The following is a 107734-nucleotide window of genomic DNA, read 5'->3' on the forward strand; positions in this document are numbered from 1 at the left end:
TTTGTGATATTTCATATCTTGTCAATGTTTAATGCTGATATTTTGGTGGTTATTCTACTTGTTACAAATTGGATTGTTAACATATGGTAATTATTACTAAACTTTTATTTAAAACATTTTACTCGTGAATGTGAAAAGGGTCCATTCTCACTTTTGAAACCCCCTGTTCCAAATGGACAGAAACTGGACTTCATAGTCCAGACCTCATGTGTATTTAGAAGACATATGCTGAGAAATATGACTTTCCACAACATGTCCTTGGCCTAATCTGGGAACATTTTCCAGCTGGGTAGATTTCCTCAAAAAAACAACAAAGCCAACAAATGTCATTTCAGATCATCAAGCTTTGGGGTCACTAAAACCTTTCACAGCAATGCTAGACATTCACATTCATATTGAGTTGACAGAATTTGGCTTGAGTTGAGTCCTATATGAAGAAATTGGGGCATATTAGATGAGTCATTTGGAGTGTGGCAACTCTGGAACAAGGGCAACTGAGAGCCATAATTACATGATGTCCTCACTGATGTACTTTAAAGAAGTGTTAAAGGCTAACAACACCTTAGATATCTGAAAAGGAGTACTTGGAACAATGTGACGGATAGTCTGATAGCATTTGGATGGGCTACTGGTTACAAGTTAAACGCTGCACTAAGAAATAAATCAATATAGGCAGCTTATCTCTGGATCTAAGGGTGATATGGGCATGAGAAACAAAGAAGAAAGTCCTGGCAGTAGGAACATTATCAATATCCCACTAATAGCAATATCCCAGTGATTTAGAATAATCGTCAAACATCTGTTCACAACATGCCAGCTTGAATCTGGTCAGTATGGAGCCACACTGTGTCAGCTAATGGGAAGAATTATATTTCAATGCTCTCGCAAAATTGCGTTCCCCTTACCTGGGAAACTTTGCTTTTGCTCGCAAAACTTTTGCGTTCTCTCACAAAACTATTGTGTTCCCCCAAGAAACTTAGTTTTCACTCGCAAAAGCACTAAAACGTTTTTTTTTTCCCCCACCTCATATTATTTCCATTAAATAAGTGTTGCATGCAAACAGAGTTTCTCGGGGGAAAGCAATACTTTTGTGAGAGAACGCAAAATTATTGAAATATAATTTTTTTTACATCCATCCATCCATCTCATTATTATCACTCCTTTTAGTGCAGGGATGGGCAACTCTGGCCCTTGAGGTCCACTTTCCTGCAGAGTTTATCTCTAACCCTAACACACCTGAACACAAGTGTTGCTCACTGAAGAGCCAAATGATGTCCAGCTTGGATAATAATAATAATAATAATTATAATTTGTTACATTTATATAGTGCTTTTTCTGGGACCTCAAAGCGCTTCACATAAGGGGGAATCTCCTCAACCACCACCAATGTGCAGCATCCACCTGGATGATGCGACGGCAGCCATATTGCGCCAGAACGCCCTCCACACACCAGCTTACTGGTGGAGAGGAGACAGAGTGATGAAGCCAATCAGTATATGTGGATGATTAGGAGGCCATGATGGACAGAGGCCAAGGGGCAAATTTGGCCAGGATGCTGGGATTTTTAATGACCACGGAGAGTCAAGACCTCGGTTTAACGTCTCATCCGAAGGACAGTGCTCTTTGACAGTATAGTGTCCCCGTCACTACACTGGGGCATTAGGACCCACACAGACCACAGGGTGAGCGCCCCCTGCTGGCCTCACTAACACCTCTTCTAGCAGCAACCTGGTTTTCTCAGGAGGTCTCCCAGCCAGGTACTAACCAGGCTCAACCCTGCTTAGCTTCAGTGGGAAACCAGTCTTGGGCTACAGGGTGATATGGCTGCTGGCACCTGGCTGCAGGTGGATGTAATGTGTGGACACATTATGTCCAGAGAGGAGGAGCTAGACATCAAGCTTCACCCATTGGCTCTGCAGTGAGCAGCATCTCTCTGAACAAGCTAATCAAGCCTTGCGTCTCAATGTCCATATATTACGCCCCGACTCTAGGGGAATATAAACCACTAAAGAGGCGTAATAAATAATTATTGGGTTGTGGTATGGAATCCCAGCAACGAATCACTACGGTCGATAATCAAAAAAACTCATGCACAAAATTAAAGCAAAAGTAAGAAATTTATTAAAGAATAACAAGTGAAATAAAGAGCAAATCTTCAGGGTGTCCAAAAGGCCAAAATAACAAACAAAACGAATATACATACATACATTTATCTTACCTAACTCCCTGCCCAAAAACAGAGATCAAACAATTACAAAATAAACAAGGCAGGACACCCCTACGCTCCACACTGTTAAGATGGTTTAGACATTAGGAGAACGGTTCAGAGATTATCACAAGATGCACGTTCACTTGAACTAATTAAAGTTTCTAATACACAATTTGATCACCGGCCGGAGGAGGGATTCCGGAGCTCTCAACTCACGTGCGACCGAACCAAGAATGAGCTCACAGACGAGTGCCAGCAGCGTCCTTATAAAGACCACGCCCTGACTGGACAACCAATGGCGTTCGTTCACCCCAATCATTGGGCAACCTATTAGAAATCAGAAAAAAACAGAGAGAAAAGGAACAGAGCAATAAAGAAAATAATTAGCTACACAGACACAGGTCGTAACACCATACTATCCATCCTAAACAGTATGTGAGATTAAAATAAGTGTGTCCCAAAGCATAGTATGTTAAAAAGAGTATGCCAGAAGAAGTCCCCGGATGGTCTACTATTTCCGGTGGATTTTGGAAGTGTGGATCCGTAGCATAGACAGTAAAAGAAATGGGCACAGCGACCCCATAAACTCCAACAGAGAAAAGAAGTCAATTAGAAGCACTCACTTCCTGATGGCTGAACGTACTGAGCAGGCTCAAACTGAGCTTGAAGACGTAGATGTGACGTGAACAACCTGTCTGACAGTTGTTAGTCTTCTCCTTCTGTCTGTACGGTAACTTCTGTACTGTGCGACAGAGAGTCCTGTGGTTATGACGCAATCGTTAGCCTATTTTTACAAAAACGGCTTCTACGGGGCCATAATGTAAGATACAAAGTAATGGAGCCTTTTATACATTGTCGTGTTTCTTTAGAAATAAACAATGGACAAATGGAGTCTTTGGACGCCTCAGATGTAAAGTTATTCGCTGTCAAAATGACGCCAAAATGAATGGGAGTCAATGGAATGCTAACAGCAGGTGATGGTCTGCTACAATGGCGGCCCCCAAGGGAAGCTTCAGTTTCCGGCTGATGGATTACCCCCTTGATCCGTACTCACTATAACAGCTAATATTGCCCACAACCCATTGCCTTTTGGAAGAGGAACTACAAACCGAGTAAACATGGCAGATATGCGGGACCGACGGTGAGAGGTTTAGAAAAAGGTTTAAGTGACTAATCAAAGTTTAAGCTGATAAAAAATATATTTAATTAATGTTATCCGTGTTATATTTAATCTGCAATAACAATGTGGACTTTTATAAAGATCCGTTTGGCCATTAACTTTTAAATGCTTCATTATGCATTAATATCATTCTCGGCAAAGACCCTGGACTGCAGATCAACATGCTTCTGGATTTCTCTCCCAATACGGTAGGAAATTAGATTAAATGTGGAGGATTTTAACTGTGACAAGATGATTGACAGGCCAGTTTACAGCGACAGAGAGAAACCGTTTATAGACGCAATTGTATGACGTGTTAGTAGGCTATGTCCCAAAGCTTGTCTACTTTTTGCTACACACTCAAAAGTATCTACTTTTTCTTCACAAAAAGAGTACATACTTTTAGGGCGTAGTATAAGTAGGCGAATTGAGACGCAGCTTAGGTCTTCAGGATTACTAGAAAGCTACAGGCAGATGAATCTGATCAGGATCAACTCTGCAGGAAAGTGGATTTTAAGTTGCCCAGCCCTGCTTTAGGGGCTCCGGTAGGCCTGTGAAAGGCAAGATAAAAACAAATTTCCCTTGATTAATAAAGAGATGTGATTTAAGATGTGCCCATCAGCCATCAGACACCAAGAGCACCACTGAAATCTATCAGATAGGTTGTTTAGGCTGTAATCAAACATGTCCTCTTGTTTAACCTTAGTCTGACCCTCGAGCGCCGCCACCTCTTTACTCAGGCACCCGGAGAATCTGTGCAAAGTACGTCACAATCAGCTAAACCTGTCACTCTGTGTCAGATCTCTCCATGACCACCTCATTTCTGTCGGTTCATTCACACACAGGTTAAGACTGCTTCCAGCAGTGCAACATTTATCTCCTATTAAAAATGTATATAACTTAAGTGACCTTAGTGTGGAAGGTGAGAGGGACAGGATATTACTGAACATATTTGATATTAATATACATGGATCAATTTTAATGCGAGACGAGACGTAGCTGTCATTATGATCCGACAGATTTTGAACTTTGTTTTTCTCAGAGTCTGTCCTCTCCGATTTGTTTGTATATGGTTAGGAAGCAATCAGGTCTGGGATACTGGAAGTATGTGGGACAGATAAAACACTTCAGTAGCTGTGTTCTCATTTGGCGAGACACCGATGTTGGATTTTCCGTTCTGGGATCTTACTGAAACCACTAGAGAGGTGTGTGTGTGTGTGTGTGTGTGTGTGTGTGTGTGTGTGTGTGTGTGTGTGTGTGTGTGTGTGTGTGTGTGAGAGTGTGTGTGTGAGTGTGTGTGTGTGGAGAGAGAGAGAGAGAGAGAGAGAGAGAGAGAGAGAGAGAGAGAGAGAGAGAGAGAGAGAGAGAGAGAGAGAGAGAGAGAGAGAGAGAGAGAGAGAGAGAGAGAGAGAGAGAGAGAGAGAGAGAGAGAGAGAGAGAGAGAGAGATCACACAATTTGACTTAGGGTCAGTTTACACAACATCGTTTTCAACTTAAAAACTGAAACGTTTTTATGCCTGCCCGCTCATTTACACTACAACAGCGTTGTGGGGCCTGAAAACGTCAACTTTGGAAAGCGGGTTTCAACGTGCAAGTTTTTCAAAACGGTACTGTTATCGTCTCCATGTACAAAAAAGCAAATTTGCGCAAATGGCGACGCCATGCACATGCGCATTACATGTTCAGTCTGTATCCCCGCCCACGGATAGTCAGATCGACAGAAGGTTATTAACAGAACAATAATAGGCCAATTTCACACTTCTGAGTTTTTCGCTTCCGGATTGGCCTATATGTTGGATAAACTATTTTGCCGATAACAGTGATGGCTGAGCCTAACAATAACCAGTTCGGGAATCAAAGTCTTTGTAAGTATTAAATATCATGAAAATGTTTAGACTGTCTTGGTGATTTATTGGTGAGACTATACAAAACTCTATGGAGTTGATTAGGAGTTGAATAAGGCATAATATCATTCTCCGCTGATTCATAATGAGAAGCAGGACCGTTCGCAGCCTGGATGATTATGTTTCTGAATTTAACTATCATAAACGCCAACACTTATAGGCTATAAGTTGCCCTGGACAGACAAAGCTCACACTTTGGTTTTGTTTGAAACTATTTTGGTGGTCAGAAAATAGAAACTAGCCATATCTTGTCTGAAAAGCAAATCTCTATCTATATGTCTATCTATCTATCTATCTATCTATCTATCTATCTATCTATCTATCTATCTATCTATCTATCTATCTATCTATCTATCTATCTATCTATCTATCTATCTATCTATCTATCTATCTATCTATCTATCTCTCTGTCTCTCCTTCTGTCTCTGTCTTCAAATTTATGCATGAGTGAAGATAAATTGTAAAGGTTGATTTTTTTAAACGAGTGTTGCGTTTTTAAGATGCTTTTTCACACCTTGAGGCTCTGTTTTTAAATCCATTGTGCGCCTTCTAGCTGCTTTTTTTAGCTTCAACTAAAAATGTTGTATCTTTATTTTTTGTAAATAAAGTGATATTTAAGTCAAAGTCTCTCTCTCTCTCTCTCTCTCAGTGGAGAGGAAAAAAAAGGAAAACGTGTAATTATTAATTTGTTTTTATGTGTATTTATTGTATTGGCAAGTCGATTGTAATAATAAAGGTGAACTTAATCCTTTCTCTCTCTCTCTCTCTCTCTCTCTCTCTCTCTCTCTCTCTCTCTCTATATATATATATATATATATATATATATATATATATATATATATAGGCTATATATGGAAGATATAAATTCACCAAAAAAAAATCAGTTATCAAGAAAAAAACACACAAACTTTATCACAAACATTTATGATCGTCTGCTAAATGCTAATACGACAGTAAGTAGCCTACTGCTATTGTGTTTAGTGGAAATGTTGTGCTCGTTGGTGGACTGCATCCCACTAGGACACACATAGATAAACGCACGCTCTCTGAGAGAGGGAGAAAGAGAGAGAGGAGCAGGAGCGCGCATCTGCCTTCTGTCAAAAGTGACAGCTGTGTCCACTGCCTCCCCTGTAAAGGCAACCTACCATTATTCCACAACGAGCTTCATCAGACTGGCTGCTTCTGAGGTCTCGTGCCTCAGGTCTGCTGTCTCGCGTTGTTCTTATATTTTTGTTTCAGAATATGTTTCAGTGAGCACATCCATGCGTTAGCACAGCACGCAGCGACATTTCATCTGACGGCGCGAGAGTTTCGAGTCCCAAAACTCGAAGCAAGACATTTGCTTTCATACAAACCGTTTTCTTTTATTTTGCATTTAGACTCGGCGATTTTTCACTTTCGCGAGGAACCCTTTAGCATTCACGTGTCCTTTTTGTTTATTGCTGGGGCTAAACACTTGTTTCTTGTACAATGTGTACAAGTTCTAGATTATCGTATTTTGTCTTGCTCGGTCGTCCTTGAAAGAGAGAGAGAACCAGAATAAGAGGGCTCTTGAATCTGTCCACGCGTGAAAATGCCTGTGCGCCGGGGACACGTCGCTCTTCAGAACACTTATCTGGACACCATCATCCGGAAATTTGACGGGCAAAGTAAGTTTAAAAACTTTTTATTTTCTTTCTTTGGGTAAGAAGATATTTTATAGCTCAGACGTGTGTTGTTGTAGTAGTCATCATAGCAATGTTATTTTTTTTGTTTAGCAATTGGGGTCGTACTCGCGAGAAACTGTCAGTCAGAGAGCGAGCGGCCATTGGAAGTGTGTAGGTCAGTCATTGGTATCAGTTTAAGATTTGATTTGCATGGCAGTTGATCATCAGGTGAGAGAGCAATTCAACAAAGCCAGCTTATTTTATCTACATTATGTAAATGCAGTGGAAAAACTAATCTAATGACTAACATGGAAAATTGCTAACAACCATCTGTCTCTTTATTTTTCCATTCTTCTCTGTATGTGCGCGCGTGTGTTTATTAATGTTGTGCACCTGCTTTATTCATTCAATCATGTTTCCTGATTTTGGACAAATGTGTCATTACACATAGCCTACTACGAAATGAAATTTGCATAATATCAGTTTTCATATCCCGTTAACAAATTCCAATGTGTAGGCTATTTCACCACATTTGTCCTATGCATGTTTGATCCTTTCACTCTCTGTTTCAAAGTCTAAAGGAGGAAGCATTTTTAACAGAAGGTTTACAAGTTTTAGTTTTATCTTTATGAAGAAGAGCCCTTTGAAATTTGAGATCCAAATCCTAACCTTAATCTCTATCCATGCCCTAATTACCCTAAATCTAGTCTTACCCATGATAATCCCATGGCCTAGCCGTAGGCCTATGCCTGCTCTTTAAGGCCCTTAATGAGGGTTCTTCCCCAGAAGTCAAAGTTTTTCTATTTTTATATAGGCCTACAGGTGAAAGTAAAGAGTTTCATAAACTCTACAAAAATTTTTTTTTTTACAAATGTATTTTATGTCACAAATACAACTCTGCCTGCTTGGCATTCATTTGTGAATAGTTTCCTGTGCATTTGTAGATCCCCAAATGCATTTTGTGGATTTTGAGACATTTCTAGTCAAGACCTGGGGCATGTTCAAGTTCAAAACGGTGCGCAACGTTTTGGTTTCCGGGTTGAACGTCATGTTTCCTGGAAACGGTGTGCAACAGGGTTTGAGATACGTTTTCTCTTGTTTGGTGGGTGTGTCGGAACTGCAGTCCAATCAGCAGCAACATGTATATAAAGCAAGCGGTATTAAAGTGAACTTGCACAATGTGTTCAAGGAGAGTAATTTACAAATGTGTTCGATGCAGCTGCAGCTCGGTATACGCAACAACTGAGGATATTAGAAGACATGTTTGTCGTAAGTTTTATTGTAAAAATATAGGATATCAACATAATGATGTAGTTGTTTATTTTTAGCTTCATTGCAAGTGTATGACATTTGGTATATAGAAATAAACAATGGTAATTACGTGCTTTTCCTAAAAATTAGAAAGAAAATACAGGGTATTAAAACAGTATGAACTACAAATAAAGTCAGAGGCTAAATAGATGTGTTTTAATCTGAATTAGGTAAAATATGTGCTTCCATTGCAGTTTCCACAAATCCCTTCACTCGAGATTGGGATGTTCTCTTGTGCTCTGGGCGGCAAGTGCAGTTATAACATCGGGCATATTTTGTAGTATTAACCACATATTTATACCGACTTCATCAGGCTCCGAAAATTCTTCACAAAGAACACAAAGAATGGCCTTCTCAGCTGCCATAGATGCAACTCTTGCGTCATCAGATCAGTGTGTTCAACGCATCACCGTTTCTGTTTAAAGGGACACTATGCAGCTTTTTTAGCTTAACTGAACAGCTTCAGAGTTATTGAAATGGTTATATAACTTCTTTCGGGTTGAATGGTGGGCGTCTCGACCCCCCCTGGTGCCTGTGAGCGAAAAAATCTCACTTGCAACTTCGGTGCGGCGGGCCGCGTCAGGAAGTATCGCGTGATATCAGCTCTCGCGATGTAACATATTCCTTTACGGCAACTGCACACATACACACAGGAACAAGGTATAGATGGATGGAGTTTGTCACACTATCGTCATGGCTGAGCCGGCATATAAGATGCAGAAAGCTAGGAAAGCATTGTCGGAGGAACAGAGAAAGAGGAAACGGCAGACTGACCGAGCGAGGAGTCGGACACGAGCATAGGCATAATTTGCGGGTGTGTTATGTCCCCATTGAAACTTCTCGCGGCACGGATGTAACGTTACCATTACAAACAAATAAAACATCTCCAGGTAACTCTAGTAGAGCATTCATTTCGTTCGTTTGTTAAATAAGAGGCGATCTGAAATGTGTTATTTTAGAAATCAAGTGACCAAAGTGCTCGTTGCCTCTGCGATCAGTGGTGCAGATAAGTGTTCTGTTGTGACGCGCGCCTGAATCCGTTGCGGGGACTGAGAGACTCTCTATATTTTGTTATTGTGAAATCACAAAACCTAATGCACAAAAAACATGTCCCTGCTTGAAATACAACCACTAATAAACAATCGGTTTTGATGAGGAAAATAAACTATACTACTAGCTAGTACCGATTAGAACCCAGAACCTCTAACACACTTGGCAAAAGTTCTGCCTCTGGACCATTAAAATTGTCGGATCTATGTATTTAATCACGTGAAAATTCTCACCACTAACAACATATATTATATCTCATTAAACGACAAATTAAACACAATGTACTATTGTATACTATGTAACAGGCATGTCACGCTCTGAGTGAGTGGTATTTACGACAGTAACGTTAAATTCAAGTACTCTACAGTAACTCTAGGGGTCGCTGTTTGACAAAAACGGGATTTCTGCATAATGCCCCTTTAAAAAACGTTGTGCAACGTTTTGTCGGGGCTGAACGTAGCCCTGGATACAAATCCAGGATAGTTAACTCCACCCACCGCCTACATAAGCCAATCAGAATCCATTGAGCTGAGTCACACTCCAACCAATCCTGATTTGTTTACAAATCAGGGCGGTCTTGGCCTGAAATATTTTTGTTCATTCATTCATCATTCATTGGCTCAAATCAGAAGTACAACGCCCATAAAATTGGTACAGTAAAAATGTTTAAAATTTGGATTTCATTAGACCATTAGACTGTGTATCAGGCCAAGGCATAGTATTATATTTTATATGCCTTTGAAAATGCCAGAGGAACAGCGCTTTACATCTCTGTTATGGGAACAACGCATAATGGAAGCGTCACGTTATTTAAGATAGAACAGAAAAGCATCAATAAGTAGCTGACTAATGAATGACTGGATTCAACCTCATGATGGATTTGATGATCTATAGAGCATTAAAAATTGTATTTTAAAAGTTAAAAGCATGTATTATGATTCCCTTTGTCTGTAGAGAAGATATAGGTGGGTTCTTTTTAAACGTGTGACAGGTTGTTGCATTCCAAAGAGATCATATCATGCATTTAAAAGTGACATTCCCAGCAGACAAGCGATATGCATTATATATCGGTTAAAACACTTAACCACACAAATAATATTTCATATGAATCAGACTTAATAGTTTTGATTGTAAAAGTTACTTGCAGCATCCAAAATAAAAGCTAAGATGTATCAGAATTGCAAGATTTTATTTGCATTAATATACACTCACAAAACCCCAGTACAGCTGCAGGGATGCTGAGGCTCGTACTTTTAAATCACTGATGGTCATTTGGGCTCATATTTGGTACATATGTCATATATATGCCACCACGATTGAGCTTTAAAAGGCATAATTAGCCGCCCAGACAGCAACCTAGTGTCAACCCAGATCCGGCCCACATCTGGGCCTTGTGGAATCCACGTGTACCAGATGTGGGCCGGATCTGGGCCGACACTATGTTGCTGCCTTGGCGTTGTGCCATGTCTTACATCATCTACCCCTGTCTACACTGGACACGTCAAAGTATGTAAAATAAGTCTCTGTTGTCCTCAGATTGTGTAAGTGAAGTTTTAGCTCAAAATACCTCACAGGGGCGGGGGTCCTTAAAAAACGATTTCTTTAAAAGCAAATATCTTCTTTTGCTTTGAACTTTGAGCGTTGTAACTTTGCAGATGTTGTTTATGCTCAAACAGCAACATCACACACTCACTAAAGTTAGAAAAGTGAAATCATAATCAACCACCCCTTTAAATAATATAATGGGTACTATTTGCTTTTGACGCGCTGACTCGACATCCGTTGTAGAGAGGATGGATGGTCCTGATGGAAATAAAAAGAAGCCTTAAACTCTAATAAGTTTTTGGAAGCAAGGTGTTTTAACCACACAAACAACACTTCATCTCAGTTTGAACGAAGCGCCCTTAGAATACAGTTCCTTTCAGGGGTGCAAAATGAAACTGTTCCTGCCCCGAGTGTAAAGCCAAACGTGATTGGTTGTAGTGAAAACATGCTACGATTGGTCAGCGCAATTTGGCTGTTATCTGATTGGTTTAAGTAGACGGTGGGTGGAGTCCACTTATTTGTGGATTTGTATTCACATCTTGACTCTAGAAGTGTTCTAGAAGGGATCTACAAATACACAGAAAGCATTTCACAAATACGTGCAGCCATCCACAAACGCACAGGAAATGATTCACAAATGCACAGGAAATGATTCACAGATGCACAGGAAATGATTCACAAATGAATGCCAGGCAGAGTTGTGTTTGTGACATAAAACACATAAAACACATTTGTAAATATTTTCCTCACTTTATTAATTTGTGAATTTTATACATTTTTGTGAAACTCTTTACATTTATTATTTATTTGGAATAATGCAACAATTATATCCCCATTCAGTAAGCAAATGTGTGTATTGCTAATACTTCATCTTTTAAGTATACAAGCATGTATATGTGTGCCTGCGCATGTAGATATTGTGAATGTGAGTAAGCCTGCAGCTCCTCTTTTCACTCACTATCAGTAAAGACTAAGTGTCATTTTGCGGCTGCTAGGCAACCATCTCAGTGCGTTGTGTTCTATTCCTGAAGTAAAAAGGCGATAATGAGTTTGATGCTGAGGGGCATTAAAGTTCCTGTCACCAAACACAATTAACATTCAGAGATGGAGAAACAACATTGAGTTTAAGCAGAGATAGAAGCAGGCAGTGTGTGTCCTTAGAGGCACAGGTAAAATCCCCTTGAATATATATATATAGAGAATTTTAATTTGCTAAAAGGAGCTAGGAATTATTTCCATTCAATCTTAACCGTCTTTAGATGAACTGTGTTGCTCTCCACCTGTTGAAGCTGATATGTGATTCAGCTCTTGCTGCAAAAATAGCACCTGTCAGCATATTTCCTGTTATCAAAGCAGCCATCGGAAATACAGAAAATGTTCTGTAGTATTATACAGGCTGAGGAAGGAGAAAGAGAAAAGAGAGACATAAAACAGACAAGACAATAATCACATCAAAAGCATCCCTACAATCAAAGTGTGGATATGTATTAGATTTTTTTTGATAATCTGAAACATTTTTTTTATGGATTTAAAAATTCAAAGTTAAAAATACATTATTTTTAGGTCACTAATAGTTGTAAAAATTAGAAGCATTTTCACTAATTATCTCAATTATCTCAAATTGAATCCAACTATTTGTATCCTGTATTGAGGAGGAGAAGAGCTAGTTAATACACTGAGAAGAAAACGTAACTCTCAGTAAGAAAGTCCGGTTACATAAAAGTTATCAGTTCTCATTTCTCTTGCAGTTGTTTTGTATGTTGCTTTCAAACATGTAGTTTAAATACATTGTTCACAACCCTCTTGATATAGATAAAATGTTTGTTTCTTAATGATGAGAAAATGTGAATTCATGATTTTTTCATGTCAGGTTGAGACAAGTTGTTTTAAATGTAAATCAATAGTAATAATAGTAATACTTTAGAATAATAAGAACAAGAAGTTGTCCATTGTGACTACTTACCCCATTGGCCTATAATGTGACAACATGTCCCACAAAAGTTCAGTGTGTGTTAAATGCACTTTTAGATGTCTTTTTGTCCCTGATAACAGTGGAAAGTTCATGTCAATTATTTTTTTCTTTCTTAACACTTATCTGACCAGATCGTAAGTTCCTGATTGCTAACGCCCAGGTGAAGAACTGTGGGATTATCTACTGCAATGAGGGCTTCTGTCAGATGTTTGGTTTCTCGCGGGCAGAGATCATGCAACAGTCCTGCACGTGTCAGTTCCTGGTGGGGCCGGGCACTATAAAGAGCGCCCTGGGACAGCTGGCACAGGCCCTGCTCGGGTCAGAAGAGCGCAAGGTGGAGATCCTGTTCTACTCTAAGGAAGGTATGCTGGGCTTAGCAAGGATTTCACTCACAATTTCCTTACATACCAAAATATGGCTTGTGTGAGAAAGTATTTTTGCATTGTGCTGATGTTGATGCACATCATTACTATCGCAACTAATGCAGATACACCAGATACTAGGCCCTCTGTCACTAGGCCCTCTTTTTAAATATTGTAATTAACTCCGTAATCTGTACACAAATTCATGCTCGCCTCAGTCCCCTTTAAAACACAAAGGAAAACAGCGGCAGGCTTCGGCTCCTCCCCGTCTTTTAGTCAGTGTTATTCAGCATGTTCTTCAATCGGCAGCAGGTGCAGCACCAATGTCAGAAGCAGATAGATTGTCATGACATCTGCATCTGTGCGTTCTTTGCCATAAATGCATTTTACATAAAGTGTAATTCACGTGCTGTTATTTTTTTTATAAATAGAAAACAAACAAACAAAAAAAGGATTTTAATAGTTAAACATATTGCCAATCTAGACAATTACTGCAGTTCTGTCGGCGACCACTTTAAATGCTTGAGCTCTTAAAGCAGGATAGATTCTGATTGGCTGTCAGTATTTTTATCATTCATCAGCTGGAAAAGAAATTTTTTCTGAAAGTGATTCCTGCGATAATCAAGCATAGGACCAGTTCTGGCAGGTCAAGTCAGTTAAGCTCGCATCAGCTTACTCTCAGCTGATCCATGTCTACTTATAAGAATATGACTTCTATCACAGCTCCTACTCTCACACAGTCAGGACTTAGCCTTCGGATACAGCATTCCTCTTCGAATCAGACTGTCATTTATCTTGATTACGTTGTTACAATAATTTATTGTTATTAATAGTGTTAATGATATCTTTAATACGGTTATGTTGGTTCTGCTTGTTCTGTTTGCCCTATAAGGGGATTATGGCTGTGCTCCCTGCCCTTATCCATGCTAGGGCGGGGAGTTCTTGCCCAGGACGGAACCATACAGCCAATCCAAACTGTGTGCTAATTGTCAATCATCTTTGACAGTAGTGGTCCTGACAGAATTTTTTCTCTGTGCCATTATCGTTATAGTTGTGGTGTGAATTCCTCTATTCTTCTATATTTAGAGTAATTTTTAGAACTATATATTTACTGTTATTGTTATAGTTATCGTCCTTTGGTGGACTTGCTTAATACAGAGACCAGCTGAGGGCCTGTTTGTCTAACAGAGCCACCAATCCCACAGACTCTGTGTTTATGTCTTTAGTCTCCTCAGACAGGAACAAATGAATGGAGTCATTGGCTCTCTGAATGTCGTTAAGCCAGTGTTTGTGCATGTGTGCATTCATTGTACCTCAGCTAGAAAGTAGACAGGTGTTCCTTCCGCCGGGAAGCAGGGCACTGATAACATTACCATGACAACAGGACTCCAGAGACTCACACCCTATCACAAAACTAATGCACTGAGCTCAGATGCACGCATAGGCTGACATGCACATGCTCACACATGCCGCCGCCCCTCTGTTCTTTTTATCCATCACATATTTTAGTGGATACAGCATCTCGATCTGTGTCACAGTTGAGCTGGAGACTGAACAGCACCTTTGTGTGTGTGTGTGTGTGTGTGTGTGTGTGAGGGCAGGGTCTATATTTAGAGTGGTTGATGGCCTGCTTTAGTCAAGAGCTGAGGGGGGTCTGGCTGACTTTAATCATGCTGTTCTTTCTCTGGTTTTTCTGTCCTCCTTGCCATCACTCCCTTCTCATTCCTGTGACTCTCTCTGTGCTCTGTGTTCTCATACCATTTTTCACTCTCTTTATTACTTTGCTGTGTCTGGGTTAAAAGGACAACTCATGATGCTTTGATTTCTCTGAAAGGCTCTATGAAAGCATCATAGCCAAAATATAAGTGACCTCTAAATGTTCTCAGTGCATCTGTGTGTTTGTCTGAGAGTTCTGGAGACCAGGGAGTTTCACCAATTAGAAATGATCCCCAGGGGTGAAATCACTTATACATGAACCGGATGTGGATGTTAAAGGACAGAATGGTGTCATCTGAATTAGCAGATTGTCTTTCATTTGAGATAAAACATCCACACAAGTTTTTCATCTACATTACTGTTTAAAAGTTAGGGGACAGTAATATATAAGTCTCTGATGCCCACCAAGGCTGTATTTATTTGACTGTAAAATAACTGTTTTCTATTTTAAGTCGTCACCTTTATTTATATAGAACTTTATACAAAACAGATTGTTTCAAAGCAGATTTACAGTGATAAACAGGAAAATAATGATTCAATGATGTAAACAGACTTCAATTCTGCCGTAAAGCAGCTCTAAAAAGGCAATAGTAAATGGTCATTATTATTCAGTTGAAATCAGTTCGGTGTTGATTCAGTTTTGTTCAATAACTGTGTAAAGTTGATCAATTATGAAACAAGTTCAATTCAGCTATAAAGCAACTCTGGAGAAAACATTGATGTCATCATCCAGCTCAGTGTCAGTGCAGTCACATCAATAATATTGCTGAATATTAAGTGTCCCCAACTAAGCAAGCCAGAGACGACAGTGGCAAGGAACCCGAACTCTGAGAAACAGAGAAAAAACCTTGGGAGAAACCAGGCTCAATCGAGAGACCAGTTATCCACTTGCCAAATGAACAAGCATGGTGTGATTATGATTCCAGGCTGCATCACAAGTCATGTTGTGAATTGATATCAGTCAGGATATTTCATCCGGCTCCTCCTATTTGAAGATGCTGGCATTCAGACAGAGGACTTGTCTGGTTCTTGTAGTCTTTGCTGAGGATCTGTGCTGATGGTCTTCATAGGCGGTCTTTCTCTTATTCTTGGTGTTGTGGTTTCTGAAGACATTCAGGTCATCTCTATGTGCAGGTCTACCATCTGAAAACAGACCAGATCCGGCTGACTAATGTAACTTCGGGATAAGGATAAAACAGGAAGAATAACATAAGCGTAGATGCCATTCTGGCAAGTACATCAGATGTTATGAGAAGTGTCCCTGGTCTCCTAATAATACTTTATAGCATTTGAATTATAGAAGTGTGATAGTGCGTTATGTGAATGCTAGGTTTAATCTAGATTTAAACTGACAGAGTGGGTCTGCCTCCCGAACAAGGCTAGGAAGTTATATACGGTTTTGATATTTGTAACAAATTAGCTCAAAGAGGAAAAATGTATAATTAATCATAACATATAATTAATTATGAATATTTGAATGTAAATCTGATTAGCTAGATGTAGCTAAATTCATATTACAATCAATTAATCAGTTCGTCCAGCGAACAATTTTGATTATTCATTAATTCTAAGAAATTAATATTTCACGGCCACATAAAAATAATTCTTTCTTAGAGCATGTAACAAGACCAGAAATCGTTAAATTGACTTTGCGGCAAGCAGTGAATCAGAACCAAATATGTATTGTGCACAAGTTTTATTAACTAAACTGTGGCAAGACAGCAGACCGAAGTGAGAGTGATAATCCAAACGCAATTTAATGACAAATATAATCCAAGGTCATATACCATACCAGGCAGAGGGTCAAGCACATGTAATCAGTCCGAACACAAATACAATCCACAAAGTGCAGACAGGAACAAGGACTCCAAGACTCAGGCAGGGATAAACTTGAAATGCTGACGGAGAATGTTAACCAAAAACAAACAAACAAGACTTCATACTGGATTAAGGCAAAAGGCATTTAAATAGACAGGGTAATGATATGATTAACAAGACACAGCTGAAACCAGTAAACTAATAATGAGCAGTGGGTTCTGGGAAATGGTGTCCGGGATTAACGGAGTCTATGGTTAAAACATACATGGATAAAATGGTAAGTGACCATCATGGTCGAGGAAGTTGCAGATGGCTTGATGTGTTGGGCCTGCTGGGCCGGCGACCGCATGGTTGCACCACACACACACAGCGACCAACAGAAATAGGAAGAGGGGGAGGAACTTCTATAAAGCCTGGGAAAAGTCACACCTCTCAGGGTTGGCTTGACCAATGAGAAAGGTGGATTTTACAGCATTTATGACCCTTATGGAGCATGGTTAGAACGGGTCTGGCAGTTTGTGCCCATTTTTACTCTGATTAATATAACAAACACTGCATTCTATGAGGAGGTGATGTCCACTAAAGTGTGAGTCGTTAAATGAGCATTAATTGGATAGAAGACACGATATAGGTGTTATGAGGGGGAAGGTGAACCCAGGCACAGACAGCAGATGCAATGAACACAGTATTTATTGATACAAAAACAGGAAAAACAAAGCCCACGAGGGGGCAAAACAAGACTGGACTATGTAGACTAACAAGACTGAGACAGATAACTATAGGGACACAAATAACCTTTACAGGCAATAGCGCAACAGGACTAAAACTCTTGACAAGATACTCACAGACTCTGACAAAGGTTTGACAAGGATTAACACTCAGGTAACAATCACAATGAACCGACAAAAGACAGCAGATACAAGAGGATTAAATAGGGAACACTAATGACGAGGACAGGTGAAACTGACTAGACAATAATCACAAGACGAGGATAACAAGGGGGCGGGGTAACGAGACGAGACAACACAAGCACATGGTCCAAATAACAGACCATGCGCTTGTACATAAAACATGGGTCTGCCATGATCCTGCCACAAGACCAGTGAAATCAAAGACAAGATGGCAGAATCATGACAGAACCCCCACCTTAAGGAGCGGCTTCCAGACGCTCCTCAAGGGGAAACTAAACACAAGACAGACTGTGACATAGATAAACACCAACAAAACATGGAAAACACTAACAATGGCAAACAGGAATAAACAATAACGGGGTTCGGGTGAAAGATCAAAAACAACATACAAGGCAAAGGAGGTGGAGGAAACACAGAGTTCATGGGGGGAGGTCCAGGGTGGAAGGGAGGACTGGGGGTCTTGGGTCCACGGGAGGAGGGCTGAGGACGAGAACTCCGGGCAGGCTTGGACGGGGACACATGAGTAGAGGTCTTGGGAGAAACAGTCCGGGGTTTAATGGTGACAGGGGAAACAGTCCGGGGACAAGTGGAGACAGGAACGAACGGTGAAACAGTCCGGGGACTAGTGGAGACAGGGACAAACGGGGAAACAGTCCGGGGGCTGGTGGAGACAGGGACGAACGGGGAAACAGACCGGGAATTAGCAGCAGCAGATTCAGACGAGGACACAGGGGATGCGGAACCGGGACTCCTGACGTGAGACATAGCAGGCAAAGGGGCAGGACAGGGTGCAGCAATAACAGCGGCAGGCTCGGGTGCAGCGCTCACAGGGACAGGATCAGGTGCAGCGCTCACAGAGACAGGCTTGGGAGCTGAGGACAAGGCAGGACAGACAGGGGGTTCAAGAATAGCGACGAGACGGGTAATTGGAAAGGGTCTTGGCCGCAATGACGGGCATCTCCTGATGAGCTGAAACTGCTCGCAGAACCTCCTTAGCGGCTAGATCGGCCGCAACTCTCTCAGCGGGCTCTGGGACGGCGCTTGCTGAGGCGGGCTCTGGGACGGCGCTTGCTGAAGCGGCCTCTAGGGCGGCGCTTGCTGGAGCGGGCTCATGGACGGCGCTTGCTGGAGCGGGCTCATGGACGGCGCTTGCTGGAGCGGGCTCATGGACGGCGCTTGCTGGAGCGGGCTCATGGACGGCGCTTGCTGGAGCGGGCTCATGGACGGCGCTTGCTGGAGCGGGCTCATGGACGGCGCTTGCTGGAGCGGGCTCATGGGAAGACAGAGACGGAGGACAAGAGGGTCCCTTCCTCCTCCTCTTCCTTCTGGGACGCGGAGCTGATGTCACAGCTGGACTGGTGATCGGCAGAAGAAGCGCAGCAGGGTCCATGACTGGAAGTGAGAGGGCTGTCTCAGGCAGGGAAGACTCCGTCGCTGAAGACTCCGAAGCAGACTCCCAGGAAATCCGTCTCCCTCGTTTTCCACGGAGACTTGCGGGTGTGGATGAAACCTCGGGAGAAGAAACGGAGAGAGCCTGATCCCCTTGAGAGATGACGGCCAAAACACGACCCACCGGGATCTCTGGCAAACAGGCAGAGGGTGGAGAACTCGAGGAAGAAGCTTGTGGCTCCTCCCGGGAGAAATGATCCCAAAGTTTGGCATAATCTCTCAGGATCCGCTCACCCTGGGGCAGGACTGGAAGGTTGACCCCCTTTCTGTCGGTGGGAGCCGACAACCAGCATTGTTCACGGAACTCCAACTGTCGCTGGAGTTGAGAGGACATACTGCTTGCTGGGTTCTTCTTTGGTCGATTCATTCTGTTATGAGGGGGAAGGTGAACCCAGGCGCAGACAGCAGATGCAATGAACACAGGATTTATTGATACAAAAACAGGAAAAACAAAGCCCACGAGGGGGCAAAACAAGACTGGACTATGTAGACTAACAAGACTGAGACAGATAACTATAGGGACACAAATAACCTTTACAGGCAATAGCGCAACAGGACTAAAACTCTTGACAAGATACTCACAGACTCTGACCAAGGATTAACACTCAGGTAACAATCACAATGAACCGACAAAAGACAGCAGATACAAGAGGATTAAATAGGGAACACTAATGACGAGGACAGGTGAAACTGACTAGACAATAATCACAAGACGAGGATAACAAGGGGGCGGGGTGACGAGACGAGACAACACAAGCACATGGTCCAAATAACAGACCATGCGCTTGTACATAAAACATGGGTCTGCCATGATCCTGCCACAAGACCAGTGAAATCAAAGACAAGATGGCAGAATCATGACAATAGGTGGGGTTACATTAACTAGTAGTTCTATCATAAAGCATGCATGAAATAAATACAAATGCAAGAGACACTATACAAGACATAATAATAATAATCATACACACAATGTCCTGGGATGCATGTTCATTTATAGAACAGTTTGTCTATAAATTAATGCAGAAGTGTCTGCTTGATGTGTCTGTCCTTTCCTATTAGAGCAAGGGGCTGCATTCTTTCAGGTCATAAAACCATGGCAACCAGAGGCCTGACTCTCTTACTTTGGGGGTTTGACGTATACACCTTGGCTCCTTGTTTTGTGGTTGGTGAGTGGTTTAAAAGATTATTTGTTAAATATAACAAATACTTGTTACTGATTTGTGTAAGTCGTTACATATTCTAGGATCGCAATGAGCGTGAAGGACTATAATGCGTTATATGCTCGCTCAAGTACTGAGGAGCTAAACCATTCAGGGCTTTATAAGTAATCAGCAAGATTTTAAAAAATGTTTAATAGGGAGCCAATGCAGTGTTGACAGAACCGGGCTATTATGGTCATACTTCCTGGTTCTAGTAAGAACTTTAGCTGCTGTGTTTTGGACCAGCTGGAATTCAGGGCGACCTTGAGGTCATGAATGCATGAATTAACTTTTCTGCATTTGACATTGAGAGCATATGTTGTCATTTGGATATATTTTTAAGATGTAAGAATGCGGTTTCACAGATACTAGAAATGTAGCTTTCAAATGAAAGATCGGTATCAAAGAGCACACAGGTTCCTAACTGATGACGACAACTTGACAGAGCAGCCATCAAGTGTTAGACAGTATTCTAGGCTATTACATGCAGAGGTTTTTGGTCCAATAATTAAAGCCTCTGTTTTTTCAGAATTAAGTAGTAGGCAATTACTAGTCATCTGATTTTTTTATATCAGCTATGCATTCCGTTAATTTTGTGTATTTGTATGTTTCATCAGGGCGTGAAGAAATATAGAGCTGAGTATCATCAGCGTAACAGTGAAAACTAATGCCATGCTTCGTAATGAAATCTCCCAAGGGTATCTCCCAAAAATTGCAGTTTTCCCTGCTCGCTTCTCGGCGACTGCATGGCGCTCAACATAAGTTTGGTATCGTTGTAAAGTGCAGCATTCCAACTTTGTGTATATTCATAGCAAATTCTCGATGGCATGAGTCTGTACCAATGAAATCGGATTTTCAATCCCATGCTGATGTAAACAAAACCAGCTTGTTGCTAACCAGTCGCAATAAGCTTTGCAATTAGTTATTTATTGTTATTATTGATATTTTGTTGCATAATTTTGCTACATGGATTGCTACATGGGTAGCCCTTAACCAGTGGCACAAACTGACTGCTAAGCTGAAAAATCAGTTAGGTAACTATGTTAAATATTCGTTATATAAATATTTTCAATAAGGTTGAACATATAGATATAGGTTTTGACTTGTGTGTGCCAAATTTGGTGTTATTACCAGGGATTTTAAGGTATGGTTGCTAGGTGATTTTGTTTTAGAACTTCAGAAATTTGTAACTAGATCTTTCTCAAAATTTACTTTGTTGACTTCAAACAGGTGCAGCTCATTAATTCCTTGTCCGATTCCAACAAATCGTACATCATTATGAAGGTTTTTTTAATGGAGTATGTGAAAATAACAAGAACTCATTTTGAAAATTTGCTCATTCTGACTAATTTTGCCAGCACAGGTCACATTCGTCACAAACTAGTTTTAGAGTTGTTAGCTTATGCTTATTCCCTTTTTAATTTTATTTGCTGTTTTGAATTAAAATACTTCCTGTATGTTTATTACATTGAATTGAAATGTTTAAAAAGAAATGAGGAGGAGATGGGGGATGGCATAAATTGTACATATTTTATTTCATTTCATTTCTATTAATGCTGCCTGTGGTGGGATAATAACAGCACTCTCTAAACTTGAAATAAATGTTCACAGTTTAGGGATGAGTAGATTTATAAACCATTTTAATTCATAGTCAGACATAGTGAAAAAATTACACAGACACTGAAAGAATGTGTTACAGCACTCCACGGTCTCCCCCCTTTTTTTTCTTTTTCTTAGATTTATGTTTACTCAAAGTCAGACCCCCTGAACGGCAGCACCTGTGTGTGGGTGTCTTATTGTGTGTTTGTGTAAGTGTGAGTGTGTTTAGACTACTCACAGCCCTCACACTGGTATTCATAGCAGCTCTTCATGAAAACTAAACAAATTTTCTGCTGTATTTTGTACTCAAACATCTCTGCTAGCTGACATCCCTGTTAACTACATGAATTCTCTTTCTCTCCTGTCTCTCTCTCTCTGCCTTTCAGGGGCGTGTAGGCCATGTTTAGTTGATGTCGTTCCAGTAAAGAATGAGGAAGGAGTCGTAATCATGTTCATCCTAAACTTCCAGGAGTTTTTAGACCCATCTATGAAAAAAGGTGGCATTAAACAGCGGATGGCACACAGCTGGCTACAGGCAGGTGCGTGTCCCCCCTTTCTCTGTGTGTACTGAGATTCTGGCCCTTTCTGTAACAGCCTTATAAGGAAAACACACTGCTGACTGCTGTGCTTGGTGTGAGGTTGGTGTGTAGGTGTAGCCCTAGGCATTGTTGCATTTCACTTTTATATTAGACACTATGATATATTTAGTTGACATAAGTTAAATTGATTTAAGTTAAAATAAGTAACATTTTTATCATTATATTTAATTATATTATATGTTGACAAATAAAATCAAAATAATTGTATATTATTATTTTAAATATTTGTATTATTGTTATCATTAATGAAACAAATATTTAAAGTTATAGTTTATAATGTATAATGTTTTTAAACATTATTATTATTATTATTATATTATATTTAGTTATCTAACAAATTTCCTCAGTTCCATGCCTTAGTAATCTAGTATATAAAAATCACAATAAATCTCTTTAATTTCTTAATATCTAGTTTCTCCTAGACAGCAATGTATTTAAATGAGAGAAAATGGGTTCTTCTCCTGCTTCACAGGTTTTAAAAGAGATCTCATTATTATCACACACTGTGCCCGTCAGACGTTACTAAAAGGACATACCAGACTTCAGAACCAGAAAGACTAGAACTCGTTTCTCACCAGTCATGTCCTCTGAGCTTTGAGCAAAAATATCTTCCTCTTTGATTATTTAAACTTGTGTTTCTGTATCAGGTCAGAGACGCAAGATGAGACTTAGAATGCCCTCTCTCCGTGTCAAACGGCAGCCGTCCCTCCCTCAGGACCACTTTGAAGGAGTGGTGGTGGACTACCTACAGGTACATCCGTGCATATACAATACATAAGTTCATATTCTCACAGACATGTGATCTACAGCTCCCCTCCATGTGTCCTGCAGCCCTCTCATGAGGAGGTGGCCCTGAAAGACCTCCAGATGTCTCCAGACAGCTGCTTAAAATCAGAGACCCAGGCCTTGATTCAGCAGACCTCATGTTCCCTCTCATCCCCACTCTCACGGCCCTCAGACTGGCTAGAGCCTGGCGGACCCCCTCTCAAACACAGCCACTCCAGAGAGAGCGTATGCAGCCTGCGTCGGGCATCCTCACTGCATGACATCGAGGGCATGAGGGACCAGTGGAGCGGTATGAGTGTTTGTGTTCGCAATCATCTAGTTCTTAGTACTGTCAGAAACATTACTGTGTGCGAAATTGTATTATTTCTACCTCATCAGACAGTATGAAGGTAGAAAGACATCAAGACAAGAATCCACATAACATCCCGTCTCTGTGTGGTTTTCCGGTTGATTGAACAAATTAAGATAACATCTCAGATCACAGTTATTAATGTTGTGCTTACCAAGTAATAGTCTTTATTATATATTCTCATGGATGTCTCTAAAACTCACTCACTTGTACTAAAAACAACCAAGGAGAACCCAGTTTCATTTGATAAACATTTAGTGCAAACAAAGCCATAATTCACAAAAAATAGAATTGTGAAAAAAAAAATCCATCAAAAGGAACAAAAACAGAATCCAACAGAATTTCTCTTTGTTTGTCCACTAGCAAAAGGATGATGCTATGATAAAAACAAAAAGCACATTTTCTCTAATAGAAATCTATTATAAAGTAAGGGCTTAACATAAAATATAGTTTGATTCTTTTTTTTTTGGCAGAAGATGTTTATTACAAGTAAAGTCTTGGAATGTTTAGGGCATTAATCAACTTTTTTATACAATATTGTCAAAAAGTTTTGTTTACGACTTTTTTTTTTAAAGATTTTTTATTTTATTTAAGAAATAAAAGTCACTGATAGATATGTCATAGATATGTCAGTCAGTCAGTCAGTCAGTCAGTCAGTCAGTCATATTTATTTATAGAGCACATTTAAAAACAACAGCTGTTGGCCAAAGTGCTGTACAAAGTGTAAACAAGTATCCATAAAACATAAAACCACAAATAAACAATGCACAAAACAATGCAATGTTAGATATAAACTTGCAATTAATTTGAAGATATTAACTTAAGAGTAAAACTAAAGTCGTAATTGTGAGACGTAAAGTGAGAAAGACCTTTTTTGTTTCCTCAGTGATGGAAACCAGCTTCCATAATAAACTTTCCGATAGGGTGCAAAATATTTGGTCTTCCAAAGCCACTGTGTCAGTATGTTTACCAACCTGAAACTGTTTCCTATAACAGGCTTTTACAGTGGAGAAAACGGCAAAGTTGTAAACAGTATTGTCTTTATCCTTGGACGGCAGTTTCACTGGCTTTAAATAGTGTTTATGACAAAAGAAGTGTGAGAGAAGTTTGGTACTTTCTGGTTCTTTTTTTTTGTTCTTTCAGACATTGACTTACTGGGCAGTGCTACTTCCTTTTTAAATCATATGTCATATGTCAGACATGAGCGGGGACCCCCAGCCGGGACTGAGTGGAACAGATGCTTGTCAGTCAGCTTATTGCTGCATGCGCCCTTGTTTGATCAGCTCTTTCGTCTCTTAGCTGTGATTAAACTCTTCCATTAGCATTAAACAGGTGAACCATTGACAGAGTACAGGATATGCTTTTGATGGAAATTGAGCATTATATTTGAATGTATTCGTGACTACATAATAAGTCTGATCACAACCAATTAGCTTAAAATAGAAGTAGCTTTTGATAAAAATGAGCTAGAATGGTTTTCTAATGGACTTTATGGAACAACTCCAAAAAGCAGCACAAAGCATAATGAGCATAACAAAGCGGCCCATTCGAATATGTTAAATTGTATCATTTAAGTCTCTGGAAGTCCAGAATAAGACTTGTTGGTTCCCTGCTGAGATGGGCACATGTGGCGGCCTGACAGACCTATTTCTGTAACTGTAGTCCTAATCAATGCTTTTGTGCGACTGTGATTACTGTGATTGTGTGTGTGCGAGCTCTAAAGAGTTTATTCTGTCTCTGTATAGGTGTCCAAATGACTCATAGGTTTATAATAACACATTTTCATTATTGCATACTCAAACAGTGACATAACCTGCAATGCAATTGGCAGATGCATACAGGATGGTGGGCAAGTCACGTGGCATGACATTGTTTTAATCAAAAACCCTGTGATGTTTTTTTTTGTTTTGTTTTTTTATTACTGTGATGAAAACTGATCAGAGGGTGATATTTCTTTCTCAGATCTGAAGCCCACTAACTTAAACTCCACCTCAGACTCAGATTTGATGCGGCACCGGGCCATTGGCCGCATCCCTCAGGTGACGATATCTTTCGGCTCGGACCTCAGACCACCTTCCCCCACAGAGATCGAGATCATAGCACCCAGCAAGATTAAAGACCGCACACAGAACGTCTCAGAAAAGGTCACTCAAGTCACGCAGGTAATATGAAAAAGTACTTGACAGCACAGCAACGTATTTCATACACATTTTCATGCAAATGTACTGTATTGTCGGATTCAGTCATTTGCTCCTTTTGTTTCTGTTTCCTTAGTGAGGCCTATTGATTTTGCCATTTTATTTATTTATACCCTATGATTTATTTATGGTACTGTTGCTATACACATGTTGTAATAAAAAAAAATATATATATATACCTATAGATTATATACCAATAATCAAATTAATTGCAGTTATCCTATGTTATAATATATGAGACATACACCACTGTTCTAATTTTGGCAGTCAGTAAGATTTTAGACTGTTTTTGAAAGTCTCTTATGCTCTTTTGGCTGAATTAATTTGATCAGCAATAGAGTAAAACATGCAGTAATATTGTGAAATTTTATTACAATTTAGAGTAACATTTGTCTACTTGAATATGTTTTAAATGTAGGGGAGCGCGGGGCACAACCTAACGCGGGGTTAAATGTAACACGGACCTTTTACATAGTTAGTCAGGATCAAGCAGGTTGTGTTTACGCCCTTTTTCTCTCGCTGCCAGAAGACGGTCTCCCGCGAATTTGTGAAAATTACTCCCGCGAAAAGTTTTGATAATATTTCGTGAAGATACTGGACAAAGAGTGTTTTGACGCCATGCAAGTAAATTTTTTCATCATAGGTTTTTTTCGGTTTCTGAGTTGGGTGTGTATGTTTTCAAATCTAACTTTATATTGCCTTAATCACTGTCTTGTTTGCTAAAACATAGCACCGTTTTGAAACATGTCAGCAACTCCTAGCAACTGTTAGCTAGGCTTAAAATATGCTTTACACAGCGGGGTTAGTTGTAGCACAGTGTTACAACTAAGCCGCCAAGTGTACAATGATAATCAAATGAAAACAGGGAGCCACACAACTTTTCAGGTCAAAACTGTGCTGCCCTTTTCTATTTCTCTATCCATGATATTGATCCATAATAGAAGGATGATTGGATGAGGGATGGATGTATGGATATCTATCTATACAGATGCACAAACAATATCAAACTATACAAATAAAATAGTACTGAATTATGTGTGTTACACACAAGTGTTACAACTAACCCCTCTCTCTGTCTGTTACAATTAACCCCGCATATGGGGTAAATTGTAACATTTGCACTTCTGTCACTTTTAGTGCAACAGTACGAAAATGGTAGGTCCTAGAAAAAAACTTTTAAGTGTTCATTTGTAGCAGAGATGTGTATGTTGCTTGTGTAAAAAAAAGTTGAATCTAACTTAATAATTTTTTTAATAATTGAGCCAAAACCAAAATGCGTTAGGTTGTGCCCCGCTCTCCCCTACTCCTGTTTTAGCAAAGCTGAATTTTCAGCATCATTACACCAGTCTTCAGTGTCACATGATCCTTATTCACAAATCATTCTAATATGTTGATTTGCTGCTCTAGAAGCATTACTTGAAATATTGAATACAGTTGTTCTTAATATTTTTGTATAAACCTGATCCTTTTTTTCAGGATTCTTTGATAAATAGAATGTAAAAAAGAACAGAATTTGTTTGAAATAGGAATATTTTGTAACAATGTAAAATTCTTTACAATCTCTTTTGGTAAATGTAATGCATCCCTGAGGAATAAAATAATACATACATGCATAAAAAAATAAATAATAATAATTAACTGAACCCAAACATTTGAATGATAGTTAATGAGTAAAAATGTGTATACATAAATGTATTAAATATAAGCATCTAGATCTCTCAATCTATTTTGCAATCAGAATTATACTAGAGTTCATTGAATTAAACTTCAAATAATTTAATGTAACAGCAATGTAACATGTTAGTGACTAAATTGAATGAAGTCATTTTATACTAGAAAAGGAAAGTCTGTCAAGACAAACCGATGAAAGCTTGACAAAACCTTATCTGAAGGTTAAAACAGTCTTCACATTTGATGGTTTTATGGGCCTTACAGATTTATTAATTTAGTACATTACATTAACTTTGTCATTCCATTTAAAGTTCCATTAAAATTCCATTTAAAAAGATGGAACACCAAAACTGCAAAAGTTGCACTAGTTGACATCGCAAAAGCTTTCACTCATCCTCATCAGCCAATGAAAAGTTTGATGACATCATCTACATGATTTACTATTTTGTAACATCTCCACACAAGCAGTTAGTGACCTATTTACAGGGGACCACTGAGTCCTGTGCTGATGTGGGAAGTGCTTATTGGGCTGTTGTGTAGGGAACGGACACACATTGACACACTTTTCCTACCCCCGTGTATATGTGTGATTATTGCTGTGTACTGGGTTTACTGGAATGCATGCTCGTGTGTTCAAGTTACTGTACATTATGTTTCACATAATGACTGCAAAGATTGTGCGGGCTCCTCGTGCCATGGTTTATATAAAAACTTGAAAGATTGTCTTCAAAGCTTAGAGATAAAGAGTGTGAAGTACTAAAAAGAGGGGTGCAGTACAGCAGAGAATGTAGAAGAATCAAAGAAAGACAGTGAAAATGACAGAGAGAAAGAGATTGTATTGGTGACGTCTCTCTCCATGGACACACGTGGGAGACCAGCGTCCTACCAGTGGAAAAATCAATCATGGTGACAAATCTACTGCCAGCTTGCACATTCCAATCATAAAGCCTGTGCGTGTGTGTGTCTGTATTAGTTTTTAAAGCAGCATATGACACATTCCAACAGGTGAACTGAACGTTGTTCTCCATTCTTCCTAACTATCTATTTTCCTTCTTTAATAATAGTTATTATTATGTTTCATTAAGCCTCCTCATAACTATCTTGATATATTTGAGTAAGTTCACAGACTATTATTTAAAGGGATGGTTCTATAAAAATGGACAATTCTGCCTTCATTTACTCACCCTCATGTCATTCCAAACTACTTTTTTCTTCAGTGGAACATATTTTGAAGAATGTTCTTGACCGAACAGTTTTTGTGACTATTGGCTTCCATTGTATGGGCAAAGAAAAAAAACAACAGATATTTGAAAATATTAAGAGCATTTTAATTTGCGTGAGCATGACCCGTGTGTGGATGGCTGTGTATGTGTGTGTGTGTGTGTGTGTGCGCATGTGGTTGCTTTCTGCGACCTTGGCTTGTAGGGCTAATGGAAGTAGAGGGCAGTGACAGCAGGGGCCAAAGATACACTGACTGTCTGTTTCTCTACTCGCACACACATCTGTCAAAAGTGTGCATGCTAACACACTCTCTTTCTCTGGCCCTCCTACCTACCATTCTCTCTTTCTATCTCTTTCTGTTCACTCTTTTTCTCTTTTCTTCTAATATTCACACTTTCATTGTTTGTATGTTTAGCTCATTTCTATCCCCTACCCCTAAACCTAACCCTGACATGAACCCTTTTTGAATTTTGGCCTTCTTTTAATTCATTATTTAGCATGTTCACTAAGACACTCTGAAGATGCCAATGTAAATAACTAGTGTGAAGCTTTTCTATGACCCATTAAGCATTAGCTTGATATTATGGTATTAAGGCATATGTGCAGTCTGTGTTTGCATTACGTCCTGAGGTAGAACAGGCAATTCCTGGCTTGATAATTGGACTTCGATTTGACACTGAGCAAGAAGGGAAATGATCATCTGCATTGATCTTTGTTGCTATTGATTTGTCTATATAACATGACGTACCTAGTTATGTGACCAGCTGTACTGTTTTTAGTAGACTGGTCCGCATGTGAGGAGCATTAACCTTTGAATGAAATATGATCATGAATTTTTTAGGTACGTGGGGTCCTACAATCACAGAAAAAACCTAGAAATATTAGAGAGGTCATGCAAGTTCTGTAGTCAGTTGGTGCCATTTGGCAGATCTGACATATGGCACAGATGCGCTTTGGGCGACCCAAGTCCTGGCTTAACCCTTAAACAGGCAAGAGTGGAAAATGCTAAGCAAAAAATAATTTCAGTTCATTTTTATATCATCTGGACTTAAATAAAACATATCCAAAAAAAATTGATTTTGGATTTTATGAGTTGTGTCTCCTGAGATACGTTGCCTGATTAGGGTATAAAGAAAGGACCAAGTCATTAATCTGTTAACTGTTACTGCCACTGTATGTTTAAAACAATTATATCCCATGCTTCACCTGATCTAATGTTGACTAATTATGTATCATTCGAAAGCTTACGAACTCAAGATTCAGCCTGTGAAACCCGTTTTGAAATTGGACGTTGTGTTACCATAGAAACGGTACTCTAAATTCTTTTAATGGGCTCCTCCCCTTTTGGGCATCGTCATGTTTAATAATGTATGATCAAAACCTATTCTAATCTTGACAAAACTCATATTGTCAGAAAGGTCTGAGTCTCAAGGTTCCATATTTTGTGACAGAAGTGATATTTCGACAGAATTTTATTAATTTGTTATGGCAGAATGCATACAATTAAATTCAATGGAATGTAAGTCACCTGGTGGCTAATTTGAAGTTTATCAACTTCAAATTTGGAACACAACTTGGTTAGAAATATTTTTTTTGTTTTTATAGTAATTTTATAGTAAAAAATATTTTGTAAAATACATATTTTATAAAAAAGAATAAATATTAAGTACAGTATATTTGATTTAATGTAAGATTTAAACTTCCTTAACTTTTTCATACTTTCATTTTTTAAAGTGCTTTCACTTCAGCAATAATCTGCTGACTGTTTTCTTTAAAAACCTATAGTCCTATAGTAACCTATTATATTCCAAAGCATTCTTGAATTACAATCATTTAAGTTTGAATAGTGCATTTTAAATAGAACTAGTTTAATCCCTTTTGTATACCCTAAACAGGCAACGTGTCTCAGGAGACACATAAATTTCAAAACGTGCTAAATAACAATATGAACAACATATTACTTCATTTTATCCTTCAGCACCTTAAGACAATGTTCACAATTAATGTTAGCAGTATTCTTTTTTCTTTTTCTTTTTCAGAAGAAAAGTTTAATATATATTTACTTATCTCAAAATCTGGCAACACTGGCAGCCATGTTGGATTTAGGTCAGGCTGACTAATTGATCACAAAAAATTTGAAGCAAATCATGTGACCAGCATACTCAAGACAGACCAGGCTGTCATAATTGATAACAGAATTTGATGAAAAAATCTTTCTTATGGCCCAAAAAAGACAATAAAAACTATGTATCTCGTAAGACACGTTGCCTGTTTTAGGGTTAAGGTCCTTTCTCGGACCTTAACCCTCGGACCTTAACCCTAAGATTATTTTTCTATTTTTAAATATTTTTTTAAAATGTAATTTATTTCTGTGATGTCAAAGCTGAATTTCAGCATCATTACTCCAGTCTTTAGTGTCAAATGATCCTTCAAAAATCATTGCAAAATGCTGATTTGGTGTTTAAGAAACATTTCTTATTATTATCAATGTTGAAAACAGTTGTGCTGCTTAATATTGTTGTGGAAACCGTGAAACTTTTTTTTAGGATTCTTTGATGAATAGAAAGTTCAAAAGAAGAGCATTTATTTGAAATAGAAAACTTTTTTACTGTAGCTTTTGATCAATTTAATGCTTCCTTGCTGAAGAAAAGTGTTCATTTCTTAAAAAAAAAAAAAAAAAGTCTTACTGACCCCAAACTTTTAAATGCTAGTGTATACAAAAATCATCTAGGTTACGACTGTAACCTCTGTTCCCTGAGAACAGGGAACAAGACACTGCGTTGATGACGCTTTGGGGAACGCCTCAGGCGGTACAGGTGTCTGAAATCACAATCAAATCACGGCAATCACATTGACAGCCCGTGAATCATTATCATGAATGATTAATGTGCAACCTGGAAGTATATAAGGGCGCCTTGCAAACATGACAAATCACCTTATCGTCTGAAGGGACTGTTCGGCAGGCAGGACCCGATGGCGAAAGACGCAGTGTCTCGTTCCCTGAACAGAGGTTACAGTCATAACCTAGACGTTCCCTTTCGAAAGGGAACTCTCACTGTGTCGATGACGCTTTGGGGTACGATATACCAACGCCACCATGCTAAGGGGAGTGCATGCCCATTGGCAGTGACAACTGTCAGAAACAGCAAATTGAAATGAAATGCCAGAACCACTCACCCTCAGGTCACACTGGGCTGTCATCATTCCCTACAGTCATAGCCCAAGCTATACGTTCCACAGGAAAACCTCCATAAACATTGTTTAATGAAAGGCTTACCTGGGCCTGCTCAAGGGCCTAGGACCACAGCTTCAAATTAGAAGGGGTCCCTTCTAGGGAATGTGGCTAGGGAACCCGAAGGAACCCCAGCCAGTCACCATTCAGGGGAACGTACTCACCCGAAATGCCACCAGGAAGGCCTGACCTGGTGTCACTTACATTGGACACTTCAGTCTGGCCACTTCCTGTCTGTCCTGAGACAGAGCCTCTGGACACTTGCCTTTAGGTAAGGCATCCAACCCGAGGGACTGCAAAGCTGGCAGTGAACCACTCAGCCCGGATCTCAGAGACGGGGTATCCCGGAGAGCATGACTCAGCATAGTGCTTACAACCCTTGCAAACTATATTGCTATACTGAGATGAGTAAAAATCGACTGAAATATGTTGAAATAAAATGTCTTTGTATAAGCAACGTATTAAACTGCAAATCAAAATGTATATGACCTAATATATCATAAAAACAACACGATTTCATGAAAGTGCGTATCTATAGCATGAATTTAATTTCTCGTACCATTTATACGCCAAAAATAGTTTTTGCATGCAAATGATACGCACTGTAAACCCTTTACGATCCTCCGAGGAGGGTCGTAAAGCAGTCAGTTCGGTTGTTCCCTGCCGGTTCACGGCTTCACGGTGCCGAGGTGCCTGCATTTCCCAACGATCCGCCGAGGAGGGTCGTAGAACAGTCAGTTCGGTTTTCCCTGCCGGTTCGCTGTTACAGGGCACCGAAGTGGCTGTTCGACCAATACCAGAGGCCAGTCTTGAGAGACTGGTCCCCTTAGTAGATTTTCTGGCAGCGTGGAAGCTACTGCCAAATATATCTCGTTGGGGCCTGCTAACTATAGAAAAGGGTTACAGAATTCAGTTCGGTTCTCATCAACCCATATTTGTAGGGGTCCTCCCTACGTGGTGTCCAATCTATTGTCACTTCCACCTTCCATGTAGCCATCCGTCCTCATCACAGGAAGTCCCTAAGGTTCGCTTTCAGGGGCGAAGTGTACCAATATCGTGTTCTTCCCTTCGGCCTAGGTAAAACTAGGCCAGTCACTCACTGCGAAACAATTTCAGAGACCGCTGGGTCTCATGGCAGCTGCATCCACCGAAATAACTTTTGGCCTCCTGTACATGAGACCCCTACAGTGGTGGCTCAGGACCAAGGGGTTTTCTCAGAGGGGAAATCCGTTTCGCATGATCAAGGTCACGCGGAGATGCCTATGTGCCTTAGTCATGTGGAACAAACCTTGGTTCCTCGCCCAAGGCCCAGTGCTGGGGGCTTCTTGTTGACGCGTACGCTATCGACGGATGCTTCCCTCACAGGTTGGGGGGCGATCATGAGTGGTCGCTCGGCGAAACGTCTTTGGCAGGACCATCTACTTTCTTGGCACATAAATCGGCTAGAAATGATGGCGGTGTTTCGATCTCTCAAGCACTTTCTGCCAGACCTGAGAGGCCACCATGTGCTTGTCCGCACGGACAACACATCGGTGGTCTCTTACTCAATCCAGGAGCAGACATCCTGTCGAGGCAGGGGCCGAGGCCCGGGGAATAGAGACTCCACCCCGAGGTGGTGGAGCTCCTATGAAAAACTTTGGTCGAGCGTAAGTAGACCCTTTCGCATCTTAAGAGAAGTTCTCATCTCAAGAAAGAGTTCGCCGGGACGGGCTAATAAATCTTCTGTTATTAGCCCTGTGTTGGCAGGCACGAGTACGGTTCTCGGACCTAGAGTCTCTCCTCGATGGCTCTCTTCTGGAGATTCCGCTCGGGGGGGACTTTTTATCTCAGTCGAGCGGGTTGATCCTTCCCCCCGCCCAGAATTATGGAAACTTTGGGCTTGGCCTCTGAGGGGGCCCAGCTCATAAGTTCAGGTCTCTCAACTGAGGTTGTTGAGACAATCATCCACTCAAGAGCTCCCTCCACGAGGAAACTCTACACCTTGAAGTGGATATTGTTCACTTCCTGGTGCGGAGAGGACCAGCTGGACCCAATTATCTGCCCTGTGGTTGCAGTGCTGGAGTTCCTGCAGGAGCGTTTATCCGCAGGTCTATCCCCCTCCACACTAAAGGTGTACATGGCGGCCTTAGCTGCTTACCACGTCCCCTTGTGGTGTCCTTGGGGAGACACCCTCTAGTAACGTTTCCTTCGTGGCACTGTAGGCGTCAGACCAAGATACTAGGAGTATGGCTGCTTCTAAAACATTATTATCAGGAGTTTCCCTCCAATATGTTTGTGTTGTGGCAGGATGTTTCCTCGCTGCACACATTAGTGAGGTTTTTGACCCTGCAGCGTCTCAGAGCAGCGTCTCGACGCAGCTCAAGTTCACTTGAAAGGGAACATCTCAGGTTACGACTGTAACCCTGGTTCTCTGAGAGGGAACGAGACGCTGTGTCGCCCTGCCATACTCCCTGCATGCCTGTGATCGACTTGCTTCGGCCTATCAGAAGCTAGCGCGGTCTGTTTTCAGGTGTGCTTTATAGTTTCCTGATCAATGACGTCACCCGCCTATGACGTCTCATCTCTCCATTGGACTGATTATACACATGCTTCACGACGCAATCACGCAGGGGCGTTCCCACAGCGTCTCGACGCAGCGTCTCGTTCCCTATCAGGGAACCAGGGTTACAGTCGTAACCTGAGACGTTTTGTGGCCTTATTTCAGAAACTTTAATTTTTAGTTTTTTCAATAACCATGCATAAACATTATTCTCTCAAAAATACAAACATGTACATACATGTTGCTCACATATTATGGAAGCCCTGTTTGTGCTAAATAGAGTGTAATTACACCTTTGCCATTAATATGTTTATAAGCAACTGAAAAAAGCACAAATGTCAGGGCATGTCAAAACATCTCAAGGACCCCAAAAACACCTTAGACCCCAGAGGGTTAAGCAAGGGGAGTACAACATATGCCACTCTGCCTCAATGGAGGCCCCAGATCCAGGGAACTACCATCTAGTAGGCTACAACGCATGGGCGTTAGCTTATGCAATGCTCTGGCTTCAAGGGAGAGTATTTCGTAAACCAAGACGAAGTAAAGGTTAGAAATTCACTCTCAACCCGAGCCATAGTGGTATGAGGTGAATTATTATAATTTTTTTACCTTATCTTATGTTGACATTGGCCTCTTTAGCCATCTGCGCACTCATCAAAACCCAACAAAATGACAAACGTACCATGGTCATCATCAACTTTTGATGGACGAACAAGAAGAGAAGATACAGGGAACGAGGTCTGTAGAGAGATACATTTTAGTGTTGGTTACACACAAAAATTACTCTTAAAGAAGACAACTCAGCTCACCTGCGGCGTGCGAAGTGAAGACTCACCAAATAGTTCTTTATGAACCTGGGGTCTACCGCCTTTCACATACCTGAAAGAGGCGCTCTCACTAACCAAGCCAAGGCGGGCCATCAGAACATTGTTCTCATCATGGGCCCAACCTCAGGCCTGATGTAAGAAGCACCAGGGAGTCGGAGAAGAGGGGAGAGGGCTGCTTCTCTCGAGGGAAAACGCTCACAGTTTGCACAAACAGCTCCCTCGAGAACTGCCTGTGCGTGCTCTTCACCCAAACACAAAATGCGCAGCTCGGTCTCAACAACCTCAGTTGAGAGACCTGAACTTATGAGCTGGGCCCCCTCAGAGGCCAAGCCCAAAGTTTCCACAATTCTGGACAGGGGGAAGGATCAACCCACTCGACTGAGAGAAAAAGCCCCCCCCCCCGAGCAGAATCTCCAGAGGAGAGCCGTCGAGGAGAGACTCTAGGTCCGAGAACCGTACTCGGGCCTGCCAACACAGGGCTAATAACAGAAGATGGCACAGATATCTTGAGCACGGGTCCACACACTTCTGGAAGCTTTGCTTCTTGCAAATGCATTTTATTCTCTTACCGTAATTCTCAAGCGCTTTACAGACAGAACAGTCCCTGAAGACGAAAAGATGATTTGTCATGTTTGCAAGGCGCCCTTATATACTTCCAGGTCGCACGTTAATCATTCACGATAATGATTCACGGGCTGTCGCCGGTCAATGTGATTGCCGTGATTTGATTGTGATTTCAGACACTTGTCACACCTGAGGCGTTCCCCAAAGCATCATCGGCGCAGTGCGAGTTCCCTTTCGAAAGGGAACTGGAAGGACAAGAAAAATCAGGTTCCAGGTATCCTGCTTTTAATTTAGATAAATCCAGTTAATCAAGTAGCAATGCGGCATAATTGCTCTAATAATAAGTGTAAGTGTAAATAGGCATGCGACATAAGCACGCCACATTCCTGCTGTAGAGGGCAAATGCATTGACATTATGCCTCCCAGAATATCAGTGCCAAGCATATAAAGTGTAGTTACAGTGACACTATTCAATAGATGAACATATTTTACACCCTCAACCAATTCACTTTCTTTACAAAATTACAAATTCTACATTGAAATTGAGATTTCCATTATATTACTACTACACTAGAACATGTTTTATTAATAAAACTATTAAAAGAAAGGGAAAAACTTAGGGTTTCAGAGCACAAAATAAAGGTTATGTGTGTACATAAGTGCAAACAGTGTGTGTGTGTGAAATACATATTTTGTAATGCATGTATCACATCCATATTCTGTCTACGCAGACTAATCTTTATGCAAATAGGATGGCTGTCGTATATTCCACACCTTTATCAGTATGTGTGTGTGTGTGTGTGTTTGTGAGGAAAAAGAGAGCGAGTGTGGAAGGGCGGTGTTTCCCTGTGTCAGTGCTCTGTGTGTCTGTCTCAGCACTGCTCAGAGAATGCCACCATGAGCTTGAAACAGAAACTTAAGCCTGTAAGTACCAGACTTGCCTTGACCTCTATTTATCTCCTCCTCATCCACTCTCTTTCCTTACCTTCGCTGCTTTGTGTTTCTCTTTCACTCTGCTTGATTTTCACCTCCCACACCTGGTTAAAAAAAAAAGGTCAGGACCTGGATGGATTTGACTGACAGCTGATGCCACGCACATAGATCACAGTTAATGGTGTTGTTTCAGTGTCAGACTCTGTTGGCTTTTTGTGACTTGTGAGACATGCAAACTGAGACATGTTTTTGCCTGAGGACATGTCCCTTTATTTTGCCTCATAATTTGTTTGTCTTTATTTCTTTGTTTTGTCTTTGTGCCGTTCACCGTATGTTCAGTTTATTTGTAGCAGTGGCCCTTTAGTTTGCCTTAGTTTGTTTGTCTTTATTTCTTTGTTTTGTCTTCGTGCCGTTCACCATATGCTCATTTTATTTGTAGTAGTGGCTTGTAGTCACATCTCTATATTTTACTTTAGTTTGTTTTTCCAGGTTTTATGTTAAGGTTTTTTATTGCCGTTGACAGTGTTTGTTTTGTTTGTTGTCATTACTTTGTTTTGTTTTAGTTTGTTTTATCTTTATTTTTTGCTTTCTCTTGTTGCCCTTCTCCATTGTTTTATTTTAGTCTGTTGTGGTAGCATGTGAACTCATCCTTTCAGTTTGCTTTACTTTGTTTTTCCTTCCTTCTCTCCATTCATCATGTTATTGTTTTGCATGTTGAAGCGCAATGTTGCGTGTTAAAACCTTTTCTTCAGGCTGTGAGCAATTTTTGAAATTATTTGTTAATACAAATAGTGCCAAACACATATCATGGAAATGTTACATTGACCTTAGGTACAAGATAAAGCTGGTAGTGATGTTTTGCAGAGTTTATGTTTTACTTTTGAGTATCTTTGTGTGTGTGTGTGTGTGTGTGTGTGTGTGTGTGTGTGTGTGTGTGTGTGTGTGTGTGTGTGTGTGTGTGTGTGTGTGTGTGTGTGTGTGTGTGTGTGTGTGTGTGTGTGTCACACCAAGTTTGTGGCTGTGGACAGCGTGCAGACAGTGGCAATGGATTTGCCTGGTTCCATCATTATGAAACAGTGTTAGATTATATCAATAAGCACAGATATCTCGCTCCAGTGAATTCGTGTATGTGCATGTGAGCACCTTCTGTCATTAGGATCTCACCAGCACATGGATTTGAATGTGCGCTCACAGCATGTTTGTGTTTGTGTGTCCACTGACATGTGCAGACTGATAAGAGAGGACTGTGACTCCACATGATGAGTAACTGTTGATACAGCTAAAAAATAGATATAAAATATGCACAGTGTATTAAATCTCAAACATATTTGCATTATATTGATCCTCAAATTGAGGATGGACATATTTGTGTTTTGATGACTGCATAGTGTACAAATTAGCATTTATTTTATCCCTCACTGAAAACTTATTCTGTAGTGTGTGTGTGTGTGTGTGAGAGAGAGAGAGAGAGAGAGAGAGAGAGAGAGAGAGAGAGAGAGAGAGAGAGAGAGAGAGAGAGAGAGGGGTGTGGGGTGGGGTGGGGTGGGGGGGGATTTTGACTATTGTATGGAGACCAGATGCCCACACATATTTACATGCACACCAATGATAACTCAGTTCAATGATAACAGTATCACTTCTCCTTCGTCTGCATAAGATGGGAACACTTTTTATAAGTTTTTTTGTGTCAAGAAAGTGTACAATATATTTTATTCATCTCCTACAGTGAAACACTCACTCTGGTTTGATCTGCAGTAAAGTCTTCAAAGGCTTCCTGTTACATATCACAAATGCAGACTTCAATAAGCCAAAATAACGTAGCTTAAGCTGTTTACATGCTGGGCGAAATCAGGGTTTACTGGGCAAAAATATAGCTGTGCCGATCAGTTTATTCTTAAGCCATTTATAACCTTATGCTGATAATGGAAAACGGTTTAACGTGTTTACTACAACTACAACTACAACTGTTAACTACAAACAACATTGGCATAATCGGCTTAAAAAGTTGATTTAAACACGCTCTTTAATTGCAAAATCTGTACCTAGCAATGGTCTCCATGAGGAAAAATAATGACTAAATGTATATCTTGAAAGGTTTATGTGATGTGGATGGGTAGAATTAGAAATATTATTAGCTCAGTATAAAAATACGTACAGTATATGGAAAGTCCCCACCATAATGTGTACTGTGTGATGACAGATAAAACTTAGAGACTTCCTGAACGATAAGACAATAAGAGACTTCCTGAACAACAAGGCAACGTCTATTTACAATGTAAAAAAGAAGATGCTGTTTACACTTTGTGAAAATAGTGATAGATACAGTTTTCTACACAAATACACTATTTACACTGTGCAAATACTAATAGATGCTATTTATAAAAGTAAAATAAAATGCATAAAAGTAAAATGCTATTTGAACTAAAAGTAAAATATTTGATCTTTGGTGCGCAGAGTTAGTGAAAATCAACTTTGGCAACAAGGTTGATTATTTGCCTTTAGTGTAAATAGACACTGCTATAACTTAATAGAGAAGAGACTCTCTTGAATATTTGATTCTGATTGGTCAGTCGTGACATTTAGCAGTTAAATATTTCTGAATAATCACTGTTTCCAATGAAAACACTATATTTTCAGTAATGACCATATATAATATTTGATGTGTATCTGCTTTTTGTAAGAGACCTGCATTGCTGTAATCTGTGCATCCTCTTTTAAGAGCTAGAACTTGAACCCCTAGTTTTGTAGCGTCTGGACCAATCAGACACACACAAATTAATCATTATATTTAATGAAGAATCCAACAAACTCACTCTTCCAACAAAGTTCTATGAAACTTCCCCCACAAATGAAGCCTACCCACTGGCAGAACCTGGAGGACACATTAAAACTGATAACAAGCTTTACGACAGAACAGAATTTCCAGAGAGCTGTGACACTCTCTTAATTCTTGCTGAGAAGAAGAAATGTACCCTTTTAATCCTATATATTCTCTATATACAGGTCCTTCTCAAAAAATTAGCACATTGTGATAAAGTTCATTATTTTCCACAATGTAATGATAAAAATTAAACTTTCATATATTTTAGATTCATTGCACACCAACTGAAATATTTCAGGTCTTTTATTGTTTTAATACTAATGATTTTGGCATCCAGCTCATGAAAACCCAAAATTCCTGTCTCAAAAAATTAGCATATCATGAAAAGGGTCTCTAAACGAGCTATTAACCTAATCATCTGAATCAACTAATTAACTCTAAACACCTGCAAAAGATTCCTGAGGCTTTTAAAAACTCCCAGCCTGTTTCATTACTCAAAACCGCAATCATGGGTAAGACTGCCGACCTGACTGCTGTCCAGAAGGCCATCATTGACACCCTCAAGCAAGAGGGTAAGACAGAAAGAAATTTCTGAACAAATAGGCTGTTCCCAGAGTGCTGTATCAAGGCACCTCAGTGGGAAGGAAAAAGTGTGGCAAAAAAACGCTGCACAACGAGAAGAGGTGACCGGACCCTGAGGAAGATTGTGGAGAAGGACCGATTCCAGAGTTTGGGGGACCTGCGGAAGCAGTGGACTGAGTCTGGAGTAGAAACATCCAGAGCCACCGTGCACAGGCGTGTGCAGGAAATGGGCTACAGGTGCCGCATTCCCCAGGTCAAGCCACTTTTGAACCAGAAACAGCGGCAGAAGCGCCTGACCTGGGCTACAGAGAAGCAGCACTGGACTGTTGCTCAGTTTTGCATGTCATTCGGAAATCAAGGTGCCAGAGTCTGGAGGAAGACTGGGGAGAAAGAAAATGCCAAAATGCCTGAAGTCCAGTGTCAAGTACCCACAGTCAGTGATGGTCTGGGGTGCCATGTCATCTGCTGGTGTTGGTGCACTGTGTTTTATCAAGGGCAGGGTCAATGCAGCTAGCTATCAGGAGATTTTGGAGCACTTCATGCTTCCATCTGCTGAAAAGCTTTATGGAGATGAAGATTTCATTTTTCAGCACGACCTGGCACCTGCTCACAGTGCCAAAACCACTGGTAAATGGTTTACTGACCATGGTATTACTGTGCTCAATTGGCCTGCCAACTCTCCTGATCTGAACCCCATAGAGAATCTGTGGGATATTGTGAAGAGAAAGTTGAGAGACGCAAGACCCAACACTCTGGATGAGCTTAACTCTCTGGGGTCGGTGGTCTCGCCGGCGATACCAGCTCACTTTTTTCCTTATCAGTGCAAAAGAGACTCAAATTACTCTGTTAATTTTGATCTTACATATAAGTGTTGTACATCATTCGATCCTGTTAAGTTTGTATTTTTTTTGTGGAACCTCATAATAAAAACAAAGTGTTGTGCTTTTCGCCTAATAAAGAAAAATAAACATGATGCGCGTTCTGCGTTCTCTCTGTCAGTGAAGTCCATTCAGAAACGCGTCCGAAAAATCAACTGTAACTCTGCAAATACTCAGTCAAACAGGTATACAGGCACACAGGCATGAAGCCTGAATTATCTTCTTTTAAATGAAGTAATTTATATAAAAAAAATGTTTTTCTCATTTTATGTAATCTGTACGAAAAGAGAGAGATGAGAGTCGTTCATCTCTCAGCTCATTAAAGTTAATTTGACCACGCCCACGGAGCGCGCGCTCTATTCAAACACAAATGCTCTGAGGCGATCCACGCCCACATCAGCTGGATAACCCACCGAAAGAGACTCAGATTTACGACGCTGTGAGGAATAATAGTACTTTCTTAATAATAATCCTGGAAAAAATTACCTCAGAAGTAGGCTACAGGTAGTTTCATTTGGAGGAGCAACGGATCCAGCCGAGGAATAGGTACATTCTTTATTTTCAAGTGCTTTGTGCTAATCGCGATATGGAATAGTGTCTGTAAACAAAAAGATTGTTTGAATCGCGTTTTTGTGTGTGAATGAATGAACAGCTTTTACCTAACTATATTCCAATACTGAGATGAGTAAAAATCGACTGAAATATGTTGAAATAAAATATTTTTGTATAAGCAACGTATTAAACTGCAAATTAACATTTATATGTCCTAATCATAAAAACGATATGTTACATATGAAAGACAAGATGTCGTTTTTACTGTAAAATACTGCCACATCAAATAAGCTTGTTTGCTAAGATGTTATTATAGTGTTTGTTCGATTGTAAGCTATATTCAAACTAATTAATCCGCAACTGTGAAATATGTATGAAGAAATGTACACTTTAGTATATAATACAAAGAAAGATTACATTTGAAATATAGTTAAAATTTTAATTGTTGTTGTAATTGTAACCTTTTTATTAAAATAGCAAAAATATATGTAGGCTACATATAAATAAATCTTAGGTAAATCTTAAAAGCTCAATATAAGCCTCCTCTTTAAATTATTTGTATTGTGTTTTATTAGTGACACATTTGGGATACATTCCCAAACTTTCTGTAAAAACAGTATGATAATTAACTGCACAATTACTAGAATTTTTTACATTTGATATTATACAATTTGCAAGCACAATTTGAAAAATAAATAAATAATTGGAACTGTGAACCAATTTTGTAATATATAGGCATATATATATATATATATATATATATATATATATATATATATATATATTGTCATTGCATTCTTGTGGCTCAGTGACACACCTGAATGAAAGGGTCATTAGTATGCAGCCCCATTATGCGCTTATTACGCGGGCCCATTGTCTTCTCAGGTGTGAATCACAGCAGGTCACACCCCTGCGCATATTGCCTTTCCAAACAAAAAGTGTCATTTTTTAATTTAAACCAATCTATTGTTTTATGTGAATGATAAGGCAGGATGATTTTCAGATCATTTTGAAGAAAAAACTCTAGGCGACAACATCCATTAGTCAAAAGTCTTGTGGACAGATATTTAGTATGTGTTTTGTGGCCTTATTTCAGAAACTTTAAGTTTTAGTTTTTTCAATAACCACGCATAAACAATATTCTCTCAAAAATACAAACATGTACATACATGTTGATAACACATTATGGTGGCCCTGTGTGTGCTAAATAGAGTGTAATTACACCTTTGCCAGTAATATGTTTATAAGCAACTGAAAAAAGCACAAATGTCAGAGTATGTCAAAACATCTCAAGGACCCCAAAAACACCTTGGACCCCAGAGGGTTAAGGCCGCTATCGAAGCATCCTGGGCCTCCATAACACCTCAGCAGTGCCACAGGCTGATTGCCTCCATGCCACGCGCATTGAAGCAGTCATTTCTGCAAAAGGATTCCCGACCAAGTATTGACTATTGAGTGCATAACTGAACATAATTATTTGAAGGTTGACTTTTTTTTTTGTATTAAAAACACTTCTTTTATTGGTCGGGTGAAATATGCTAATTTTATGAGACAGGAATTTTGGGTTTTCATGAGCTGTATGCCAAAATCATCAGTATTAAAACAATAAAAGACCTGAAATATTTCAGTTGGTGTGCAATGAATCTAAAATATATGAAAGTTTAATTTTTATCATTACATTATCGTCCCCTTGGAATTATAAGGTTCTGTCTGACATTTTTGTAAAAATTTAGTTATTCACATATTCTTATTCTGTGACCACTTCTTTACATTATGTGATGTTGTTTTTTAAGTTGTGTACATTTTGGAACTTTTTATTTAGAAAATAAAAAGGTTCTTTCTACACAGTCAAATGGAATGCAAAAACTTTAAAGTTCAATATCTCAAAACTGCTCAGAACGCAGATAGAACCTTATAATTCCAAGGGGACGTTATGGAAAATAATGAACTTTATCACAATATGCTAATTTTTTGGGAAGGACCTGTATAACCATGTGATAAATGTATTAACATGTATCTAATTTTCCATCTCATAATTTTCCTTTTATGTGGTTTGGCCTATGTCTTCATTCTCTCTTCTAAACTATTTTGGTTTGAGACATGACTTGCATACTATGGTTAACCAAAATCATATGTGTAGCATGTTTAGTCTCTATAAACTCCCATCTTCGTCCCCCATTTGTTAATTTACATTACATTTTGCTAACTTTATGACGCATTAGTATTATAAGAATCTTGTAGATTCTTTTCGTAAACACCCAATGAAATTAAACATTCAAATGCCCTGCTAGAAAACAAAGGGTTGTAAAAGGGTCATAAAAACTCCCTCCAAAGGGGCAGCTTCGCATTGGCTCATGCACCTCCAGAGGGTGTGACATTTTCACGCTTTAAAATCATTGATCATCAAGATCAGCCCTCTCTTGTCTCTTCGCTTGTCCTCTCTGGTCCTCTTAGCCTCTGGCTCTCTGACTCTCTTGGTCCTTCCTGAGAAGTCCTAACGTGAAGATGATGCTGAACTAGAAGTCCCCCAAGGACTCCCAAGCTTGCGCCAGGCTGTGGCCTTGTCTTTCCATTCACCAAAGATCCTCTGACTCCCACTGGTTCTCTCTCATCAAGACCACATCAGCAAAGATCAACCGGAGCCTCAACAAATTGCATCAGGACAATTTAATTCAAATGGGCGAGACATGCACGTATCAAACTTAGTCTCATTATTTGATACCTTACCCCTTTTTAAAGCTGCTGTCCGTAACTTTTTTCAAGTTAAAAATAATCCAAAATAATTATAAAAAAAAAACATATTCAGCCAGTGTTCAAAACTATCTGCTTGCCGTAGCTCGATTCAAAACAGTTAGCTTTTAATAATGATTTTATTTCCAGTGGTACTGGTGGATTTCCGCGGGAAATTCGAGCATGTCTTTGCGTCATTACGTCACATCCGTACACATAAAAAAGGAGTTTCGGCTAGCTATACTGCGCGTGAGGATGTTGACGTTGGGGAGAGTAGAGATGACTTTTCTCGCAGCACTTTACATAATTGAACTTATGGCGGATCCAGAAAGATCCAAACGACAATCATCAGTGTCAAATGGAGATTCACCAGTTATAAAACCCAAAAGACTTCGTACTTCGGATTTAAAGTGGCTAGAGAAAGACAGCAAGCGTCTCATGTGAACACAAGGAACATAGGCAGGGCATTTGGTGCGTGAACTCAAACGCTGGTTCAAAACGGAAGAAGAGACGCTTTTTTCTGCTGGACAAGTAAGACATTTCAATAGTTCAATCGTGTAACAGTACCACAATTGTTTGCTTAATTCACACAGTTATGGAGTTTCCTTTGTTGTGCCTTTCTCGTTTAGCTATTATGGAGAATATGAATTCTGAACTACAGGTAACCATAAAACACATTAAATGTAGTCACGCAAAGCTGATGTTGTTAACATTAACAATTTGAGAACTAAGTATAATTTGCACGGTTCGACATGATAAGCGATCTTTAGATTTAATCAGCGCGATTTACTGCAGTGCAATCAATGCATTTTCCCCGTAGTTGATCTGAACAAAAGTGAATGTTACTTACTTGTTCAGATGACATTTTCCGGTGAAAATTCTTATGTTGGTCATCCTGTACTTCCAAAAAGTAGAATGTGTGATTCTGAATGCCAGTATCCACACTGGCGCTGTGACCGACAGCCGCGACGCGCACTCTCCTCACAACATTGTGTTCATCCGCGCTGGTTCATGCCGATGCACAACTCACGTAAAATTAATAATTCCGCGAATGACTGCAATTGCAGACTTCAAACAGAGATGGCGACAAAGAGGAAAAGCTACGGACTGCGGCTTTAAGAAGGGCGTGTTAGACCTAAACTGATGGTTTGCTCAGGCTGTTGATCTGCTGAACATCAAACAATGCTTAACTTCTTGCTTTCCTTTATTCTGCTTCAGCTCTCTTAATGTTTAGTCTAGTTAATAAAGTCTTTTTCATATCACGCGTAAGGTTGTCCATGTCTCAAGCTCATATCTGGAGTCACTAATAATAGATCTTGACTGTCTTGACTACTTGCTCTTAGTAGTACTTAGTAAGAAAGACATTTCCCATGCCCCGGAAATGTACATTTCTATTAATTAATTAATAACCAATATTGAGTGTTCACGGGATGAACCGAGTAATTGGTTGTAATGTTAATGTAGCTACATCAAGTTAACCCGATTATCTGATCCAAATATTCATAATCAATTATAACAAGTTATGATTGATTATTAATATTTCATAGAGCTAGTTTGCTACAGTTTCAACAGCATAAAGAATTTGGCATTCGCCACAAGACTGTTAACCGTTCCTTTGTCATTTTATTCAGTAGTGATTTAGATGACAAGTTATAGATCTATACTAAATCATCTGTTCAGGGTGTAAGGGAATCTGATTCACTTTTATTACAACTAGTAGTAGCTTTAAAAGCTGTTTAAGCTACAATTTGTCAAACCAAACACTATAGTTGCTTGATATCGTTGTTACCAAACCATCCTAATGAGGAGCTATCCATGTTTTTGTTGTTGTTGTTTTTTGAACCTGTGCTTACTCTGGTCTTACCACAGATATACTGTAAGTTAAACTATAGATACTGTCCAGGAACAGTAGCAGTTTACAGTACATAAGGGATGGTCTATACTGACTGAAAACATAAATTAGCTTGCTATTGCTACATTTTAATTCTCAAAAAAAAAAAAAAAAAATAATCTTTCATATTACTTATGCAAAATGAATGGCAGGTGCTGTCTGCACACTGAATGAAAAAAGATAAAGATAAATATATTTATTTTGACACAACTTTGTGGACTGCTCTCTTTAAAAAAAAGGGTTAGTAGAAATGCAACAGAACCATTTTGGGTTCACTAAAAAAACTTTCACTGAACAATTCTTAAAATAACCATTCTTTTCTTTGTGTGAAGAATATTTTAATTATCTGAATTACCTTTTCCCACTGTAAATAACCTTTTGCGCAACAGATATGTTCCATGAATGTTTTAAGGTTCTTCATGGAACCATCGATGTCAATTAAGAACCTTTATTTTTAAGATTGTGGTTTTCATTCAGTTTCATTCAGGATTTTGAGCATTTCTTTCTCCATTCACCTGCAGATGCACTGATCTTATTTAAGCTCAAAAATTCTTTCTACATTACCAAACTGATTTAGGCAGGCAAAAGCAGAAGCAATAACCCCCATGCTGTACTTTAACAACTAATCAGTTTGTGAGACTCTTTCAGCCTTTTTCATTTTTTTATTTTTTTTATTCATTTTTATTTATTTATTTCATTCATTTAAAAACAAATGCAACGACAGCATTTAACATGAATGAAAAGGAGCAGAAAGAAGTAAAAACGTCTCAGGTTACGTATGTAACCCTGGTTCCCTGAGAGGGAACGAGACGCTGCGTTTGAGACGCGGTGGGAACGCTCTGCGTGATTGCGTCATGAAGCACGTGTAAAATCAGTCCAATGGAAGCCCGATACGTCATAGGTGACGTCATAGACCAGGAAACTATAAAGCACCCTTGAAAACAGACCGCGACAGCTTCTGAAAAGTCTGAAGTAAGTCGATCAGGGTATGCAGGAAGTATGGCAGGCAAACGCAGCGTCTCGTTCCCTCTCAGGGAACCAGGGTTACATACGTAACCTGAGACGTTCCCTTTCAAGGGAACTTCGAGCTGCGTTTGAGACGCGGTGGGAACCCCATACCCACTACGCCATAGTGACAAATGCCCGTTCTGTGTGAAGTCCTTGGCGCACACTAAGAAGCAAGCAACCTCGCCCCAGGAGTGGAGAGGTCAAGGTCATAAAACCTGACAAATGTATGCGGAGAGGACCAGCCTGCCGCATTACAAATGTCAAGGAGGGAAACACCCGAAACTAAGGCCGTAGAGGCCGCCATACTCCTAGTAGAATGGGCCCGTACAGCCATAGGTGAAGGCTGACCGGCCGCTTCATAAGCCAATGAAATAGCCTCGACTATCCATTTGCTCATAACCTGTTTCGATGCAGGCCACCCTCTTCTGGGTGACCCAAAACATACAAATAATTGCTCTGACTTACGCCACAGGGCAGCTCTGTGAACGTAGGCATCTAATGCCTGAACTGGACATAACAGGTTCAATTGTTCCTGATCTGGGGTATTAAAAGGTGGAGGATAAAAGGCCTGCAACACTATTGGACCCCCAACATTCACTGGGACCTTAGGTATATAGCCCGGTTTAGGGTATAGAAATGCTTTCACCATACCAGGTGCAAATTCCAGGCATGAAGGAGCAACCGACAGGGCATGCAAATCTCCAATTCTCTTGATAGAAGAAATAGCAAGGAGAAACAAAGCTTTCAAAGTGAGGAATTTTTCTGAAACCTCTTCAATAGGCTCGAAGGGAGCCAGAGCCAGACCCTCAAGTACAATGGCTAAATCCCAAGCCGGTGCTCTAGAGTGCAGTGCAGGTCTCAACCTCAATGTACCACGGAGAAAACGAATAATCAGAGGATCTCTCCCAATAGAAGTACCCCCCAGAGGGGTATGATAGGCCGATATAGCCGCCACATACACTTTTAAGGTGGAAGGAGATAATCCAGCAGAGAAACGGTCTTGCAGAAAATCGAGAACTGAACCAACAGGGCAGTTAACAGGATCTAACTGACGCTCACCACACCAGGTGGAGAATAATTTCCATTTCAGCGCATAAAGTCTTCTCGTGGAAGGGGCTCTGGAATGGAGAATGGTCTCAACGACCTCAGTCGAGAGACCGGATTCTATGAGCCTGGCCCCCTCAGAGGCCAGGCCCACAGTTTCCACAACTCCGGCCGAGGGTGAAAAATCGTGCCCTCTACCTGGGACAGCAGGTCCCTCCTGATTGGAATCTCCATGGGAGAGCCGTTCAGAAGAGACACCAAGTCCGAGAACCAAACTCGAGTCGGCCAGTAAGGGGCTATTAGTAGCAGACGGGCCCCTTCCCGGCGAACCCTCTCCAGAACCCCCGGGAGCAATGATATCGGGGGAAATGCATACAGGTGCAGCCTCGGCCACACCTGCACCACCGCATCCAGTCCGAGAGGAGCTGGGTGCGTGAGAGAGAACCACATGGGACAATGGGTTGTATCTGAGGATGCGAAAAGGTCTATCTGAGCACGACCAAATTTCTCCCACAGGAGCTCCACCACCTCGGGGTGAAGTCTCCACTCCCCGGGCCTCAGCCCCTGCCTTGACAGTATATCTGCTCCCACATTCTGACGCCCCGGAATGTAAACTGCTCTGAGAGATAGCAACTTCCCCTGGGCCCATAGGAGGATCTGATGGGCCTGCTTGCAAAGGTGACGTGACCTCAGACCCCCCTGATGGTTGATATATGAAACCACTGACGTGTTGTCCGAACGAACCAACACATGATGGCCTCTCAGGTCTGGCAGGAAATATTTGAGAGCTCGAAATACCGCCATCATCTCCAAACGATTTATGTGCCATGACAGATGATGGTCCTGCCAAAGACCTTGCGCCGAGCGGCCACTCATGACCGCCCCCCATCCTGTGAGGGAAGCATCCGTCGAAAGCGTGACGCGTCGACAAGAAGCTCCCAGCACTGGGCCCTGGGCGAGGAACCAAGGTTTCTTCCACATGACCAAAGCACGAAGGCATAGCCGCGTGACCTTGATCTTGCGGAACGGATTTCCCCTCGGAGAAAACCCCTTGGTTCTGAGCCACCACTGCAGGGGTCTCATGTACAGCAGGCCAAAAGTAATCACGTTGGACGCTGCTGCCATGAGCCCCAACAGTCTCTGAAACTGTTTCACAGTGAGTGACTGGCCTAGTTTTACATTTTTTACGGCTGTGAGAATCGCAGTGATCCGAGCAGGAGATAGACGTGCCTGCATTGTGGTCGAATCCCAAATTACACCTAAAAAAGTGGTCCTCTGAGTAGGGAGGAGAACACTCTTCTTGGTGTTGAGCCGCAACCCCAACTCCTTTATGTGAGACAGAACGACATCTCGATGCCGAACCGCCAACTGCTCTGACTGAGCTAAAATCAACAAATCGTCGATATAATTTAATACGCGAATGCCCTGGAGTCTCAAGGGAGCCAGAGCTGCATCCACGCATTTTGTAAAGGTGCGGGGTGATAAACCTAGGCCAAACGGCAGAACCCGATACTGGTAAGCTTCGCCCCCGAAAGCGAACCTCAGGAACTTCCTGTGATGAGGATGGATAGATACATGGAAATAAGCGTCTTTCAGGTCTATTGTGACAAACCAGTCCTCGGACTGAATCTGTGAAACAATCTGCTTGAGTGTGAGCATCCTGAACTTGAGTTTCTGAACTCTGCTGTTTAACTGGCGCAGATCTAGAATAGGACGCAACCCTCCATCCTTTTTCGGAACAATGAAGTAACGGCTGTAAAACCCTGACTCTCTGTTGGGAGGAGGCACCCTCTCTATCGCTCCTTTTTGAAGAAGTGTCAGAACTTCCTGCTCCATAACCAGAGCCTGCTGTGGGTCCACCACTGTGGAAAGGACCCCTTGAAATCTGGGCGGACGAGAACCGAACTGAATTCTGTAACCCTTTTCTATTATGTGCAGGACCCATAAAGAAATATTTGGCAGAAGTTTCCACGCTGCCAGAAATTCTGATAAGGGAACCAGTCCCTCGAGACTGGCCTCTGGATTTGATTGAACAATCATTTCGGCGCCCTGAAGCGGCGAACCGGCAGGGAACAACCGAACTGACCGTTCTACAACCCTCCTCAGAGGATTGTACGGGGACGCTGACACCTCGGTGCCCTGAAACGGCGAACCGGCAGGGAACAACCGATGTGGCAACGCTGCGACTCTCCTCGGAGAATCGCCCCCCGGAGGGCGCCAAAGAGAAACGGTTCCTCGGAATCGTTCCTCCTTGGAGGGGACCACCCTCAGAAGCCTGGCACACTCGGCGTCAGGACTTCTTCTTAGTCCAGGCTCTCTTGGAGATGACAGTCCTCAGATCCTGTCTACCCCCACCAGGCCTGGACTGCGAACGCCACTCGGGAACCCCAGATTGTGGAGGAGCCCGAGCAGCGACGCTCTGTTTCTGCTGGAATCTGTGTGCGGAGCTCGTAGACGGACGAGGCTGCTCTATCTTTATATTACGTGCAGCCTCGGGGACACTGGACCGGCGAGGAAGAAACCTCTGAAACGCAGCCGCTTGTTTTTTATTTTCTTGAAACCTATCGACAACACAATTTATAGCATCGCCAAACAGACTTGTAGGAGAAAGCGGTGCGTCCAGAAGAACAGATCTATCTTTATCCTTGATTTCAGAAAGATTCAACCATAAATGACGCTCCGTGGCCACCAGGGCTGCCATAGAACGGCCCACTGATTTAGCCGTCTCCTTGGTGGCCCGGAGAGATAGATCGGTTGTGCGACGTAATTCACGAACAGTCTCAGCACTAACTTCCTCACAATCATCCATGTCCCTCAGCAGGTCAGCCTGATAAGCTTGTAAAATCGACATCGTATGTAAACATGCTGCAGCCTGACCTGCTGCCGAATACGCTTTACCCACCAGCATTGATGTATTTTTTAATGGTCTGGTGGGTAACGTCGGGGCTTTCAGTGATGACGCTGACTCGGGGGAGAGATAGCTCGCAAGCGTCTCTTCCGCACGAGGCATCGTCAAATAACCATAATTATCCATACCTCTAACTTTACTATAATTACTAGTTTGAGGATTATGAACTCTGAAAGACGCCGGTTTATTCCACGATCTGGACACCTCAGTGTGAAGATCAGGAAAAAACGGGAGTTCCCGACGAGGAGGTCGTGATCTAGATGGTAAATAACGTTCATCTAGAAGACTCTTTCTTGATTCAACATCAATATCATCAGCTGGCCACTCAATATTTAATTTAGTAACAGCACGAGATAAAACCTCCATAAGCTCCTCATCAGCAGGGGTATGAGCTGGCGAAAACTCAAATTCCCCCATATCAACGACATCCAGTTCCTCAGAACTGGATAGCCGCAACAGTGGTGTCTCAGCCTGGGGAGGAGAAACCACAGAGCGGGCTCCTTCCTGGGCTGGGACACCGGATCCAGCAGGTAAGGGCTGAGAAAGGGCGGAGCCCGTCTCAAACCCCGCTACTAAATCCATATGTGAACCCCAAGATGAACGCCAAACAAGCAACACACATCTGATGTGTGTCCCCACCCGTAATGAAACGAGGGCAAGGGACAACACAACGTTTGTAATCTTGCTTGCTCGCCATAATGATATATATATATGAATGATCGGACAGACAACAATAAATAGACAAGGACAGAGTCACAGAGAGCGCTTACTGAAGACAACAGAAGCTGTCGCGGTCTGTTTTCAAGGGTGCTTTATTGTTTCCTGGTCTATGACGTCACCTATGACGTATCGGGCTTCCATTGGACTGATTTTACACGTGCTTCATGACGCAATCACGCAGAGCGTTCCCACCGCGTCTCAAACGCAGCTCGAAGTTCCCTTGAAAGGGAACTTATAATGTCTGCCCCCTATCAACACAAAATCATTTGCAGTTCCAGTTCATTTGAGCTGTCTCATGCAGCCGTCTCTTTTTCTAAGACATCAAAACACAAAATTACATCAATAAAGTTGATCTGCTACTCCGCAGTATTAAATTTCTGCAACATTACTCATTTAACATTCTTCTTAAACACATAAATGGACTTAGAAGTTTTAATTTTACAATCAAGACTGTTCCACAAACTGACTCCTTTGATTGTGACACATTTTTCCTTTACAGCCGATTTGAACCTGGGTTTTGTAAAAACCTCAGTAACTTTTAGTTCATATCTACTTTTCCTCTTGGTGAATCTGTTTTGCAGATTGTTTGGTAAACTTTCCAGATGAGCTTTATACATGGTTTTTAGAAGGTTATACTCTACTAATTGATTAAATTTCTTAAAAAAAAAAAAAAGAAAAGAGTTTTTAGTTGTATGAATAAAGGATTAGTTGGATCTCTGTATCCACTTCCACTAGTAACTCTAATCGCTCTTTTCTGTAAGAGTAAAATTGGATTAATGTATATTTTGCAGGCACTTCCCCATACTTCAATGCAATAGGTCAGATATGGAACAATCAACGAGTTATACAACAAAAACAATGCATTCTTATTTAGAGAATCTTTAACTTTATGCAGCACACCTATTATTCGGGATACCTTTACTTTGATATTATCAATATGTGATTTCCATGTCAAATGTTCGTCAATCATAAAACCTTGAAACTTAATCTCATGTCCCCTTTCAATTTCTAATCCATTAATAAACAATGACGTTTCAACATATTTCTTTTTACTACAAAATATCATAAATTTAGTTTTGCTGATATTTAGGGACAATCTATTAGCATTGAACCACTTCATAATTTTCTGAAATTCATTCTCTACAATTTGTAGGACATCTTTTATATTTTTTCCTGAATAGAATAAAGTGGTGTCATCCGCAAACAGAATGCACCAAAGTAACTGAGACACAGACACAATGTCATTTACATATAGAAGAAAAAGTATAGGTCCTAGGACCGATCCTTGCGGTACCCCAGAAGTCCACAATTTATGTTACAATTTTTAGACTTTATGTTGTCAATTTCAACAAACTGACTTCTGTTTTTTAAATAACTGGTAACCCATTGGTGTACCACACCTCTGATACCATATTTATATAATTTATGCAACAATATGTTGTGGTCCAGCGTATCAAACGCTTTTTGAAGATCCACAAAGATGCTTACTAAATAGTGCCTTTTAGCATTGGTAATTTCTTCAGTTAGTTCCATAATTGCTGTACATAGCAGTTGAGTGATTAGGACGAAACCCATATTGACTGTTACTTAAAGCTCCTGTTGGTAACTTTTGAAAACATGTATTTGCTAAAACTGTCATTATGTCCTGACAGTAGAATATGAGACAGATAATCTGTGTAAAAATCAAGCTCCTCTGGCTCCTCCTAGTGGTCCTATTGCCATTTGCAAGAAATACACGCTCCCGGTCAGAAACAACCAATCAGAGCCAGGAGGACTGTCTTAGCACTGTCAATCACGCTCGTGTACGCGCTGATCACACTCCTCTCTTGCACAGCGCGAGCGCGAGCCGTCGTTCTTGCTGTGCTTATGACGGAGAAACAACCTAAACTGCCAATTCTCGAGTGACACCTGCTCATAAAACAAAGAGGTAAAAGGAAAAAGACTGATGACGATAAACAAGCGAAAAAGAAAGAACTACACAGTTGACTCGGTGTCAAAACTCTAGCCGCATAACATGTAGATAAAATGTCACGCACTCTGCTAAGCAACAATTGAAACCTGCTAATTCACTGGCTTGACATGTTGCCGAAATAATGTACTAGCACACCTTGGCTGCGTCCCAATACCTCCCCTTACCCTAGATTTCTGCCCTAACCCTTGTTTTTGCGCGTTCTCGTGTAGGGGTAGGGTGTCCCAATACTCCAAAGAGCAAGGGGGAGTGCTATTCTCCCCTTAAAATCAACCCTCAAAACATAGTGCGGTCCGATGCAGGCTTAAAACGAAGTGGAAGATGAAATTACCCAGGATACCTTGCGAACTCAGCGAGCCGGTCAAATTTTTCAACTAAGATGGCGGACACCGCTGGAAAGGAACAATTTTATTTTAAGTATATTTTCGCAAATACGCATGTTAAAATGTCGAAATATGTTGGAATATGTTAGTTTGATGCACATCCAATGGACTGTTGAGTTTTCAACACTAATGTTAGAAAATATTTCACGAAGCTATCTGACGATGTTCATATGATATCTGCCGAGTGCTTCAAAAGCAAATCAAATATACATCTGATCTGGGTAAGTTAGTTAATCTAATTTTATTTTCGATTTTGGCTTCCAAGGATTATAAAAAGAAGATATGTGAGGTAAAATTATTCAAAACTAGCCGCGTTCGTCTAGCGCATCATCTTCCCTTCACAGCGCGCTGTCATTTCTCTCTAAACCCAAACCTAACGTCAGAATCAGCACTGAGCACAATCGGTGATTGTTGTAAAGTGCAGTGTCTGCGGTTTCTAAATTGCGGGACGTTGGTGGTAAAAACAGCTACTAAAAGCACAATGATCCGCGCAAGAGACGTTGCCCCGGTTCCCATGGCGGCGCGCGCGCGTTCGGAAACGGATTGCAACTAACGTTAGACAAGCAAACTTTGGGTTTTGTGTGCGCTTCTAAACGATCAGATACAAACAAATATATGGCAAAATTACCGGAAATGCGTCTTCTATATTCCACATGTCTTCTCTGTTGATTCATCAGATGTAGATAAACGAAAACAGCCCACACAACAGGCAACACAACAACTGGAACCGGCAATTTTATGAATGAAAATAGTAGTAGAAGTAGTAGACACTTTGACGCTGCGCGTGACGTATTGAGGATTGCCGTGCTAATTTGCATATAGTGGTGTCCCATTTCATAGGGAAAGATCTTCAACTCCACTTCCCTCGTTGAGGGGACTTTACTATCGAGGGCACTCAAAACCAAGTGGAAGTTTTAAGGGGGGAGAAATGGGACAGGGCCCTTATCTAGCATTATATATCGCTAGAATAATTACTTACATACTGTAACGTTAGTTACCGTCAGAGTTGGGTATATTACTGTAGTGTAACTACATTTCGTGATAACGCAGTAATGTAACTCATTACATTTAAAATGTATGTAATTTGATTACAGTTACTAATGTCAATAAAATTAAGTTACTTACGTTACAAATGTATTGTTAAGAAAAAAATATTAAGTAAAATACATTTCTAATCACGTTTGGCGCGGCTGCGTCAGTTAATGAGCATGCGCTTTAATGAATTACCGGAGAACCCGGCTGCTAAAATGGACGCAGACGTCTACGGGGGGCGGGGGCGGGGTAGCTTTCTTATAACGTAAAGAAAGCTAGCCGCGGTCCTTCTCTACAGATGCAGCTATCTCGTCGTCATTAAAGGCGGCGCGCGGCGGCCGTTGTCCGTCTGTGAGCGACTCGAGTGAAGCTGGTGAAGCTGGCAGGCGCACCGGCGAGCTTTAACGGGCTGGAGAAGGCTCGGGGACCCGCTGAGTACGGCGCTTTAACGGCGCGGCACTACAGCGGGCTGGCCAGTTTCCCTGACGACTCGCGGGCAGAAGGGGGGGAGGTCCACACATAGACATAATAGTCTATGGGTCCACAGAGCTCGCCCAATTAAATTACGGAAAGAACTGAGTTTCACTTTGTAGTGTATTTTTGTGTAGTTTTAATATGTTTTCAAAGTAACTTGAAAGAAAAGTAATTAGTAATCAGATTACTTTTTACATGCAGTAATCAGTAATGTAATCAAATTACAATTTTAAAGTAGTAATTGGTAATTTGTAGTGGATTACTTTTTTTGAGTAACTTACCCTATATTAACGTTATCTTACTAGCTATTTATAACTTATAGAAAGAGTGCAACGTTATAAAGTTACATGTAGGCTATTGCAAAATACATAATGATTTGAGGACCAAGATTGTAGTCAAAGTATGGGCAGGCCATAGTCAATGTAAAGCATTTTGTTGACGTTTAGTCCCTATTGGTGAATGTGCCATATAACTTTTTATCCGCTGTCATCGGTGGCCCTGTTTACTAGCCTGCGCGTTCACGACAGGCTCCGCTGTGGAGGACGAGCTGTGGAGGGAGGGCTGTAGCGCAGCAGAGAGCAAGGGGGTGGGACCTGTAAGTTGTGCTTGTTCAAATTTTCAGGCTAAGTCAACGTTTTCTCAAAACTCCCTACTGCAGCTTTAAAATCTTAAATTCATTTAGAAATGTATTTAGTCTAATCGCAAATAACTTCTCCAGAATTTTAGAGAACTGTGGAAGTAATGATATTGGTCTATAATTAAACAATTCAGATTTGTTTCCTTTTTTAAACAGTGGAATTACTTTGGCTATTTTCATGCAGTCTGGAAATATCCCTGAAGTAATAAATTACAGAAATAGGTAAAAGGCTCAATAATTACATCTATAATTTGCTTTATCAATACCATATTCATATCATTATAATCATTTGATTTTTTTATGGGCACACTTCTGAACAATTGTCAATATTTCACTCGCTTGTACACTTTCAAGAAAAACACTGCTAACATTATCTGGTACTGTGCCACCATTGGTGTTTCCATCTAGAATTTGTTGTGACAAAGCAGGGCCAATATTTACAAAGCAATTATTTAATTCATTTACAATTTCAGTTTTATTGAAAATGTCAACATTATTCTTTGTAAACTTATTTGGAAAGTTTGTTTTTACCTTGCCTTTTTAGTTCTCATTTGGTTTGACCTGTTGGAAATGTTCCACACCCTCATCACACCCTTTCCTGTCGATTTTTTCCCCTTGTAAATTGGTGCATTTAGGCAGTTTAGCCTGTTTGTTCAGCAATCCATCTTTTTGTTCCCTTGGATTAGGAAAGCTGCGATCGTCCATCTATCCAGCACTACTGTCTTTCTTTCTCTCTTTAGATCAGGGGTATTTGTACAGTATGTTTGTGGTAAATATGACATGTCTGTTTGGAGGTAGAGCCTGTGGAGTTTCTTCTCTTTCTGAAGAAACAGTTTTGCAGTGGATGTTGTGAGTCAGCTTGATACCTTGGACAACATGGACAAGGAGCCTCTCATTGTCGTACCGGTCAGTAGAGACTGCAGTTTATGCAGCATGCACATAAATGTTATATTCAGAAAGATTTTATGAATGGATGTGTACTTTGCAAACATTACAGATGTACTTTCTAATTTAATGCCATGTGATATGACTAATGAACTAAAACATTTATCATATTAAGCTGCATCATCTTAAATAGTTAGTAAGTGGCTGCAGGTAAATTACATTATAACTCTGCACAACAAAGCTATTATTTGCTTAAATGAAGCCATTCGTCTGCTTAAACAAAGGCAATTCTGAGCCCTTAAATGCTAAAGGAAAATAAAAGCCCTGAATTATATTCAAACCGTCTGAAAATAAGAAAAAGACATGCCTCTTCACATTCATTACTTCCTTGACAGTGAAAACGCATAAGGCTGTGATTTGCATTAGGTTGTCATGTGTTCAGAAATTTGTGTAAAAGAAAAAGAAAGGAAAACTGCAATGCATACTAATTTCAACAAATTTTTTTTTGGAGATTTTATCAATGCTTGAATATAGCATTTGCAATACCATGACAACTGTTAGAGTAATCTAGAACTCTTTCAAAAGAACACTTTCCCAAAAAAATCGACCAACTTTTTCCACATGACTGATGTTCCCCGATTGTAGTTTCCATGGCAGCCAGTGGTTGCCATGGTCGTCTGTGCAAGCAGTAATCATGGGCTGCTAATGGTGTGATTTTCTGTTGGAGAAAAGCTCAGGCAGAAAATAGGTCTCAGTGTGAAATAGTTCAGCAGTTACATATAGGCCAGCTGCATACTTGTTGACTTAATGTGTTGAACATAAAAAAAAATGGTTTTGTTTATTTTTTTATTTATTTTGGGGATTTTTGTCTCTATTAGATACAATGTACAGTGACGTTTCTTGCTTTTTCTTAAAAATGAAAGGTTCTTTATTGGCATCTATGGTTTCATAAAGAACCTTTAACATCCATGGAACTTTATATTGCACAAAAGGTTCTTTATAGTGGAAAAAGAACCTAAAAGTTCTTTAGATTATTAAAATGTTCTTCACACTGCAAAAAATAAGAAATGGTTCTTTTAAGAATTGTTTTCTAAAAAAAAAAAAAAAAAAATCATCTCTATGAAAACCCCCTTGTGGAACCCTTGTTTTTAAGAGCCATGGTCAGCGATTGATCTTTGATCAGAGTCGAGGGAGGTAATGGAAAGCTGGAGTCTGTTCTGACGTGATGTGAATGTGAATGGATGAACTGATCCAGACCACATAAGCCTCTCAGTGACACAATACAAACCTTAGCTATTAATATCCGAGAGAGTGTGAAATAGTTGACTGTGAATAGTGAAGGTTGGATGTCAATAACTTCAAACGTCATTGGTTTTTAAGTGTCTTTTTAACATAAGTCATGACGTCAAACCTGTGCCATAGACCTTATACACGGCAGCGCAATCTTTGATTTTTGATGGGAATGAAAGCGAGGCTGTGAGGGCTAGACATACATCTCTACAGTGGGTTGTACTGTTATTTAATGTGTTTTTTGATTGTTCTGCTAACGAAACGCTGCAAAAATATCTTTCCAAGAAATTTCAGTAGACAAAAAACTCCAGACATCATGAGCTGTGGAAAATTATAAGTGATCTAGGAGCTTTATACAGCTTGAAAACACTCTCACAGCCTTGCTCTCATACCTGTCATGGCGCTGCTCTGAATAAGGCCTATAGGTCTCATGTTGGCGTGTTTGATTTAAAATGGCTCTGTTCCTCACACAAAGCTATTGTGTGACTTCAGAGGCAGATCAAGTCATACAGACTACTTAGATCATACTTTCTAATTGTGTGCGTGTGTGTGTGTGCATTTGTGTGTAAAATATCTTTCACAAAATTTGAAATAACAGAATAAGGAGAATAAATACTGACAGACTCTTCAAGGTTTGGTTCTTTTTCCTGTTTATTTCTCTGTCATTTCTCCTATAGCATTACATTTACACCACTTCAAGCAGTGTGGTCGATTAACATACACTCGGCTCAAAGACAGACCCCCTGTGGCGCGTTTCTTCAGTCCGTGCCCTTTAAAATTGGTTCTTGTCTGAAGGACTTGGCTGCTGCCCTTCCTTTTAATAATGGCACATGTCAAGAGGAAGAGGAGGCTTATATCTTGAAGAACAAAGCATGAAAGATGAGCAGATGTCTGCAGATGTTTCGTGCTCTGGGTTAAAATGAGATCTGACAATAGTTCAAAGCATCGAGAGAAATGTCAGTTTTTTTAAAAAATGCCTTTGAACAAGATATCATCTAGTGTCCAATGTATCTCCTTGTGCGTGTGTTTGGGTCTATTGAGGTATATTCTAACATTTTACACTTTTACTCGTAGACTTCAACTTGTAGTAGACATGTTTGTTTGAATAATTTCATTAGCTATATATGCATACCTTATATATGCATTACTGTATATAAGGAAATATATGCAATTCATATATTGCCTTGTGTCTGAATACAACTAATTTTAGATAGTTACAGATAGTGTTATTTTAGCAGGTATTATTTATATGCTATTATATTTGTTATAATAATAATAATAATAATGCATTTAATTTTTTAGGCGGCTTTCAGACCACCCAAGGTCACCTTACAACAAGTAAAAATAGTATTAGCTATTAAGAGAAAGAAATGTATAATTAAAAATATAAAAGCATAAAAGTATAAAAGCATCCAACAGGCTAATGCTGATGGAGGGAGAGGTGAGGTGCTTAAAGTTTAGGCTGACTTGAAAAGATGAGTTTTGAGAGTGGTTTTAAACTGTGAAATGGAGTCTATGGGACGAATATGAGGGGGAAGAGAATTCCAGTTTTGGTGCTATCGGCGCTGACAATTTTGTTATGCTAATTAATATTTTTATATAAGCTTTTGTTTTTAGTTTTCATTTTAAATAAATTTTTGTAATTTTGTTATGCTTATATGTTTTTTTTTTTTCGATTTATTTTTGCCTTTTATTCAGGATAGGACAGTAGCTAGACAGGAAGTGAGGTGGGAGAGAGAGAGAGGGGGGACGGGATCAGGAAAGGTCTACGAGCCAGGACTCGTACTCGGGTCGCCCGAAGCACAACGGCGCACTTGCCCACGAGGCTATCGTTGCCGACAATTTTGTTATGCTAATTAATGCTTTTGTCATTTTCATTAGCTTTTTTATTGCTATTTTATTTTCAGTTAGTCATTTAAGTGCTTCAACCTATTTCAGTTTGTTCAAATTTTCATTTAGTTTAAGTTTTTCAACTAATTTACATTTTATTTTGGTAACACTTTACAATAAGGTTCATTAGTTAACGTATTAACTAACTGTTAGGGGTGCTGGGATGAAAAAGGGACCCTAGAGCAGATTAGCAGTTCACTCAATTTATTGTCCAAAATGCAAAGAAAAAAACAAAACACAAATATAATTTGCAACCGAGCAAAAGGGCGGGGCAGTGGCGAAATCCAAGGGGCAGGCAGGAGAAAAGCCAGAAGTCAGTTCAGCGAGGTAACAACCCCAAGAGAGAGACGATATGGAGAAACGGGCCCAGCAGGGGTCAAAACCAGAGGCAGAACCACAGCCCCAGGGTAGAGCCAATGCAATAGTCCAAAACAAGAGCAGAAAATCAAAACCAGGTGAGCGAGCCGAAACTGGACTGAGTACAGAGACTGGGCAAATCAGAGGGGAAACCAAACAAGATTAAATAAACAGACAAGGCATGTAAACTGGCCACGACTAGAACAAGACTGTTTTAGGACAGTAGTGAAACGGATGGTAACCAAGACACACTGACAGAGAAGCAAAGAAAGAGAGAAGTAGTGGAGAAAATCAATGCAAATTGGGGGCAGGTGTGTGCGTAAGGAGAACTGATTAGAATGAGGTGCAGCAGTGATGGCAGAGTGAGAGAAACTGACAACCAAGACACAAAACAAATACAACAGAAAGGCTGATGATAAAACCAGAGTCCTGACACTAACATGAACTAACAATGAGCAATACATTTGTTACAGTATTAATTCATTTTTGTCAATGTTAGTTAATAAAAATACAGTCATTCATTGTTTGTTCATGTTAGTTTAGTACATTAACTAATGTAAACAAATACAACTTTTGATTTTAATAACGTATGGGTTAGTTCACCCAAAAATGAAAATTAGCCCATGATTTACTCACCCTGAAGCCATCCTAGGTGTACATGACATTCTTCTTTCAGACGAATACAATAGGAGTTATATTAAAAAATGTCCTGGCTCTTCCAAGCTTTATAATGGTAGTGAATGGCTAGAGAAAATTTGAAGCCCAAAAAGTGCATCCATCCATGATAAAAAAAATGCTCCACACGGCTCCGGGGGGTTAATAAAGTTCTTCTGAAGCGAAGCCATGGGTTTTTGTAAGAAAAATGCCCTTATTTATAACTTCATAATCTAAAATAACTAGCTTCCGCCAGACAACCGTACCTTTACTACGTAAGTCGACTTGCAATTCGCGACTGGTGTTTTGTTTTGCTCTTTCCTCTGAGCTTCCGTGTTCGTCATTACGCTGTGCTTCGGGTCAGGGGTTAGTCTTCCACCGTAAATCGATTCGTACGGCCGTCTGTCGGAAGCTAGTAGTTATAGTTTATAAAGTTTTAAATATCGGGTATTTTCCTTACACAAATGCATGGCTTCCTCACTTCAGAAGGCCTTTATTAACTCCCTGGAGCCACATGGATTACTTTTATAATGGATGGATGCACTTTTTTTGGTCTTAAATTTTTTTTCCAGCCATTCACCCATTATAAAGCTTGGAGGAGACAGGGCATTTTAATAACTCTGATTGTATTCGTCTGAAAGAAGAATGTCATATACACCTAGGATGGCTTCAGGGTGAGTAAATCATGGGTTAATTATCATTTTTGGGTGAACTATCCTTTTAATAAATGCTGAAGAAGTATTGTTCATGCTTAGTTCATGTGAACTAAGGTAGTTAGCTAATGTTAACTAATGAACCTTATTGTAAAGTGTTACCTTTATTTTATTTCAGCTTTATTTCAATTAACAAAAAGTAGTTATGAATGCTGTAGTTATGAAATCTGCCAGCAAAACTGTCGGCGATGCTAACCTTGACCCTTTGCATCAATGGAATTTCAATTAAAGATACCCCATGACATCCTCTGAATATCCCTCCTTTTCTTCCCAGGTACTGTCACTCGGGGCAGATGTGCTTCCCGAGTACAAGCTTCAAGCTCCACGCATCCACAAGTGGACAATTCTCCACTACAGCCCGTTCAAAGCAGTATGGGACTGGATCATCCTACTCTTGGTGCTCTACACAGCCGTCTTCACACCCTACTCCGCTGCCTTTCTCCTCAACGAGCAGGAGGACGAGAGGAGGCGCACCTGCGGCTACACCTGCAACCCCCTCAATGTAGTGGACCTGGTGGTGGATGTCATGTTCATTATCGACATCCTCATCAATTTCAGAACCACTTATGTCAATCACAACGACGAGGTTGTCAGCAATCCTGTTCGCATCGCTCAGCATTACATCAAGGGCTGGTTCCTCATAGACATTGTGGCTGCGGTTCCCTTCGACCTGCTCATTTTCAGATCAGGTTCAGATGAGGTGAGGATTGTGATGTGCTAAGTAGGTGGTATATGAATACATGTATATGATATGGTATATGATATTTCAGATGTACAGCTAGAACAGAACGTACAATTGTTAAGCATTCTACCTTTAGAAGAACCGCTCAGACTAATCAATGAATCATCTAGAATATTGATCGCAGTGTAATAATGTTGATTGTGTTTGGTATGCTGAATGATTTATTCCCATGTAGATTCTGCCATATTGAGGAAGGTCACCTTCACAGAATGATGAAACAGCAGCCATTTTAATAATTCATATGTTCATATGTTAATAATTCATACTTATTGCTTACTTCTGTCAGTAACGGTTTCCAGAAGTATTTCATTTGAAATCTGCCATTTTTGCTCATGAAAACCAGAGTCTGATTATAGTGATTAATTATTTTATGTAAGTATGGATTTGCATATAAACACACTGGAAGCATTTATATGCATTTTTAGATTTATGTTTAAACTCACATTGACTACATTGTTCTTGAAAATGACGATCTTTTAAGTGCTTAGCAGCTCTCAAAGGGGTATTCGTTCATTACCCCCTTAATGAACCTTAATTTCCTCACCCCCTTAATTAAAAGACTACTTAAGCCATACTAGATTTGTATGAGGAACAAACCAAAATGTAGGTCTCAAATCCTGATATCAGCCCTAGTCAAGAGTTCATGAGAGTAGTAGTAATATCCAATATGTGAATGAATCATTCTTTTGAGTCAGATCTTTTTTAATGAATCGTTTGATCCAGTTCATAAAACTGGCCTGAATGACTTGTTTAAATCACTGACTGCAAAACACTGCAGTTCAGTGGAGAAAATGTTATTTGTGAATAGTGATTTGTTCCTCACATAAAGTTTTCCAATCAATTCAGAAGAGTCTTTGATAGTCTTACGGTGCTTTTTTGAAAACTTGACGGCTCAAGTCCTTTCATTACATGTACAGAAGTGGCTAAGACTTCTTCAGAGATTCCACTTATGTGTGCCATAGAAGAAAGAAGGTCATAAATACCATTCCGTCACAGTCAGGCAGACAAATTAAAAATAAGAGTGATTGTTATGAAATGCAAACTAATCCTCTCAAACTCCTCCTTCCAGCCTCAAACCACCACTCTGATTGGCCTTCTAAAGACTGCACGGCTGCTGAGATTGGTGCGAGTAGCGAGGAAACTGGACCGTTACTCTGAGTATGGCGCAGCAGTTCTCTTCCTCCTCATGTGCACCTTCGCCCTCATCGCCCACTGGCTGGCATGCATCTGGTACGCCATTGGAAATGTGGAGCGCACCAGCTCTGCCCGTATCGGAGGCATGAAGATCGGCTGGCTGGACAACCTGGCTGACCAGATTGGCAAGCGCTACAATGACAGTGACTCCTTCTCCGGCCCCTCCATCAAGGATAAATATGTAACTGCACTGTACTTCACTTTCAGTAGTTTGACCAGTGTGGGATTTGGAAACGTCTCTCCTAACACCAACCCTGAGAAGATTTTCTCCATTTGTGTCATGCTCATTGGCTGTAAGTGCACTCATTATCTTTATTAGACATGACAACTAAGTCTTCAAATCTTAAACATTATTATACACTTCCATTTAAAAGTTTGTGGTCAGTAAGATTTTTTTCAAATTCAGCAAAGACACATTAATTTGAGTTTATAAAAATTACAGTGCAGACATTTATAAAGTCACAAACACTTCTATTTCAAATAAATAGTGTTCTTTTGGACTTTCTATTCATCAAAGAATCCTGAAATAAATGAATAACGGTTTCCACAAAAATATTAACCAGCATAACTGTCTTCAACATTGATAATAATTAGAAATGTTTTTACTGTATTTTGATCAAATAAATGCAGCCTTGGTGAGCATAAGAGACTTATTTAAAAAATGGCCCTAAACTTTAAACGGTAGTGTGTGTATATAATCTAAATAAATTAAAAAATATATTGTTTGTACCATTCTCTTTGCTGATGATAGTCTTTGATCTTCTTCCTTTCCAGCCCTGATGTATGCCAGTATCTTTGGCAATGTGTCTGCTATAATTCAGAGGTTGTATTCAGGCACAGCTCGCTACCACACTCAGATGCTACGTGTGAAAGAGTTCATCAGGTTCCATCAGATCCCAGGAGGCCTTCGGCAACGACTGGAAGAATATTTCCAGCACGCCTGGTCCTATACTAATGGCATCGACATGAACGCTGTGAGTTAAACCCACATACCCTGCAATTCAACCTGCAGCAGTACGTAAAATTACTTGTATACTCCCTCCCCAGTGTTCAAAGTATGGTGAGGGGGCTTCCAGGCCCCTCAACTGCATGTTATAAAGCTCCTCCATAGGAAAAAAGTTTCAATTTTATGCTTTGTACTTGATATGCTACTTTTTAAACTCCTGGTAAGCTTCTGGGGTTGAATTTAATTTGTTTTTTAATTGTTTTAATAAAAATGTGAAATTTCTTCAAAAATTGCTTTTCTCCCAGGTGTTAAAGGGTTTTCCGGAGTGTCTGCAAGCTGACATCTGTCTGCATCTGAACCGCAGTCTGCTGCAGAACTGTACGGCATTCCGGGGGGCGAGCAAGGGTTGTTTGCGTGCTCTGGCCATGCGTTTTAAGACCACCCATGCCCCACCTGGAGACACTCTGGTGCACAGTGGAGACGTATTGACCGCACTATATTTCATCTCCCGCGGCTCCATAGAGATCCTCAGAGAGGATGTCGTGGTGGCCATTTTAGGTTGGAATTCTGCCTAATTCTGTTTTTATCTTTTGCTTCATTCTTCATTAATTTGAACTCACTTCAGCTTGAAAAATAAAGTTTAATTGCTGCCTTAACTTTAGTAAACTTCACATTTATTGTGTCAGTTTTGCACAGAAAGTTGATGTAACTGGATCTTATTGGCTTATTTTTATTTATTTTGTTTTAAAGAAGTTTCTTATGCTCACCAAACTGCATTTATTTGATCATAAATAAAGTAAAACACTACTATTGTGAAATACTATTACAATTATATTGTGTCAGCAGTGTAGGGTCCCAACATACAATAGGTTGAGCATCCACAAGGTTGAGGATCCAAATGCAGTATTTTATTAAAGGGCAATCCAAAGACGTAATCCAATAAACAGGCAAAAGGTCAAAAGCAGAGGGTAAACGGTCTAAACAATAACAGGGCACAGGAACACAGGCAAACAGGGAGAACCAAGAAACCAGGCAGAAAGTCAAAACCATAAACATGAAAAACGAAAGACAGAGCGCTTGGAAATTCTGTGTGGTGACACAAACAAGACTTAACCAAGAGTGACTTAGGGGCTGTTTACACGACACCGCTTTTAACTAAAAACGGAATACTTTTTATGAGTTTTGGATGTTCATTTACACGACAACAGCGTTTTGGTGCCCTGAAAACGCAAACTTTTGAAAACGGATTTCAATGTGAATGTTTTTTGAAACCGACACCCTTATCAACCCCGTGTAAACTACAAAACCTCGAATCTGTGAAAACGGTGATGTCATGCACATGCGTAGTATGTGTTTAGTCTATAGGCTTTTTTTTGTTGCAAATTAAAGGATACAGATATTAACAGTAAGAAATAAGGGGGGCATACAGACATCATGATTCATCACAAGTGGTTTATAAGAATTACACAAATCAACACAGTATAACATTTTGTCATCATGAAAAATTAAAGGTTCTTTACACCAGACTCAAGGATGATCTATGTTTCCGAAGCATTTGTGGCATTGTCTTAAAGGAAGTAAAAAGGGACTTTATATCAAAGGAGAACATTCTAAAATTGGGATTACAGTGAATGATTCTGGCTTTGTGAAGATGAAATTTACCCAGAAGACAAAATAATAATACAGTATTATCAAGATTAACATCCTTAGAAAGAAAATTGGACAAAAAAAAGATAGATTATGTAATTTGTGTCTATAGGCTTGTGCGTTCGGGAGAAAAATGTGCGCGTAGTCTTTATTTACAAAGTGACATCGTCAACTACTTGTCCGGCATGCATATATGCAGCATTTTCACAGATTTGTGTGGATGGGGATCGGTTTGATAAAGCCGTCATCTGTACAAAGAAAAAACATTTTAGTTTCTTAGCACATCATTGTCGTGTAAACGTACTCTGAATGAACCAGGTTTATATAGGCAGGGACTGACAAGGTAATGAGAAACAGCTGAGAACAATCAGGGATGATGAGACCGGGCAGCGATTTCTGGGAAATGTAGTCCATGAAGTGGTGCCAATGGACTAGGGAGGAGTGCCCTCTGGTGGAGATCAAGGGCACTCCAGCTGGTGGATGTGACACCTACAGTATTTGGCACCCAACTGTTATTGTTCTTCTTTCTCTATTTCTATTCTCTTCCAATTATTCCAACCACCTGCCTCTCGTCCTGTTTTCACTGTAGGTAAGAATGACATTTTTGGGGAGCCCATCAGTCTATACGCCAGGCCAGGGAAATCAAGTGCGGACGTGAGGGCTCTGACGTACTGTGACCTGCACAAGATCCTGAGAGACGACCTGCTGGAAGTGTTGGACATGTACCCCGATTTTTCAGACAACTTCTGGAGCAACCTGGAAATCACATTCAACCTTCGAGATGTAAGCCACTCAAACACACAATACATTGCATGATAGCAAGTCTTTATTCATGTTTCCGTACGTGTTCTGTAATTATGTGAGTTACTGAAGCTTGTGTGTATCAGGCAGACAGAATCATGCATCAAACCCCAAGCGAGGACTCAGACTGTGGGTACCGTCGGCCCAGACATCGGAGGAACCCCCTACAGCGAAATCGGCCTGGTAATGGTGCCTATCTAGTCTACGAGGGCCACAAAAAATATTTTTCTGCAGGACTATACTATTTTGATCTTTCTCTTCTCTCTTAAATCACCCAGATGGGATGGACCGAGATGGAATGGACACGTACCCAGTCCAGTCCTGTTCCCCTGTGGGGAACCATCGGGGGGCAATACCGCTCTCACACTGGGATGAGTTATGCAGCAATGCCAGTGCTGCTTCCCTGTCCAGTGAGGAGGACATGAAGCCCCTGGTGTCCGACCGAGGGGAGATGTACTCACCAGGGACAGAGATGCAGGAATACTCTCATTCTGCAGTCAGCCATCTGCCCCCGGGCAACAGCACAGCTTCTGCCACGGGAGGAACACTGGGAGGGGTACATCCGTACACAGGTAGAAGGATTGGTGCTTCTTGAATCACAGCACACTGAACATAATATCAACCCCGGGTCATGAAAAATATGTGCCTGTGGTGACATTTTTGTAAAAATGTTATTACGTTGCTTGTACATTTTGCAGCAGTTTCAAAGTGAAATTTCCAGTAAGTTCGATTCACATTCGATTTTCTCCAGAACGGATAAAAGTGACAGTGCCAACATTTTATTAAGCAGGTTCATGCACAGTAGTTCGGAAATAAGATGTCTGGGAAGTGCCGCTAAAAGGCTAAAGCTCTATTGCGTATGAAAATGATGTAAAAAAAAGTTAGGTAGAGGCAACGAGCCTCTATTGAGCCTGTGTTGCACCGAGTTTTGAATCCAGCTTAAATCATGTAGAGCAGGTGGAATTCATCTGATCATGTGATCCTATGAAGCGAATAAAATAAAACAGCTTTTACTCTTATTATGCTACTGATATGACATTATTTTAAACAATTTTCAAAAGTACTATTCATTTATGAGAAAAATCTTTTTTGGGAATTTTGATTAAAAACTATGAGGTCAAGAAATGTTAAAAATAGAATCATCAATTATGCATGGATACGATCTAGAACATGCAAATACATTTAGAAAAAAAATGTCATGCCACCTGTACCATAGCCAGTGCAGTATACGTTTTGTACTTGGTAGAAGTATGCAAATTGGTATTTAGCTAATGTTTATTTTTTTTATCTGCAAATTTGTGTGACATTTTCTAATCATTTTGGTCTTGTCCATTATTCTGTCATTCTTCATCCATACAGCAGCTCCTCTGAATGTGTCGGGGTTATACAGCTATTTGCCCGACCGCAGGGCCAGTCAGTACTCTGAGAGTAAGAGACATTCCTCTGCAGTGCAGGCCTGCTACCACCATCACAGCCCCTTTGTTGAGGACAGACCGAACCAACTGCAAGCCCGCCTGGAGCTGCTGCAGTCGCAACTCAACAGGTCCGACGTCCAAAGAAAAAACAAGCTTTAAATGCAAAGTCTGCATTTGCCTTCCAACCTCTCCCTCTCTCTCTCCCTCTCTCTCTCTCTCTCTCTCTCTCTCTCTCTCTCTCTCTCTCTCTCTCTCTCTCTCTCTCTCTCTCTCTCTCTCTCTCTAAAGACTGGAGACCAGGATGACAGCAGATATAAATGTGATCCTGCAGTTGCTGCAGAGGCAGATGGCACCTGTACCCCCCGCCTACAGCGCCGTTTCCCCAGAACCGCTGGCCCACCCCGCTCACCCCACCAGCCTGTACACTACAGCAACGCATACCACTATGCCCTCTTTACAGATCTCTGACAGTACATCGCCTGGCAAGGTAGGTTGAGAGAGGGAGGGTGTGATATTTACAAGTGGGTTTGTAAATCGCATATTACATAGATTAATCGCAGTTATCATTAATGAGCAATGAAACCGTATAGCACAGGAGGAAACAGTAAAAGGAGGAGGAAATAAAACACTCATACAAATATTGAGATGCTGTATGTTGCCTTGTCTCTAAATTAACCCTCTTTTGAAAACGTTTTTTGATGACCCCCCAAATATGACAATCCTCTTTCAGACTTTGGTAATATAGCGACTGTAGCGAGATAGACTGATCTCTGTTGTTAGCTCTTTAATCATTGTAGTGAGCATGTTGCACGACTGTATTGAACCAAACCTGTTTTCCACATTACACAGAGCCCTGACTTGTACAGCTTCAAAGAGAAGTCTCCAGACTCTTTGTCCAGTGGGATCCACCTGACAGTTGCCTCCAATGACACCATGTCCATGTCCCCAGAGACAGAGCTAGCTGTGCCCACAGGAGAGCCTCATCTACAGCCCCCGGGACTGCTGTGTAGAAACCTGCGCTTCCCATCACTCCCGGACAGTCTGGAGAATCCAAGCACACTGGAGGGATCACCAGAAATCCAGAGGCACATGTCCGATCCAGTCTTACCTGGAAGCTAGAGGCCAAAAACAGACTACTCTCTGTTCTAAGACGCATCTACCACATTTTCATGGTTTTCCTTTTTTAATCTGCTCAATATTGCACTTCTGCAATAAATGCATTCATATTACTCCTTAGTTACAAGGGCGTCCAGTAGATTTCTCTGAATCTCTGAGGTGTTTTGTCTCATATCCCTTCTCATTAAGAGCAGGATTTTTTTCCTCTGATGCGAGAGTATTTTGTAACACCTCTCAACTTTTTTGTTATCGAATATGAAGAGAAGCACAGTTGGCAATAAAGACAAGATCAAAGAGTCAAAGAGGGATGCTACATTATGATCACTTGACACCATCATGTAAATGTTTTGTCTGGTTTGAGATTTGTCTTTACGTTCTAAACTCCATCCTGTCTTCTTGTGTCAGCTGTTATTTCGAGGCAGATCCTCTTGAGGCAGCAGCATCACTGAAACCAGGACAAATATGACACATACCCGGGCTTTAAAAGTATGAGTTGCTTGTGTGTACTGATATTGCAAATGTGCTTGATTTTCTTTTCAATGTATAGATTTTTATCATTTTAAACTATATATATATATAGAGAGAGAGAGAGTGTGTGTGTGTGTGTGTGTATATATATAACCCAAATCTACTGTATTACTACATCAAATGACTGGCACAAAATGAATCTTTGTATATATTTGGATTCAGTAACCAAATGGGCATGAATTCAGGGTTATGAAATGATATTTCTGTCACTGAAGTGGTTATTTTAACTGCTGACGGGTGGTGTGACTGTGTGTGGATATGTTTAGACTTGCGATCTGTCTCTGAGAATTTTCTCACGAATTCTTGACGTTCTGATTTGAAAGTGAAGGACTGCTTTTGTAAAATTTCACCTCTGCAATGTAAGCAGATGAATGTATGTAAAATGACTAGAAACCTTCGTTGGACTGTCAAGGTTTCCAAAAGCACACAACTGTTATTATTAATATTTTTTAGATTAAATGTTATTTATAAAGAAGTACTAATGTTGTACTGGGTTTAAGCTATCAATATTATTTGTCCTTATTTTCATTGGTCTGGTTTTCTTAATTTTCATTTTTACTAGAGATGCACTGATATTAAAATAGTCAAGCTTATCATTATTTTCAAGTTATAATCAGCGTTTAGTACTTCATGCAATATATTAATATTGTGAATTAGCTTCTATTTTAATTTTTAGTCTGTTTTAGTAATTTTGTATCATTTTTATTTTATATTTTTATTTAGCCTCTTTTTTGTTTCTGGTTTAGCAATTTTAGTACTTTAGCCTACTTATTTCAGTTAGGTTTTTTTATTTTAAGTTTTTCGTATAGTCGTTTAATTTCAGCTTTATTCCAATACCAAAAACATTTTCTTTTTATAATTTTAGTTTTAAAGATAACACTGGTTATAAGCGATAGCTGGCTATTACATACTATTTATGTATCTATCCACACACATTTACTATTTTATCTAAATAAAAGTTTTTTAAATGCTTTTTAAAAGTGAATTCAGGCATTACAACATTATAATGAACTATGAAAAACGGATATTAATTTCTATATTTTGCTAAAGATTACATTCAACAGTGTTATTATTAGTATTTATAAACTGAGCGTTAGATCATAGAAATTTTTATCAAGAAAATTAAATCAAAATATAAAATAGATATTTAATCATGCATGCTCATTTCCTCTAACCAAATAAAACCAATCTGTAACATCCACCAACAATCAATATATTGAGCATACCAAAATGTTAGTTGTCTGGCCATTACATGATGAATTACCACTGTAAGCTTTATGAAAGAACAAGAGTTTATTAAGTGAGTTTATTAATAGAAAAGCATTATGGCTGGACACACAGAGAACTACTTACATATAAGCACTCCATCTAAGAGTGTGAGGTGAGGATGACGATCCCACACAGCCTTGCAAACTCACTTTTGACTTCGGTCTTGACCGAAGAGTGGCGTCACTACTACATCATATTTGCATAACAACAGAACAATGAATAACATGAACAGACCAAATGACTCGCAATGCAAAATGATTCTTGAAAAGTGACACGTTTGTCCTACCTTGTACATAATATTTATATATGTATACAGTACATATTTCACTTCAAGCACAAGCATGCTGAAAGGGGACTGACTTATTTTGAAAACTAACATGGGAAAAATATAACAGGAGCTTTCTCACAATTAGTGAGCAGTAATGCATCTTTAAAAGAAATAACATTTTGCTCAAGATATCCTCCACTCAAACACTGACGTCAACAATGCAACTAACCGCTATGTGAGTTATGAGCGTGTCTGAAGAACTATTATGAATGTTTTGCAGTGACGTCAAGCATTTTATCCCCATACTACGGTATTTAAGTTTCCAAAGCTAAAAAAAAAAAAAAAAAATGGCACCTTCCTGAAATGATAAGCAGGATCTGAAGTTCAGAGGCTCTTTAAAACTGTATCAATCTTTGAAGTAATTACATCTTAATAAAATGGTTGTTTTGGATGTCCATGTTGGCAAATCTTTACAATCCTAGTTTTTACCGGTCAAACTGAATAAACATGTATCTCTCCCAACACAAATGGCCAAGAATCATAGTAATTACAGATGTGTTTAAGATCCCATGATGAGGACTCTGGGACAGCAGGTAGGAAAACAGACCAATATAATGTGCAGAAACACAGATACTCATTCACGCCGTCTCATTCTTCCAGACAAAAGTTGTACACACATTGTTCAGACCGTTGTTCCCATAGGCCCGTTCATATCGTTTCCCGCTTGAAATCTCTAGACCTCAGGAACTTTAGAAAACAAGTCTCTGCTTTATTAAAGACCCTTTCCCAGCGATGCCCCCCACAGGAAGCACAGGGGCACTTTAAGCCTCGGCTCTACACCCTCAGGATCTCCAGACAGTTGTTGTAGCAAATGGCGATCCAGTCGGGCTGAGTGGAGGCCCACTGTACGTTGTTGATCTCTCCCTCGGCCGTGTAGGCCAGGATGGGGTCCTCGATGGCCCGCGGCATCTGCTGGATGTCCCAAATCAAAGCCTGGTGATCGTCCGCTACAGTGGGATTTAAAAGAAAAGGGGGGCCAGGTAAAGAAGACTTATAATGAAACAGCACTGTCACGGCTGCTACAGTCTTAAGGCTGTTCACACCAAGGACAAAAACTATAACGATTCAGTTATAAAAATCTAAAATCATTCTAAATATAAAAGAATAGCATTAGAAATAGTCCACACCACAACTATATCGATAACCGTATATAGAGAAACGAAATCGATGGAATCACTTTCAGATTTCAATTTAGCCAAGCTGATGAACAACGAAAACATTGACAGCCAATCAGAATCCATCCTGCTTTAAAGAGCTTGAGCTTTTAAATTTGCAGCCCACAAAACTGCAGCGCACGCTTAGAATAAACAACGAAATTGTCCGCTGATGTGAACACTAATATAGATATCGTTACAGCTATCGTTCTTGGTGTGAACGGACCTTTATACTGACGCAACAAAAACATCAACAATAAGGATAACAGAACTGACACATTCCCTATCGGACCATTCATATTTTAATATTATTTGAACATTTAGTCCAAATAGAATATACTATTATTAACGCAAATTGTATACACAAACACCATTCAAAAACTGGTTTGTAAGATGTTTTAGTGTTTTTGAAGTCTCTTATGTTCACCAAGGCTGCATTTATTATTTGATCAAAAATACAGTAAAAACAGTAATATTGTAAAATATTATTACAATTTAAAATTACGGGTTTCTATTTGTATATATTTTAAAATGTAATTTATTCCTGTGATGGTAAAATGAATTTTCAGCATCATTAATTCAGTCATCAGTGTCACATGATCCTTCAGAAATCATTCTTATATGCTGATTTGATGCTCAAGAAACATTTCTTCTTATTATCAATGTTGAAAACAGTTGTACTGCTTAATATCAGGATCATTTGAAAAATTAAAAACGTTCTTGATCAAATTAATGCATTCTTGCTGAATAAATGCATTTATTTATATATATATATATATTTATATATATATATATATATATATATTCATCCACACACATACTGTATTGTAGTATGTGTGCATGTGAACGGGCTGGTTTCTAACCTGCTGTACATATGTGGCAGGAGGAGTGTGGCGCCCATGCGATACCGTTCACACAGGCACGATGATTATTGAGCCGAGCCACTGGCGTGCACGGCACACGCACGTCCAGAATCACCACCTGACAATAATACAACAGCAAAAAGTGAGGGACATGAGTAAAGATGAGGACAAATGTACTAATAAAGTAAAATGGACTAAAAGAGAGACCTCCATGCCATCCATGGCCATAGTAGCCAAGTAGTTGGGGTCCTGTTTGTTCCAGCACAGGCGCAGCAGCGGGTGGTGTTGAGGGTCCTCATAGATGATGGTGCTGTGCTCCAGGTGCCGCAGATCAAACATGCGCACAGATCCGTCGGCTCCCACAGACGCAAACATATCCCGACCGCCACCCGCACGGCTGAATGCGATGTCATACACCTTAAAGCCAACAAAAATGCTTGATTTATACAAAGAAAGCAACAAAGTACACAAAAGTAGAGTGATAGAAAATGTCCCGCCAGTTAAAAGATGAGAATCTGAAGTCCTAAGGTGAATTTTTACTCACTTCCTTGTCGTGAGCGATTAGCTGTGTTTTGACATGGCCTGACACCAGGTTGACCCTTCCCAGAACCTGTCCTGTCTCTAAACCCCAGATCGTGCAGGTGGTATCAATACTAGAGGTGCCTGAAAAAACAGAAAACACACACATACATGACGACAACCTGATAGTATTTAAAAAAACCAAACAAAAAAAAAAACCTACCAAACAACAGTGTTAAGTATTATTTATACTATTGGTGTGTTGGGTAGCACTGTCGCCTCATAGCAAGAAGATCCACGGTTCGAGCCCCGGATGAGCCAAGAGTCCTTTCTGTGCGGAGTAAGACTGCACGATTTGCGATAACTCATTAAATAATGCAATTTTCGCTATGATAATGCTTAAAGTGAGATTTAAATGATGAAAATAAACTTAAATTATATTTAAAATGATATAACCAACATACATTTTTCACATTCTTATTGTCAGAAGAAAGCATCCCTACAACTTCTGAAAGTGAACAGCAGTGTTTTACTCTAGCATAATAAGTGTAATTTTAACATCAGTGTAACCAAGGTGTTTAGGGTTTCAGGTAGGCCTACATTAGGATTATTTAACAACAGAAACTGAATAATCAAATATAAAAATAAAATGCTGCTTAATCTTCACTGTATGAATTAAATGTACACTGATTCTTATTAAAGCCACAAAAAGTTATTCAGTCAAGAGCAGTGTGTCTTTGTTTTTGGTTTATGACCCCAATTATTGCAAGCCGATGCGATATGCATATCACGAAATGTACATTTGCGATATTTTGATTTATTGCGCAGCTCTAGTGTGGAGTTTGCATGTTCTCCCTGTTGTTATGTGGACTGGACATGCCAAATTGGCTCTAGGTGTGAATGAGTGTGTGTGAGTCCCAAGCCATGTAATGAGGGTGGGGGGGAAAACCTGGCAACCTAACATATACTATTATGGTAGCTATTAATAGTAATTTTGTGTGCTTTTGTCATTTTTATTAGCTTTTCTATTAACTTTTATTATTACTTCTATTTAGCTTATAGTTTTAATAATTTTAGTACTTCAACTAAACTTATTTTAGTCAGTTACCAAGAGAACATTTATTAATGGAAATAATTTTTAATCAATTTAATCACAGCACAGCCAAACAAATAGGCTGTGACTATCTGTCTGAATTACTGAGAAGTCTAGTTTTAAATATAATTATTTTGAAGTGTTGGTGCTTAATGTAACACCATCTAATCTAGTGTAAATGATAAATCACGTTTCAGATTTGTGCTGGCTACTGTATACAGGTCACCAGGGTACCATACAGACGTTATCAAATAATTTGCTGATTTTCTATCAGAGTTAGTACTGGCTGCAAATAAAGCCCTAATTGTTGGTGATTTTAATATACATGTAGACAACGAAAAAAATGCATTGGGATTGGCATTTAAAGACATTCTGAACTCTATTGGAGTTAGACAACACATGTCAGGACCCACTCACTGTCGTAATCATACTCTAGATCTAATATTATCGCATGAAATTAATGTTGATGCCGTTGAAATTCTACAGCAGAGCGATGACATCTCAGATCATTATCTAGTCTCGTGTAAACATAATATAGCCAAGGCTGCAAAGTCGACTCCGTGTTACAAATATGTTAGACGGTCACTTCTGCCACTAAAGATCACTTTATTAATAATATTCCTGATCATTTTCATCTCCTCAGCATCCCAGATAGCTTCGAAGAACTCGATATTGCGTCAGAAACTTTTGACTCTCTCTTTTCCAGCACTTTAGACACAGTTGCTCCTTTGCGCTTAAAGGGATACTTCACCTCTGTGAAGATGAATGTGTATTTAATATTGGTCATTTATATAGTAGAAATGTGAAATTATTTTTTAAATTGAAGCATTCTAGACTGAAAGGCAGAAAATGTATTTTTTCATCATGTGGCTGAAAGACAACAACTCCCAGAATGCACTTGCTTTGCTGCCCTTACGAGGCCACTCTCAAACCACGCCTACCGGTTACAGGCGGCAGAATCCGAAAAATGGATACAACTAGGCTTGCTTTGATACATCGTGAGTTATTTTGATAAATTTCCATCGAAATGGTTCTAAATTGCGTTGTACCGGGATGTACTAGCCTAATGTATATAACACAACTTAGACTTTCACATTAAAAATATGATGCAAGGCAGGACCATGTCAACAGAGTAGCTTAGTAGCTCTGCATATGAACTGTTTTCCTCCAATTGAAATCACTATTTCTCTAAGCTAATACATTATCTAGGCTAATCCATACTCTAGTAACATAAAAAGGTTTATAAAAAGAACCACAACCAATGTGAGTTATAACTTTTAATTAAAAAAATAATTAATATTAACACTTTTACACTCAAAGCTCTGCGGATTCAGCGATCTCGCCCAGAAGAAAAGATTCGCGACAGCAATAGGACTCTATCTGTTACCATAGGCGCACAGCGAGAGCACTGACACGGCGCCAGTCCGCCTCAGCTCGAGTCTGGTCGGGCTCAGGTCTCGCTCCGGCCGCCTCTTGTTCCTCCATCTCCCGCAACTGTTTATCGCTGTATTGCGGCTCGTACAGGTAGCCGCGAGCATCAGATTCTCGCAACAGATCTTCGAAATCCCCTTCTGCCTTCTGCCATCGTGATTAGCCTACTATACAAACTTTCTACACATACCAAGAGGCAAGAGCCTGTTAGCTTAGCTTCTACAGAAAGATGGCTGACACTATCTTTACATTCTGTGAGTGAGATCCCGCCCCATATGGGCGTGGTGAAAACACATGCGGAACACTGGCTGTAGTCTTTAGCCTCTGGCACAAAAATCCTCCGATGACGCAAAATGACGTCATCGGAGGATTTTTTCCAGACTAAAAATTCATTTTTCTCTCATATCAGGGGGATATGAGGGGGGGAAGCAGGGTAATTCGAAAATACTACTAATTTTCTACTGATACAAAGCTTAATGCTAAATCCTGAAGTGCAGCAGGCGTAATGATATGACGCAGCGCCTGAAAATAGTTCCGTTGTGTTGACGGAAGGTGGCCTATTTTCAGGCGCTGCGTCATATCATTACGCCTGCTGCACTCATGGTACGGCATTGAAGTTTCTTGATTACTACGCAGGAATGAGAGTATAGTTCCTAGCCATACCAGCCTAGGAAATCGCAACTTTACATTTTCCGTCGGTCTTAGTGCACGATGTAACTACAGAAGAGTCAAGTTTTAAATAGGAAAAATATCAAAACTCTTTGGTCATTTTTTTTTTGAGAAATGCTAATGGTCTTGTCAACTCCAATGATGTATGCTAAGCTATGCTAAAAGTGGTACCGCCAGAACCGGAGATCGGCTGAATGGATTTTTATAGAAGTAAAAAAGACTGAGTTGTATTCAGTTACCATTTAGCTGCATTTCTGTTTTTAGCCAGTGGAGAAAGGGGACAGTTTGATGTTTCTGAGAATTATTTCCCTCTTTACTTTTAACACTGAAATTTATCTCCTCATTGTTGAGGATAACAAGCTGTAAAGTTGTGTTGTTACAGTTATGTGCAATTAAGTGGATGTTTTCTGTTGGTTAATTGCATTTCTCTAATTATCTGTGTCTCTGATTTTTCAACATTGTATTGCCATTTGAATGTAAAAATTCCCTTGGCCTATGAGTCTTAGTGCATCACAATGTGCATATGTTGTTCTGCATTTACAAAATAGAATATATTGATTCCTTCAGTATGTTGTTGTAATTTCTTTATTTATTACCATAATTACTCATATTCTCCGGCCCCTTATTTTGCCTCAGTTTCATGAACTGGCCCCAATTCCAAATTAATTGAATAGCCCTGCCCTAAGCTATTGAAAGAGATGCTTCCAGAGGTCATAGATCCTCTTCTTAATATCATTAATTCATCTTTGTCATTAGGATAGGTACCAAAAACTTTTAAGCTGGCTATGATTAAACCGCTTGTTAAAAAACCTCAACTTGATCTAGAATTAGTCAATTACAGGCCGATCTCGAATCAACCTTTTCTGTCAAAGATACTAGAAAAGACAGTATCCTCACAACTATGTTCCTTTTTAGAAAGAAATGGTATCTGCGAGAATTTTCAGTCAGTATTTAGACCGTACCATAGTACTGAGACTGCTCTCATCAGAGTCACAAATGATTTGCTCTTATCATCTGATCGTGGTTGTATCTCTCTATTAGTGTTACTTGATCTTAGTGCTGCATTTGATACTATTGACCACAACATTCTTTTAAATAGACTTGAAAATTATGTTGCCATTAGTGGAATTGCATTAGCATGGTTTAAATCATACTTATCTGACCGTTATCAGTTTGTAGCAGTAAATGAAGAGATGTCTTATTGATAAAAAGTTCAGTATGGCGTACCACAAGGCTCAGTACTAGGACCATTGCTGTTCACTCTGTACATGCTACCCTTAGGAGATATCATTAGGAAGCATGGCATTAGTTTTCACTGTTATGCTAATGATACTCAGCTCTATATTTCTTCACACCCTGACGAAACTTACCAATTCACAAAATTAATGGAATGCATAGCTGATATAAAAAATTGGATGACCAGTAATTTCCTACTACTTAATTCTGAAAAAAAAAAACAGATTCTAATTATTGGACAAAAAACGTCCTCACATACTAACTATACTGTCTAACACATGATGGTCTTCGTCGTAGGTCATCAAGTCTTCGTCGTCGGTTAGAAACCTGGGTGTGTAATCTTTCATTTGAAAGTCACGTGAATAGTATATGTAAAAACTCATTTTTCCATCTTAAAAATATATCTAAATTACGTCATATGCTCTCAATGACAAATGCAGAACAGTTAGTTCATGCGTTCATGACCTCAAGGCTAGATTATTGTAATGCTTTTATGGGTGGTTGCCCTGCACGCTTAATAAACAGACTACAGCTGGTCCAAAATGCAGCCGCTAGAGTTCTTACCAGAACCAGGAAGTATGACCATATTAGCCCGGTTCTGTCAACACTGCATTGGCTCCCTATTAAACATCGTATAAATTTTAAAATATTGCTGATTGCTTACAAAGCACTAAATGGTTTAGCTCCGCAGTACTTGAGCGAGCTCTTAACGCATTATAGTCCTTCACACCTATTGCGATCTAAAAATTCTGGCCAGTTGATAATACCTAGAATATCTAAATCGACTGCTGGCGGTAGATCCTTTTCCTATTTAGCACCAAAACTTTGGAACAGTCTTCCTAACATTGTCCGGGAAGCAGACACACTCTGTCAGTTCAAATCTAGACTAAAAACACATCTCTTTGACCTAGCATACACATAACACAATAGACTTCTATAATTCAATGTTAGGCTGCATAGATTAGGTCAGCCAGATACGGGAACACTTCCCATAAATCCTGATGTACTCGTTACATCATAAGAAGAATGGCGTCTACGCTAATATTCTACATGCTAATAGTCTCTCTGTTTATCCCGAGGTTTACCGCAGTCCGCCGGATACAGGCCGTATCCGGATCTGATGAAGGACCTGCCTGGACACGACGACAACGCAGTCCTTAAGTGTCAACTAGTCTCTCCCCTGTGAAGGCCTCCTTCCCTTCCCCTCACCTTTGTACTAGGGATGTGAATTTCTGCCAAAAATGCCATTCGAAAATCGAGGAGCAAAAGTCGATTATCGTTCGAAAATCAAAAAAAAAAAAAAAAAACGCACAATAACAGAAAGGGAGGCCAATTATATCTTTAGCGATTTATCTTCAAAAATACTGTTTATTATTCGAACAATTAACATGTTTTCGTCGTTTTTTTTAACATACCGGTAGTTAACATAGAAGAAAGAAAAAAAATAAGCACGACAGTCCGTTTTTGCATCGCCAAACCAGATGCTCGTTAGATAAAAAAAAAAAGTCATAATGATTTTATGCAAACCTGCCTTGTTACTGCAAAAGCCTACTTTTTAAACAAATTAGTTTCAATCAAAACTATTCGTGTGCCACTGCGCAATACACACACACACATTACCGCGGGATGGCGGGTGTTCATTTCATAAACTGGACAATGGTAGCTTATTTAATGTAGCCTATAAATTAATGTATATGTCCAAAAAACGGATAATGTCATCATACTTGTAGTGCTATCGTCGAGTAATAATCTGTTTGGTTGTAAAATGTATTACCTGAATGAAATGAACTACAATGTATCGTCCTGTGGAATCATTCATTCACAGACATCATATGAAGATGTTCAACTAGATCTTCATCGCTGGCAAAAATATGATGCATTTGCAGATTTGCTTTCACTAGACTAAACTGTAGGTCCACGGCCACTTCATCCAACACTCTTGATGTTCTTAAATCTTCCTGTTACGACTCTGTGTCGAGTGTGAATTGAAAGCGCTTCAGACGATTCAGTGCGCGAGGAACTGAACAGATCATTCAAACTGATTCGCGAACCGATTTAGACAGATCTGCCAACTTGTTTGATGAAGTCTTTGAACAGAATCGACTCAAAAGAGTGATTCATTTGTGAATGGAGCATCGCTCATGCCCATAAAAAAGACACCGCGCGCTTGGAATAAACTATGCATTTAACAACATGTATTGCATTAAAATAAAGTAACGAGAAGAACGTCGCCCAACGTAGTGAAGTAAATGTAGCCTACTTTGTTACTACCATAGACGGTTACTACTACCATAGACAGTAAAGGTTAGTCTACTACCCACCACTGTTGGGCGCAGAGTTAACGGTCATGACAATGCTTCTTCTGTTGTTTGTTTACACTATGTATAAAACGCTGGTATCCTAGATCGCGCAGGAGGGGGTTTCATTCATTTTAGTGACACCTTGTGTCCCCGACACGAAAATACCCTGCTGCGCGATCTGTGACAGTAGGCGCGCCGTCAATTATGTCACATTGGAATTGTGCGAAAATATAACGATATTCGAATAAACAATTTTATGATCGAATTTCGAACGCAGTTCGACTATTCGAAGATCGCGACTCATCCCTACTTTGTACAGATAAAACGTTGTCGGGATAATTCCGGTTCACGTGGCTACGCGGAAGCGATGGCTTGTACCTTGGATCCTATTTTATGGTTTGCGTTCTCGAGCCACCAGGCACTGTTTTGTGCAAATGAGCGGCCGGATCGCATTAAGGGTTTTCTGTGAGAACAGTGTCGTGTTAGCGGGCTGAAGTGAATCAATCAAAACTAACTTTAGCAGGACAATAACTTTATTCTAGAGCTGCTGTAAAGCCAAAACAATCTCTGTTACTTTAATTCCCTATTATCACTGTAAAGCTGCTTTGAAACAATCGATATTGTTAAAAGTGCTATATAAATGAAGGTGACTTGACTGACTACATGTTCTCTTACCCAGAAGATTGGGGTCCACTTCATTCCAGTCAAAAGAGGTCAGAGGTGCGCAGAAATCAGAGTTCTTGTTATTATTCAGGAGACACTCCAGACGAGTCTCCGTGTCATTCACCTGACAACAAGATACAGACAGTTCACTTCATTTAAGTGTTTGTGTTTCTACAGTTCTGCTTCACAGTATTAAAGCTAGAGAGTCTTTGATCATTGAAAGTTAAATTAAAATAAATTTTACTTTCTTAATACACATTCCTAGTCTTATTGTGAACAATTCATCAATTCATTTATTTGAAATATGAGACCTTTCACCAAGAAATCAATTACAGATGGATTTAATCAAGTCCTGACCAATAAAGCCCCACAACATAGAAGTAAATGGGTTGTGAACATAATTTCATGTTCACTTTAAATTTAATAATCGATCTTTAAATCATAAGACATTTCAATGTCATATAAGTCAATGTGTAATGCAATTTGCAACTTCTGTCATTTGAATTACTTCAGAGTGAAACAATATTCAGCAAAAAACAGCTATTTGCCTATTGCACAAGTGACGTAAGTGGAAAAGGAAAGTTGTATCAGAGGAACAGAATATATAATTAAGTAGAATTTTTAAAACTTTTTTGTTCAGTTTATATTAGGCGTCTTTACTTACATTATAAAAAATAATTGTTAGGTACAATGTACTTATTGTGTTCATATTTTATTGCAAATCACTTTTGCTGCTATTAAGGTGGGATACGGGTAAGGTTAGAGACAGGTTTGGTGGTATTGGTAGGTTTAAGGGTCAGTTAAGTTGTAAGGCAATGGTCAACAAATTACAAACAAATTAATTACAGCTGTAATAACAATGTACTTTTATTTTAAAAAACACCTCCAATGTATAAGTGTACTGGTATAAGTGTCTTTTATAGAAATGCCGTATTGTAGTTTAAAAAAAAATTTATATCTTATATTTTTATCTACTTATATTTTTGTATGTATCCATTTTATGTATGTTGCATGTTATGTCTGTGCCTTCTGAATGGACCAAGAGTCTGGAAATAAAAGTTGATGGTGATGATGAATGTAAAATTTATGTACACACAATAAGTGTGTTGTATCAAAAGATTAATTCATACATAGTAGATAAAGCCACTTAATATAAAGTGGGACTCCAATGTGTTGTGCATTGATGAATGTTCAAGACCAGGGACATGCATTGATATGCATTTTCATCTGATGTTGTCTTGAAGTTCAGTCATTCATTACTAAAGTCTGAATATGTGTAACAGAAGAGTGTCTGCATGGTTCCCATAGCGTACCCTCCATATGCGCAGATAGTCTCCGCTGGTGGCCAGCAGGTCTGGATAGACGCCCTTGGTGTCGGGGATCCACATGATCTTGGTGGTGGGGTATGGATGATCGAAAGTGTTCCTGCATACAAACTCTGAGCTCTCCTCCTCAAGACCCACCAGCTGGACCTGAACATCACAAAACAAACAGCTGATGTCCACATCACATTGAATCTACTGGATTCATGATGTACGAGTTTCTGACAGCTGTCAAACCAGGACTCACAAACAAGATACAAATAACAGTTTGGTTAGTTATTTTAAAGCAATCAGGCAAAACACTTATGACTTATGTTCAAGGAATACATTTGTGCTCTATGGATGTCATCCATGTCAAACACTCTGTTACTGGGCATTACTAAATCCCGTTCATCTGCACCCATACACCATGTTATTATGCATTTTCGAGTACACTTCTCTATATGATAGGATGTCAGCAGCCATAAGAACACAGAACAAAGTAGAGATATAAGGCAGAGCGATCTGGGATCTCTTGGTTCACCTTGTTGTTGTATTCCTCGACGAAACTGCCGAGCGCCAGCCTAAAGCGTTTGTCGGGTCTGACGCTCCAGTTCATGGCATAGACGGTCCATGGCGCCTCGTATTTGTAAATCTCTTTTCGTTTACCGTGTAACGACATGTTCCAACCCCTTGAACAGGTCGGCGAAAAGCAGTATTTAGAATAAGGTCGTAACGAATAGCTAGATTTGCACCGATCGCTGAAAGAGGCTCTTTCAGCGAGAAATATAGTCTCGGGTTTGTGCAGCGAGAGACAAAGAGAATGTCATAACAATCTCCCTCCGCAACGGCCGCGAAAACGAAGAGCTGCGTTCTCACTGCGACGACACAAAACCTACTTAATCAAACACACAGATTACCATTCAAGATTGTGTGTAGCTAAAGGCCCATGTTTTTGCTGTGTCCCAACGGTTTAAATTCTAACTTAAGAAAGCCCTAAATAGGCCCGACCTCTCAACGGCGCATTTGGTCTGAGGATGTGAGTGTTTCAAAATAAAAGTCCCTTATAGAAAATGGGGTCTGAGCGTTGGGGTTATTTATAGATCTATGTTGCTAGTTGACAATTTTACTCTCACATCATTTAGGGCAGGTTTTTCTGAATTTTCAGCGGTCCCCTTTAGCCTTGCAAAGCAAGTGTGCAATAGATATCTGGCTGTGGCTCTAGAGATAGATTAAAGTAGTTAAAAAACACAAAAGAACAATATTTAAAATCCTATTAATATTATTGCTTGGGATTATTTAATAATGCATACTTTTTGCATTCAACAATATCAATTTACAAACTCAATTATGGAACAATAATATGCATATGAAAATATACACAAATAACGTAATTAAATCTCATATCTATCATTTTAATGATTAAACAGTTTAATGTGTATAAAATAAACAATAGCATATTCAGAACAAAAGCATAATCGTCAGACATGAACGGGGGTTGCAAGGAGAAAAAATTGAAGCATGTACAAAATCTTAGAAGGAAAGATACTCATACATTAAGTATTTTATGGATGCTAAACATTTACATTCATATTTAAAACAAGATAACGAGGGTTTACGGCTATTCCGGTTGCTTTTGTATGATATTTACCCATAGTAATAATAATGTTTAACATCATCAATGACATCTTTTTTGAGAGACCATCTACATAAACATAAATATCCTGTCAGAACTGAATTGTGACCGGGAAAAAAAAAATGTTTAATGGTTTTAGACTCTAAAAGCAGAATCCACAAAAATCTACTTCAAAACGGAAATCTTTTCCGTAAAATTTCAGCAGCAGGATAAACATTAATAATGATTCTAAACTGAATGTCGTTAATTAGGTACAATTGGCGATTTGAGATAATTATAGAAGTATTTGATTCTAAATGTTTCATTATCAAACATTGTAACTTTTGCTGGTGCAGAAGACCACCATAAACAAACGCCCCGATCTTTTCGCAAAGCATTGTGGGTAGAGTCTGTCAGATGACCCTCGGCTCTCCTGTGAGAGATACAGCTGCTGTCACACACTGTTAGCCACTGAAGGAAACACCGATATTTACAGGTACGTCTGCCTGACTTTAGCCGTAATCGGTAACTTTTCGTATTAAACCTGTGAAGTGAACTGATCGACGCAGCCACGGTGGCGCACAAGTGTGTCGTGGGCTTACTGAGGTTGATCGTGTAGCAGCCACAGCTAGCGAGCTAATGAGCTATCACGGAGCAAGACTTATGGGGGTTGGGGTAGAGACCGGTCCGAATACCTTTTTCTCATTCGATTTGAAGATTTGTTAGATTTGCCTGACACGACACGGACGGAACATGTCAGGGTTTTTTATCTAATAGTTTAGCGAGGTATTGGCTCTGGTACGACCAGCTTTTCCAAGTTTAGAGGTTACACATTGTTAAAATTTAGTAACAATTCTGTCATCTCTGAATCTACGGTTTACTATTTCGAGTACTTAACTTATTCCAATAACAGCCTTGTAACAGGTGGAGGATGACTTGACACCCGGTTATAGCTGTTAACTCACATTACAAGCTGCATGTATCTCGTCGTCTTGGCAGAAGCTATTAGCTAACGTTACTCTTCTGTAATGATTTACACACAGTGGATTGGATGCCTGTTATACTGTCAATTATTCTGAATATGGACACAAACCAGGGAAGAAATGAAATGGAATTTAAGCTATGGGGCCCCAAAAGCCTTTGTAATAAATTCCTCTGTTTTTATATCTATGTTTTTTATAATTTTAAATTTTTTATATGTAACCTATATTTAGTTTTTCAATGGTATTTTGTATTTTATGCTTAATTTATGAATATAACCTCAGAAATGAAATACTGATTTTTGTAGGTAACTTAAGTTGTGCATAATCTTGTAAGATGGTTAGTGTCCATAAAGTCCATAGGAAAAGAGTGAATCAGCTTAGTGTATGGCCAACCAGTCTTTGCCATGTGGTTAATAAAGACTTTCAGCCAATTAGAAGACGCTCGTTTCATTGAACATCTGAGGCTTAGGCTTCGACGTTAAGACTCTCAAAAGACTGACTGACCTCCCCCTTCCTGCTGTTTTTTTGTTTCTCTTGTTACTGTTTCAGTATTAAAACCATTGAACCATTTTGCACATGTTAATCATCCTGGGACCCATTTGAAATTATTATTCCTTCCATTATGTGTGTTTACTGCACCATTTCTCATTCATTTATGCACACTGATATTAATCATGCCATACACGCAGTACTGTTAGACATTAGGTAAAAATAATCTTACCTTTAACTTAAATGTGTGAGGAGGAATTGCTTTAATTTGCTTTACAAGTTTTTTTTTATTTTTATTTTTTAACAAAGAAATATGGCATTGTAAACTTGTTTTTAGGCTTGACTCTTTACACTGTACACATTAGTGTTCTTGGTATTAGAAACCAAACAATCAAGTCCTGTTTGACTTTATACCATAGGCATCACTGAATGGGAAATGTTTTTGGATATACACTCCAGGGCCATCTTATCACTTATTAATAAATCAGTAATAGTAGAAGTATGCTATTTTCATACATTTACTCTGTGTTGTTTGTTTACACCATTAACATTCATGTTAGTCTGTACCAACAAATAAGATTGGATATACACTACCGTTTAAAAGTTTGGACTTATAAAATTACTACTTGTATCCTGCAAGTATATCTTTAATTAATCAAAAGTGACAGTAAAGACATTTGTTACAAAAGGTTTTTATTTTAAATATGAAGAAATGTTTCTTGAGCACAACAACATATTACAGTGATTTTGAAGAATCATGTGACACCAAAGTGTTGAAAAAAAGTTTTTTTTTGCCATCAAATGAATATAGTGGGGAGAACAAGTATTTGATACACTGCCTATTTTGCAGGTTTTCCCACTTACAAAGCATGTAGAAGTCTGTAATTTGTATCATAGGTACTTTTCAAGTGTGAGTGACGGAATCTAAAACAAAAATCCAGAAAATCTCATTATATGATTAAATAATTCATTTGCATTTTATTGCATGACATAAGTATTTGATACATCAGAAAAGCAGACCTTAATATTTGGTACAGAAACCTTTGTTTGCAATTACAGAGTAGGGCTGCAACAAACGATTATTTTGATAATCGATTAATCTAACGATTATTAGAACGATTAATCGACTAATCGTCGATTATTCCGCAGACTAATCAGTAAGTTTGGAACGATTATTCAGCTTTTCCAATTAGTTAAAACATTGAGTTATACATATTCTAACTATAATATAAAAAAATAAAATCACTTCAGCTTTTGAAATAGTTGTTTTAATGAACTTTGAGCCAAATAAACAGGTCATTCTCTTTAAGTTTTCAGATTTCGGTCCAACTCAAATCACACACAAATGCTCTCTAAGCATTGTTTAATAGGCCCACTGCTTTTCTTAGAACTGAAACAGAAAAAGGGACATTTACTTCAGGACACAAAGAATGGTAAAATATTAATCTGCAAACAATTATTATAAGAATAAAATTACAATCTTTTTTTACATGACAATTGAGCTGACAGAGATGTTCTCATTCACCTTTTAATTTATAGTATGATAAAGTAACTGCCATGATATCCTTCTTATATCATAGGAAGGATATAACATCTCGTTTTGTAAGTCTTCATGATTATTGAACAAAATACAGGCAAGACTATAATAATACCTAATATACTAATAGTGTTACAATAATAAAAACAGCCCTGACTCCTAAGCTCGATCAAGCTTTATTCTATGCAAAATAAGTCATCACATTACTGTAATTATATTACTATTGATAATATTATTACTATTATTAGTAGTATTGCATTCTCTAATAAAGAGAGATTTACCGCTGGTTAGTAAGCTGGAGAACACTCACTTCTCACCGGCTCCTCTTTTGCCGGGATGTTTCCTCTTGCACACGTGCATGTTGTGCTCCCGTGAAAAGCAAGTTCCGCCTTGCATGTATTGAACACGACAGCATTCTTGATTTGAAGTTTTGTGAAACTTTCCCAAACCTAAACCTTGCTAGTTCGGATTCGTTTGCACTGTCATAATTCGCGCTGTGTTTTCTTCTACCGCAATAGCATTTGTAAGGGCTGCTCTACACTCTAGCGCTACAGCGCCGTAGCGGTCAAATCGCGGGATTGCAGGCCCTTACATTAGGTCACGTGAGATCAAACGACTACTCGACAACAAAGATATTTGTCGACAAATATTTATTGTCGACGTTGTCGACAACGTCGACTAATCGTTGCAGCCCTATTACAGAGTTCATACGTTTCCTGTAGTTCTTGACCAGGTTTGTGCACACTGCAGCAGGGGTTTTGGCCCACTCCTCCATACAGACCTTCTCCAGATCATTCCCGTTTCGGGGCTGTCGCTGGGCAATACGGACTTTCAGCTCCCTCCAATGATTCTCTATTGGGTTCAGGTCTGGAGACTGGCTAGGCCACTCCAGGACTTTGAGATGCTTCTTACGGAGCCACTCCAGTTGCCCTGGCTGTGTATTTCGGGTTGTTGTCATGCTGGAAGACCCAGCCACGACCCATCTTCAATGCTCTTTCTGAGGGAAGGAGGTTGATCTTGCGATACATGGCCCCATCCGTCCTCCCCTCAATACGGTGCAGTCGTCCTGTCCCCTTTGCAGAAAAGCATCTCCAAAGAATGATGTTTACACCTCCATGCTTCACGGTTGGGATGGTGTTCTTGGGGCTGTACCACTGATCTATATAGAATGACTGGATAGCTCATGACGTCATAAACAGTGAAGCCACCGCGCCGCCATATTGTAATTCCCTAGTGAGCCCACGCGTTCTATTGAATCAATAGGAAATTGTATGATTTGACTAAGAAAACATTGCATAACGAGACACCGTCTTTAAATCTAAAGTCTCCCTGAACAGTCTTACAACGCAAACATCCAAAGCATTTAAATGGGTATTTGTTTAAAGTCGGAAATTATTCCGGCTTACTAAAAATTAAGTATATGTGAATTGTGAACTTAAAATTTAGCTCTTTCTAATTGTGTTTTACAGATATTTGATTAGTTAGCAAGAACATGTCCAGGAAATGCATAATACAAATTGTATGGGTTAATGTATATCTGTTTCACCTCTTATTTACCCCTTATTTACACTGCACACTTCAGCGGTGCGTTACAGCTGCGACACGGCTACCGGAGCTGATTGCGCCCACAAATCGGCAAATCACGTGGAAATGCTCCTGGTGTGAGTTGACACCGCGTGAAGGTAGGAATAAAACATTGTCGGAACCGTAATGCGCTGCAGATGTGTGCAGTGTAAATAAGGGGTTTACACATAGGCCTACTCCGTTTGCAGTGCATATTTTTTTTACGATACCCATGTCAACAGGTTGGATCTTTCACTGCACGCGGATGCCCGTCCTGTGCGGTGCGTGCAGAGATCGTTTGTGCTGCAGGCGCTGAATTAAAGTGACAGCGCATGGTTCGTGGTCAAACTGAACACGGATTGACATGAAAATATTAAATAAACGCATTTAATTAAATTTATAAGAAGTAATGCATTGAATAATACGTATTTATTGGGTTTAAACTTGAATACGTCTGTGAAAGCATGTAGGAAAGAACATAGCAGGCTATTCCTTTTTTTTTAAACAACACGGAAATAGCGACAATTGTGCAAATAAATTACTATATATGGGCTTAAAGTACAACCTGTGAGCAGTTTTTCAAGATCCTTTTGTGACCTTCGTTTTACACTTGTTGATGCCCAGCGGGTCATCTTATAAGTGCCGTCGGAGCTACCGATCTCTGTATAACGGCCGTTGGAGCCCTCTGCTGGTAGGGTATCGTAAGATGGCCGCTCGAACACTTCCGGTGGCTTCACTGCTTGGTGGCAGTTTAGAACGTCATGAGCTATCCAGTCTTCATATAGATCAGTGGGCTGTACTCATCCTTCCTCCAAACAGGTCTAAACTCTTCCTGGAGTTTAGACCAAAAAGCTCTATTTTTGTCTCATCAGACCACATGACCTTCTCCCATTCCTCCTCTGGATCATCCAGATGGTCATTGGCAAACTTCAGACGGGCCTTGACATGTGCTGGCTTGAGCAGGGGGACCTTGCGTGCGCTGCAGGATTTTAATCCTTGACAGCGTAGTGTGTTACTAATGGTTTTCTTTGAGACTGTGGTCCCAGCTCTCTTCAGATCATTGACCAGGTCCTGCCGTGTAGTTCTGGGCTGATCCCTCACATTCCTCATGATCATTGATGCCCCACGAGGTGAGATCTTGCATGGAGCCCCAGACCGAGGGAAATTGACCGTCATCTTGAACTTCTTCCATTTTCTAATGATTGCGCCAACTGTTGTTGCCTTCTCACCAAGCTGCTTGCCTATTGTCCTGTAGCCCATCCCAGCCTTGTGCAGGTCTACAATTTTATCCCTGATGTCCTTACACAGCTCTCTGGTCTTGGCCATTGTGGAGAGGTTGGAGTCTGTTTGATTGAGTGTGTGGACAGGTGTCTCTTATACAGGTAACGGGGTTCAAACAGGTGCAGTTAATACAGGTAATGAGTGGAGAACAGGAGGGCTAATTAAAGAGAAACTAACAGGTCTGTGAGAGCCGTAATTCTTACTGGTTGGTAGGTGATCAAATACTTATGTCATGCAATAAAATGCAAATGAATTACTTAAAAATCATACAATGTGATTTTCTGGATTTTTGTTTTAGATTCCGTCACTCACAGTTGAAAAGTACCTATGATAAAAATGACAGACTTCTACATGATTTGTAAGTGGGAAAACCTGCAAAATCGGCAGTGTATCAAATACTTAATAATAATAATTCATTACATTTATATAGCGCTTTTCTCTGCACTCAAAGCGCTTTACATAGAAGGGGGAATCTCCTCAACGACCACCAATGTGCAGCATCCACCTGGATGATGCGACGGCAGCCATAGTGCGCCAGAATGCCCACCACACACCAGCTTACTGGTGGAGAGGAGACAGAGTGATGAAGCCAATTGGTATATATATACACTCACCTAAAGGATTATTAGGAACACCATACTAATACTGTTTGACCCCCTTTCGCCTTCAGAACTGCCTTAATTCTACGTGGCATTGATTCAACAAGGTGCTGAAAGCATTCTTTAGAAATGTTGGCCCATATTGATAGGATAGCATCTTGCAGTTGATGAAGATTTGTGGGATGCACATTAGGGATGTCACGGTACCAAAATTCCAGTAGTCGGTACCGATACCATTAAAATGTCACGGTTCTCGGTACCAATTTCGGTACCACAGCAAAATCAGTTTGAACTATTTTATTTAACTATTTGAAAAAAATATATATATTAAATTCAATTCAATCACTTTATTATTTATGATGGTAAATTTATGAAAGCATTGAAGGCTACATGCTGTTTAAACGAAAATATTGATGATAATGAGAAATATTGCTTATAAAAAAATCAAGTGAAAAATAAGCAACCTTCTACCACACATTATTATTATTAGTTGTTGTATTTTTAATTAATGGAGACGTAGTTACATCTATTGTACAGTAGCCTAATCAATTTCTTTAAGTTAAACCAAACTTTTATTTTGACGGGTTGTCGTGAAGACCTTTGAGTTTCTGTGTGTGTATGATATGACGATCGTTTTTCTCAAATGAAACGGTAAAATGCTCATGAAGTGATTCTCGGAGATGAATGGAATCGTGAATCATGTCACCATATCGTGAGGCAGCAGAGACTGAAAACAGCGCGAGCGCCACTCGTGCTTCAGTGTGTGTGTGTGTGTGTGTGAGGTAACGTTAAATGAAACCGCGCGTCTGAACCGTTCATTCACACAGAGACAAGCAGAACATGCAGGGTTCATATTTAAACAGTCGTTTTGCAGTTTAATACACACAGACACCACATCAGCAGCGCCGCCGGTCGCCATGTCTCAGCGCTTTCATGAAGAGGACGCAACTTCACGCCCTTCGTGCATGCATGCGCGTCCAGAACCGGGTTTGACCGGGTACTCGGTACCACCGGGACTTGGTACCGCGACGTTTAATTTTTTTTAGTACCGACTTGGTACCGAAGTACCGAATATTTTGACAACACTAATGCACATCCAGGGCACGAAGCTCCCGTTCCACCACATCCCAAAGATGCTCTATTGGGTTGAGATCTGTTGACTGTGGGGGCCATTTTAGTACAGTGAACTCATTGTCATGTTCAAGAAACCAATTTGAAATGATTCGAGCTTTGTGACATGGTGCATTATCCTGCTGGAAGTAGCCATCAGAGGATGGGTACATGGTGGCCATAAAGGGATGGACATGGTCAGAAACAATGCTCAGGTAGGCCGTGGCATTTAAACAATGCCCAATTGGCACTAAGGGGCCTAAAGTGTGCCAAGAAAACATCCCCACACCATTACACCACCACCACCAGCCTGCACAGTGGTAACAAGGCATGATGGATCCATGTTCTCATTCTGTTTACACCAAATTCTGACTCTACCATCTGAATGTCTCAACAGAAATCGAGACTCATCAGACCAGGCAACATTTTTCCAGTCTTCAACTGTCCAATTTTGGTGAGCTCTTGCAAATTGTAGCCTCTTTTTCCTATTTGTAGTGGAGATGAGTGGTACCCGGTGGGGTCTTCTGCTGTTGTAGCCCATCCGCCTCAAGGTTCTGCGTGTTGTGGCTTCACAAATGCTTTGCTGCACACCTCGGTTGTAACGAGTGGTTATTTCAGGCAAAGTTGCTCTTATATCAGCTTGAATCAGTCGGCCCATCTCCTCTGACCTCTAGCATCAACAAGGCATTTTCGCCCACAGGACTGCCGCATACTGGATGTTTTTCCCTTTTCACACCATTCTTTGTAAACCCTAGAAATGGTTGTGCGTGAAAATCCCAGTAACTGAGCAGATTGTGAAATACCCGTCTGGCACCAACAACCATGCCATGCTCAAAATTGCTTAAATCACCTTTCTTTCCCATTCTGACATTCAGTTTGGAGTTCAGGAGATTGTCTTGACCAGGACCACACCCCTAAATGCATTGAAGTAACTGCCATGTGTAGGGATGGGACGATTACCGGTTTCACGATAAACCACGATAAATTGTCCTGGCGGTTAGTATTATCGTTTAAAATTTAATTATCATAAAAACCGTGTTTGATTATCGTGATTTTGAAAACTCGCGGTAAATCCTGTCCAGCCAGAATCAGTCTGACGCAAGCGCGAGCAGGCGCGCAGATGTTGTTTTTTTGCGCGAGAAGACATGGCGGAAGGCAGTGACAGCGCACGGGAGATTTTTCAGCCATCCAAGAGGACAAAATCGGAGGTATGGTCGTATTTTGGCTATTACAAGAGTCCCGAGGGCAATTTAATCGAGGAAGTGCACCCTGTCTGCAAATCTTGCAAGAGGAAAGTCGCTGCAAAAGGGGGAAACACGTCAAATCTGCTAAGTCATCTAACGTTACGTGACAACCACCCACTGAGTTAATTTTTACCTTAATACCACAACTAACTTGGGCAAATAATTAGACAAAAAATGTATTGGAGATGAATTATTTCATTATCTCACTTGTAATTATTGCAAAGCTTCCGCGAAGAGAAAAGTTTTACAGCAAGTGGATTTGAGCCAAGACGAACGAACATATTCAAACTATTAAGGGTGACATTTAAGGGATAATGTATTGTATTCATTCATAGTAAACTTATTACAGTTTTATTTTTTACCACAGAAATAATTTAAGGGACATGAAATATTGAATTGTGATTAACTTAATGTTTTTAAATCTTACCGGTTTATAAATCCATTGTTACAGTGTCCAAATCAATCGTAAAGTAAATGTGATCACTACAACAATATTGTAGTAGTATTAATACTAAATTACTCTGATTTAATTTTCAATACAATCAAAACTGAGACGCAAGACATACACATTTGAATGAAACCAGAGATTGCGTCCGCGGTGATCCGAGACATGGATGTGCGCTGTGTAGTGCGTTGCTATTTACAACAGTCATTATAAGTATGCCAGTAGTTTAGTCACCCTGACCCAACCAACATCTTTTGTTCATTTAAAGTGTGTGTGCGTGCGTGCGTGTGTGTGTGTGTGAGAGAGAGAGAAAGTGATTTATTATTTATTAATAATAATAATATTCAGTCACACACATCCATAAGTGTTATTATCATTATTAATGATAGGGTTTAATGACGGGTTCATTAAAACCTGCACTAGGAAAACTTATACCTCTCACTCTCAGGGCTCCATGTTAATGTTAATATAATGTTGATGCTTAAAAAAGTGCATATTACTGCTAATTGTATTTTTTGTTTGTTGATTTTCAAATGTTTTCAGGGTGAGCATCAGTTCTTTTTGAACATTTCCATCTCATTTTAACAAAACCGTGATAATATTGATAATCGTGATAACTTTGGTCACTATAATCGTGATATGAAATTTTCATACCGTCCCATCCCTAGCCATGTGATTGGTTGATTAGATAATTGCATTAATGAGAAATTGAACAGGTGTTCCTAATAATCCTTTAGGTGAGTGTATATGCGGATGATTAGGAGGCCATGATGGACAGAGGCCACTGGGTAAATTTGGCTAGGTACACCCCTACTTTTTCGAAAGACATTCTGGGATTTTTTTTGTGACCACAGAGAGTCAGGGCCTCGGTTTAACGTCTCATCTGAAGGACGGTGCTCTTTGACAGTATAGTGTCCCCATCACTTTACTGGGGCATTAGGACCCACACAGACCACAGGGTGAGCGCCCCCCTGCTGGCATCACTAACACCTCTTCCAGCAGCAACCTGGTTTTCCCCAGGAGGTCTCCCAGCCAGGTACTAACCAGGCTCAGCCCTGCTTAGCTTCAGTGGGCAACCAGTCTTGGGCTACAGGGTGATATGTATGGAAGTAAAATAATGTCAAATGTTTTTGAAATAAAAAGCCTGTTGAATTGCACTACTTGAAAAAAAATGGGCATTGCATTAACCATGCTTGCATTTTTATGCATTGTATTTTTAGGGCTTGCATTTTTATGGGCTGAAATTTAGCATGGTTGAATATTTAAGCTGTGAATATTTCAATTAAAAACATTTCAAACACATTTTCATTATTAAAAATTCAATAATCCATATTCACCATTCATATTTCATTTCCAAAATATTCAAACTCTTTAAAAATACAACCAATAATATTCAACAGGCAATTTTCGGTCCATTTTATTTCCCTTTTCAAATTCGCTTCCACAAATTCAGTGGTTCAAATTCGACAGTAAATTTAACATTGACGTCCAGGAGCTGCAGGAAAAGCAGTAGATTGCCGAGCATACTCTCCATCTGCTGTTAGTCGACCTCACCATCAGATGGTGCAAAAGCGCTTGTTGTTGACGAAGACATTCATTCATAAAATGGAAATGATTATCTGTGACAGTATATGCGGAAAAGATGGAAAACACACAAAAGCTGTGTTTGTTTCATTCAATAACTTCATTGTTACTTTCCCTGTGTATTCTACATGTCATCAGCTTTCTCTACCATGAACAGGATTATCATCGGTTTCCCTCAATACCTCATACTCAAGGATTCCCTTTACGTTGGGACAAAACGCTTAACACATACAGTGATATGAAAGACCAATCTTGCACCTTATTGGGGATGTAGGCTGTAGGCTACTATATAGGCAACAGGCAAGAAGATGGACTCAGATAATAAACTTTACGCGCAAAGTTTCATGCTGAGCGTTTCGTGATATACTGGCATAAAATCAACACTTGATCAATTAATACTAACACTTTCTATTCTATTCTATTCTCTCTCTCTCTCTCTCTCTCTCTCTATATATATATATATATATATATATATATATATATATATATATATGTAGTCCTAAAATGCCTACGTGTATTGCATTAGCTTAAACTGGGATCATAGCACTTGCATATTGTTGTCCGCCTATTGTTAGTTTAACCTTCTATTGTTAGTTTAACTGTAAATCGCTTTGGATAAAAGCGTCTGCTAAATGACTAAATGTAAAATTGGCTTGACATTGGACATTCGCACATTTAGGGACTGTCTCTAAAGTTGCATACAACATTGGCATGTACGTTTCTAACTTCAATAGCAAACTTAAATTTATTTGAATAAATATCAAAAATCCAAAGGGTGGGCATTATGCCTGACACTACATGAACACTTACAGTTGGTTTTATGACTGTAAGTCGTTCTATTCAAATGCTATTGAAGTTAGAAACGTATATACCAAAGTCGTATACACTTTAGAGACGGTCCCTAAATGTGCGAATGTCCAACATCAAGCCAGTCTATCACTGGGAAACGCTTAGTTGTGCGCGTTATTCTGAGTCCTTCTGCTTGCCTGTGGGTTTGGACTTTTACATCACTAGTCCATTAAGCTACGTTAAGCGTATATGTCCAGCAGGGGAATCCTGAAGTATTGAGGGAAACCCTAATAGCCTGCATGCAGCACATCGCCACAATATAAAGTTAAGGCAACTAAACAACCAAGAGAAATATATGTAAACCTCAAAAATGTAACATTGGATCTGTATATCTGCATCGGGGAATAAAATTATGATCTCGTTCACGGTAGAGAAATATGCATGTAGGCTACACAGGAAAAGTAACCGTGAAGGCACCGAATTTAACAAAAACAGCCGTCATAATAATCACAAATAAACTTACATTGCTGTAAATGAGTTTTATGAATGAATGACTTGCTCTAATTTTGCTGGTCTTCGTCAACAACACGTTCTTTTGCACCCCCTGCTGGTGAGCTCGACTAACAGCAGATGGAGAGTATGCTCGGCAATCTTCTGCTTTTCCTGCAGCTCCTGGACGTCAATGTTGAATTTACTGTCGAATTTGAACCACTGAATTTGTGGAAGCGAATTTGCAAAGCGAAATAAAATCGCCCGAAAATTGCCTGTTGAATATTATTGGTTGTATTTTTAAACAGTTTGAATATTTTGGAAATGAAATATGAATGGTGAATATGGATTATTGAATTTTTAATAATGAAAATGTGTTTGAAATGTTTTTAATTGAAATATTCACAGCTTAAATATTCAACCATGTTGAATTTCAGCCCATAAAAATGCAAGCCCTAAAAATACAATGCATAAAAATGCAAGCATGGTTAATGCAATGCCTATTTTTTTTCAAGTAGTGCAATTCAACAGGCTTTTTATTTCAAAAACATTTGACATTATTTTACTTCCATAGATATGGCTACTTGTTCTCCCCACTGTATATTGCATTTTAAAATTGTGAAATATTATTACAATTTCAAGACATGTGATAATGACATGTGGACAAAAATATTGTGGCCACGAATTAAGAATTTCATTCACTTGCTTTAGTAAATCATGGCCACATTGTTCTAATTCGTTAGATTTTTTGTTTCCTCATTTTATTAATTAATTTTACTAATTCATGGCCATGTTGTAATAATTTGTTGCCTTGTTTTAGTTGAATCAATAAAAGAGAACAAATTATTACAACATGGCCATGAATTGGTAAAATGAGGAAACAAATTATTATATTGTGTGCTTTGCTTTGTGCATAATTTACTTAAAAAGAGGGAACGAATTAGTAAATCGTGCTGACATATTATTAAGTTGTGGCTATGGGAACTAATTCTTAATTCGGGCCACAATACAGACCCTGTCCCAAATGGCACCCTAAGCACTCACGGTCTTCCTATGAGTCCACACTTTCGGGACGTAACGCCGCTTTGACTGTCGGGTAGAAGTATTTTTAATCAAATAAATGCAGCCTTGGTGAGCATAAGATATTTAAAAAAAAAAACATTAAAAGTCTTACCAACCCCAATCTTTTGAACAGTAGTGTAACTGATCACACTTTGTGTTGTCAACTTAACATGAGTTCAGTTCATTTGTCATTTACTGTCAGGTTGAGCCATGAGGCACCTGGTCTTCCTCCTCCCAGCCCTGCTGCTCCTGTTGGCCCTGCCGGACACTAGGGGGCGCTACAATGATGACTTCGATGACGGTGAGGACATCGCTGAGTTTGATGACAATGACTTTGCTGAGTTTGAGGATGTCGGTGAGGACCCAGCAGTCGATGTGGAGAAAGAGCCACCCCCACGGGCAGCCCCCTCATCCACACCCATAGAGGACGACGAAGACGAGGCCACGGTGGAGAACGAAGACGGCCAGGATGAGTTTGAAGATGGCGATGCACAGGTAAAGATGTGAAAAGCCAATCTTATCTCCTTTCTTCTGCAAGTCCAAGTGAATGATTGATTTAATCTAATCTGATCATTGTTAAAGGAACAAGACATGTACAGCAAATATGACAACGAGGAATTTGAAGGCTACGAGAAGAGCAACCCTTCATTCAAAGACACTCTTATATACAGAGAGGTACAAAAGAAATAAAAAAAATGCATTTGACCTTCACAGGCACTTCTGGTTTCCTCAGCTGACTGTGTGTTTGTATTTTACAGGTCCCAGCACACCTGCAGAACAGCTGGGAGAGTTACTACATGGAGATCTTGATGGTCACCGGTCTTCTTGCCTATATTATGAACTACATAATTGGCAAAAACAAGAACAGCAGGCTCGCTCAGGCCTGGTTCAATTCCCACAGAGAACTTCTCGAGAGCAACTTTGCCCTCGTGGGTAAGTGTAACTCTTGCTCCACTTTGTTTCTTCTTCTTATGGTGTTTTCTCTGACCCTGTTTTTCTCTGACTCTCAAATGTGTCTTTATTTTTAGGGGATGATGGTACCAGTAAGGAGGCCACCAGTACGGGGAAGCTGAACCAGGAGAATGAGCACATTTATAACCTGTGGTGCTCAGGACGTGTTTGCTGTGAGGGGATGCTGATTCAGCTTAAGGTAGCATGTGTGTTTGAATATGAGAGAGAAAAACACACTGTTTGATATGTGTATTCAATATTGTGTCATTGTTTTGTTGTTGTTCTGCAGTTTCTGAAAAGACAAGACCTGCTGAATGTGCTGGCCAGGATGATGAGACCAGTCTGTGATCAAGTGGTAGGCACACACAAATTCTGATGTATTGACATAGACTGATTACAAGTAGCATCTCAAATGGATGTTCAAAATGCTGTTCCTCTTATTCTCACTCTTCATTTTACACAGCAAGTTAAAGTGACTCTGAATGATGATGACATGGACACTTTTGTGTTTGCCGTGGGGAGTCGGAAGGCCATGGCACGGCTGCAGAAAGAGATGCAGGACCTGGTTAGTCCTAAAGGATTTACATATTTTATACAGAATATAATATTATGTACACTACTGTTCAAATGTTTGGGGTCAGAAATGAATAATTGGTACTTTTACTCTGTAAGGATGCATTAAATGGATCAGAAGTGACAGTAAAAACTTTTACAATGTTCCAAATACATGCTTTTCTTTTGAACGTTCCATTCATCAAAGAATCTTGAAAAAAAATGTATCACGGTAAAACTTATCATGATAACTGTTTGGTAATAATAAGAAATGTTTCTTGAGCAGCAAATCATCATATTAGAATGATTTCTGAAGGATCATGTGACACTGAAGACTGGAGTAATGATGCTGAAAATTCAGCTTTGTCATCACAGGAATAAATTACATTTTAAAATGCATTAAAATGGAAAAATTAAACTATTAATATGTAATAATACTTTAAAAGTACTTTAAAAATTAAATTTTCTTTTAAAAAAACTGCAAATGTGTCTAGCCACAAACTGTTATATGTACAACCAGTCAGTATTAATACTAATTTGATTTTTCTTAAACCATAAGTGCACATATCAATTCTTGCAGAAAGTGACTGAAAGTAATGGCTTGTGGTTGGTGAGTGAGCCAGTGATGTTGATTCACTAATCACACTGATGGATTCAGTTGTCTGATTCAAACCAATAACTTGTGTGTGCGTGTGAGAGATTCATTACATATACAATTTGTTTGTTCGCAAATCGAACTACAGTAGTGCAGCCAGAGAAGCAATAGAAAGATGTGTTATCACAAGTTTATTTTGTAGTTTTAATGTTGCCAGGAACTGGTCTGTGCTAACTTTATTTTTTCTTGTTTTTTTTACAGAGTGAGTTCTGTGGTGATAAGCCCAAATCAGGGGCAAAATATGGCCTTCCTGAATCTCTGTCCATTTTATCAGAGATGGGAGAGGTTACGGATGGAGTGATGGACAACAAGGTGAGATGAACATCAGAGGTTCCCAGTCATGAGACAAACTTGATTCAAATAAAACCACAACATAAAATCACTGTTGTAATTGTTAACTAAATCTATAAAAATAATAATAAAAAAAACACTTTTTAAAAAATAAATATTTAAAAATTAGATGGAAACACTTAAATGAAACCTAGAAATGTTAATTTGCCCTTTAACTGAAAACAAAGTTTAAGTTGATGTACTAAAATGACTAAAAACTTAAATAAAATGTGTTAAAGCTAAATAGAAATATATAAAAAACTAATAAAAATCAAATCAAAAACACTACAAATTACTGAAACTAAAATTAAAATGAAAACGGAGCTAATATAACATAATTAAAACTATAATAGTATTTAAACATTACTAAAAAACACTTTGAAATGTATATGTATCCTTCTTCACTTCTCAATGTCATTATTGTTTTGTTTTCAGATGGTACATTACCTCACCGGTCATGCTGACAAGATTGAGTCCATCCATTTTTCGGACCAATTCTCTGGTCCAAAAGTTATGCAAGAGTAAGGCTAAGACTTTTTCTTATTCTTCTAGTAGATGTTATTACATTATTCCACTATGTTCCACTATATTCCAGCTCTGGTTAATAAACGTTAATGCTAATGGTTTCTAAATTATTTTTAGGGAAGGTCAGCCCTTAAAGCTGCCCGAGACCAAGAAAACACTACTGTTTACATTTAACGGTGAGTTATATTAATAATCCACAAATGGCAATTTTCTGTTCTTGCATGGATGTTTGTCCGTCTATTAATGTGCTGTGCTGTGTTTTACAGTGCCTGGGATGGGTAACACATCTCCCAAAGATATGGACAGTCTGCTGCCTCTGATGAACTTGGTGATCTACAGCATCGACAAGGTCAAGAAGCTCCGCCTCAACAGAGAGGTGAGTGCACACGCACAATGTGCATAACAACATGTTGAATTAGTCAGGGGTTAATTTGAAGCTTTATCTGGGTGTTTAGGGGAAGCAGAAAGCAGACAGGAACCGTGCTCGCGTGGAGGAGAACTTCCTGAAGCAAACTCACAATCAACGACAGGAGGCCGCTCAGACGCGCCGCGAAGAGAAGAAGAGAGCGGAGAAGGAGAGGATCATGAATGAGGAGGATCCTGAGAGACAGCGCCGCCTGGAGGTGAGTGTGTGTGATTAAAAAGCGGATCTTTTCTCTTATTGTGCCGTTATCTACATCAATACAAAATGTTCTCTCCCCTCTATAATTCAGGAAGCCGCCCAACGTCGTGATCAGAAGAAGCTGGAGAAAAAGCAGATGAAAATGAAGCAAATCAAAGTGAAAGCTATGTGAGACACACACACACACACGCGCGCGTTCATAGTCATTAGAGAAATAATCTACTACTTCCACACCTGCTAATATACACTCTTCTACATGAATGTGCATGCCATTTGATTGGCTGCTATTGCACCCATAGAAACACTCTGTCCAATCAGGAGAAAGCAGCTGGTTGTTAAGGACTATGTCTGTTCTTTAAAAGACAACTGGATTGGAGATGGTCTGTTTGAACATGTTTTAGTGTAGAAGTCATTGAAAGCATTTGTTTTCTACATAACTTGCAATATGATTAAGAATGTTGTTTTTTTGTTGTGATAAACTGGATCTTTTGGGCCTCATTAAACTCCCAACATGCCACTTTAGCCAACCTTTTCCAATTCAGTTGTCTCCTGGAGTTCAGTATGAACCCTTTGTCGAGAGGACCTGTGCATTCATTTCTACTCCCAGAGATCTAACTTCATCTTGTGAATGTTTCAGCTATGCTTCTTTTTATAGTAAAATCAGGGAGTGTTTTTTAAAAGGAACTGGGATAGTAAGAAAGCTACTTTTTTTGTACTACAGTGCTTCCTCACCCCTATTTGTAATGATTGCAAGTGTTTTATAGATGAGTAATTGGCACATTGTCATTGTCTTTCAATCTCTTTCTTTTTTATGCGCGAAGGCCTACTGTGAATTGTCAGTCAAGGCAGCACAAACTCCTTTATATGTATTTAACAGAGATGAAATTTTAATTTATCTTAAGTTAATAGTCAATCAGAGCATCCATGAGCTTATGTTTATGAGTGAACATTGACTGTAACCCTTTTTTTCTGTAACATTTGTTGAGACGCTAAACTAAATAAAACATTCTCTGAAAACATTTTCTTCTCATCGTCTTGGTCCTTTTTTTTTTACTTTTAAATATATGATTCAGATCTAAAATGTGTTTTAAAAAGTGTCAATGGGTAGTTTACCCTGCAGTGTAATAAGTTTCATATAAAGCTATTTTAAACATCATGTTGCTAATTCTTTTATCAGTTTAATCAATTAAAAAGATTTTTGACCACATTTATTAGAAGACCATATACTATTTGTAAATTTAAATTCATCAATTCGTTACTTTTTTCATCTTTTGTCATTTATTTATTTTTTTTGCACTGATGGACCAATTAGAAATGGCACAGTTGTTTAAAAATGCTGGAAAAAAAAGGCTGACTATTTACAGCATCTGAAAATACAAATTGTCACCTTATATACATTTTTTTAACCTAAATTCTAGATGTTGATTAATAAAGTCTGTGGGTGTGCTTCAGTTTTCCGGGTACATACACTACCCCTTAATAGTTTGGGGTCAGTAATACTTTTTGATAGAAATTAATACTTTTATTCAGCAAGGATGTACTAAATTGATCATTGATTTATGATCATTGAAATTGATTTATAATGTTAGAAAAGATTTCTATTTTAAATAAATGCTGTTCTTTTTAACTTTCTAGTCATCAAAGAATCCTGAAAAAATGTATCACTGTTCCTACAATACTAAGCAGAACAACTGTTTTCAAACATTGATAATAATAAGAAATGTTTCTTAAGCCGCAAATCATCATATTAGAATGATTTGTGAAGGATCATGTGACACTGAAGACTGTAGTAATGATGCTGAAAATTCAAATTTACCATCACAGGAATAAAATTGCATCTTAAAACATACTCAAGTAGAAAATCGTTACTTTAAATTGTAATAATATTTCCCAAAATTACCCCAAACCTTTGAATAAAAGTGTAATTCAGATATCTTTGTGTAAACTATCAAGTTTTATGTGTTTACAAGACAATTTTCAAAATCAGGTTATTATTTTTCACATGTAGAGAAGCAAAAATGTGGCTCCTCTAATAATTAACAAACCTTTCATGAGAAGTGTAAGTGCACAGTGTTTAAAACGTTAAAACGCTCTTCTGTTCAAAGTTTTCACTCACTGGATTCATTTTAAAGTTACATTTGATGTAAATCTACACATTTTCTTCTTTGTCTATTACTGTGGATGGAGGGGTGCTAAAGTTACGACTCACAGAATGTGGATCCGATTTTTACAGTTCTCCTTCAACTGCCAATATTGCGACATAATTTTGAACAATGTTTAGCTATCACATTCAGTTTTCCTGTGTTATGGAAGAAGATGAGAGGCGTCACAAACTCCGATATCTGGACCGTTAGCATCAGAGGTAGAGCTTGACATGGCAGATGTAACCAGTCAGCCTTCTTTACTGATACGTAGATCATTACGCAGATGTGAGGCAGAAAGTAAATTGATAATATAATCAAGCTGTTCAAGATGAACCGAATAGCAGTCTGTTTGATTTTGTCAGGTCTAGATGTCTGACTGCCCTTTCCTGATCCAGAGTGATGTAAGGTGATCAGTATAACCAGACAAAAGATCTCACAGAAACTCACAGGGACTGCTGCACAAAAAGAAGCCATAGTCAACGGATGGTACATTGTGATATTAAAAGCGACTGTGACTATTCCTATGGTGACACTGTACATCCAAACAAATGTACAGAATATATGTGCCTGTATTTGCTTTGTGGAAGCTTTTTGGTTCACATAGGCTACAGGATGAGCCACAGCTACATACAAGTCTATGGACATGCCAGCAAAGAACAAGGATCCTCCAATCAAACTGCTGCTGTGGAAGGCTGTAATGTATTCCTGTCCGATTCCAATCACTCCACCTAGGTTCTGGACGATGTTCAGCATAACTCTGACGTAATAGAAGAAATGACAGCAGGCTAGATGAAGAAAGAGGAGTTCGTTTTGGGAAGAGGTAGACGAGTTTCCTGGACATGAAAGTGTTGCACATTATTTCAGAAATAGTTCTGCAACCACATCGAGGGTTAATGGAAGATTGACAAAAAGCATTAGGACATCAAGGATCGTGTTGTACGATCCTTTGCAGAGTTGGTCGTGGGATGAAATGTTGGAGAAATTCCCGTCCACAGTCTGGGAAGATGAAGTGTTTGTTTTCCACATCTCCATTCTTTGCCAGCGTGAGGGAAATAAAGTCTGGTGCTCCTTGATGTGTGTGTAGTTTTTATAGTACAACATCAGCTTGTGATTGATGTTTCTGTCATCTATTATCTGCGATATATTTGCATTAAGAAGGTCAAATGACCATTTGCAAAACCAGCTTATTTCCCACTTTTTTTTTGCCTTGGACTATACACCTGTTTCAAGCGAGATCATTTGATTTAAAGTGACAAACCAACAGCCCTTGCACATGACATGCTTGTTGTAGTTCAGTCGTGGCCATGTTGTGCTAATTTGTTCGCTTGTTTTTATTTTATTCAATCTGACCGTGATTTAAAGTATAGTTCACCCAAAACTGACAATTCTGTCATCATTTACTTACCCTCATGTCGTTCCAAACATGTTCGATTTTGGTTAATCTTCGAAACACAAACTAAGGTCTTTTGAATGAAACCTGAGAGGTTTCTGTCCCTCCACTGAAAGTTCAGGTATTACCATAGAAGATCCAAAAAGACGTTGTAAAACTAATCTGTATAAACTGAGTGGTTTAATTTAAGTCAAGAGGTGCGATTGCTTTAGATTTAATTTAGGATTCATACACTCTCAGATAAAAATGGTACAAAAGCTGTCTCTGGGACAGTACCCTTTAAAAAGGTTCTAATATGTAACATTTAGGTACTATGTAGACTATGTATTGGTACCAATATTTAAGGTACTAATGTACACTCTTTAGGTTTCTGAGAGTGTATAGATTCAATTTAGGATGGCTTTAGGACCTTTTTGGATCTTGAAAGTTTTAGTTTCTTGGACTTTCCATTGAGGGTCAGAAACCTCACAGATTTCATTAAAAAGTATCAATTTGTTTTTCGAAGATTAAAGTTGTAAGTAATAGGTTTGGAATGACACAAGGATGAGTAAATGACAACATTTTCATTTTGGGGTGAACTATCCCTTTAATTAAAACAAGTTTTTGTGCATCGGGCATTCGGGCTCCTTGGCATCAGAGGGTTGCGTGAAAGAAGAGCCACTAAAAACATCAGTGAGGCTGCTGAAAAAGCCTCAAGGTGGTTATGGATCAAAAGAGGAGAAGCATGGAGTAGCGCGCTGCTTGGACACAAACCGGGGACTGATCAACCCCCGGTTGGGTCGCCCAGGTGAGGGTGTCTGAAGATCAAAGACCCGAAACACCCTGTGACCCTGGGTCCTTCACTGAAGATGTGTCCAAGCTGCACCTTTAAGGTGTTTCAAAATCTAGGGAACAAATTAGTACAACCAGGGAACAAAATAAGCTGTAGGAACAAATTCTTAATTCGTGGTCACAATATCTGATGTTAATGTTCTCCCACCCCCATGTCATGTACTCTTCACAAACCTGCTGAAAAGACCAGTATGATAATGTTTATGCTGGTTAGTGCTGGTTTTGGTGTATTAGCATGGTTTTTGGTGAAGCTGGTTGACCATGTAAGCCTTGCTTGTTAAACTAGTCAAAAAGCCAATTAGTCATTTTACTACCATGGTTTTACTACAAATATCATGGTTATAGTAAAACACTTATTAAATCTGGTGTTAGTGTGGTTTTACTAGACTAGAAGAAAAATACACCTGCATACACCAAACTTACTCTCATATTAATGGTCACCCATTGTTTGAAAGATGTTCAGAATGAGCCAGAAAGCACATATTTTGGTTATATTGACCTTCTTCCTCTTGTGCTGTTGGCCTTTGACCTCAGGTCAGGTCAATTCACATGGGGATGTAGAAGAACAAAATACAGCATTGATGGACTTTCTTCTGTCTTGTTCTCATCTGCCTATCCGTTTAGGTTTGTTAAACATAAAATATGCTTTTTTTTTTTTTTAAATTTCATACTTTGACAGACCATGTAGATGATTTTTTTTACTGTATATTGCAGATGCAAATTGTAGGAAAATGATCATGACGCTCTAAATAAGAGGGAAAATTCAGTTTATTGCTGGATTATTTTTAGATCATATGGAAATGTGACTAAACAGGAACAAATAATGGCATATGACATGCAGCCTGTTGAAATACCCATTTCTTATATATAAAATAAGCATCACAACCATATATATGTATATGAAAAAATATGGTTTCATTTGTTTATTTTCTGATGCCTAATAAACAACCAGAATTGTCTTAAAATGTGGCTTGTAAAAGCCTAGGTGATTTATTTTTTCATTTCAAGCAAATACTTTGGTCACAAGAGACTGCAACATTTAGTGTTACTGATATGAACACGTCAACCTCATGTGCAAATGGCTGGTGTCAAATGACCACAAAATGGCCTCACTTTGTCAAAATTGCACGTACAGCATCAGTAACATGTATCATCAAAACTGCAAATGTGTCTAAGGTTTCCTTTACACTGAGATCAGTACACATACATTTGGTTACCAAATTTGTGATCAGAGCAGAGAAACTTCTAACAAAGTTTATAACATTAGCTGAGATTCAAAAGAATGGAAAGACTTTCCACAGACTGCTAAAGTTGAAACAAACACAGGCTCAGTTTAGTGTGTATGAGGCTTTTAGAATGCCAATGATATTTTAAACTGCATTTGTTATTATAAAATTGGCATTTTTTTATTGACACGTGTCTCTAAACTTTGCGAACAGCCTGGTTGGATATTACAGTCGCTTTGGTACATTTCTCAGATCAGAATTGAAATTCTCAAAACTAGCTGTTCAATCTTCACATCATTGTGTCACTTGTGCACA

The 107734-nt window shown here is 39.4% G+C and overlaps 3 protein-coding genes across 7 annotated transcripts; 2 read left to right on the plus strand and 1 right to left on the minus strand.

The window, feature by feature from the left end:
- Window positions 1–6318: 6318 nt before the first annotated feature.
- On the plus strand, window positions 6319–70061 carry kcnh6a (potassium voltage-gated channel, subfamily H (eag-related), member 6a). Of its 4 annotated transcripts, none has more exons than XM_056238084.1 (16): window positions 6321–6922; window positions 12929–13159; window positions 22238–22390; window positions 23098–23201; window positions 23282–23525; window positions 25548–25747; window positions 62463–62888; window positions 64000–64417; window positions 64899–65098; window positions 65376–65628; window positions 67307–67500; window positions 67605–67707; window positions 67797–68090; window positions 68878–69061; window positions 69222–69420; window positions 69783–70061. In XM_056238084.1, the coding sequence occupies exons 1-16, from the start codon at window positions 6847–6849 to the stop codon at window positions 70050–70052; spliced, it is 3549 nt and encodes a 1182-aa protein (XP_056094059.1). In that variant the 5' UTR covers window positions 6321–6846; the 3' UTR covers window positions 70053–70061. The 4 variants fall into 4 exon arrangements, with proteins under 4 accessions (XP_056094063.1, XP_056094059.1, XP_056094060.1 ...); XM_056238085.1 differs by having other exon boundaries at window positions 68881–69061; XM_056238086.1 differs by having other exon boundaries at window positions 6322–6922; window positions 67605–67701.
- A 2849-nt stretch (window positions 70062–72910) lies between these two features.
- On the minus strand, window positions 72911–84451 carry dcaf7 (ddb1 and cul4 associated factor 7). 2 transcript variants are annotated; one of them, XM_056238090.1, is made up of 7 exons: window positions 83948–84451; window positions 83416–83574; window positions 82115–82226; window positions 74736–74854; window positions 74399–74608; window positions 74192–74309; window positions 72911–73121 (listed from the first exon to the last, which is right to left on the minus strand). In XM_056238090.1, the coding sequence occupies exons 1-7, from the start codon at window positions 84083–84085 to the stop codon at window positions 72949–72951; spliced, it is 1029 nt and encodes a 342-aa protein (XP_056094065.1). In that variant the 5' UTR covers window positions 84086–84451; the 3' UTR covers window positions 72911–72948. The 2 variants fall into 2 exon arrangements, with proteins under 2 accessions (XP_056094065.1, XP_056094064.1); XM_056238089.1 differs by having other exon boundaries at window positions 72911–73124.
- A 941-nt stretch (window positions 84452–85392) lies between these two features.
- ccdc47 (coiled-coil domain containing 47) lies at window positions 85393–102847 on the plus strand. The gene is made up of 13 exons (XM_056238077.1): window positions 85393–85514; window positions 98396–98688; window positions 98776–98868; window positions 98952–99126; window positions 99222–99343; window positions 99434–99499; window positions 99608–99709; window positions 100553–100663; window positions 101117–101202; window positions 101324–101382; window positions 101473–101582; window positions 101662–101829; window positions 101920–102847. Exons 2-13 carry the CDS (start codon window positions 98404–98406, stop codon window positions 101998–102000), a joined length of 1458 nt encoding a protein of 485 aa, XP_056094052.1. The 5' UTR covers window positions 85393–85514; window positions 98396–98403; the 3' UTR covers window positions 102001–102847.
- The last annotated feature ends 4887 nt before the right edge of the window (window positions 102848–107734 follow it).

The sequence above is a fragment of the Rhinichthys klamathensis genome, unplaced genomic scaffold, assembly GCF_029890125.1.
Source record: "Rhinichthys klamathensis goyatoka isolate OS25496 unplaced genomic scaffold, OSU_Roscu_1.1 h1tg000507l_1, whole genome shotgun sequence".
NCBI classification, from domain to species: Eukaryota; Metazoa; Chordata; class Actinopteri; order Cypriniformes; family Leuciscidae; genus Rhinichthys; species Rhinichthys klamathensis.

What these genes read in the sequence shown, in the direction of transcription:
- kcnh6a (XM_056238084.1), top strand. Translation starts at nt 6,847, where the DNA reads ATGCCTGTGCGCCGGGGACACGTCGCTCTTCAGAACACTTATCTGGAC. An exon ending in CATGAGGGACCAGTGGAGCG is followed by an intron (nt 23,526 to 25,547) that starts GTATGAGTGTTT and finishes TTTCTTTCTCAG; the next exon opens with ATCTGAAGCCCACTAACTTA. An exon ending in AGGTCACTCAAGTCACGCAG is followed by an intron (nt 25,748 to 62,462) that starts GTAATATGAAAA and finishes TTTTCTTCCCAG; the next exon opens with GTACTGTCACTCGGGGCAGA.
- dcaf7 (XM_056238089.1), bottom strand. Translation starts at nt 84,085, where the DNA reads ATGTCGTTACACGGTAAACGAAAAGAGATTTACAAATACGAGGCGCCA. An exon ending in TCGAGGAATACAACAACAAG is followed by an intron (nt 83,575 to 83,947) that starts GTGAACCAAGAG and finishes TGTGATGTTCAG; the next exon opens with GTCCAGCTGGTGGGTCTTGA. An exon ending in ACTATCTGCGCATATGGAGG is followed by an intron (nt 82,227 to 83,415) that starts GTACGCTATGGG and finishes TCTTGTTGTCAG; the next exon opens with GTGAATGACACGGAGACTCG.
- ccdc47 (XM_056238077.1), top strand. Translation starts at nt 98,404, where the DNA reads ATGAGGCACCTGGTCTTCCTCCTCCCAGCCCTGCTGCTCCTGTTGGCC. An exon ending in GACCAGTCTGTGATCAAGTG is followed by an intron (nt 99,500 to 99,607) that starts GTAGGCACACAC and finishes CATTTTACACAG; the next exon opens with CAAGTTAAAGTGACTCTGAA. An exon ending in AGAGACAGCGCCGCCTGGAG is followed by an intron (nt 101,830 to 101,919) that starts GTGAGTGTGTGT and finishes TCTATAATTCAG; the next exon opens with GAAGCCGCCCAACGTCGTGA.